This window comes from Eleutherodactylus coqui, chromosome 5 (assembly GCF_035609145.1).
Source record: "Eleutherodactylus coqui strain aEleCoq1 chromosome 5, aEleCoq1.hap1, whole genome shotgun sequence".
Lineage (NCBI taxonomy): Eukaryota > Metazoa > Chordata > Amphibia > Anura > Eleutherodactylidae > Eleutherodactylus > Eleutherodactylus coqui.
The window spans coordinates 100254509-100398687 of NC_089841.1; the positions used below are offsets into that span (position 1 = coordinate 100254509).

Sequence of the window (144179 nt, forward strand, 5' to 3'; positions counted from 1 at the left end):
TGCCGACAGGCTAACACTCATCAAGATGAACAAAGCCTGGATTTCTCCAGACTTCTCTTCTCCACCAGCGGACAGCAGCGAAACCTAAACAATACGTAAGCTGCACCCGCGGATGGAAGCATCGTTCTCTATCACCATCCAAAACGGGGACCTTTTTGCTTCATCTATCTGTGTATAATATTCCTCCTCCTCCGCCTGCTCCTCCTCCTGAAACCTCACATAATCACGCCGAACGGGCAATTTTTCTTAGGCCCACAAGGCTCAGTCATATAATTTTTCTAAACAATTTTTATACGTTTCAATGCTCATTAAAGCGTTGAAACTTTCACCTCAACCAATTTTTATTTTTACTGGGCTGCCTCCAGGCCTAGTTACCAATTAAGCCACATTAACCAAAGCGATTAATGGGTTTCACCTGCCCTCTTGGTGGGGCATGGGCAATTTTTCTCAGGTACATTAGTACTGTTGGTACACCAATTTTTGGGGCCCCTCGCCTACAGTGTAATCCAATTAATTTTTTGCCCACCTGCATTACAGCTGACGTAACATCAGCTGTGTTGGGCACTGCAATGGGATATATTTATGTACCGCCGGTGGGTTCCAGGGAGCCACCCATGCTGTGGGTGCACAGGGAGTTGTAACTGCATGTGTCCACTTCTAAAGAACCCCGGTCTGACTGGGGCATGCAGTGTGGGCCGAAGCCCACCTGCATTAAACATGACATTATTACCTCAGCTGTGATGGGCAATGCAATGGGATATATTTATGTACAGCCGGTGGGTTCCAGGGAGCCACCCATGCTGTGGGTGCACACGGAATTCCCATTGCGGAGTTGTACCTGCCTGTGACTATTTATAAAAACCGCGGTCTGACTGGGGCATGCAGACACCTTGACAGAATGAATAGTGTGTGGCACATAGGTTCCCCATTGCTATGCCCACGTGTGCAGCTCCAGATGGAGGTGGCACAGGATTGCATTTCTCATTGCTTCTGTACAGCATTGTGGACTATCGCCCCGCCCCTTTTAAAGAGGGTCGCTGCCTAGCCGTGCCAACCCTCTGCAGTGTGTGCCTGCCGTTTCTCCTCATGGCAGACGCACATATAAATAGACATGAGGGTGGCGTGGCATGAGGGCAGCTGAAGGCTGCGCAGGGACACTTTGGTGTGTGCTGTGGACACTGGGTCGTGCGGGGGGGGGGGGGGTTGGGCAGCATGTAACCCAGGAGAAGTGGCAGCGGAGTGTCATGCAGGCAGTGATTGTGCTTTGTTGGAGGTAGTGTGGTGCTTAGCTAAGGTATGCATTGCTAATGAGGGCTTTTCAGAAGTAAAAGTTGTTGGGGGGGGGGCCACTCTTGCCGCTATTGTGGCTTAATAGTGGGACCTGGGAACTTGAGATGCAGCCCAACATGTAGACCCTCGCCTGCCCTATCCGTTGCTGTGTCGTTTCCATCACTTTCTTGGGTTTTGCAGATTTTCACAAATGAAAACCTTAGCGAGCATCGGCGATATACAAAAATGCTCGGGTCGCCCATTGACTTCAATGGGGTTCGTTACTCGAAACGAACCCTCGAGCATCGCGAAAAGTTCGTCTCGAGTAACGAGCACCCGAGCATTTTGGTGCTCGCTCATCTCTACTAGAGACCAAAATGCCTTAGAAAGGGCTGTGAAGAATGAATGGAATGTGGAGGTGCTGCCAACCAGGACAACCCACCAAAGGTGTGTGAAGAGCTATAGAAAGAGAAGACTGGTGGATAGGCGCAACTCTCCAGAAAATATGATGGGACGGTAGGTTTCCTATGCAGTTTTTTCAATATACTTAATAAAAGAGAAGTTGGATAATACATCTTACCATCCCATCATCTTTTCTGGAGAGTTGCACCTATCCACCAGTCTTTTCTTTCTATAGCTCTTCACACTTTGGAGAGGATTGGCTGGTTTGTTTATGATGGAAATTTTTGTAAGAAATTGTCTGCTTACATTGGAATGTAAAAGATGTAGGTCTTTGGTTAAATCTAATGGTTTCTTCCAAGGCTCCTTCCAATCCTCCTAAAGTAACCTTCACCCTAGGTATTTTTCGCAAGGGAATGCAATGCAAGTGGTCTTCCACTTGTAAATACAAGCATGAATGTTCTTTTTATGGAGGCAGCCACCCCATGTTGTGCTGTTTTAAGAAAGCCAGTCTGCTTGGGCAGCCATTTACAAATTAACGGTTGGTCAAAAGCGTCAATCCCAGTAAGGTTGTCGAGAATGCTTCCATGGGTAAAGCATTATCCAAATCAATAAATGCACAATTTTTAGTTTATAATTCTTTCTGGCTTATCCACTCTTTGTCATTTCCTTTTGGAGGGTCTTTAAATGATGACATAAATAAATCATTCATTTCAGATAAATATGCTACATCCGAGCAGGCATTGTCTATTGTCAGGTCTTTTGGATGGACAGAGCTGATGGCGAAGGCTGATATACAATCAGCTTTAGCTTGTTGCCAATTGACTCCCAGATGTTTCATTTTTTGGGATTTTAGTTTGAAGGTCAGTTTTATTTTGATGAATGTTTACCAATGAGTTGCTCCCTGTCTTGTTTCTGCTACGTTTTTTCCTCCCGTTTGGAGTGAGTTGTAACAGTGGAAACAATGCAAGGAGGATTGTCTCATTATTTGGATGATTTTCTGTTTGCAGGTTCGGCAGATTCAGAGGTGTGTTCTCAGTTGTTAAAAGTTTTTTCCCAGATGTGTTTGCTTTTTGGTTTCCCTCTAGCTGCTGAAAAAACAATGTTGCTGTTGACTTGTATTGAGTATTTGGGGATAGTGATTGATTCTGTAGCGTGGAGTTTTATCTGCCCACCGTGAAGATTGAGCTGGCTGGGCTATTAATTGTTCAGTTGCTGAGTGAAGTAAAACTTTCTGTTAGAGAAGTTCAGTCATTATTAGGCTTTTGGCTTTTTGTTCTCGGGTGATGCCAATGGGGTGGATTTTTTGTAGGAGATTAGCTGGGGTTATCGCTGGGATTAGAAATCCGCAGTTTAGTGTTTGCATTGATAACGAGGTGTGAGGAGATTTCTCCGTTTTGCTGGAATTTTTGCAGAACTTCAATGGGAATTTGCCGAGGCAAGATGAAATTGTTCAATGCAAGAAAGTTGCAGCTGTTTACAGATGCGACAGATAGCACAAGCTTTGATGTCTTTTGGAATGGACTTTAGTGTGCAGAGCAGTCACATTTTTGTGGGTAGAGAATAAGTTTTAAATAATTTAGTTGTCTTGGAACTTTTTCCTATTTTAGTTTCCTAAAGCACATTGTATTTTTATAATGACAATAAAGGGGTCATGCTCGCTATAACTTGTTTGCCTGCTAAATCTGCATTGGTTGTTAAGTTTCTGCGGCATTTAATTTTGGTGTGTTTGCAGCTAAATATTTGGATAAAAGCTGTGCATATTGCTGCTTACTCAAATGTTGCTGCTTTCATGGTTCCAGTTCCAGAAATCCTGGGAGTTAGTTCCCTGGGCCGACATAGAAGAGGAGAGGTGCCTAGAATATCTCTGGGGCTTGATATGGTCTAAACCATGGAGTTATATGCAAATAAGGAAGATGGAACAATACCTCTGCAGCGCCACTTATTGGATGGCAGCATCCTGCAAATCAATGTCCGACCCTTTATTCAGGTCTTTAGAACAAATATTGGGAATTGAAAACCAAGCCAGAATCCATACACAGACAGCTGTTTCTGGGTTTTTGCCTCTCATCAGTGTGCAATAGGTTTCTGGTTTGGCTAGTGAGAGGCCTGTGACGTGGGTCGGGAGGGATAACATCACTCCTTAAGGACAGCACCTACCGTAGAAGGTGAGTGAGGAGACTTATAAGGCCATATATGCTCCTCTACTCAATTCCCAATCATTAGAATACAGCAAGACCTATTTATTTGTGAAAACAATGGGCGCAAAAAAAAAAGAAGTGATAATGAAATCAATAGGTTCTATTCTCTGCATTATGCAAAATCACGGCATATCATGCCCATCTGTTTAAGTCCTTATTTAGTTCACTTCGTATTGCTAATTCATGGGGTTATGAGGCTGTCGCTGTTTTTGCATGGCAAACTCCTTAAGGCTACATTCACACCAGCGAGCGCAATATCGGGCCGAGAAACCCGGCCCAATATCATGCTTCTCAATGCGCATTTTACCGGCAGATGCGAAGCGTTTTTCATGCAAAAATGCCTCGCATCACTTCTGTGAAATTATGATTCTCCGGCACTTGTTTCGGATCAGCAAGTGTTTCCCTTTGATTTCAAAGGGAAACATCACATCAACTAACTGTCCCATTGAAAACAATGGGCGATGTGCTCTGAAGGACGCCAAAAAATAGGACGTGTAGCAATTTCCTTTTTACTATGCAGCTTTGCTGTGACGAATAAAAATCACTCATGTGAATGACTCCATTGAAAAGAATGGCGTTCACATTGGAGTGAGTTCTGGTTCATGTTCTGATGCTCCAAATGAGACAAAATTCGGACACCTGCCACTTCAGACGATGCGCTCGCCATTTATTAAATAAAAAGATTTTGCATAAAAGTTGTCGATAGGTGGCGCTGTGGCTATACGAATCACACTATAAATGTTCAATAAGTCCCCCTTGGTTTTCAATAGCACTCTCTATTCACAAATTCACTATTTTTTCCACCGCTGAACGCAGTGAGTCAGCTTTAATCACTACAACATGCTGACAAATGCGGTCCTTCAGATCGGACACTCATGCACCTCTGCCAAAGGTAGACCTGACCCACTACAGCCTCACCTATCGGTGACTTTTTTACTAATTTTTTTTTTCACAAATGGCGAGCGCATCGTCTATAGTGCACGTTGTCCAAATTTCATCTCATTAGGAGCAGCAGAATACCCTCCAGATGCCTCTATGTTGAGGAAGCTTAATTTTACTAGCCCTGTACACTTGCTGTTCTGGGATAGGTTTTCTACTAGTATGCTATAAATGCCCATAACCCTTAAAACACTCCCCTCCACTAACCTCCTCACATACAGGTGTGTAGAGAGGTGACCATGCTTGTACATAACCCCCTTCACTGAAGTCTATGGGAGTTAGCAATTGCGCCAAATGCTGTTAGTCAGCTCTTTTGGCAACTTGTATAGACTTCAGTGCAGAGGATCACACACCTATCAAGCCCCTATCGAGCATTTATGGTACATACAGTGAAAGTGCCATATATATTCCTATGATGGGAATATAATTAAAGTAGTAGGATTGCCCTTTTTAGCTTATCTGTGTCCAATTAGCCATGCTATTAATAAGCACATATAGAAATTCCACAGCTAAGGGTCAATGTGCCTCCCAGTTATTGTTCACAACATGCAGTGCTTACACATCTCGGCTACTTGATTGTGATGATCCCTAAAATATTTAACAATTTCTGCTAAATGTTCGTACTGAGCGCATTCACACAGGTAAATCCCGCATGATTTCTGTGTGTTGCGAGATGCACAGAAATTGCACAGAAAACGACCTCATTGTCATTAATGGAGGCATTTCCATGTGCGATTTTTGTCTAGCAATGCTGCCAGAAGGGATGTGAAAGAAAAATTGTATTATGCCTTATTTTGGGGATATATCACCCATTCTTGTCTATGGGAGCAAAAAAAAGTACATTTGAGTTGGGTGAATTTTGCACGTCGTTTTCACGTTCAAGAAAGTCGCAAGTGCTGCAATGCAAATGCGATGTGGTTTGCTTTCAAAATGCATCAAACTCGCATAAAAATCGCATTTTGCAAATAGTGAGTTTTTTGGACAGATATCGTACTGATATAAAACTCACCCGCGTAAATCTGAAGCTTTCGATTCATTAAGTTAAATCATTTTGATGCCATAGAAGTAAAAATTAAATAACCTCGGACTAACAATAAAACGTGTTCTTGTCTTACGCAGCACACGCGGATCCTGCAGAATAGGGACCCTCATACCTGGCTGAAGGGCTCCAATGCACTTTCCTAAATTTGCAATAATTTTTTATGTTAGCATGCAAGCAAGTTTTCCCAAATCACGGCTTATAAGACCCTAACCTTTCTTTTCTGCCCGTGTCATTGTACTTAGCAGCGGCAGTTAATAGGAAGTAATTAGTGCTCAGGAGATACAATAGTGTTTGATTGATGTGACTGGATGACTTGATGCAAAAGGGAAGACAAAACCCTGAGCTAGGATTTGTGAAGAAGGGAGATTAACAGACAACAAAGGATATGAAGGCAAAGAGAGGGAAATGTTGAGAAGTTCGCATTTCTATGCCTTAACCCTTTAAGGGGTCCACTGCCTGCCTGCATCATCAGTAACCTTGTCATTAATTAGCTTCTATAAGGAGGTCTGTGGAAGTCTGCAGAGAGGCGCTATCTGTGTTCTGCCTCCTCATCTCGCTTCTGTTATACATTAAATTGGTCTTTCTTCTCTTCGGCTTGTTTTAATTCATGTGGTTCCCTCAGCAGCAGGGAAGTGTACAGTTAATTGCTATGTACAGTGAGAGCCAAGTGGTCTCTCTGGTGTTCTACAATGGAGACGGAGGCTTCTGTTTTAAGATCTCTACTGCTTCCTTGTGTTCAGATGCGGGCCTAACTCATACTGCTAATAAAGTAATCCATGGCTGGCTCTATATAGAGGACGAACTAGAGCGAGAAGACTCATTAAAGGGTCAAAACCACTATGCTGGGTAGTGTCCACACTTGGGGAGCAAATTAATGAGGGAAGACGCTCGTGTTGTAAAGTTTTTAATTGAAAGTAATAGCATTCTACTGGTTGTAGTGTAGATTCTGGCTTAATAGGTCAATGGTTGGAAGTTGTAAAAAGGGGTTTTCCAGGCTTTTTTCCCCTTAATTGATGACCTATCCTATTTCCATGGAAGAGAACCTGCAATACAATTCCGGGGTATTATAGTGTACAGAGCTGTGTTACTTTGGCTCAGAAACACACTTGATTGGCATGGCTGAGAATACATCATCAATAAAAAGCCTGGAAACCCCCTTAAAGGAATCTGGCATGTTCCCACAGCACTATAAGCTAAGTTACGGTGCTGTTACGGGATCTGACAGGGAGCCGGGTGATGTATTTTTTATATTCACCAGCTCCCTGGGTCAGGCAATGTTCCCCTCTGAAGTTGGCGCACGACATGAAATTCTGACTCTTTTCAGAGTCCTGTGTGCGTGCTTTCCTACACAAGCCTATGAGAGAGTGCGGGCGTGGGACTCTCAAAAGAGTTAGATTTTCCTGCCGGCTCCCGTCACCTCCCCTAAAATCACCATAACTTAGTTTATAGTGCTGTGGGGACATGACAGGTTCCCTTAAAGGTTAATTTAATTGGTATACCCATTGTCAGTGTGTCTTAAATCTCAAGATACACATTTTTTTCTTTAGTCATATTTGGAGGCTGCCATGTCACAGATTTATTAAGTGAGGGGGTTATCCAGTTGAAAGCTATTTATGACTTATATTTAGGATAGACCATTAATAGTAAATCTTTAGAGTTCACTAGCTAGGACCCCTGCGAATCAGCTGCTTACCGTGCTTGTGCTCATGCCCTGAGCAAATTTCTGTAGGAAGCAGACAGCTCCGTTTCTACTGCGGTGGCCTAGCTTGTTATTACACGTGAAGCTCCTATTTATTTCAATGGGAATTTTGCCTATAATACTAAATCTCACCACAGACAGACTTTTGCCCTTGCTGTTACTAAGGCACATTGGTAATTCAGCAGAAATAGGAGCTTAGCTGGATCTCTTAAGATTTCCCTCAATGCTATTGTCTCCTATCAGCACACCATCTATTGATTTAGCTCTTGTATTGCATAGATCAATGGCTATTAAAGCTGCAGTACGATAACCAACAGCATCCCCTTATCTAAAATTGAAAGATAGTGTCTATTGACTACCTGTATATATCATGTGAAGGGTCAAGGATAGAATGTTATCATAGGATTTAAAAAAATTGCTACAAGAGCAGTATATCCCCACCATATTCCATAGCGATGTACTCCATTAGTAGCAGACGGCTCATGACATCATCACACTTATTTTTAGCTATCACTTCCAATTACAAGACGCTGTTGACTATTTTGGGAACCAGAGCTGGCATTTTCCATTGTTAGAATGGAGTGTGTGAAATTCAGTGAAGTTGGAGGTCTGCGATGTGTTCCAAGAAGGGACTGTGGGAAACTAGTTGGTGACAGAAATTCCACATGGGAGGTATCTGACATCTGTCAGTTTCATCAGTACCTTACATTTTACTGCATGCTATGTGACCAGAAATAAAGTTTTATTGTCTGTGGCCTCAATATCTATGAAAAAACTTAATACGGTACTTAGATGAAATTATGTATCATTATAGTCCGGATTGTACAGAAGAACTGATTTATCAGTCTTACTATTCAAACGTCAAAATGTTTTAAGCAGTATGACCACTAATGATAGTCACATGGGGTTAGTATTGGATACGATCAATTGCAATCCTTCATTCTTGAAAAAAATTGTGATTGATAGATTGTAAATGTGTTACTATGACATGCATTGATATGAATATATTGGTCAAGGAGTTCCAAGACCAGGTTCCCACATGTCCAGCAGTCAATGCTTTTATCCCTCCAGTGTATAAGTAGAATGGTAATGCCCCATAGTCTCCTGTAAGACCATTCAAGGTATCTGGCCCATCAATTTTGATACCGTATGTCCCTTTGTGCCGAACAGAAAAATGCTGCATGCAGCAACAGACAATGAATTGTAGCACGAAGTGCGCAAATATGTCATTAGTTGTGTCCAGCAAAGGCATAAAACAGCTGACTAGACACAACCAATATATTATGCACCCCACCTAAGTAGACAATCAAGTCTTTTGCATTATGAAGATTAATTCTTAAAAGGGTTTTCTGAGTAAATTGGGGGCAGTAATACTTACCTCCCGCTGCCTGCGATCTACCAGTCTTCTGTTTATAAGTACTGAGTTGTTCACCCACATGACCGCTGCAGCAATAGAAAGCCTGACAGTGACATCACTGGTGACATCCCGTAAACTTGCCTGGGGAGTCTACATTAGAAGCCCATGTGACAGGTTTACAGGATGCCACCAGGCCTTCTGGCTGGGTGATGTCAACTGTCAGATGCCACAGCGTTAGACCATGAAGATGGTGGTCTGGCACTGCAGGGAGTAAATTCATTTTATATACTTTTGGGCACGGGGACGAAAACTATATAAGATAAATAACTCAGAAAACCCTTTTAAATCTGCATTTAATAGATGTGGCACAGAAACATTTATAGCAGAAAATTTCAACGTCAATGACTGGTGAAGTTGGCCATAGATGCCTGATAGCCGAAGAACTAACACAACAATGTGGTCAAATCTGTCAACAGTCTTAGAGGCTATCAGATCTTCACTCAAGGTCTGGTGTCGGTGGCCGTGTGTGTGTAGGGGGGGAATCGGTCATTGGACATTGGGTTTTAATCTATCTAATTATATAGTTGGATGATCTTTTGTAGAAGAGTTACTGAATGTCTGTTAGTGCTGTTGTCCAACATCTGTAGATCCTGATCCACCTAATGTGTGATGATCTTGTAGCTTCTTCCTCATTGTGTCACAGTGAATTGGAGAATGACCACAAGACATTCCAAGTCTATTTACTTTCAACTATTTGTGATCAGCCCTGCTTGCTTAACCTTTGTGTTGACTCATCATTGTATAGGGCTACTACTGGATGAGCCTCAGTTGGAGGAAGGAGGCTATAAACCAAGACCACTAAATTGATTTATTTGTCTGTCTACACTGCTTTTACTCCAACAGGTGTGAACACAGTTCTAGGACTGCAGGTATTTCAAGTGAATGGGTAATCTCTAGAGCTTGAGTCAATGCAGATAACACACACAATGCAGAGATTTCCATCTAATCATGTTTATTGCAACCACAGCGGTCAGATGACATCTTTAGGCAGAGATGTCTCTCATGAATGAATCCAAAGTGATTACACGACCGTCCTGGCTTCGTTCCCAGTCTTCTCTCTGCGGTTACACAAACTTCTCTTTCTTCTTTACTAGAAGATCATTGGTTTATCTAGGTGACAGCTGAAAAGCTTCATGTTTCATTAAAAACACATTAGGTGTATAGGCAAAATCATTCCATTCATCTATGTTTCTAGCAGAAGGTGCTACCTTAAAGAATGCCAGTGCTATGTTGCCAGTAACCAAAGCCAACGAAGACAATACTTACATCATGGGAATCAATTCCTTCGTTCCCATTAGAAGCCCTGCTTGTGCTGGGAGTCTATGCAGCCACTATGTAAGTGCTGAGAAGGGATAGTTGCCAGAAGTTTTAATCACCAGATGTACGAAATGTGTATTACAATCTGAATATTGGAGAGGCCAAAAGGATGTGGGGGACATGGTTTTGGCTCTGGGCTGAGCGTCTAGGCGTTTTCTTGGACTGTCACACAGGAGATGATAGAGAGGTTCTCCCAAATAGAGGTAAAGGGATGCAGACAAAATGTAGATGAAACAATTTTTGTTAAAAATGATAAGCGGTTCAAAAATATTTTCATCAGCGTAATTTCAAATAAAATTTGCATAAATGAGTTGTCCTAACGACTCTTATTGAAAATACGTAACCATCAGCTAATCTAATAATTAGATACATGCCATAATTACAATGAGTTAAAAAGGTACTTGTGATTAATTGTGCTTCATGAATCAGCAATTGTTTCATAGAGCAACTAGTTTTGCAATATCCTATGGACAAGTTTCACGTGATAGTTCTGTCCGGTAGCGATATGCATGGAACATGTGAACATTGTGCATTATTTCTGAGTGGAGGCAAAAAAAAATGGCATCACACTCTCATGTAAATGTGATTTTGAGATGCGTGTGATTTTTCTATTTTGAACAGCTTACGGTTTTCGCCTGTATGCAAATCGCATGTGCAGAGATGTGATGTGTTCTTCTAGCAAAATGTACATTGGAGAAATCACAGGTGTAATAGTGCGATATCAGTCCGATGATCTCACACTAAGGGCTTAAATAGATTAGTATATATTTGCCAGCAAGAAAATCTGCAAAACATGGAGAAAAGAACCCGTTGATTTCAAAGGGTTCACTCTCAACTTTTTTTTTTGTACACGCTATTATGTAAATATGGCCTCATTATGGTTTTAGTGTGTGAAAAATGGTCAGCTTCAGGGTTCGTTCACACAAGCGCCATGGGCACGCAGTATAGCCGCGTGCAAAGATAGCGGCTATACTGCTCTAAAGATCGCGTGAATGGGTCAATTCCAGCTACTTATAGTAGCCTGTTCACACGATCTGAGGTGTGGCGTGCGCGTTTTCCAGTTCCCATAGGAGTCTATGGAAAGTATGCGTTAATGATAGGTCAGGTCTAGAGATGAGCGAACCTACTCGGCCACGCCCCTTTTTCACCCGAGCGCCGCGATTTTCGAGTACTTCCGTACTCGGGTGAAAAGATTCGGGGGGCGCCGTGGGTGAGTGGGGGGGGAGAGGGAGAGAGAGAGGGCTCCCTCCTGTTCCCCGCTGCTACCCCCCGCTCCGCCACGCCTCCCCCCGCCCCCCCCCCCCGAATCTTTTCACCCGACTACGGAAGTACTCGAAAATCGCGGTGCTCGATCGAGTAATTACTCGAAACGAGTATATTCGCTCATCACTAGTCAGGTCCTATCCTGTCATGCACCACGGAGCTTAGATGCAACCTTGCAGTCACATGTCCTATCTTTGTTAGGTGCGCAAATTTAGTGCGTCTAACATTCTTTCATGTGAAAGCTTCTATAGGAAACCATTGGTTCCTATAGAAGCACTTTCTGTGCGCGACTATAATGCGCGCCTACAGCACTCGTGTGGATGAGCCCTTAGGCTGTATTTACACAGGCAAGCATGATATCAGTTTGAGAAACTGGAACTGTTATCAGGCTCATAAGCATGCAATTTTACCGGAGATGGTGATGCATTTTGCAACAAAAAAAAGCATCACATTGTTACACATGCGGTTTTTACACACTATTTTCCTGCCCTAAAAAAATGAAACCTGACAAATTGGAAGCAAGCTGAAGCCTTTTCTTTTTTTTTTCTCCAAAAACGGAGCAGAGGGACGGAAACCCTGAACTGAGCCTAACGCAGGCGTTAAAGCAGTCCATGTTGGTTGTAAAAGGTGCAAAAACAGATGTTTATGATTAAAAAAAAAAGAAACATTGCTAGTTGTAATATTATAATGTATACTATGTTGTTGGATTAGGATACAAATCTCTATGTGAGTGGATGTAGAGGTTTCCAGGGAATACAGTATGAAGGGCTGGTATTAAAGTCTGAAGTGCTGGGAGGGCTGGGGCTGTAGTTGGGATCTCCTTGGACTCTGGGAGGGTGAGTGAGCCCTCCTCTTACATTGAGTGCCCCTCCTTCCCACTGTGCTGACGGTGTAATGATATAATCATGAGGGGTGTCAGATCCCGCATTTGAACTTGCAGCCAAACAGACTCTGCTTCTTCTTTCACTAGGACTCTGTACAGACACAGGGTGGGAGAGAGCTCTGTCATCAGCTGCAACCAGGAAAGCTATAGGGTGACTGATAACAGCAGCACAGAAAGACAATAGCCCACAGAGCATCCTCTGACCCAGGGACATACATAGGCAGCATCCAGCAGCAACTCTGGACTACTGTACATCCCTGTATAACACTGGACTTGATGAAGCTAAGACAATATTAAGTCACCTTTAAAGGTAAACTACTTTTATTCATTGTGTGCTTAGTGATAACAGGTCAGTACCAGTTATATGTAATAGGAACATTAAGATTTTTTGGGGGAAAAAGGCACTGGAAAGGGTTAAATGTAGCATATGGATAAAATTGATAGTTGCTTTCAACTTTTTTTCTGCATTGTTCCGTCATACAAAGAACAATATGTCAAGGTGCCGTAGAGATGCAGGTCTGTTGAGGATGTATGGAGAGGTGCTTGTCTATATCAGAGATGACATCTGGCAGGTCATGGGCATATCTGTAATAGAAAGAACTGGGGTACTATTCCTGGAAAGCTCATTCTCCGCTTGTATAAGTCATTGAGATCCCAAAAAGTCTAAAGGATCTATAGGAGTAATCAACAGGGAACACCCAGACAAGAAAAATGAGGTGCTTAGTATAAGGGGGTCAATGGACCTTGAAGTAACTGCACTACACAAAGCAGAGTCTTAGACAAAGACTTACAAATATAGCAGGGGGAAGGGAAAATGCTATGCACTGAATGATTAGATGGATGGATGGATGGATGGATAGATAGATAGATAGATAGATAGATAGATAGATAGATAGATAGAAAATATAGTGATTTTTGCACCCACACATAGGAAATCACTAAAAAGTTGATACTATTTCTTGCACACATCACTGCAGCAGTGGACACTACAATGCTCTATAGTTTTAAAAGGAGTTTCTTTAGTTTTGTACTCACCAGATTAAATATTGCTACTCCAAATCCTCTTTGGCAGGGGTCAGCTCCTGTTACAAGTTAATGAGTACATTTCTCATAGATCCCCCACAAGTCTGTGTACATTGACCGTGCTGTGTGAACAATGTACATCCTAAGAAGCAATATTTACTCCACAGATGTTACACTGTGTTGCTGCATTTCAATAGAGCCTTGTAAAGTAATGGGAGTCAATTCAAGGGTAGCAGGGGTTAAAGATTTACTCCAGGCAAATAGCAAAAAAAAAGTGTTCTAACAAAGAAAGTCAAAAGCTCTATGGATTTAGGGCTGCACTGGTAGCTGGGCTCATTTCTATGAGAGTCACAGCACTAAAGGTATTGTTCTGGATCAGACCCTGCACTAGGATGTCTAGGAATGCACGATCCTGTTTCTTCTAATGGGAAGCACGACCCCTGCTGGAAAAGAGGAGAACTGCTTTCCGCAGCATCTTGCAGCAAATCTATTCCAACACGAGGATTTTACACACCCCCTTTGTGTCAGCTTTTGCTTTGCATCCTTTATTTAATTTCTCTCGGGTGATCTGCATGATAGAAGTCCATGCATGTGAACTGTATTATCCCATCCTTAAAACAGTGTTAAATGTGAAAGTATTTTTAAATCAATTTTATTCTAATTGACTGTATTTGCATATAGATACTTAGTCAAAAAGAGGGATCCAGTGCTATATCTCCATACTGGTACCCTATATTAAAATAACAATAGCGTACTGGAATAGGAATGCATGGAGGTGTTACATGATGGTATGACACACTGCAAAGTTGAAGAGTAGCATGTGCAAAGCAGAAATCAGCTTTCCGCACCTCTTTAAGTCCCATGGGACCGCTGCTATGACTGAAGTAAGGAAAGCGTACTTGAAGTGGTGTCCTTCTGCTATGATCTATGCATGGAGCTATTGGACAGTGCAGTCTATGACTGATTCTATCATTGTGGGACTGTGTTACTGAATGGCAAAGCGGTAACTTAGCACAGATGCAATGCAAACGGCTAGTAAGAGGACGATCCAATCAGAAGACACTGCAAATTTCACGTGAACGTGTGGGTTGGAATTTGGCGCGGTTGCCTCATTGGACCTGTGTTCATCCCAGGATCGGTACCCAAATCTCCTGCAGACAGCAGTGAATGACTTCCTGGATGATCTACTACTATGTTAGCAGAATGAGGCCACTTTGAGGATCCTTTTCTTACTTCAGTCATGGCAGCGGTCCCATGGGGCTTAGAGAGACACAGAAAGTGGATTTCTGCTTTTCACATGCTTCTTTTCAACTTTGCAATTGGGTTTTACTTTCTATTTGTTATAGGGGCCACAACACAAAATTGAAATTCATGTCCCAGGGCCCCCAGGGGCCAGTGCGCCATTCCATTGTGTAGTGTATTCATGCCTTCCTATTGAAGTACATTATTGTTATTTCTATATAGGACACTAGTATTAAGATATAGTGTTGGGTCAGTATTTATGACTGCACCCTGTATATTAATCTATAGAAGAAGTGGGTTAAAGGTAGACTCCTGGATGTAGAATTATAGTCTGATACATAGTGGGACTTGTAGTTCCACATCTGCTGGGAAATCCATTTTATGCTGTAATTGAATGTGCTTATGTTTCACCCACCTTCCTCTCTGCATATGAAAACCATTTGCTTCGGGGCAGTAGATGGCATTTTAGCAATATTCATGCAGAATGTACCCAGAGGAGTGCATACATCCTTAATCCCATTGAGACTTGATATAATGAATGCTAAAGTAAGGAAATGACAGAGGAAGGCGACAGAACAGAGGTGTCCTGTGAGTGCAGGGACTGGGGATCCCGGCTGGTGTGGATATGATTTCACCTCTGAGAAGATGCAGTCCCAGATCAGTCTCATATAACAAAAGCCAGCTGTCTCTATGAGCCACAGATAGGGCGGTGACTGCAAACAGAGGTGGGAGGGAGGCAGCTCTGCAAAGCTAGGCAAGATCCGAGGAAGATCCAAATTATCAGCCGCCACGTGGATTTATGACACATAGTGGAGCTTATAGCCATTAGTTACTTTTTCTGCAGGAAGCATTTAAGAAAAGCTGTTGATCGCTACTATGTATCTTATCCAGTCGCAGTGATTTTTTTTTTACCAAATACTGTACGATTACATATATTACATTGACTCAAAAAGAGATTTTATTACACATGGCAATATTATACTAAACAAGAAACGCAATACCAAAACATGCTTTACTAACAATAAACATAATAAGGATAGAGATGATACATCTTGTGTTCAAACTGTGTTAAGGCTCCTTTCACGCTGGCGTTTTGCTTCCTTTGAGCCTTTTTCTCTATTCTGTTTTTGGGGCAGAGAAAAACGGAATTAAGGGCTTCTTTATATGAGCGTATTTATGCGTGTGTTTGCGTGTGGAAAATATAACAGAGAATAGAACCGATTGATTTCAATGGGTTTGTTCTCATCAACGTGTTTTGCGCACAGACTTCATGCAGGCAGTAAAAAGTAGGACCTGCTCTAGTTTCCTGCATTCTGCGCAGCAAAAGTCCCATAGAAGTCTATGGGAGGTGTACAAATACGCAAGGGAAAGAGTGTGGCACTGCGCAAAAGGCAGGTAAAAGAACACATCTGGAGCTCATTAGGCTTCAACAGCCATTAGATCCACTGAAAGGGTGTGTCATGTGCACGTGTGAACTGGCACTGCGAATGCAAAAAGTACAGTCATATGCGCTGATACAAGTGTAATTCTACCTCAGCAGCCTCGTTTGTGCACAAAACATTGCGCATGGTCACGCCTTTTTGCGCATAGGCTTGTGTGAAGCCTTCTTAAAACTGAAATAAATGTTTCAGTTATTTTACTCAATGTTACATGTGAGCGCAATGCAATTTTTTTTGCTTGCCAAAGGAAAGAATGGGCAATTGCCCAAAAATAGGACATACAGTGATTTTTCTCTCTTGGGCCATCAGTCCAAGAGAAAAATCACTCATGTGAATAAAAAGTTTGAGATACATGTGTTCTTTTCAAGTGCGAATTCCATCCGCAATCAGATGCAACTCGTGCAGGAAACTCACCTGTGTGAATGTACCCAATGCAATCTGATTTATGACTGGTTCCGGTAAAAAACGGAATTAAAATGGAGCTAAAGCAGACTGAAATCATTCTGTTTTTTTTGACAACCCATTGAAATCATTGAGGGGAAAAAATTAAACATTTATTGCAATTTTAGGGCAAAAGCACATGGACGCATGCGCTAATACGCTGGCCGCTACAGAGCGTATTAGCACCATTTTTTTGACTATTCAAACCCTGCGCTATTGCGCATGAGTTTGTAAAAAAAAAAGGGAGAAGATAGGTCCTGCCGTTTCTTTCTCGCATGTAGTATTAACGCGCGGGAATCTTATTATTGGAAACACACCATTGAAATAGGGATTTCATATGTGCAGCAAATATGCATGATACATGTGTGTTTGCTGTGTGTATTGCGTATTATGTACGTGAGAAATACACACCTAATACGTATTAACAATACACCCGTGTATGTGAGACCTGAAAGGAGCCTTATATTGTTGTTCTAGATGCCCAGGGGAAAGATTGTTGTTCTAGTTGCCCAGGGAAAATTTTAGCTAGACCACCAAAGACACTATGTATGGGGGTCATTTGCTTTAGAAAGGACAGCTCTACCCCTTCCCCCATCTATAGGTGTTTATTTAGTATTAGAAACGTTTTCCTTTTAAATGTTGATGGAGCCAATTACACATAGTGAGTTATTGTATAACCAGAGTGTTAGGCACATGTATTGGGGTCACTACCTTTAGAGAAACACATACATAAAAATCCATAGAAGTCCACATTATCACCACCCACTTAGAGGAAACGACAGAGCTTGACAACTGCTTATTGTTAAAGACCACCAGTAACAGGGGGGGGGGGGGGGGGGTGTGTGTGTGAACGTGCAAACTTCAGGAGGAGGTATCTAAAGGGGGAAAATAAGGATCAGAGCACTCTTCATCCTCTACAAGGAGAGGTAAGGATTAGACTGGGTCATTGGAGCAGCACCATTGACATTGTTTCCATAGTCTACATTGAATTGCCTATCACTGAAGGATCCTCAAACAGCCCATGTGTAGAACACTCAATGAATGACCCTGACATCAAAGACTTGAGTTGCATTTTACAGCTGGATTGAAAAGACCCTTGTGCTATAGAGAGCAGAGGTAGGCAATCTTTCTGTATGTCTTGAAGTCTCTGTATGCATTGCCAACCACAAGTAGGAAACCTGTTGAATCTACAGATGTAGTAGAGCTGAATTTGTTATCTTTTGGGCAGGATTGTTTCAGCATAGCTTTGATATAGTAACTACTGTATGTTTATCAGCAGTTCTGTGTAAAACCACAAATATACTCCAGTGTGCCAGATGATTAACTCTGCTCTGCTACATCCTTAGCTGTTGCACAACCAGGAGTTTCTGGATGCCTCTGCTGAGCTCTAGGATGCTGCAGGTTTTGGCTTCACAGCAGATGAGACAATAGTGTTTCCGCAGCATTTAGTTTCCGTAATACGTATTGCATACAAAATGATACAAAATGAATGCATGACTGTAAAGACTCAGAAGAGGTAGTTTATACCCTAATTCTTTCCCATGGTCTTTAAAGTGGTTGTCCAGGGTTAGAAAAACATGGCTGCTTTCTTCCAAACACAGTGCCACACTTGTCTGTAGGTTGTGTCTGGTATTGCAATACCAATGGAGCTGAGCTGCAATACCACACACAACCCTATGGACAAGGGTAGCACTGTTTTTGGAAGAAAGAAGACATGTTTTTCTAACCCCGGAAAACCCCTTTAACTTTGCCAGGTAGTTATGGCATTGTACAGTGCATGTAGAAATGAAATGGATATGCAGTGTATTATAAGCCACAATTAGAAAGTGATTTGAGGCATTCTGCCAGCTCCTCACCACAAGCTGGATGGTTACTGCAATTTTCCATGTACTCTGCATATGTATAGTGGCCAATTAATGGAAGCCCCTTAAATGATACATGCCTTTTCAATTAGTTTACAACTAAGCTAGAAAAACCATAGATTAATATATGATATATAGAGGGTGTAGTCAAAAAGACTGTTCCAGAGCCATATTTAAATACTGGTGTCCTATATTGAAATAACAATACTTGAATGGGAAGGCATGGATGCGTTACATGATGAAATGGCACATGGCCCACTTGGGGCCCCAGAACATGGATTTAGAAATTTGTGTTGTGGTTCCTGTAATAGATAGAGAGTAAAATCCATCTGTAAAGTTGAAGAGAAGCATGTGAGAAACATAAATCCACTTTCCGCATCTCTCTTAAGTCCTGTGGGACTGTTGCTATGACTGAAGCAAGGAAAGTGAACTTCAAAAGGTTTCCTACTGCATGGAGCCATTGTTGGACTTGTGTTAATTCTCTCAATGGTACCCGAATCTCCTGCAGATGACGGTGGATGACTTCCTGGATGATCTGCCTCTATTGTAGCAGAAGGAGGCCACTTTAAGTACACTCTCGTTATTCCAGTCATAGCAGTGGTCCCACAGGACGTAGAGAGGCATGGAAAGTAGATTTCTGCTTCTCACATACTATTCTTCAACTTCTCTATTGAGGTTTATTCTATATTCCTTACAGTGCCCCAACACAAATTGCGCGTGTGCCATAGTATCATGTAGCACCTCCATGGCTTCCTATTAGAGTATGCAGTTGAGGTTTTGAAATAGGACACCAGTATTGATAAATAATAATAATCTTTATTTATATAGCGCCAACATATTCCACATTGCTTACAATACAGGGGAAATAACACAAGACAAGAGTTACATGAAGTAATCAATTGATGGAAATAGTAGGGGTGAAGGTCCTGCTCCAATGAGCTTATATACTACAAATAATGGGGTGATACAGAAGGTAAAGAGGTTGGAGATGTGCACAGTATAGTGAGGTGGAGAGTGAGGAATGCTATACACACAGACAATGGTCAGGCCGTATAATGGCGGAATCGGGATGACTGCACTGTTGATTACGGCTAGCAGGGATTGCAGTCTGTGGGACAGGAAACATGTTATCAGGAGGAGTACAGAGGGGGTTGGTTTAGGGGATATGGTATGCCTCCCTGAAGAGGTGCGTTTTTAGAGCACGCCTGAAGTTTAGTGTGTCAGTGCTTGCCCGGATATTCTTTGGTAGTGCGTTCCAGAGGACAGATGCTGCTCTGGAGAAGTCTTGGATGCGGGAATGAGAGGTTCGAATTAAAGGGGCACTCAGTCTGATTTCATTAGCAGAGCAGAGGGCGCGGGCTGGGTGGTGAATTGAGATGAGGGAAGCAATGTAGGGCGGGGCAGTGCTGTGGAGAGCTTTGTGGATGAGGGTAGTGAGTTTAAATTCTATTCTGTATTTAACGGGCAGCCAGTGCAGAGATTGGCACAGGGCAGAGGCCTCCTAATAGCGGCTGGACAGAAGGATGAGCCTGGCGGCCGCATTCAGGATTGATTGGAGAGGGTAGAGTCTGGAGCAGGGGAGGCCGGTCAGCAACGGGTTGCAATAATCGAGCCGAGAGTGGATGAGGGCATCAGTGAGCGTTTTTAGCGTGTCCACGGTGAGAAAAGGGTGTATCCTAGAGATGTTCTTGAGGTGCAGCTGACAGGTTTGGATGTAGGGGGTGAAGGAGAGATCAGAGTCGAATATGACCCCAAGGCAGTGGGTGTGCTGTCTGGGAGTTATGGTGGTGCCACACACTGAGATGGAGATGTCAGGATGAGGTCAGTAAGTAGAGGGCGGGAACAACAGTAGGTCAGTTTTTGAGAGGTTTTAAATACTGCTGGATCAGACTTTTTGACTATATCCTGTATAGATTTGTACTGTATAGTTCGTGTATCCATAGCCTAGTATAATGTATAATCACAAACAGCTGTCTTAACAGAAGAAAATTAAAGGAAATGTGCAGATATTGATATGGGATATTTTGTATCAAGCAATGGATACAAGGGGCTATCACTTTTAATATGTTCACATGATAAGAAAGATTCGAAGCAGCTTGAACCAGGCAGTGAAAGTGGCAGTGGCACCATTTAATAAGTCATCCCCATGAGAAAATTCATGAGAGCCATAAATCAGCTTATATCAAAAGATTACACATTGTCTAATTAGAGAACAATGCATAATTTGACATGTATTAAAAACACTATATTTGAATGTGCAGTAGACACAACACTCCAGATGTTTCCATTCATTTGGTTGGATAATTAATGACCTATTCTACTTTCTTTTGTATCAATTCTTTAGTTGTACAAAATAATGGTTAATAAGACTGAGAAAGGAGTGGTTTGCGCCCTGCCAAGTTTCCTGGTTCTTTCTCTGACATCACTTCAACGCACTTCTGCTTTGAGCTGAGTAATCTGGGACAGGCTGGTTGCTAGAGAAGTGCAGCCTAATAAGCCCTTTAGATCATGGTTGTTTGGCAGTCACCCCCTAGCAACCAGTCTGTCTTGCATGACTCAGGTGTTTAGCTGTGAACTGGGTTGGCACTGTGTCAGCAACAGAGAAAGGAGAAAGCAAATTGGCAGCAGCGAAACCATGTCATTACCTTCCCAGTCTGTGCTATTAATCATTTTCTCAAGAAAAAATGACTTGCACTCACTCGGCACTAAAGGATTCCTAATTTGGATACTTTTTTACCATCCATATTGTACCTGCAATTACACACTTACAACAGCTAGCAATTCATATAACAGTTTATTTAAGGCATGTTCCAATCTTAATCATTTTTGGCTCTTTCCATATCTTCCATTAACTTTAATGGAGAGGGCTATGCACAATTACGGCTATCTTTCCATTGGAGTATATGGAGGAAGGTGCAGCTGGCGAACAAGAGTCACCAGTCCCCCTGTTCTCCTAATAGATTAGGTTTGCAGAGGGGGAACTTGCACCTAATAGGCATTCATGGCAAATATAAATGTGGATGACAATACCTTGCGGCACAATAGTCAAGAAGCTAGTGGCAGAAGAACTGGTCTACACTACATCAGATCTTCTTTTGTGGGGGGTTTCTCCAGGAATTTGTAAAATGTAGAACATGATGGAGAAAGGAAAGCAAGCAAAAAAGGCTGACTTGTAAAATTTTCCTCCCAACAGTTGGAATTAATCCTTTGTGTGAAGAGAGTTCTTGCCGTAGCATAACTCTCTAGTAGATGTAGAGAGTCAGCAGAGAAGCAGAATGTGATGTCAGAATATGTGAACCATGCCAATGTGCCTATAAACAGTTAATATGGCCTATATTGGAATTTAAATGGCTCGTTTCTTTCAAAAAGAACCCTATTGAGTGATGGGATCACTCTTACATAGACCACTGAACTTTTTGCTTTGCTCTAAATTCATCCATTATTGAATTAAATTAATTAATTGCTACATATTATCCAATGTAGCTATTTCTTCTGGTTTCTCTATGCATAGTTGGGCAAGTTGCAGCTAGATACTCACATACTGTATATGCCATTACTGGTTAGGATTTGGAAACTGCATTTTTGACAGATTATGCTTAAAGTGATCCTCTGGGTCTGAAGAAACAAAGATGGCTAAAACTCTTCTCTGACTACCTGATGCACACTGTCTATAGTATGCATTGGTAATCTACATGCTGATCTGACTGGAAAGCAGTGGTTAATCAAAGCAGGTGTAGTGTCATAGACTAATACACAGTGCGCATCAGAGAAGCTGGTGTAGCCATCTTTGTTTATCCAGGCCCATAGGGTCACTTTAAGCATTGGTGGGCAATCTGTCTACTGTTTTGTTCTGGCAATATACAGATGGGTGCAATGCCATAATGGGACTTTAGGTCTCTAGTTTTGGTATTGCTTTTAATGTTCCGGGATAGTCTGGAATGACATCGTGACTTCAGCCTTGGGTCACATGATGCATATGCTGGCACATGCACATTTCATTTGGCCTTGGTAGTCCAGGGTTAATTATCCCTTCTGCTGTTTAGCTGCTGTGCTGGCTGGGATGATTGTCAGCTCAGACATTCAATCAGGGTCTTTCTTGTGCTATTTAGTCCAGCTCCTCTGAACAGAGGTGGCTGGTTATACTGCTATTGTACCAGTCACACGCTGTGTCAGAAGTGTCTCTAGTAAAGTTTATTAGTTGTCTAACATTCTGTTGCAGAGATTAGACAGCTTTGTATTTTTAGCATTTTCAGATTAAGTGATTAATTTAAGTTGTTGCCAGATAGGCTTGGATTGGTTCCAGTCTCTCTTCCATAGTGGGGTTGCCTTGTTTGGGACAGGTGCCCCACTTGAGAGACTGTTCCAGTTTGGGCAATTCTGGCCCTTGTAGTTCTCTGTACCATGTTATATTTGGCTTAATTATTATTAGTTTCTTTGTAAACATTGATAGTATCTGCTTCCAACTGTGTTCCATTCTCGTGTCAGAAACTAGTCAACTCTTTTTGTGTAAACTGGTTGTACTAGCCATGAGAGATACTCTTCCTCTGTGTCTCAGTGGAACATGCAGTACAGCATGTATTAGAGCAAGCTCATAGTAATCTTTTTGGGCAACCAGTAAGCTTCCTTTGTATTTCTTTTCCTTATGTATTTCACGTAATATAGCACAAATGCATAGAATTTCATCCATGGTACTCATATCGCAAGATAAGCTCATAAGGACATCACCTAAGCATTAATATATTGCTATCCTTATTGTTCTTCTATTTAACAAGCTGTGATGCAAGTACCTTTCTGGGTCCAGTCTCAATAATGAAATCAAGATCAATGGCCAGAATTTTACTTGAAACATGGATTTTTTTCAAGGTGTTTCCTTTCCTCACATCTGTTTATTGTCACTGAGCAGAACACGAGGTTCTCAGCCGTCCTCTCCCTTAGCTCACGTCTCTGACATCATCATGGGGAGCAGGCCAAAGCAGCTGATTGTCAAGAAGTCTAGTGCTCCCACAGACCAGTTATTGTGAGCAAGAAAATACATGCAAGCTTGTTTGAGACAAAATAGCTTATTAGGTTTGTTTGTGGCCAAAATGTCAAGTCTAAAACTGAGAGTCATTACTCAATATAAGCTTTCTTTTTTGTCTTCTAGGTCAATATGTTGTTAGATCTGAAATATATATTTTGGATATGCTCAGCATTCCATATTTCTAATGCATTCCGTGCAGGTAAGCAACTCATTTACTAAATTTATATCTTAATTTAACATCTTTTTTTTAATAAACTGATTCTCCAATGGGATTATGGATCTTTTCTTCCTGCAATATGATTATTATTATACAGTAGACCGATGGTTATGCCTCAGAGTGTTAAGGCAGCAGAAATGCAGTCCTAAGCTCTCGCTCACGACCTGAAGGTTGCAAGTCCAATCTCTGCGTGGTTAAGGTAGCCAGCTCAAGGTTGACTCAGCCTTCCATCCTTCTGAGGTCGGTAAAATGAGTACCCAGCTTGGTGGGGGAGTAATAAATAAATTACCTGAAAGCACTGAGGAATCAATTGGCGCTATACGAATAACAAGATTTATTTTTTTAACAAGATTTTTTTGTCTGTATATACCCTATAGTCACAAGTTCTACAATTATTCTACTAATTGCTTTTTGACTTGTGTAGGTAATAGATGGGTTGTGTTGCTCTGGACTCCTTATCTTTAGATAAAACACAGAGTGATGCCCAATCTGAACAGTATGGCACATGGACATCATAATCTCATTTGGATTGATACCTACAATAATGTTTCGCTAATAGTTTAAAATAGGCATTTAATGGTCACTAGCTTTTCAAATGACTTGTGCTTATGTGACATTCAATGTAATAACCAGCAAAAGTGCAATTTACTTTATTTACCTAAAATGTCATCTTGATGATGAAAAATCACTCTAAAATGCTGCCAATTAGAATGTCCTAACTTGCTGTCCACTGCCTGTTGTCAAGTGATGTTACCTCTGTTACTGGAGACAGCACAATAGTAGAACAGGAAGATAAGGAGGGGAAATAGTCATCCTGCTTATTGAAGTCTATAAAAGCAGAGGAGAGGATGAGGATTAAAAGCTGAGACTCACACAGGTGTAATGTTAGAGCTAATTGTCATTGATCTACTGCTATTTATTTTCTACTGCTCAATACTTATATATACTGTTTTATATGATGATGTTATTTGTCTGTGTGTTACAGACAGCTAGGGAGCAGAATCTGCAATTTTCTCTGTGTACAGTCTTTGTAGCACAACATAACAACAGGCTCCTCCCAACAGTTCTAAGAGAACAGAGAATCAGATACATGCCCAAAGGAGGGGAGAAATTGTACTAAATGCAGGAAACAAGTCATATAATGCCCAGAAATAGTGTTATTCCTTATGTATATACATGGCAGCATAGTCAAAAAAGTCATCTGAAAAGTTAAGTATACTTAAACATTGATGTTCTCCTGTAATGGGAGAATTTCTATTGGTACCCTAGGATGGTATCAAGATGAGAATGTGCTCCACCATCACTGGTTTTAATGGACAATCATTCATTTAATTTTCCTGCTTCTGCCCATCTTCTTCACCAATTCCTTTCCTTATTTATAACACATTAGCCCACATTTATTAAAACTTGTGTATGTCAGTCTAAAACAAGAAGAATACTGAAGTCATTTGAACAATATTTATTAAAAGGTGCATGCTTCAATGCATTTGGTACCTTTGAGACTGTCTGAAAGCCAGAAAATCAAATCTACACCTGCTATGTGCCAAAATTTGCACTACTTGTTGGTTTTCGGCTTAATGCGTTTGACTTAAACTTGTAGACCATCCCAGTCTTTGCTAACCACACCATGTTTTTGTCACTTTTCCAACTTGTGTAGTTCTCTCTCCATACATCACATATATTTTAGGTTTCGATATTCTTAGAAATTGTGTGTCCTTGATGAATATTGAGGTCAGATTGGAAGATGACCAACATTGTGCATATGTACAACTTTATATTCCCGGCATTTATTGTCCCTTCAGTGTGGCTTATATAGTAATAATGATCTGGTGTGACACTTGGAGAAGGATTAAGATGTTATAATTCTGTGAGAATTTACAATTAGTAAAGTATTCCATGGCTTCAGCTCTGGCAATTACAGACAGTTAAATTCATGCCAGAGAGAAAAAAAAATCTTTCCTTGGTATCTGGAAAACTAAACTGATTGTTTGAGCAAGAGGTAGCAGACGCATTATTTCCAATTTTAAGAGTTTCATATTTTTCCATCCTTCATTAAATACACAGCAGTTCATAAGGATTAAATGTGGACCTGGTGGAACAGTAAAAAATGTGGCTAGCCTTGTGCTTTCTTGTATATTCTTTCCTTAGCACGTTCTAGGAATAAAAATACAGCGCAAACATTTGCTGTATATAGTCCTTGCTTTAAAAGCTCTGTCTAATTTGGAAATCCGATTTTTCAAAAAGCCTATTAGGAAATTCAATAAAGGGGGGTACCCATTAAGGACTAGAGCAAAATGTACCTAGAAAGAGTGTCTCTATACATTACATCAAGTCTACTGATTTTAACGAGAACTCTGTAATACATCATTTCCCCTGTGGTGGCGCTGCAGAAAAATTGAGCACTTGTGGCCAGATTCTTCTGCAGATTACAGTTGGCCACTTGGAATCGAAGCAGCAGGATGGACTGTTATCAGCTTATCCTCAGGGGACCTTTCTAAAAAGGCAATGCCTTTAAATTCTGTTGTATTTGCAGAATAGTCTTGTGTATTAAGGGTCTTTTTACATTTAGTAATTATTGTTCAGATTATTGAAAGCATATCTGAACAATAAGCTTTCAATATAAATGCCTGTACTATCTGAACGACGAACAATAATTCATTCGTTGTTCGGATCATGCAAGCATAAAAAATCAAAGGGAAATCGGCCGGTGTAAACAGGTAAACATTCATGTATTAACAACTGCCTGTTTACTGTGAATGAAGGTGGGTGGGCCACAACAATCCCTGGCCCGCTCTGTTTCCATTTAGTGAGCGATGATCACTCCATATTCGACCAGAATGTTCGATTCATTTTGATGTTATGGTGGGTGAAAAACCAAACCCACAGTGACAGGCAGAGGGGGACATGGGACCCTGTTCTTGAGATCAGCAAGAGTCTCAGCAATATGGATTTGGAATAAGTTGTGATTCTAGTACAACACCTTTAAGACTTCCAAACACAGTAGCCTACAGTCATCGAAATCTGCTAATTTCGGTGGGACTGGACAACTCTCAATCTTCCTCAACACATGATCTTGATGAAAAAAACTGTTTGGAATTGTTGAGTCTCACTGCCAAATCCTTTTGTTCCTTCTGGAGATAAGCCACTGCAAGAGCTTCTGGATGCATATTATCTCCCTCTCTCCATCTAAAACACATGAACACTCCAGTAGACTGAGTCTTCATGTGTTTCGGGGAGAGGGAGATAATATGCATCCAGACAGCTCTTGTAGTGGTTGATCTCCAGCGGAAATAGCAGTCGTTGGCCCAACATCTATTGAAGTTCTATGGACAGTTTTCTAAGTCAAAATGTTTAGTAGTGGTCCATAAAAGCCAATCTGATCACTGAAAAATGAAACCTGAACTGAGAATCTACATGAAGACTAAATGTCTCAATGATATAATGGCTATGCTGAAATATTTGAAAAGTATCACATTTTCCTATGTTCCATAAAGTGACAAGAGGCACTTAGCAGTATAATGCCATCACACTAGAGCTGTGTTTAAATGAATTTAATTAACAAAGAAATATTATTATGGGTAAAATTGAGCGAATAATAACAGTCATGTTCATATTTGTAGATCTGATTGAATTATGCATGAGAGAACTAAGTCTATAATTTAATAATAGGCAGAGATCTAGTTAAAAGGACTAAACATACTGATTTAACCACATCTATTGAATGAGCTATAATAATTCCTCAAGTGCTGGATTGTGAGCACAATTACATTTGCCAGGAATTAAAGAAAAGATCTGCTTAATAATTAAGCAATTGAGGATTTGGTCAAAAACGCGGAGATTACAGTGGAGCTTAATGGGCCAAAAAATGTCTTTAGTGCTGTTTAACAAAAAATAAAATACTTTTCTTAAAAAGGCAGTTGTGAAATTGGGAAAATGAGAATGTGGCCAGGAAAAGGGTACATTAATTTACTGGCAGGTAGATTCCTATATTGGATTCCTATGGAAAAATAAACAGTTTATTTGTTAATGTGGGTTCTACTTCTCACCTTGAACCTTTACTAAAGGTTCCTTTAAATGCATCAACTTTTAAACCAGTGATTAAGGATCAATGCTTTAAATAGCCCTTGCCAAGGATCTGAAAAACTTTTTCATTTGTGCGATGCTCATAGCTGACTGGGAGGAATCACTTCCCTGTTGGGCAACAAATGTTGCTAAGGGGTGATCTAAGACTTAGTTAAAGAGGCTCTGTCATTAAAAAAAAAAAATCCTATACTCACCTATTCCTCCCCAGGCAGTCTACTTACCACATCTTCTCCTCCCTGATCTTTTCCTGTCTCCTGCAGTCCCTCCGGGCACCTCACCTCCAGCCGGATGGATCCTCTTCTTCCTGTTGTGTAGTGTACATTCTCAGGATTCTGCTTCCTGCAGGTCAGTGTATGCTATGTCACTAGTTCAGAGCCTAGCAGTGAGTGCTGAGCTATTACAGAGACTGTGCATTTGCGCGGTCTCTACAATATATCAGCATTCCTTCCTAGCCAGTGAATGCTATGTCACAGGGACATAGCATTCATTGCCAGGCAGGAAGAATGCGAGCAATGCACGCTTTATAACAAGAAGAAGAGGATCTGGCCGGCTTGTGGTAAGCTGACATGGGGGACTGGAGAAGAACAGCAAGGAGAAGATGCGGTAAAGAGTCTGCCTGGGGAGGAATAGGTGAGTAAAGATTTTTTTTTTATGACAAAACCCCTTTAACCTTTTTGTATTGATGACCAACATGAACTTGAATTCAACAAAATCTGCATGGAAAACTTCACATCGCATTCTACTGTATAAACATACCCTTAACATGTTAGGATACCTTTCTGTGTCACAGTTTAGCTTTTCAATAACTTTACAATGGGTTCTGTTGTGTTAAGATAACAATAGATTTTCAAGATAATAATACGAGCATCCAGTTAATTGCCAAACAGTATCATAATTCAACAAGATCCAGAACTAAGCTTGGATGAAATAAGAAGAACCTAAGGGCCTTTTTACATGGCATGACCTGTCGGTCACAGATGCCCGACAGGCCATCCCAACGATGATCGTTCCAGTGATTTTACACAGGAACGATCATCGATGATTAAATAGAGGCGAAGTAGGCCGGGGACTCCATTCACAGTCAAGAAGCAATCGTTCATAGATGAACCACTGCCTGCTTACATGGGCCAATCATCGTTCAGTTTTTATGCATGCATAAACTGAATGAAGAATGTAAAATAATTAATTATTGTTTGTCATTCAGTCAGCGCATGCATTAAAACTGAATGACAATCATTCAGATTCTCACTGAACAGGGGAATTTGAATGATTTATCTGCCAGCGTAAAAAGGCCCTTATTCCATATATTGACAAGCAGAATATTTACCATGCATTATAGGAAGATCATTTCAAAGGTATAAGAATAGTATGCTTTCATTCTGCTCTACTGTTATATATAAAAGATCCATCTTTACTAATACGGCATAAGTGCTTTTTCAAGACTTACAAAAAAGTTCCTAAGGGCAGATATGGCACAAAAAAACAAACTATGCACTGCTCACCCGTTACAAGTCTTCCCAATTGAGAGCAGCCACTCTGGTCCCAGAAGCTCCTTCTGTGGTCACATGCCGTTCATCAATCAGGTAACTGCTGAACCCAGTCATTAGTCTCAGCAGTTATGATGAATGGCATGAAGTGGATAAATGGCACATGACTGCTGCAAAAGTTTCCAGGACCAGAGTGGCGGGTATCGGAGTAACTACGCTGGAATGGAAGTATATCTAACCCACGAGCAGTGCTTATTGTGCACTATCGCCTGTCCTTAAGAACGCTGTATTATTGATGCATTACCTCTACACACATCCACTCATACTCAAGTATATATATTGGAACCTAGAAGCGCAGTGCTTGGCAGCCTGTACCAACATGCCACCTTCTCTCACACTGAGATTATCATAATATTAATAGAGGTCAGGCCACATAAATGTTATAACCACATTAATTGCTCCCCATATTGATCCACTTTAGTACTTATTGCTTTGCACTTCAGTAGCCAACCATTTCATGTCAGTTGGAAAGATGTCCTATTTCCATAAGTTCATTTGAAAGGATATTGTGACACAGATAAAGTGAGTGGTAAGCTTTAATAACAAAGAAGACAAATCCAATCTTATCAGTGGAATTGAAGCTACCCATAAATGGCAGGTGTTTGGATGGCTAAATTGACCATTTTTATCCCAAGTGCCATGTAATTTACACTTGTGATTCCCGAACATCCAGCAATTGTCAAAACATACTAGTCAACTCAATGTGACCATGTAATCTTTCTGATAGCCAACAATCAATTCAATCAACTTGGCAATCCACATTTGTCAAGAAATTCAGTCTACAAGAAGGCTTGGACATCTGAAGAGATAGTGTCCATTGTGCAATTTTTCACTGAGGCCAAAGGTTAGGACAGACAAAGACCTAATGTGATGTGAATTCACTGTAGTTGAAAGACATCAGAACAAAGCAGTATCCAAGGTAAAATTGTTGGATCTGAGGCATATTCTGTTTAGTTAGTTCTTATTTTGCATTTACCTTAGACAATTATAACATATACAGAAGGTATCTCCTATAGAAATGAATGGCAGGAATTGTGGATGCGTAGACCTTTAACCATGCATTATTTACCTGCATGTTGTGCCCCCCCCTGCCAGGCAGACTCAGGAGAGGGACCCCTTTCTGAAAACAAGAGCAGGTCCAAGAGGTGGGACCAGCATCTAAAACACATTTATGGTATATCCTGTGAATATTCCATAAGAATCCAAGGTTGGAATACGCTTTAAAGAAAGAATGGTAAAATAGTGTTGGGAGACTTTCGGTGGTAGTGAAAATATTGAATTTTGTAAAGTTCATCTCAGTATATAAGTAGAATACTTTAGTAACAGTTCCATAAAGATTTCCCAGACCTTTTTAATGATATTTCCTTTTTTTGTGCATAACAACTAAGATTGCAATGCAATTAAAAGTAGATGCGCACATGTTCTGTTTACCTCTTGGGGCCGAAAGAACCCTAGTCCAATGCTGTCTAGAACAATGTGTCCCCACAAGAAAAAGCTCTCTCAATATTACTTTTATGTAGCTCGTAATAGATTTTGTCTGTTTACTCTTAAGACCCTACAGGTGAATGATGGAATATTGTAATGAGTGTTCATTCCCAATGATTGCCCCTGTAATTATGCCCACTGTTAGCTGACAAAGATCAAAAACATGGAGATATAAAAATCCTTGTCTCTCGGAAGCACAGGGAATGTGCCATCCATTTAGATGATAGTTGTTCTGCATGCAGGCCTTTCAAACGTGTTATATTTTCAACTGGCAATCATATGGGTCATTGGTCTGGCTGTCTGAGACAAACATTCCCGATGATTGGGCAGCAATGTTCATAGGGCAATCTTTTGCCTAATTGTTGGGGCATATGAAGCTGCACACAATCAGCCAATGAATAAGCTGATTATGATACTGTATCTGCCTAGGTAGAATCCACTTCAGTGAACGCTGATCGCGTTGATCAGTGCTTGTCAAACTGTTGTTATCTTATATAAAATGGCCCTGAGTGTTCAGTTTGAGTGTTTAGTTAATGTTTAGTTGACACAGTTAACATTCAGAGATGTGAAAAGGACAAATGCTAATGATTGATAATAGGCAGTGCTCCCATTACCAAAAACTCTGTGTGTTTGTTATATGATGTCTGTACACAGTCAAGAGTCTTATCTCTCTTTTACTTCAATTGCTATCTCTTATTGTTAAACTATATCCTGGTCTTATAGCCATGGATTTCCTTCTCCACTTAATTTATGGCAGGTGTCATTATCCCAAAAGACAGTGCTTAAAAGAAACCTACTTTCATTCTCTCTTTTTGGATAAGAAAACATTACTTTGCTCACTGAGCGTTCAAGAGGAAAATATGTCCATTTTGAAAAAGCATATAGAGAAGGCCTCCAAAAATCTGAAGAGTTATATATCTAGCTTCCTGCCCTCCTTGTTAAAAAACAGGAACAGAAAATCTGTAAATTGCTAGGTTTTTGATTTCTAGTAAAATCATGTAGCTAGGGTCCAGTCATTTCCTGCAACATGATTTCCTACAGAGTGTAATCCAGTGACAACATGATAAAGGCATGGTATAAGAAACTGAGTATTGTATCTTAATCTCAAAAAGATAGGGAATATTCAACAGGGCGCATAAGACTTGAATGGAATCTTATATGTATATGAGTCATCTATTATGATAGGCAGTATCTACATGAGATGAGCCCTAATAGCAGGGATAACTGGATCCATGAGAGACATATTGACAAAAATATTACTGGAATAATAATTATCTTTACAATAAACTATGTTCTAAATCACTGTGAGCTTCACTATACTTGACGTGTCTGGTACACTGATGTGCCAAAAAGTCATGGGACAGGAATTAATATCATGTTGGATCCCCTCTAGCCTGGAAAAGTGCTGCATCTCTACGTGGCATCAGTTCCACAAGTCGACGGTAGAAGCCTGTAGGGACATTGAGCCATGCCATCTGGATAGCCACCCACAGCTCTGTGATATTTGTAAGTGTAGGATCTTGAGTGCAAATGAACCCCTTCACCATATGCCATAAATGCTTGACTGGGCTCATGTCGGGTGAATGTGCAGGCCACACCATTTGTAGGAACTCTCCAAAATGCTCCTCAAACCAATTCTAGACAACTTGAGCCCTATGGTAAAGTGCATTATCCTTCTGGAATATACCATCGTTGTGGGGTACATGGAGTCCATGAAGGGCTGCAAATGGTCACCAAGCAGTGAAGCATAGTAGGCACTGGTCAATGATGTGTTAGGCAGAACAGTGGAACCAACCAATGCCATGAGATTACAGTTAGAAGTAATCCTGTAGCAGTATACCACTGTGCCAAGAAGTACTATAACAAATGTTTATTCCTTTATAAGACAGCAATGTTTTGATCACACAATGTGATCTTTCTTAAGCCAGGCTCGCGCCACATGTTGCCAGACCTCTAGGGCACAGTTAGCAACCTCATGAACCCAGGTTAAACTTGTGTCCAGTGTCATTGTGTTAACAGATGCAATCTGGTGGGTCTTCTGTTCCCATATCCCTTGACTGCTAAAGACTGCTGCATTGACTTGAGGGATATGTGTGGGGCCTACTGCATTGAATTTGGATGGGATCTGCTTGTCTGTTCATGCGCACAATTCTAGTCAGATGCTTCTAGTCGTAATCATTAATCTCCCATGGGAGGCCATTGCACTATCCACTGTGGGTGGTAATGTCTTCTGTGACATTTTACCAGTATACACGTGACACTGTGGATCAAAGAATGTTAAATGCCTGCACAACTTTGAAAATGAATTCTCCCATGCGTCTGGCACCCAGGGCCATGCCTTGTTCCAACTGTGACAACTCACGTTCCCTTGCCATAAGCATGCTGGCCAGTGTTCAGCATCACTCACGAGATAACAACTCACAATTTACATAGGTTTAGCCATTTCCAAGTCAGCACCTGAGGTAACACTATAAATGACCATATTAATTTACAATAGATTTAAGATAACTTGCCAAATATTACAATGTGTAAGTGTGCCAGTCCCAATATAGTTCAGGATTTATGGATTTGCATGGTAAACATCTGTCAATCTCCTCTAACGAATATCTATTTACTCTTAGAATGTCCTGCTGTTGACCCCAACTGTGATTTTGTAATGGACCAAAAAACCTTCTGAGCTTTATAATTCAATACAGCTCTCCTAAAATGTTTTTCTATACAGATTTAGTGCATGATTAGCCAGTGCCAACTTTCCTTTTCCATACATTGGAAGTAGAGTTCAAAGTTTAAAGCTCTGTCTGAGTTTCAGTCTTAGAGGTTTAAGGTGGGATACATAGAAGTCTATAGAAGTACATTGCTCTGTAGTTAATCCCCACAGTAGCAGTTCAGGCTGTGTCTTTCTAGTACTAGTTAATGGTCATAAAGTTAAGATGAAGTGCGCAGATGGAATTTCAATTAGCTTGGTTTTCAATGATTTATAGAGAGTCTACATCAAGTAATTGATCCCTCAGCACCTAATGCCTGTTTAACATCCTCCTTCTTACAGTATAGTAGCCTTTGCCACAATCCATCTGGTGAAAACACTGAGGCTTTTGTTCACTTACTATTTATTACCTACAGCGCCAAACCCCGGTTACGTTCCTGTTGGATGTACTCTCTCTCCCAAACTGCAAATGACAAATTGTTACATTCTGAAGTGTGAAAATTCAATTCCCAATTATTTGAAAATAGTGAACTGTTGTGTGTTTAGCTGGGAAAATTGAAACATTTCCAGCAAGAACACGTTACTGGCATCACTTCTGATTTTCACGGAGCAATAAATATATGCGTGAAAAGGATTTTTGATTAAACGGGGTAGAGATTAGTTAAACATTTTAAAGGAGATGTCCCGCGCCGAAACGGGTTTTTTTTTTTTTAAACCCCCCCCCCGTTCGGCGCGAGACAACCCCGATGCAGGGGTTAAAAAAACCACCCGCACAGCGCTTACCTGAATCCCGGCGCTCCGGTGACTTCTCTACTCACCGCTGAAGATGGCCTCTTCCTCCGTGGACCGCAGCTCTTCTGTGCGGTCCACTGCCGATTCCAGCCTCCTGATTGGCTGGAATCGGCACGTGACGGGGCGGAGCTACACGGAGCTACACGGAGCCCCATAGAGAACAGCAGAAGACCCGGACTGCGCAAGCGCGGCTAATTTGGCCATCGGAGGCCAAAAATTAGTCGGCACCATGGAGACCAGGACGCTAGCAACGGAGCAGGTAAGTAAAAAACTTTTTATAACTTCTGTATGGCTCATAATTAATGCACAATGTACATTACAAAGTGCATTATTATGGCCATACAGAAGTGTATAACCCCACTTGCTGCCTCGGGACATCTCCTTTAATGTAGACAACTGGAACCCGCAAGAGGATAATGTACATTTTTATAAGGCAAACTTAGAAATTGTGGGGTCTAGCTTTCGGTATTTTAATCTAACATTAAAACTATGTTATTGATCACAGAATTTGGGAAAATCAGGAGTTCAGAGGTTTTATTTTTAATGTTCGCAAGTATAGACGGCCATTGTGGAAACCTAAGGTTGATCATAGTATAATAGTTAAAAGCTTATTTCTTTCTGCTATATGTGAGACCACCATGAAATTTGCTAATGACGAGATTATAATGGATAAATAGTATTGGTTAAGATAAGGGATCTTTCACATGGGAAGGAATTTGTATGCACAGACAGTTCTGTAGCCCCAAGTTATCCTTTACTGCTGCGGAATTAGCAATGTGTTGTGGAATTGTTGTTGTGTTTCTTTTCACATACAGGAGATGTAATTCTGCAATTAGATAATGCTGAAAAAAAGCAAGAATTTCTGCAAAATGTTACACAGGACACATTCTGCAGTAAAAAAAAAAGTTACAAAATCTGCATTATTTCATGAGATCTGCAGCTGAGCAGAACAATTGTGCTCCTGTTAAAATGTCCCTTATTGGGTTCTGGTCTTTAAAGGGTTCTGTACAACTAGAAAAAGTTTTTTTTACCCCCCCCCCCCTCCTCCCCAGAAACAGTGTCACTCTTGTCCATAGCTGTGTCTGGTATTGCAGCTTATTCACTTTTGATAGAAGTGTGATTACAGTTCAGGCTACATCTTTCTGGTTCTAACTAATAATCATAAATGTAAAGGGCTTTTCCTATTTCCCATAGGATAAAGGATAAATGTCTGTTTGATGGAGGTCTGACTGTTGGGATCCCTAGCGATCCAGAGACCAAGGAAATCTAAATGCCTTGTGTAAATTAAGTGATTGTGCACATGCTCAACCACTGCTCCATTCACTTCTATAGGACAGGTGGCGATTGTTACACTCGGCAGACTCCATCTGTCCCACTGAAATCAATATTGGTTGAGCATACCCACTGTACCTTGATTCACATGGAGCATTTAAGTGCTCCGGTCTTGGCATTGCTGGGTGTGCGAGTGATTGGACCCCAGCGATCACACATTTATCCTTGTTGTGTTGATAAAGGATAATTGTCTTTACCTGTAAAACCCCTTTAAGGTGACCATACACTTTAGATAGAAGTAAGTTGATGATTGAACAACTGTTGAACGAACAGTTGTCCATTTTAATTGACTGTAGTCGAATAAGTATGGGCACCTCAAAATGAAATGTGCAAAAGCGATTTCAGATGGCCTGATTATTAATGAATCAATGAGCCTACATCTAGTACTTACTCCCTCAGCATCCCAAACCATTCTTGTCAATGGCTGTGTCAACTGTTACAGCTTAGCCTTATTTCCTTGAATGGAGATGTGCTGCAATAAAAGATCCAACCCATGGACATGAGTGGACCTGCTTATGGAAAGTAAACAGACCCCTTTCTAATTCAGGATAGGCGAGGGTACCTCTTGGATTTTCTTGAGAAAAACAGAACATGTCATTTGATAAAAACTTAGATTTTTTTCCCGGTAATAAACAAGTTATAGTTTGCTTGGATCCAGACAGTTGTGTTGTGTCCATGTAGATTAATACTGTTTTCTCAATGTAATCTCAAGATCTCACATGGTAGCACAGTTTTATTGCGGTCCATTGATGCTTTTGGTTCTGATCTGGTTGGTGTAGCATTGTAACACTAGTGGTAAGATGTACTATGTGAGAGCGAAAGGACATACGTGTGACAGCAAAAGTTTCGTAGGGTGTAGTAGAATATTTGGACTTTCAATGGACCATCAGTCTGAATGCAGATTTTTGATTTATACACAAGGCAAAAAATATTTTGAAATATAATGACAGGATAAGTACCATATATACTTGAGTATAAGCCGAGTTACTCAGCACATTTTTTGTGCTGAAAAAGCCCCACTTGGCATATACTCAAGTGAAGTAAAAAAAAACCACAATACTCACTTACCAGCCGGCATCTGTGTCCCTGGCGCACTGCTCTCCCCGCTGGTGCAGCAAGCTGCTTCAGACTTCTCCCCGCCGTCGGCTCCCTGGCTCGGTTTTGAATTCCCTCGCTGTCAGCACTGTGTGAGGAAGCGCTGTTATTGAATCGAGCACCAGCCAATCACAGCCGGCGCTCGATCATTCACAGCTACAGATGAGCGAGCGTACTCGGAAAAGCACTACTCGCTCGAGTAATTTGCTTTATCCGAGTATCGCTGTGCGCGTCCCTGAAGATTCGGGTGCCGCTGCGGCTGACAGGTGAGTCGCAGCGGGGAGCAGGGGAGAGCGGGCGGGAGAGAGGGAGAGAAAGATCTTACCTCCGTTCCTCCCCGCTCTCCCCTGCAGCTCCCCGCTCCGTGCCGGCACCCGAATCTTCAGGGACGAGCACAGCGATACTCGGATAAAGCAAATTACTCGAGCGAGTAGTGCTTTTCCGAGTACGCTCGCTCATCTCTATTCACAGCCATTCAGTGAATGACATCACTAAATGGTTGTGATTGGTTTATCGAGCGCCGGCTGTAATTGGCTGGTGCTTGATCCAATAACAGCGCTTCCTCACACAGTGCTGACAGCGGGGGAATTCAAAACCGAGCCAGGGAGATGACAGCTGGGAGAAGTTTGAAGCAGCTTGCTGCAACGCCGGGGAGAGCATTGTGCCAGGGACATAGACGCCGTTTGGGAGGTGAGTATTGAGTTTTGTTTTTTTTACCTAGTATATAGTCAAGTATAGCTAGGCTTATGCTCAAGTCAATAAGTTTTACCAGTTTTTTGTGGTAAAACGTATTGACTCTGCTTATACTCAGATCGGCTAACACTCGAGTATATACGGTATATTGCAGTGTCAGTTGTTGAGTACGAATTAGTTAAATATTGACCAAATTGCTTTGTACCATAGAGCTACATTGTATATATTTATTCTGATGTTAGCTGAAAGTCAGTGAAGAAAGCAGAAAAGCCTAATCTACAAATAAAAAACAGGTGGAATAATTTATGCTCAGTAACAAAAATTGTATAAAGTTTGAGAAAATGTACCATCTTTGATGGTCTTCCAAGAAATATTAGCGATGTGTACTTTTCATAAAAACCTAAGTGGTTTCTTGAGTCATTTCATAAATAAGTTGTTTATATGAAGTAAACCTCCTATACAGGTTGAATGAATGCACTTTGGCCAAGTCAGCCTCAGTAATGTTATTTGAGTGGGTGGGACTCTCTCTGTCTCGCTCTGGTGACTTCTATAACATAAAGTAAGTGTGAAGGATGAGTAAGTATGAGCTAATTAAGGAAAACAATTGTGTCATAACTAGTCACTTGTCAAATAGTAATTGAACGTAAAATGTTTTCCCTTCTTTTCAGTAATTTTACCCATTTGTTGACAACAGTAGAATGTAACCATTGCAACAAACTCAATGAACAACTGTAACCATGTTCTTCGCATGGTTCAGTTAATAAAGAGCTCTCTCACCAAGATATTTCTGTTCTGAAATGTTTCTTGGTAGGTAAGGTAACACAGTATCTATTTCTTGTAGATTATCACTGGCTCACATAATACAATTGTATAACAATTGTACTTTAGTTTAAGTCATAGTAAATATTGCCTAACAAGGTACACACTGATGTCTACTGGAAAACTGCTCAAGAAAAAAAAGTGGTTTTCCAAGTTGTTGTTTTTTTTATTGCAGTCAATTGGGAAAACTTATAAAAGAACCTATCCTCACTGCTTCGAGCACAGCGGCTCCATTGCTGCATCTCCTATAGTACTGAGTGAACCAAAATAGTAGAGCCCTGTTTCCAGTCAGATTTTGCTAAAAGTTCGGTTTGGCGCAAACCTGAACCTCGGGCAGTCTGTCTGAGTGGTACTCACAAAAATGGCTTCTTCGTCTTCCTTTTCCTTCTTTCTCCTCTTCCTATTCATTTTCCTTCTTCATCCTATTCATTTTCCTTTTTATTCTTCCTATTCTTTTTCCTTCTTCTTTTTCATTAACCTTACCTTGAAAACAGCTTAAAAGTGCTTAGGTGCTCGCCTATGTGACCTAAGAGTGTTATACAAGGCTTTCATTGGTCTTGGACACCATTTTAGCGGTATTGGCGAAGTTCTGGTTTGGTTCAGACTGAACCAAACGTTTTGCTGAAATTTGGTGAACTTTTGAAAGGTTCGCTCATCACTAATCTCATGTTCTCCCTGTTGGGTTCCGTTTACAAGCTGCATTCGATGATGTTCCATATACACATTGGCCTCTGCAACCAATCACAGTACATTTGTGAGGCCTATGATTTTGTCAGTGTGTATATTAAAAATCACAGACTACTGCTTGTAAACAGAGCAGGGAGAATGGGGATACAGATTTGGAGCTACGGGGTTCAGAGTGGTAAGCATAGGTCATGTTAATATTTTTATTGATTGGCTGAAGTTTAAATAAAAACAAGGTGGTAAACTCTTCTAAGTACATAGTTCTTCATTCATAACCTCCATCAAATGGCCTGAGCAGAGTGTGGTTCTACAAAGAGCATCTATCTCAGGGAACCTAACCTGTCTAGTCACTACATGAACATCCCATCAATTTCATGGGCAATACATAATGCCTCATTTCTCCTGTTTGGAACATTTGCATTCAGGTTACATGGAAGATAATGTTGAGATCAACTTTTCATGGGACCCTTCAAATCAAAAAGGAACTGTCCAAAGCTGACAAGGTCTTTAAAATGGTTTTCTCAAGACTTAAAATTGCTTCATAATCAGCCAATCACTGTTTATAGAAAGTCACTGCTGTGGCCAGTGACTGGCTGCAGTAGTCACATGACCTGGTCAGCAGCAACCAGGAAGGACACAGTGCTTGAGAAGCAATTTTAAGCTGTGAGAAAACCCTTTAAGGTCATAAATAGAGATGAGCGAGCGTACTCGGAAAAGCACTACCCGCTCGAGTAATTTGCTTTATCCGAGTATCGCTGTGCTCGGGTCTGAAGATTCGGGTGCCGCTGCGGCTGACAGGTGAGTCGCAGCGGGGAGCAGGGGAGAGCGGGCGGGAGAGAGGGAGAGAAAGATCTTACCTCTATTCCTCCCCGCTCTCCCCTGCAGCTCCCCGCTCCGTGCCGGCACCCGAATCTTCAGGGACGAGCACAGCGATACTCGGATAAAGCAAATTACTCGAGCGAGTAGTGCTTTTCCGAGTACGCTCGCTCATCTCTAGTCATAAACTCTTAAAAACCTTATGACTACAACCAATGGCCACAACCAATGCATTCTTCTGTGGGTCTGGTGCTGATTATTACATGATTTGATGATTTTCCAGGTGCAGATTCTAAGACGTGTTTTCTGACGTTTTTCCTGAAATAGTTGTTAGCATGATGGGTGTCTTTTCCATATAGAGAAGACTCTGGTTTGGCTTATAGACCTGGCTCTGTAGCAAAACTTCTTGAAAGCTCTTACATAACTTATAGGGTTGCTATCTAATAAGTGGCACTAGAGAAATAGCTTTCTTCCTCCTGGATGAAAGCTCATTTGCATACCCCTTTTCCCAGGAAGCATTGTCTGGCCTATAAGATTCTCTATGCCAACTTGGTGCTTTTCACAAATAAAAACTTTATTTTTCTAGACATTCTGCCCTTCTAGTGATGCTGAGGCTCGTTTAATCTATAGGAAAATGGTTTGCAATATTTTTTTTTCTAGTTAGGCCACCTGCACACGACTGGGTTGGATTCTGCATGTGGGATCCTGCAATGCAAATCCGCCCATGTACAGGCAGCCTCTTATGACTGGTACTCATAATTGTATATAGAAGTGCTAAACAATGAAAATATGTTTGCTATATGCATTTAACAGAAGTGTAATATCACATATAATATTCATTGGCTTTGGCACTACAGCTGCTTTCTCAATATTGGAAAAGAAATAGTTTTATTGGCAAAATGCTTACACAGCAATTATTTGACAGCTATTTCCCTGTTGTCAAAGCAGGATATTGTGGTTATAGATTGACACCATTAGGCTAATAATGATGTCTTAATGAAGTCTTTTATGTTGTTCTCCTCAACGTTACATATATATTATATATAATCCTGGCCTATATGTTACTTTTTATGGAAGTAACTTTAGCTATTGCAACAAGCCCTACCAATGTTTATTAAGAGTCTCAAAGGAAGTCCTATTAAGGCTTCTACTTTGTCATTAATGCTTGGGAATTTCTAGCAGGCTGTCCAAAAGACTGAAAAGTGATTTATAAGCTGGTTTTGTTCTTCAAAAATCCAACCCTCTCATTTAAAAAGAATTTAGAATTTCATCAGCTTTATCTAACAATAGCTTTTTCATGCCAAAGTGCATTAAACATTAAAATGAGACTTGTTCCTTTTGTTTCATGTAAATGTAAAGTTTGGACAATTCAATGGGTCTTGCTTAGCAGATTTCTAATGACAGTAATAGGAAACAAATGTCTTGCGGGTTTTTTCAGAGCTAAAGCTCATTTTTCCAAAAAGTTGTTTTACTTCCAAGTTTGGTTACAAATTGCTCAGTAAAATGCAGAAAATGTTGCAAGTTCCATTCTGCAGTTTTCCTCCAGTCAAAAAGGTGAACTGAGGGCAAAAGGTATCTTCTACTCTTGAGACTTCCAAAGTGTCACGATGACAGACACCATTATCGCAGTGATGGGCTGAAAGTAATCATGTCATTGTATCTGCCTTCTGGCTGTTAGGTGCATACATTTCATTTTGTCCTTGCTCTGCTTAAGTCGTGTGAAATGGAAAAGTTTGAACAAACTAACTCCCTTTGTGAATGTCTAGCCACCTCATAATCTTACATAGTAATGTGGAAATAAATTATATTAAACAATTTGCAAGTGCTATATACACAGAATTTGTTCTTCCTCCAGTTTTTTCATTTACCATTACCTTCCCAACTGGAAATAATTCACATGCTGAATGTAAGTAGATACCCATTACAGATCACAAAATCCTAAAGAGCCTTATCACTGTCATATGGCAATGATTAGATCCACTGGGGATAGTTTCTTTGTTTCCGTAGACATCATAGGGCAAATAAAAGATTAGGATAGTCATATTGTACATATGCTGAGTCTAAGGGCTCCTTCACACAGGTGTCGGCATTTTTACATTCGCCCGCCGGCGAAATAGAAGCGTGTGAACGGGCACACAAATCTAAAGTTTATGCGCCTGTTCAGATGGCACGGGCCTGGCGCATGTACGCGAGCCGGCAATACTTTCAGGTGGGGGGAGACAGTTTAGCTCTGCTTAGCTGTCTCTCCCTTCCCTCCCCCTCGTTGGCTCTCGGTAAGGGAAGGAGGCTGGGTGGGGCGGGAGCTAGTTTGCTAAGCTCCTGCCCTCGTTCCGTCCCTTGTCGGCAGCCAGCAATGGGAGGGGCAGGATGGAGCTTAGCAACTAAGTCTGACCCTGTCCCACCCCTCCCATTACAGACAGCCAGCAAGGGGCAGAGAGAAGGAAAGAAGAGGGAGGGAGTTTAGGAGTCATGCTACTAAACTCCATCCCACCTCCCTTCTCCAGCAGCTATCATTGGCTCCTATAGGAGTCTATGGCAGCAACCGTATTCCAGATGGGAAGGATAGTTCCAGGACTATCTTTCCTGCCCGGTGTAAAAGCGCCCGGTGCTATATTGGCTGCCCAGTCACTTTTACACCGCAGGAATACATCTGTGTGATCTGATGCATTGGAATCCAATGCATCAGATGGTAGCGTATGTTGGCCGGCCGTGAAAACGGGGGCCGATATACACTTATGTGAATAAGCCCTAAGGCCTAAACATTTTACATTATCTTTTTTTGTTCTTTTACCCATGTTTTACGATTTTTGATTATATAAATGAAAAATGTCCATATTGTGAAGAACTGTACTTAGACTAAAATAAGACTTGAAACTCAAGTTGATCAATAGTTTATGTTCTGATTAAAGCGTTCCTCTGGTTTTGGACAAACAAAGATGGCTGAACTGCTTCCCAGTAGTTTTAAGACACTGCATGCTGACCCTTCCTGCCAGTGCTGCTCACATGCTTAGCGGAGGTCAATCCATGCAGGTTAGTGTATTAGACTAATGACGCACACTAATACAGTGTGCATCAGGTAGTCAGAGAAGCGATTGGCTTGGCCATATTTGTTTCTACAGGGCTAGAGGATCGCTTTAAGTTATGAATAGCTCACATAATAAAGGGCTGTGCAATTAATTTAACTCTGTGTGCAGAATTTGTGCAGTGTTTCCAGAAGAACATAAGGTGGTGGCTCAGTGGTTAGTGCTGCTGGGCTCTTGGGTGCATATCTAACCAATGACACCATCTGCATGTAGTATATATGTTCCTGTCATGGCTGCATGAGTTTCCTCCAGGTACACTGGTTTTCTCCCATACTTGTAGGTTAAAAATGGTTGTTCCCTCATCATCTCAAGTCTAGATTATTGCAACATCCTTCTATGTAACCTTCCATTCAGTGCTCTTGTACTCCTTTAATCCATCTGCAACTCTGCTGCTTGACTAATCCACCCCTGACCGTGTTACGCTCATGCCACCCAACTCTGCCAGGCCCTTCACTGGCTACCCATGAGCCAGAGAATCCAATTCAAGATATAATAATAATCATTATTTGTATAGCGCCAACCTATTTCGCAACGCTTAGATATTATCAATATCATATAAATTAGTCCACAACCTGTCCCCTCCATATATCTCTGACCTAATATCCCAATACCTCCTCACACGGAATCTTTAGTCTTCACACAACCTCCTCCTCTAGTCCCCTTTGGCCTGTTTCTAAAGCAGTTGTCTCCAAAATTTCTACCATGTGTCACTTATAGTCTGGAACTCACTACTCCAACATGTCAGACTCTCCCCCACCTTGGAAAACTTCAAAAGAACCTAAAACCTGACTGTGCTACTTCTACCTTCACCTACAGTCTCCTTCCTCCTCTCTTGCAGTCTGTAGCCCCTCACAGTTGGGTCCTTTCACTCACGGTATCAACTTGTTAGTAATGTTGTTGATATATATTGTTCCTATCATTTTATATATCTATGTTGATCCAGCAATTGTAGGAATTGTGAGAGATATCGGTTCAGAATACTGCATAATTGTGAATGTAGCTGTAGATAAATAAATCCAACTGCTCAATCCTCATTTCCCCCAACATCTGACATCGTGGGAGAATCGAGGGACCGCCATACACATTAGATGATTGGCCGGTCATGCAAAGATCGGTGGGTTTGGCCAAACTAAAACTGATGTATATTTACACCCTTAAGATCAGGCTTCTACTAAGTTTTGCTGCTGCCCTTAAAGGGGCCGTCTGCTTGTTTTTATCTTCCCAGAAACAATGATACTCTTGCCCATAGGCTATATCTGATATTTCAGCTTATTCTTTCAAGTGTATGAAGCTGAACTGCAATACCAGACACAGCTCATCGAGAAGAATGGTGCTGATTCTGGAAATAAAGCAGACTCTTTTCCCCGATGTTGGACAACGCCTTTCCATAATATTTTTATATAATGAAAATCCATATGAATTATATACAGAGTTCGCCTAAGGACAATACACTCACTGACTGCTTAAAAGGCGTTGTAGCCACAAATCTTCAGCTGGAAGATGATACAAATTGCTCTTGAAATATTTGTAGTATCATTGTTCTTCTTGAGCACTTTTCTGCGTCCCGAGGCTACGGGACAAAATTATTCACAAAGGTTTTAGTAGACAACAATAGCGATTATTGTTTTATGCACGTACACTAAGCAGAGTAGTTAAACCATTATCCAAATCATCTGGCAGCCCATACTTACTTCCTATACATTCCAGACAAATATGATGTAATTTGTTGAAGCAAAGTAGGAAAATAATGAAACCACATTCCTTTGATTTGTGAAATATAAAAGGCTTTATATGTAGACAATCTGCGAGTCCTTTCAGATGGTTAATGCATGTGGGCCACAATTATGTTGTTGAGAGATTTCTGCCCATTTTTGAGTGTTATGACTGGTTTATTTGACAAGTGTGTGATTGGGGGCAATCACTTCTGATACACTTACATTGCATCATTGCATTCTGTATGAGCAGAAGAACGTTCTTAACACTTGTCTTAAGTTCTTAATACAAGTAAAATTGAGGAAAATTCCCTCCCCTCCCGCCTTTTTTCCTCTCCTACTCTCCTTTTCCCCACAGTCTGAGAAAAATTGTAAATTTTCTATTGTAAGTTACATTCAAGCTTTTTGTACAAGCTGTATCAGCAATGTGTCTTATAACGAAATGCCTGTACGCTAGTTATCTCAATGAAAAAAGAACATACAAAAAAATTTCAGAAAAATTAAGAATTAGGGAAACTTCTATACTAAAATGTTGAGCACATCACACCACACAATGTAGCATGCAATAATGATGTTACATCCGCTGGGCGCATTATAGCGCTGCGCCTCAGTGTGGGTGCAAGATTGTGTCCATTTAAAACTGCAAACACACATGTAGTAAAACCAAGGACCAATTGCACCTCTCTAGGCAAAGATGGAAGGACCCCTGTCCCCTACTTATCAGGGAAAGTGGGGAACCCTGCCTAAGAGCGGGGTAATCGTCCTGATAAGGTCGGCCCCACTGTCTTCATCTAGGACCTAGCTATCCCTGATCAGGAACCTAGAGAGATGCACTAAACACAGGACCCAACACCATTCACACACATTGAACACAGAACATGACAGTTCACACCCCATGTCTAGCCACCTGCACAGACATACAGAACAAATCACTGTTCACACTAACACATATAGGTTATGTAAACCACATAGAACAAGAAAGCACATAAAGCACATGTCTGCTCACCTGCACAGACATACAAAATACGTCACTGTTAACACCAACATAAAGAGTAACACAAACCATACAGACATACCACACACGTCACTGTTCACACCAATATACCACATATAACAGTAACCCCACGCAGAGCTCACATGCATACAGATGGTAAACCAGAGCTAGTCCAAGTGTCCTCACACCAAGGCAATAGAGAGTCAGCCACCGTGCTGACATAGGGAACAGTGTCAGGCATCACCCATCTGACACACACACAAAACATAAAACACCTGTCAAAGGAAAGGGAAGAGGGGGGTCTGCATATGATACAGGCAAGGACTACAGGTGTCCAGACTGTCTTCAGGGGGGGAGAGAAGGACACTACAGACTAGCATGCAAACACCAGCTCTGAGTGGGATTAGCACAGAGATACAATGAAGCACTAAAATAACCAGCAATCTCTCACAAGAATTTGCTGGTATTTATCTGCAGCAGACGAGGGGGATTGGCTGGTGGTGAATACCACACCCAGCCAGCTCAATGAACCGCTCGCTACCTGTGAAGGTGTGCACAAGGAAACCAGTAGAACCACAGGTCCCACACATACAACCTTAACAAATGGGTAAGCTAAACAGCTTGCACTAGTGTGGAAAGTACACTAGTACACTGTTTGCTTACTTGAAAATATTTTTTTTTAATCTAAGTCAAGAAGAAGTAACTTGACTTATCTGTACCTAAGTTAAATTATACTGTATGTGATGACTCCAGAGTTCGTTAAATGTAAAAGCCCTTTTACACGCAACGATTATCACTTAAAATTCGTCCACATGGTCGAAAAAGAGCGATAATCATTGCATTTAAACACAGGCATCATGCACTTTTAGTTTGAACGATGGATTATAGTTCCGCATAAAATTTATTGTTCATCAGCTGAAAAACTGAGCAAATACATTCCATTTGAATGCATGTTGCTCATCATTCAAAAAACTGCAGGATACACAGTGTGCTGGTTGTGTTTTGCATACATAATAAGTAGACTGTGTACTCTGCAGGGAGAAGAATAATGGAATCTGCAGACAAATGTTTACACAGCTGGGCGAGTGTTTAAACACACACCCAGCTTAAGAGCCAACTCCTGGAGGGAAAAGAAAATGATTAAAGTGCCTTTTACATGCAAATGAAGATGATTAAAGTGTTAATGGTCATTAAAGCCATTAACACTTTGTGGAAATACATCACTTAAGGCCCCTTTACATGGGTCGATTAACGTCTGGTGGCTCAGGCCCCTGCCCTCCTGCAGGGTTTTGAGCGATTATCCCCTGTAAAAGCATGCAGAAACTGAATGACTGAGTGAGAATCGTCCAGTTGCTTGGTTTTAAGCATGCTTAAAATCCTAAACGACCATCGTTCAGTGTAAAGAGCAACCGTTCAGTACTGAACGGCCACTGTTTACAGTGAATGGAGAGGGGAGGGGGAGAGTGAGGAGAGAACTCTCCCTCAGCCGCCCTGCCTCCTTGCTGGCTGCGCTGTGAGTGATCCAGCGATACTCGCTCCTGTGTAACAGTACGGGAGGGAGTATACACATCATTTGCCCGTCACTTTTTATGTGTAAAAGGGCCTTAAATCTTTCAATCTTTTGACCGTTTGAAAGATTATCTTTGCATATAAAAGGACATTAAGTGACAACATCACTAATCACAAAATATAAGTATTTATTATACTGGATTCTTATATAACTTATCTTTTTCTTATCTTTTTTTAGTTCAAGTGGAAAAAAGCGCTCCTGTCAAAGGAACATTGTCCGGGAGAGTGACATTACCATGCTTCTTTTCAACAATACCTACGCTACCACCGAGTTATAATATTACTAATGAATTTTTGAGGATAAAATGGACTAAAATTGAGAAAAGTCGAGATGGAAAAGATCCAAAGGAAACTACAGTTTTAGTTGCCCAAAGCGGTGGAATTAAAATTGGCCAAAATTATAGGGGTAGAGTTTCTGTACCTAGTCATCCAGAAGACATTGGCGATGCATCGTTAACAATGGTCAAACTTCGTGCTAGTGATGGTGGTACTTACCGCTGTGAGGTGCTCTTTGGAATCGAAGATACTCAAGACACCATCTCTTTAGATGTTTCAGGTGAGACTTGCACTTATAATAAAATAAACACCCTACAATGATCAATAAATTTATAGTCCACATATACTCATAGCCACTTATATCCATCATGCATTGCTCATCTTGGATTTTGCTAACAAGTTATTGAAATATTTTATCCTACACAAGAGTATTATATATTAACTTAAACTCATAAAGCACCGTGGATTAGTAAAACTTGCACATTTTGCATTTGGAGCCATATAATTTACATTTTAAACTTCATTGTAGCATATATAATATTCTGAAGCCATAAACATATCAAATTCTAGTTGATGTTAAAGTGTATTGATCATCTTATCTTTTCATTTTGTAGGAGTTGTTTTTCACTATAGGGCATCGGTAGACAAATACATCTTAAATTTTCAAGGTGCCCAAAAGGCTTGCATTGATAATGGTGCCCAAATCGCAACACCTGGACAAATGAGAGCGGCCTACGAGGATGGATTTGAGCAGTGTGATGCTGGCTGGCTGTCTGATCAATCTGTTAGGTAAACCTCTTAGTCAATGTTACTACTTTTTATTTTCAATGATATATTACAGATTTTTTGTCTGGTGAACTCAATATTTAGCTTGTAAGGAGGAAAATAAAACTAAAGGGGCATTTATTAAGACTGATGTTTCATGCACTGGTCTTAATCTGAATCCTTGAATAGGAGTAGATTTATACCATAATTTCTGGCATAAATTGTAGTATATCTGTCAAGCCCTGAATGGCTTTATACTACTGCTAAGCTTTGTCCACTTTTTGTGAAAGTGATGAGTGGGGCATAGAAGTGCAAAAAGTAGTAATTTTCAAGCAAAAAAGTGCTCCAAAAATTGCGACCTCTTTTTGCACAGGAAAACCGGAGCAAGCGCTTTAGTAAATTCCTTCAAAGCATTTTGAGGAAATTTAGAGGCCTAGAACATGTTGTTTGGTAATAATGTAGATACGACCTGTTACACGTGCTGCTGGGATCTGTAGTTCTAAGCTTCCTGGCAGCAAAGTTCTCACAGGGTTAATTGATTGAGCTGGCTTTGTGTAGTACTTCCTGCCAGCTCAATCAATTAACCCTGTGAGGGCTGTGCTGCTAGGAAGCTTAGAACTACAGATCCCAGCAGCCCACATAACACGACCCTTGTGTTTGAGATCTAGAATCCTGTATGTCAACCAATACGTAGTATTTAAATGGGTTATTCTATCTCTATCTCCCTCTGTTAAAAGAGTTCCCTGAAAATATACTGATCACTGCTTGTCCTACTAATGGGACCCACAACGAGCAACTGTAATCTATGTAGGAGCCTGGCATCAAGGGTTTATTTTCCCAGCAGTATCACAGAGTAAATGAAGCATTACTTAAACCCCAATGAAATAAATTCATTTTCTGTTTAATGTACCGACAGTCCCGGGTCTTTGCTTTCTGTAGGCACTCTGCTCTGGCCAAGTGATTGGATTCCTGATATAGCAGCTACCATCTATTACCATACCTCAAAATGCCCCAGTAGGGTATTAGAGAGTAGGGTTTCCTAAAGAAAGTGAACCCCTTAAGCAATCCATTTATTTATCAGAGGCTTACATACAATGTATCACAAAGAAAATGTCACAACATGAAAAGAAAATATGACTCCCATGAAGATTTTGTCACAGCCGTATGCAATTTCCAAGTATGTTCAGTCAAACAAGTTATGCAAATTAATAGTTTGGTACTAAAACTGTAATCTGATAGCATGATACAATGGGAAAACCAGGGTGTGAAGGTAGCATTGGAGACGCCAAGCCCACGGAAACTGCTTTGTATCGTTATTTTGGTGTCTGGGTAAGGGTGCATTCCCACGAACGTATATCGGCTCGGTTTTCACGCCGAGCCGATATACGTCGTCCTCATGTGCACGGGGGGGGGGGGGGGGGGGAGGATGGATGAGCCAGGAGCAGGAACTGAGCTCCCACCCCCTCTCTGCCTCCTCCCTGCCCCTCTGCACTATTTGCAATGGGGATAGCCGGAATGGGGGTGGGGCTAATTCTCGGAACTTAGCCCGCCCCGTCCCACCTCCTTTCATTGCAAATAGTTTAGAGGGGCGGAGAGAAGGCAGAGAGGGGGCAGGAGCTCAGTTCCTGCTCCTGGCTCTTCCATCCTCCGCCCCCCCGCACATGAGGACGACGTATATCGGCTCGGCGTGAAAACCGAGCCGATATACGTTCGTGTGAATGCACCCTAAAGCTTAAAGGGGTATCCAATTTAAGGTAACATGCTTCATAAGGCAATGACATAATTTTACAATATAAAGTTATAACTTGTTTTACAAAGCTGCAGAGATATTGCTTTATCCGCGGCACCCCCTTCCCCCATCCCAGTCAGGCATGCTCAGTGCATTCAAATACTGTAATGATGACACAAATTGTACGGTTGTGAATGCGCACTTAACAGTAATTGGCAATGGGGCATTGTGGGGGATGTAGTTATGGCGGTCATTTTAAATAACAATGTAGAAATCTGAGGCTGGCTGGAAAGCAGTGGAGCAACTCAGCAAAAAAAGTATTGGAGTTTAGTTTGACGATTTAGATGGGCGTTTGGAATAATGGCAATAAGTAGAAACATTAGGAATATTATCAAAGTTTCACCCAGTCTCCTGAAATACCCCTTTAAGGAATGAAGATGCCCATAAGACGTTGTTGAGAGCCATTTCATCAAACAGATGAGTTTACTAAAGGTTTCAGAAGACTGGATGATGAAAGCTTGCAGTCAAGCCAGCCATTGTGAAGAATTCCCCTTCCACTGCACCATCGTTCTTAAAACTTACAGTGGCACTTGGTGTGATGAATAGCACAATGTGGTTTTCAGCGATGTATGCAGATTCTTTCACAGCAAAGATGATCGCTAAGCAAGGGTCTGGAGGCGATGTAGCAATGGGGCTGATAATTCCCCCATTTCAGCACATCGCCAATCATTAACATGGAATTGTGATTTGGGATGTCATCAGCATCAACGGCTGATCACCTCTTCTCTGCATCAAAGGCACATTGATGGCACACTGTTACGTTGATGACATGTTGTAGCCTGTCACACTACCATATCTTTGGGTCATAATCAATGTCATTTCTAGCCATCCCACATGGTGCATGCTTTACAATATGTCCAGGTAATTCCTCGGCCATTACAATCCAATCAAGAATTTGTGGGACACGATTGTATGTCAAGTGAATGCGCTCCTACAGTCTCGTCATGCAAATAAACTGTGGACAATAGCCAATACCATATGGTTGCCAGTACCCCACGGCACTCATTAAATTGATGCCATGTCACATTAAGGTCTCCTTTCTAGTGGCGAGAAAATTGGTCGATTTTCTTGCGTTACGAGAGGGAATGAAAGCGCATGATTATGAAACCAATGAATTCGAATGGTTTCATTCTCATTTGCGATGTTTTCACACCTGCAATGCTGCATGAAAACAAAATTGCTGCATCTCCTATCTTTCTGCGATATCGCCCATTGTTACCAATAGGACCGGTGGCAGCAGTGCCAGCCCCATTGACAGCAATGGGAGAAGATCGCAATCTCCTGTTATACCTGTGACAGCTGCAGCAGGGGATACCTTCATCCAGAGGTTTCCCTCTGCTTTTAATGGGGCCAGCAGAACATCACAATCTTCTGCTGTGTCAGCAGCGGTAGAGGATTCCTTCATCCCCGCAGGGAGTCACCTTGTCACTGAAGACTGTGACATCAGCGGCAGGGTGTTTAGTGAAAAGGGGACTCCCCATGGGAATGAAGGAATTCCCTGCTGCTGCTGTCACAACAGAGACGGGAGATCGTGATGCTCTCCCATTGCCTTCAATGGGGCTGGAACTGCCGGGAACCTCCACGGTGATTCAAGGCTGTTTTCACATGAAAACATCTCACATCCAGGGGTTCCACATGCATTGTGAGGGCGACATCGGGTGTGAATCACGGCCTGATATCTCTCTCGCCAGTGTGCAGGAGCCCTTAATGACTTTATTGTCCAACACGGTGACTCTTACTTACTGATCATCCTCCAACATTACTTACTGATCATCTTGTTTATTGGCCACAGGAGATGTGTAATTGTTGGAAATTACATTTAATTCTTTATCTGTGTATTGAGCTTGGTCTCATTTTGAGCATTTCTTCATGATGTGGCATTTTCTCTGTGAGGCAGTGCATAAGGGTGCTACAGATGACATTGCGTTATCCTCTTTGGAAATAGTCAATATACTTTGCATATGTTCATTTTATTCTAACACGGTAGCTGACAGTCTAGCTCTTTGTCAAGCGCTTGCAGACTTTGGCTGCGGATATACGTTTGGTCACTTTGAGGTTGTTGTTACTGTTTGATCTGCTTACAGTTGTGTATTATAGGGTAAGAGAATACAAACGAATGTAATGCTGATGACAGCCAGTAACTAAGAAGTAAAAATAATATTATCCTGTTGCTGTTTTCTTTAAGGTATCCAATCCGTAATCCAAGAGCTGGCTGTTATGGTGACAAAAAAGGGAAAGAGGGAATACGAACCTATGGAAGGCGTCCAGCTGAGGAGAAGTATGATGTATACTGTTTTGTGGATGAACCAACTGGTGAGATTCTAAAATCTTTGCTTTATTTTAAAGACTACAGTGATATGAAGGTCAGGAAGCCTCGCGTTTCAGTGCATTACATTTATGTTGAGTAAAAAACAACATTTGACCCAACCCTATAGTTATGTGGTCAGTTAGGTTTCAATTTAAGCAGACTGTGGAGGTAGTGGATTTAGAAAACACTATTAAAGTTTGATGCTTTATATAGTTCATTGTCTATGGGGGCTGTTGATATTTTTAATGTTTTTTTTTTTAAATAATTGATATCTAATAGGAGCTTCTTAGTGGGTATGCCAAAATCAGCTCTGTGGACCCTTGCCACTTGCATGATGAAGAAGAGTATTTCTACCGAAAATTCTTGTGGTCTTCTAATTATGTATGGCATGATTTGACATGTAGTTAAAAGGGCTTATGGAGTATAAAAAACATGGCTGCTTTCCTCTAGAAACAGCTCCTCTCTTGTCCATAGGCTGTGTCTGGTACTGCACCTCAGTTTCATTGAATTGAAAAAACTGAGCTGTAGCAACAGCAGCAAACACAACCCCTTTAACATAGAAACGTAGAAAGCGGAAGCAGAAAAAGACCACGTGGTCCATGTAGTCTGCCTTTTTATTTTTATTTGTCTCTTAGGATAGATAGATGGTTATCCCATGCATGCTTGAATTCAATAAATGTTGATTTTCTAAAAGGGGGCTAAATATTCTTGACATAATCAGCTATATTAATAGCCTCCACTCATTTCTACCTTCATCATTGATGCTTTCAGGTGCCCACACACCTTCAATAGCTGTTGGCGGAATGCTTTTTCAGCTGAGAACTTATTTTTCCCCTTTCCCCATGCAAATGAATACTCAGTTTAGTGGAACTTTTATGCGATTTCAATGGACAGAGAGAGTAAGCCACTGACTGACACCTCTAGTGGGGATTTATCTTTAGGGAGAACAAAAGGATCATGCATTGAAATTCAACTTGCCTGGTCCTCCTATCCCCTGGGTTTGGATAACGTTTCCCTAATATGGGGTCTTTAGAATTGGAATCTAGGGCGACTAATCAAATAATGCTATGGTAGTGCTAGGTGTTTTTAACTACATCATGGGGACTAATTTTTAAAAAGGTTTACGATGGCCGTATATGACCAAACTGTTTGAGAATCTGGTTGAGAATATTGTGCTATGTTGGAGCATAAAGTGCTTCGAATGATGGAGAATACCCACTATTACTCAAGGAGACTTTATTTAACATGCTAGCAAGTCTCCTTGTGATTGCTTCAAGGATGGACAGATATTTCACTGTCTATGAAGAGTCAATACTTTTATGACAACCTTTATATTTAAGGGTTCTGTTTGGGTGGATTTTTACAGACAAATCTTCTGTTCATTAATAATGATGAGCGAGCATACTTGCTAAGAGCAATTGCTCGAGCGAGCATTGCCCTTAGCGAGTACCTGCCTGCTCGATAGACAAGGTCGGGGGGGGGGGGGGGGCAGGGGCGGACAGGGAGCTGCGGGGAGGAACGGAGGGGAGATCTCTCTCTCCCCCCCGCTCCCCTCTGCTGACAGCTGCTACTCACAGCTCCCCCACGCCGGCACCCGAACCTTGCCTCTCGAGCGGGCAGGTACTCGCTAAGGGCAATGCTCGCTCGAGCAATTGCCCTTAGCGAGTATGCTCGCTCATCTCTATTCATTAACAAGCACCGACTGACAATGTAGCATGTTCATCGGTGCTGTTAAGTTGCCTTTACATAGGCAAAAGATTGATAATATGGGATCAAACAATTAGTATGATTGATTGTCCCCACACAGATTATGACACATTGTCTCTTTACATGGGGATATGTGCCGCCAATGAGTGAACATTTTTATGCCTTCCTAAAGGATCTGATCAGTCAACCTAAAACATTATTTGCGTTATCATCAGCTGATCATGGACATATTCACTGGACCAGTGATCAGGCCAACGAATGTTTGTGCCCAATCGTTGGCTCATGAAGAAGAGCCTTTACATGGGAATAAACTGCCTGTAATTAGTGGCGATTGATGATATAGGAAATCAGTCACAGCTAGTTTACCGTAGTTTCATGTTCATATAACAATGACTGTTAGGGTTTTATATGAATGAATTTGTGTAATTCTTTGCCCTCCCTCTTCTTATCCCCTTTACATTATGGTCAGTAGCATTTCCCTGTGTACACAATGGGATGTGCTGCTGATGAATGATACTTTTTAAGCCTACATAAAGGATTTTATCAACCACAAATGAGCATTTTAGCCTTTTTCGTTAAACTGCTCTACATGTTTATACTGAACAATAGTCAGGAAAAGGCGTTTGTATTAGCGAACAATCATTTGGGCCTTCATTCTCCATGTAAATGGCCCTTAAATTAGGAATTTTTCTCCTTAGGATGCACAGCTACAAATTAGCACATTATTTTAGATAACGCTTGCTGGCATCATAGGATTCATCTTGACAATTAATACTGGCCGTTAACGCAGATCGTCTAAAAATAAATGCTTCTTTGCTAATGTATAAGGTCAAGTAAGGTTGTACAGCTAAAATCCCCAATAAAAATAAAAAAGACCTTGGGAAGCTGGCAGAACGCTGCAGGGTTCATATTACATTTCACAGACAAAAGCTAAAAGCTAGTCTTAAAAAAATACATATATGAATCTGTTGCTGTAGATGTAACACAGCATATCTTTTGTAATATTTAAGGGCATTATAATAATATGGTCTATAGTCATGTGCTAACAGAACCAGCATTCAGGACAAATAGTCTTAAACTCTGTTTTAAAGGGGTATTCTGGGCCTTTAATCAGTAGTTGATCAACAGGGATTCACTGCTTGGGATCTGCGTCGATTAGCTGATACTCCAGCTTGCAGCTGGGTCAAATGTCGTCATCGGTAGTCAGAGCCGAAAATGCAATAGATTGTTTCACTCCCATTCAGAGTAATGGCAGAGGTGCCTCCTATTACACTTTCGGCTGCTGATTGTGGTCAGTGTCAGAAGTGTGATAGAAGGCATAGCTCCCATTGATTTCAGTTGGAATGAAGCCACCTATCACACTTCTGGCCGTGATCACAGATGATGATATCCAACCCCGCTGTACTGACAGTGGGCAGGAGGAACAGCTGCTTCGCAGGAATCCAGAATAGTGGACCCCCATCGGTCAACTATTGATGACCTGTTCTGAAGATAGGTTATCTTATCAGTAGTAAAAACTCCTTTAATCTTCCATCAGCCAACAGAAAGTTATGGTTAAGTGATTTTGTGCCTAAAGTGATTATCCAGACCCAAAAAACATGCTTAGGGTGATGGCAAAAGGTAATGTCATACTCACCTCTTCCGATCCCCAGGCCTTACTATTCCACTGCTGTCTGGTTCCTCACTGCTTTCACCTTCCTTCTGCAATGGGAATGATAGGGACGTGTGACTATTGCAGTTGAATAGCATCCGAAGTGAGACGATGATTGACTGCAGCAATCACATGTCCCTGGTATGGCTGACATCATGACTGTGGCATTGTTTTCAATGGGAAACCTTTTGCCGGCCCCATGGAAAACAATCGGCGATGCTTTTTGAGGGAACACCCAAAGATAGGGTATGTCGCTCATGTGTATGCCCCCTTCAAAAGAATGGTGTTCATATTCGTGCTAACTTGTGTGTCTTGCAATGCACAAATCTTGCACGATTTTCTCGGCCGTGTGGAAGCGGCCTAACTATTCATCTCCATAGATTACATAGAGCAAACAAACACAAACCCTGTGCAGTCTTCTTCTGCAGCCATATTGCTTTACAGCTGACCCCTGCTACACCCTAAGCAACCAAACACATATAGAATAGAATAAGATAGAAGGGACCGCCAAAAAGAATCTGGGACATAAAATTGGGGCATAACCACCAGAGTATCATCAACTAAAGACGTGTCCTTCCTTATTTTTCCTTTTGGCTTATTATGTCCGGATATGTTGCCATAAGATGTCTATCCTATTGAATTGGTGCCATTAGAAATTACAGTCCTTAAAATAATTTGAGCTAAGCTCAGGGTGGGCACATCTTTACTTGCACTCATTCCTTTATGACTCGAGCCTAGTGAAGTTGCAAAGGTCTTATATTACAAATGCTGGTCACAAGTTTAACTAAAGGAAAATAAAAGTTGCTTGGAAACTTGCAGTAAGCCTATAAACTGCAAGGCATGTTGAGATTTTGCAAGCCGTCTATTTAATATTCTCCTGGCATCATAAAACGCATGCATATATGCTTGGGGATAAATAAAGTGGCAAACTAAACAGGTGGGATAATATTAATAAGGAAACATGAAAGCAAAATCTAACTGGGAGAACTTATGGACTCTTGAAGAACAGGCTAATAAGACAGTGTCTAGCGCTTTCCAGTGAGATGATTCTGAATCAGCCTTTGTCTGGGCCAGAAAGCCGGCCTCATAAGTCTAGTCTGTGGTATTTAACAGCCATAAAATAGGAACCGTACATAGTCAGGTGTTTTTCTTTCAACCCTAAAGTGCCTATACACAGAACAGGAAAATCCCGTCAATTCTTCTAGCGCTGACTTCAACCTGGATGGAAACGGCTGCCAAGGTTAACACACACTGCATTATTGTCTACAACATAAACGCTGTCATGGTTTCCATTTTCTGTTCTGCAGTGACAGAGTTACAAAATGAGCTTCTATGCGGCCTTCAAGCATTCTTGTATTATCCTCATTTTTTGGAGTTACTCATAGATCCAGCTATAAAAACAACTTTCTATATTTTCCTTTCACTGGCAGGGAGGAAACCATAATTCACCAATATCAAAGGCTTCTGTAACGGCGACTTTTTAACCTTTTTTTATTATTATCAAATGTGTTTAAAGTAAATGTGATACTAAGGGCCGATTTACACGCAAAATCTATGCGTGCAGTACTCAGAGAATAGAACCCATTGATTTCAATTGGCTCGTTCACATTTCCGCATTTTGCGTATACATTTTGGTCGCAGAAATAAAAAAATTCAGCATACTCTAATTTTAGCCATTTTATTCGGTGCATCGTTGTCTGCTACGTGCAAAAGAACATGTCTTGCGTGCGCAAAAAGTACAGTATAGTACACTAATGCGTGTGCAAAGAAACTCTACACTCGCACATGCGCAAATGCATAAACGCTCATGTGAATCTGGCTTAGAGCTCATGCCCACGATCATGTTTTCACAGCGTATCAAGTGTGCATTGCACGGACGTGGAATATGCGGTGGGTGGAGTCAATGGACTTTCATTGATCTATGCACACTGGCGTGTAAAGACTGCGTATTCATAGGCCCATTTAGACACAACAATTATCGCTCAAAAGATGGTGCTCAAGCGACTTTTGAGCGATAATCGTTGTGTCATTTACAGCGAAAGATGATCGCCCAAGATGAGCGATCACCTTGCGCTGCCAGCGGAGGATGCAGAAGACAAGCGGGGTGTCTCCGCTTATCTTCTGCATCCAGTTGTTTCCCGCTCCGAGTGTCCGGCTGTTAAGTGAAGAGTGCCGTGGAGTGAAGTGCACCAAATTTATTAAGATGCACACACCTTTGAATATATTTGGAGCATATCTGTCCAGTCCATGAACCAGACTATGAGCAATTGTAGAGTTCCACTATAAATTGGGCTGCCTTCACATCTGCACTAAAGCTCGGTTCGGAGACTCTTTCGCAAATTTGGCACAAAATACTGGAAGAAATAGTTCTGACAGTGAAATGGCGGGTGGCTGAGCGGAGACCAAACTGACCTGTTGTAGTCACTGGGTTCTGCTCGGCGATGTTAAGTTCCATCATCAGACACAACTGTTCGACCGCGGGGGTTCCCCTTGCCTGCTTCTCGATTAGAGCAGGAAAATGGAATCCTCGCTGCAAATGTGAAGGCAACATTACTCTACTTTTTGGTGTAAATTACAAGAAATATGATAGACATGGGTGGATACACCCCTTTTTATAAGCACCATCCACTATTAGAGATATGTCGAGCAGGGATGCAAAGAGGACATGGAAAAATCACAAATTTGTGCAAACATTATAACTTTTTAACTCAAGAATTCTGGCTCAACTAGTTAAAAAAATACATCTCAAAAAGTGACAGACGGGTATAGAGTGAGAGAGGGCCTGGGTGCAACCGCATCCCCTGCATCCCCTATAGTTACGCCAATGCTTTTGAGTAAATCTATTACATATTGAACTTAGAAGAGGCAATTCTTGTTTTATCGTGATACATAGCGCCTTAACACAATAAGATTGGTAAGACACCAAAGCTGGTTCTTTAATGATCACTGTTTTCCTACTACTTCTTTTTGTCGAAATCTTCATTTCACTGGAGGAAGGTGTAGCCTGGTATTTACACATGAGCGCACCACTCACAGCTACCAAAAGGTCCTGGAGAAAATCCTTCACAAGTAAAATACCTCATTGTTTTTGTGTTTGTGTGGCGGGGATGTGGTTGCTTTTAGCAGTGGTTTCTTCAAAGATTAAAGCTCTGACTTGGAATTGAAAGAGAAAGAATCAACTGACTTTTGGTTCCTGTTCTAACTTTCTAAGATTATTTAGATTACCTTGGGAACCAGCCTTACTTATGTGCCAAATCTGTCATAGTCTAGAACTATTGTATATATGAGTTAGAGCTGGTATAAGGAAACAGACCTTCTTAATTATTCTTATATTTTACGATTCCATCTTATTGGCTCTGTTATTTGAATGTAAATTCTGGTTATCAGGTGACCCAATAATGTGATAATTAATTCTGTATTTTTTTCAGGTGATTTCTTTCACTTGCCCAAAAAGATGACATTCGAAGACGCTAAAAAAGCTTGCGAGCAGAAGAATGCAGTCATAGCCAAAGTTGGTGACATGTTTGCTGCATGGCGGAAAGGCTTTGATCAATGTGATTATGGCTGGCTTGCAGATGGTAGTGTCCGTTACCCAGTATCTTTCGCAAGGCCACAGTGTGGAGGTGGACTCCTTGGGGTGAGGACTAAATTTCGCTTTGAAAACCAAACATACTTCCCTCGGCCACAAGAAAAATATACTGCATATTGTGTTCAAAGTAAGTACAGATATATAACAAGTACTAATAATGCTTCGCTGTAATATTGTTCTGACCATAGTAATTCAGGATACATAAATCATAGTGAAAATTGTCCAGTGCAGTGCATGGTGATAGAGCTTTATTATATCATTAGTGTCCATGCAAGAAGGCCAGGAACTTCTTCCATGTTTCCTTATTGTTACAAAAACAGAAAAGTGAACAAAAGTCAAATATTACAGTACTTGTACCTGGCTGATGTAGTTATTATGAAGTCAACACATCAGGGCACAGCCATTCTCATATTACTGTAGCACATTTACAGCCATAGGTGTGGAAGCTACATACAAGGAAGCCATGGAGACCAGATGATGTTCAATGACTGTATGTTATTGCACTCATTAATGCACAGGGGCGTATTTGCATTGTGGAATCCAGAGTGGGCATCCGCCTTCGGATTCCGCAGCAAGTATTGCCTATAGACATATAGAAAATCGCTTTTCCATGTCCACGAGCGGAAATCAATAGCGATTTTTTTACTCACGGAGGGAAAGTCGCAGCATGTTCTATGTCCATGTATTCCGCGTGGACAGCTTCCATTGAAGTCAATGGAAGCCATCCGATCGCAGCTGTTACTATGGAATCTGCACCATCACCTAGCAATAGCGGTGCGTCATCTGTACTGCGCATGTGCATCAGCGCAATGACGGCACATTGGTAGCACAGATGAGAAAAAATCTAGACAGGTACACAGGGTTTCGCAGGGGTCACCGGCCGGGCACCATATCAGATTCCACTGTGGGACCCCACATGCGGATTCGATGCGGCTATGTGCATTCTGTCTAAAAGAAACAAATAATCTTGTAGATGTGATACCTTTTAATGGCTAACAAAAGGAAATTATATTACAGCAGGCTTTTGAAGCTAATTAGGCCTCTGTATCAGGCTAGCCTAATGAAGAAAGTTAACTTAAAAGTTTGCAAAAGCCTGATGAACTGGCCTAAGTAGACTCGAAATCTTGTTGTAACATCTTGTACTTTTATTAGCCATTAAACGGTATCATATCTACAAGATTATTTGTTTCTCTTACTGAGAACAATCCCATTTTGCTCCGCTAACATGATACCAAACTTTCTAATTTTTACATCAAGACTGACATGTTTCAGACCTCATAGCGGCATTACATCATTGGAAATATACTCAAAGCCAAAGCTAATCATTCCCCAAATCAAATAAATGTCTAGAAATCTAGTGCCTCCTCTTCTGATGCGATGTTCTCCTTCCATGTAAGTTTTTCCATGAAGAATATAAAACCTATAAGTTGGCAGTACGTGTATATATGTGAGGAATAAGCCTGCAAACCACATGGACAATCAGCAATTGTTTGTGTCAGACATGCATTTTGGTCTATAGGTCACCTCGATGCTCCTCACATGTTACCAGTTACTCTTTGACTTTAAAGCATCTTGTACTTACTGAAATGTTTACTTGGAGCATGAAAGTTCTTACACGGTGTAAAGAATGAGTGTTATAAAAAAAGGCTTATTTTTGCTTCTTACACATTTTTTAATAATAGGTTACTGCAAAATTGGAACGATGTTCGAACACACTTTTGTCACAAAATATACATTAGCAATACATAAGCCCTGCGATCCAGATGTTACAAGAAAGATGACGTCACCTTTTGCAGCTGTTAACAGTAAAAACCTTCTACTCTTCCCATGGCAATAAATGAATCCCTCTGACCTTTAATATTAGTGTTCCAAATTTTCTTCAGCTGAAATGTTAGTAACAGAAACCAATACAAAAAGCATTGTCAAGGAATTCTCATATTTGGGTCAAGTGCAAGGATATTTTAAGCTATCTATCAAATCACTTGGATAATTGTTCTACATCTTTCTATCCTTTTTCTTGTATCCACATATAAGTAACACACATTTAACTAATTAGAGTGAAGTACTTTAACCATTTATCTCCTACATGCCAATCTGTCCATATATATAAAGTATCTAGGATGGGCCAACCTATAAAATGGTTGGAATAATAACAGCTTTGAGCTGCTCCTTTAAGAATAAGAAATAGTAAAATAATATATCTGAGAAACATTAGGTATTATGTTGGCAATACATATTGCATAAACAGAAAATAATGTGGATTTTCCATAAATGCCTGTTTGTCCTTGCCTATTGGTCAGGACTGTGCAAAGAGCAGAGGAAATGATTTCTGTTTTTCATGTGATCACAGGATACTATATATACAACTCATAAGCTTTTTGATCCTGATGTAAAATATGTAACATGGCCCCTCAACCATCTCATGCCACTTATTGTACTGGTGTTCAGTAATATACATGGAAGAGAATGGATCTCATAACAAAGATCTAAATGGGCGTCCATAATTGTATTGGGTTCTGCCACCCTGGAGACAAGAGTCTAGTATATGCTTCTCCCTCTACACTCATATTCATGATACCTACTGCCAATATATTATCTCCTGCATAGGCACCAGATTGGTTATCTGCCAATATATTGAATGATGGCAAATTAAAATGACTAAATATAACAAAAAATACCAAAATATATGGTCCATGAGGCACACAAATCCCTAGCATTAGTCAAGGGAGTCAATATACCACCACTTGCTATGGCTTTTCCTCCACTTGTATATGATAGCATAACTTAAGCAAAGATCTCATGTATCATATTTTATATTATCTTATAAAAGACATCATGATTGTGCCAAGTCAGCGGGTGGGCATTGTAATATCATTTGGCATAGTATTGACTAAGGGGACTTTTGCACAGGCAGAAAGTCTCCTGAGTAATCACTTGAAAGAGACATTTTTGGACGACTGTCATCCCACGTACACACATGACCCAACAAGGCAAGTGAGAATCACTCACTTGTTGGAGTTGCTTGGCTTTTAGCTCACCTAAACCAAGCAACTCTCAGCCCATATAAATAGGCAGTCATTCATCTATGAACGACTGCCTGCTTACTCTGAATGGAGGCAAATGGCAGGAAGCGCCTTCTGGGGAGCTTTACCTCCATTTAGTGAGTGATGATCGCTCCTGTTTGAAAACACAGGAGTTATAATTATTGGGATGACTGTCTATAATTACATAAGTATGTGCAGATGTAGCAGTTGTTAATATGACTGGTGCACCATGGTAACTCAGTTGATAGCGCTGTAATACATTATAGTTAAAGGGGTTTTCCCATAACTTAAAATTGCTGCATAACCCCTCTGTCCTTCCTGGTTACAGCTGGTCATATGACTGCTGCAGCCAATCACTGGCTATAGAAGGTCACTGCTGTGGCCAGCGATTGCCTGCAGCAGTCTCAAGTCCTGGTCAGCAGCAACCAGGAAGGACAGAGTGATTACAAAGAAATTTTAAGTCATGGGAAAACCCCTTTAAGTTATCATAGTACGCTAAATGTCAAGTTAACATTTGCTACATCGGTATGGGAAAAATGATGGTTCATTAAAACTTTCCTCATATGCACAGAGTTTGGCTCCTTGATACAAAGAAACTAATCAGTTTTTGTGCTTGAGTGTTACTTGAATGAATTACTTCCTGTCTGATAGATAAATGTGAGATCTGCCGAGAAGCCTTCACTGCAGATAATATATGTTACCCTTATCTGGGAACCAGCATCTGCAAATAATTTAAACATATCTCCTTTTTGATGTCTTGCACCATAAGGAATATACTCTGACTAAGCTCCGAGAAAAAGGGATTTTGTACTGTCCGGCCTCTAAATAAACATTTAGTACTTATTAGTGTGATTGAGTCAGGACTTGTGTTATTGTTGAAGATCTCAAATCAGATAAAAAATTGCCAGCAGACCATTTCTCCACAGACGATGTCTATAAAGGAGGATTTTTTTACAACTCTTTCTTGAGTCACTGTAACACACCCACATATTTTATAGTCTCGTAATCACCCAATGACATCACTCACATCTGGATTTCTGCAGGGAAACACTGACTAAAAAGGTGCATGGTGATAAGCAGTGTAGATTTATACAAGCATCGCCTAGAATTGATCAGATTTATAGATCTAAAAAGCTGTCAGATAAACTATGTTCCCAATGGAAGAAGTCATTTTATTTCACATCTGAGACCTTCCCTTGTTTCTAGTTTTGGCCCACACTGCACCTGCATGGCTGAATGAGGTGGTCGAGACTCATGGAAACTGCTATGTAGTTTCTGTAACTTTCATAGAAGTTAATGGGAGTTATGCTGTTTCAGAAACTCGTAGCTGTGTAAATAGTGTACCTTGCTATCCTGTTTGCATATCTCCCATTGACTTCTCTGAGAGTAAAAGAAGCAGACTAGTAAAGGCCGCCTGGCTGTTTCTGTAAGTTCCAGCCACTACATTCAGTCGGGGGCCAAAACAAGAAATAGGTGTGGGTCCCAGACATGGGACAATCATCTTTCAGACTTTTATGGCATATCCTGGGGATATGCCATGAAATTCACAGATGAGAATATGCCTTCAAGTTGGAACCAAGATCTTAAATACGTTGAACGAATATTTCAGGTGCTTAAAATTCGTTAAAAGTTAAGTCCAGGAAAAACTAAAAATTACAACCTTTATGGGGCTCTCTTTGGCCAAAAAGTTTGGTTTACCAGAATAGGATCAATCTGTTCATGATCCTCAGAAATGCTCCATAGAACAACAGTATATACTGTAGCATAATTGGAGGCTAATTTTCTAGACATCTGTAGAAGGAGCCAGCACTAAAGAAATCTAGTACTCAGTATAGCAGTTCATCCAATTGAGACGGTTGGCATACAAATTGAGATATAAAAAGAGAACAGAGAGAGGCAGAGAGAATGAGAGCGCACATTTGTGCACTGTGTAGTTTTAAGAGACTGCTTTCTAAGACATAATTGCATATTTGCTCAGTGACTATCAAACTGGTATTTTCTTACCAAGCATACTGCGTTGGAATTGTACGTTTTGCTGAAACCTGAAATAACATCCACAACATTTATGGTACAACTAATTTATAGTACCTTGCAAAAATAACCCAACAGAGATAGAGGTTGAAACAAAATAAGTCTATCTTTAAGCGGCACAGGTATTTGCCACATGATTTGAGACAATTTACAAGAACAGGAAATTGCAGTTTAAAACTATGAAATGCAGTATAAAAGTATAATTGTTTGGCAATAACTGCTGAGAATAAGGAAGCCATTGAATATTGTATATATTTTGAGTAATATTTTGGCAAGGGGCCTCAACAGGCTACTGAAACAACATAATAAAATCTGACTTTATTTCACATTTATTGTAAGACTTTCCACATTTTTTTATAGGAAATCCATAGCTGGAAAGTCATATATGATAAACAATATGATTCTGATTTGTGTTTAATGAAGTTTTTGTTTTGGATTTGCAGATAAAAATATCACAGAATCTGTTTCTGTCGAACTAATATTACCTACAGAAGCTACAACACAAAGTGCCATGAAGAAAACGGAAGTGCAGCCACTTCAATTTACACCAAAGCCCAGTATACCTATAACACAAGCAGATTTAAAAGAAACTGCTGTACAATATACTATACAAGTAAGCTCTGCGCCAGATGCTAGCAGTCAACCAACTAAATCATCAACAGACTCAAAAATAAGTCCACTACAAGAGCAAACAACAGTGCGTCATGAGGCTGTCAAGTCAGAACAAGCTGCAGTTCAACAGATGGATGATACAATTGCAAGGATAACCTCTCTTCCCCCATTAATTGTACATACGTCCATTCCAGAAGACACAGTAGAACCATCACAGAGTGCTATTGTAGAAAAAACTGAAAGTATCCAATCAACTGATACCACAAAAGATGTTTACCCACCATCTGAGCCAGGACGTGAGTCTGCTCCAGAAATCCATGTTGCAACATTGAAACCAGAAGATACTGCAGAAACGTTAAGCCCCATTACATTAACTAGAGAAGTCGTACACTTAAGTTCTGACTCTCCCAAAGAAACCATGGAAGCTAAAAGTGCGGAAATTATTCCAACTGTTATTTTTGCACATGAGACTACTGAGGAGAAAGATGAAATACCTGCTTCATCGACGATTACTTATTCTAGTAGTTCTGAATCCTTCAGTGTATCAGGGGTAATTTCAGAGCAGGTTATCTTGACCACAAGAGAACCATTGGCATCACAAGAACCTGAGGCTTCCAGTGTACAGCCTGAGGCAGATGTATTCACAGTGTTCAAACTTTCTCCGGACACAAGCAGACCATCCTCAGAAGTTATCACACAATCTTATGAAAAAGAACTGTCTCAAAGTCAAGTTACAAAAATACCAGATACAGCTACATCCTCAAAACAATACGTAGACTCAACAGATAAAACAGTAGAAGAGCCTGTATTGACTTCTAAATCAGAAAGTTCAACTGATCGAGGTTTAGCTTCAAAAGAGCAAGATTACATGACCAGCATGCCCAAAGAGGTTCTTACAGAAACTGAAAAACCATTACCAGTTGAGACAGTTGCTACTTCTTCATCAGATGTACCTGAAGCTACTGATAAAGCAAGAACTACGGATGAAGCAACATCCTCATTCCAATCACAAGATACTGTAACAGAAAGAGCTGCAACATCTTTTTCTCCATTTGATAAAACGCAAGGCTCTACAATAACTGAAGAGTCGAAAGTATCTATTTTGGAGAAAACAGAAGAACCAATTTCAGCAGCTCCAAAATACTTTACTACACGAGCAAGCTTAGAAAAAGATTTGGAAGATATAACTGTGACTCCTGAAGAAAAAGCAGAAGATACTACAACTGTTTTAACTGAAACAGTAACTGCACAAGAAATCCAGACTTCCAAAGTATCGAGTCAATATGAGCCACTACCGGAAAGTACAGAAACACTTCCTACTAAGCCTACAGCTGAAGTTTTACCAGAGTCATCAGTTACAAAAGAAAGTTTGGCTTCAACTCAACCACTAGACTTGTCTTCTGAAGGAAGTGGCCAAGTTCAAGAAAGAGAAACAGTAGCAACTATAACAGACCGAATCCAAGACGTTACAGAAGGGAAAGAAATTGCCACCGCTATCCCTACAGAGACACCATCTGAAGAGAAAACGTCACAAAGTCCAATGTCAGAAGAAGGAACAGAGTTGCCATCTGTAGATGTGACAGAGGACCAAAGGCAAGAGACAACTATTGTTCCTCCTATTCCATCAGATGTAGTCCAGCCTATTACAGATAAAGGTGAAACCACAGAGCCTTCCATCTCCATCAGTTCTGCTCTGGGATACAGTGTCACAACTAAAAAGGCTGTTATAGATTTGCAACCAGAAACTGAAGGGTCATCAGAGGTAGAAGACAAAAGTGTTGACAGTACACTAACAGCAACAGCTCTTCCATCCAGTCAATATATTACTGAATCTGTACTATTTTCATCAAAAACTCCCCTAGTCACAGAAGATTCTGATTCAAGTCACGCAGTAGTTTTAACAGATGCACCTTTATCTTCGGTGACTGATAAAATACCAAGTGCAGAAGAGGCAACTCATGTCTCTAAAGAGGCTGTAAGTCTGCATACAACATTATTACCTCCATCCATTAGTACTCAAAAACCAGTCTTGATTGATATGGAACCAGATGAAGACACTAGTAAAGGAACAATAGTGATCGATGAATCAGTTTCTCCCATGAAAACCACAACTGAATATGATATGACAAGTAAAAAGGCAGAGGGAGAAATTGATCCAGAGTTTCTCACAAGCACTCAAGACTCTTGTGAGGACTCCACAAGTGTGTCAACGACGGGATCTACTGAAGACGGCATTGAGAAACCTCAATCTATCAAAGTCATAATTGTTGATGTCCCTGAAAACTACACAGGTAGAATTTACCTTTTTATTTTTGGCTCAAAACTCAGGTTGCTTTATCTCAGTTATGGTTGAACAGTGCATTAACAGTTGTCTAAAAATGCTTTTTTTTGCTGCACAGTCTGTAAAGTACCATATTTTGGTTGGCCATATTAAAATGTAGAAAGCTATGGTTATTTATTAAACTGGTATTGAGGTCAACATCGATAGAACATGTGAATATTTGCTGATTCTTGATTTGTTTAACTTGAAGTATATATTTATAGCTTCATATTTCGGATGGTGTATGCAGGTGCATGTATTTCTTGGCAAGATAAATGATCCAAATTCTCAGCATGGTAGATATAGGTTTAATGCAGGTGTAAAAATTAGAGAAAAATAGGAGTCTTGGATGGCATACTTTTGCTTTGTATTGACATGGAGGTAATCTATGTATCTTGCATTGTACTGTGTACACTTGTGGTACTATGAGAATTTTATAGGGTGAGAAGTAGGATTTCTTGGAAGTGCTGATGTCCATGTAGTATGGAGTTATGCAAAGGACTTTTTGCTTTTGGAGAGAATAGCTCAGACATATACCATCCAACACACTATTCTTTGGAGTTTCTGAGGCTTTACTGTGTAGATGAGGCCTTAAAGGGGTATCGTATGGCCACCTGAGAGACTGGCAAAATAAATTGAGTGGCAGCACGCATGATCGGCCACCGCTCCATTCATTTCAACAGGAATGCTGAAAATACGCAAGGTTCAAGTGCTCAGCTATATATTTTTGGGATAGGACATAACTTAATCTTACCAGAATACTCCTTTAAGGACATTTTACATAGTCTGATAATCAAGCAAGAACATTCGCAACATTGTAGGTCACAACATTTGTATGCTTGATCATGAGGCTGTGTGAAGCTGCCCCTTATCAGCTGTGAACAGGCAAACGCTTGTTCACTAGCTGATCACATTTTTTGTGCGGCCAAAAAAAAATATTTGAATTGGGAATGTGCTTCTGCTTATGAAACTGTACAGGGCATAAACAATCATACATAAGATCTATATGTGATCGTTTGTACCTTATAATACTGAATCGGCCTGTGTGAAGGCCAATTAAACAACATCTCATTGATCAGTGCTTCTCATCAAGATGACCTCTCACAATGTACCGGGACCCATTGTGTGATTGTGGGCTGCAAGTAGAGTATTAGTTTAGAAAATTGTGCTGAACTGGTGCTTTTATTAGTGTTTAAGAATACATGTGCAGAGATTGCACTAGTGCTAAACATGTGATAGATAAGTGTATATTATCAGTCCATACAAGGCCTACCAAGTAATATCAGTTAGAAAGTCTATTTAAAGAGATTCTGTCACCAGGTTCATGAAGTTTTAGTTAGAGCTGAGCTCCAAGTCATGGAGGCAGGCTGTGCTGGCTTCTCCATGCCTGCATCAGGCAGGATGAGACCTCTCTTTCCCCCTTTTTGTGTATGAGGAGATAGTTATCTTTCTGCATGCTGCGGAGATGGGAAGTAGAAGCTGGTATGACCCACCTCCATGACTTCGAGTTTGGCTCTGAGTCAACGTTCAGGAATCTGAGACAGAATATCTTTTGCAGGTTTTCCCATAAATAACATGTATAGTGTATTTATTTGATATGAAATACATTTTTGATTGGCACTGTCTATTGGACCCCCAGTGATCCAACATTAAAGGGGTTATCCAACCTTTTTAAAATTGTTGGCCTATCCTCAGGATAGACTATCAATATCTGATTGGTGAAGACCCAGCATCCATTTACTTTAGTGGGAGAAGCCTGTAGTACTCGGTATTACCGCTATTAATAATATGGCATTCTACAGTACAAGCACAGTTGTCCTCAGATGTAAACATTGAAGAAGCTGTAGCGCCTTTAATCAGCTGATTGGTAGGGATCCCAAGCAGCGGACCCCGACCGATCACATTTTGATGGCCTATACTGAGGATAGGCCATCAAATTCAAAAGGTTGGTTAATCTCTTTAACGACATCAATGAAATATCAATGCCATTTGTGGGAAAACCCCTTTAAATCCTTCAATTGAGACTATAACAGGTGATGAACACAATAAGTAGCTGTTAAGGTGTAGAAAAGTTTTACAATGCTCCGAGTTATGTTATTGGCATGCTTCTACAGTCCTGGCATCTGAGGGGTATTTAGAAACTTGTCACTACTGGATTTTACTGACTCTCCCACAACAGAATAGATTTCAGTGGGATACTGGATTGGATTTACAGCTTAGACAAAAACGTTCATAAAACGGTGTGAATAGACCAATTCTTTTCTTTTCATCACAGTACTGAAAATGCTTAACAAGCCGAAATGTCTTTTATGAGATCACCCGTCTTCTTTCACAAGTTAGAGGGGTTGCATTTCGATAGTTTCACCATGTTTTAGCATCTTTTGTAGGCTTCCTTAGAGACTGGGATGCATTGCCATTATACAAAATAGAGTTCTTAGAATACATACACAATCTTTCTAATCTTTTGTTTGTTACCAAGGAAACACTTGATGTATTAATCAGTGATTACACACTTGAAGTATTCTTTAATGCCTTTTACGCCTTCTATAGAACCCATTATTGCTATAGTGCAATTGTCTTACCTAACTGGTGGCTAAGTGTCATTTATCAGCGCGGCTTTCTAGCCCACGATAAAGTGTACCCTATAGCTCAAGTACATAGAGATTTGTAAAATACTATTAATATTATTACATACATCTAGATTATTTATCTCGGACTAAAAGATGATCTCATTTTCTACTGTTTTCTTATTAATATTGCTGCGTTTTGCATTGGCAAATGTTTAAGTTTCTTAAGGGAAATCACAGTTAAGCTGCGCATAGACATAACTCACTTAGGGTCTATGTGGGCGTCAACGTGCCACCTTTCATCTCACTTTCCCACAGTAGTGCTGGTAGTTTTCATGCTTGAGATGCTTTGTTTAATATTCATGTCCAGGTGAGAACTCCGAGGTGAGTTTCTCAAAAGCAATTACAGCAAATCCTAACCATTAGCCTGGAGGATGGGAAATACAGATGTGAGCTTCCCTTTGAAATCAGAGATCAGTTGTTAGACAGCTTTGACTGCTGTTTACATTGAGTAACAGTTTACAGAAAGACATTATAATTTACGAGCTGTCATAGTTCAATGACTCTACTTCACTCTTTATATTTCACACTTTTTAAGTCAAAGTGCACAAAGAAAAGAAGTACTTGACTAAAAATACCAATAATTATGTATAGACAAGTTCTATATACAATTATTTTCCTACTGTTAAAGATCTTATAGAGCATTTTACAACAGAATTTTAACAGTAACATTTTATAGTATTTTTTATATTATATGCAACATGGATGTCATTTATCAGAACTACATAATAGTAAGATGGTCTTTTCAACTGGTGGAAGGGAAGTCTTCTTCTAGAAAGGTGTTGAGCATCAATGTTGCTAACAATGGTTGAGAACCATGTACTGAGTCACTATACCTTTTGTAAGTCTAAATGTCCCAACATGCAACATTTACACTTGCAGATGATGTCATCACTTAATTTATGATGTCATGATTGACCAATTTTTCTGCACTCACACTGGCCAATTATTATCATGATCACTTGGAAATTAACCAGCCCTTAAAATGATTCCCCATCTTGTTTCCTCACATCGCTTAAACCTGATTCAGACCAAGAGTCGTAAATATACAGCACTTGGTCCTGGGCTTTAAACCCATGCCATTGTAAATATACAGCTTGGGTTTAAAGCTCCTTAATTCTACATTCTAGCGCGGGCCTGTTGGGTGCTCAGATGTCCCCCAGAGGTCTTTTATGACATCATTGGAGATATGTAGGTTAAACAAATATATATAAAAATAAGTAAAAAAATATAGAAGAAAATACAAATGCTGTATATTAAAAAAGGAAAGAAAAAACCTGATCCAAGACAATCATAATCCCCCCCAAAAATAGGGATCCATTCCTATGCTTTGATTTACTAGTTTTAAAAATAAAACAAAAAATATATATTTTTAACTTTTTGTACAGATTGGCCCTAAGTGCCACTAAATAAAAAAAAGGAGGTGCCACTAAATAAAAAAAAGGAGAGGGGAAAATTGTTCAGTGAAAAAACGTATTGAAAAACAGTCCTGTATGTCACAAAATATGCATTAAAAATAATTTTGGTAGCTCAAGGAAATAAAATAAGGATATGAAATCACGAAAAAGTAGCTGGTCCTTTGGGACTGAAACACTCTGGTCATTAAAGGGTTAAAAGGAGCATGTCACTTTGAAAGTCTCGAGCCGGTGAGCATGTGCAGTGCAGCGGATGACGTGCTGGCACTGGGCTGTCACGCGATTTCCTACGATACTTCCGCAGGGCTCACAGTGGAAGTATTGTGGCACGGACGGCTTCCATTGACTGCAATGGAAGCCGTCCGTTCGATTTTACGCACAGATTAGAACATGCTGTGATTCTCCCCTGTGCGTGGAAAATCGCACTTGATTTCTGCCCGTGGGCAGGGGAGAATAATTTACCATTGCATGTCTATGGACAGACATTGCTGTGGAATTTGTGGCGGGCATCTGGCTGCAAATTCCGCAGCGATAATCCATCTGTGGTCATTCGGCCTAAAGATTAATTAAGAAGTTAAAGACGTTTTCCATAAAAAATACTATTGATAACCTATACTCAGTATAAGTCATCAATAGTTGATTGGCTGAGGCCTAACTCTCAGTATCCCATCCAATCAGCTGATCGGGCACCTGCTAGCAGTGCCAATATACACTGGGGTCAGCGCAGAAGCCGCTGTTCTGTCCCCTGTGTAGTTGTTGATGTGTGTAATTGCAGGCGCAGCTCCCCTTGATTTCAGTGAGCGCTGAAAATAGGTTATCAACAATATTTTCGTGAAAAATCCCTTTAACAAACACAGAACTTTTAAAACAATTAGCTTAAAATAATGCATAATGATAGTCAATGCAGGACAGTTACTTTAAGACAATAAACCCCCACTTTTTAACAAGCGGGACCACCTGTGAAAGTGTTCTCTCTCCTTAGGAACCCCTGAGACTACCCTACCACTTATATAAAAGTGATAACTTCCTGTTGATGGTTGATGTCTTGCAGGAAATCCTAAGCAGACTACAGAGATTTGCTCTAAGGTATCTCTGTGTTATAAATGTTTACTTGCCACAGTGCTTTGGAACAATTCCTGACCTAAAGTACTTTTTTTCCCTCAAGTTTTGGCTATTGCTTACTTGATAATTAGACCTTCTGAAGGGGCACATGAGAATGCACCAAACAATTTGTAATATGATCCTTTGAATGCAAAATCCCACTTCATAAGATGGTTCTAGTCTGTCCTGGTTATATACACATCTATTAAATAAAGTGCCTCCTCGGTTATAAAGCCCCTATGGAAAACAGATGTCAGAATGTGTTATATCTACTGACACAGGTGTCTGTTTTCCCTTCCAAGCCAATAATCTATTTAAACCAGTTCTTGTGGGAAGGACGTAATTTAGAAACACTCTGCAAGAAGAGACTGAGGGTTACTGTGTTTTATGGAGACACTCTAATGTACTCTAGTGTATTAGCCAAGCAGTTGGGAAATAATAAGGTGATTACCCACCCACTTTGTGTCTTATTTTATGGAAAAGTTTTCAGGCATACTTATTATATGATCATTATATTCAGAGAATAGACTGAAAATCATGCAAAGGGTTGTAGCAAACATCTTCTTGTTTGTAAACAGTTTAGACTATTTCTCTAAGGGTACAGACACACATAGTGGCTGCGGTCCAGTAAGCATGCGGCCAATAAGTTAATGTGGTTTTACCACAAATAAGTGTGCTTTTCAAGTTATTGTCAACATCCTCAATTTTCTTAAAAATTAAAACTAATATTTTAGCGTTGCCACACTGAATCCAAACAGTGGCTGCTACGTGTGTCCATACTCTATTATGTGTCTGCCTTTGTTATAATTGCTCTTTAGAGTAGTTTCATGAGTTTTATGAAATCATCTATACAACAGATTTATGCATTTCGAATTAAACATATAGGAGCTTATTTACTATTGAAAATTTAAGTTTTCAAGCGCCTAAATTTTATTACAATTTTTGGTGTAAACTAAGCCAACTAAAAGCTACTAGATTGTTGTGATATTGTTTTTAGGGAGAATACCTCTGAAATATGACTTGTGATGGAATATATGATTATTGTTTTTTTCCCCTGGATTCTGAAATAATTCATTAGAAAAAAAAATTCGGAATGTCTTCATGTGAAATCAGAGGCACGCAGAGGTACAGTATGGGTCCCTAGATTTCTATGGGTCCAATAATACAGATCCGTACAACACAGATCCAGAATACGGCCATGTACATGAGCCTGAAGATGCATAATGATTTGCGTTTGATTTAATTTCTTCTAATGGTTACTTAACACCATTGTTGATATGATGACGATTTGCCAAATCACAAACTCAAGGCTGCTACATTGGGAAGCTCTGCTACATGTTTATCATAAGCGCATAAGTTAATATTTTTACTGAAAGACTGCAAGAAAATATATCAAGGAAAGTGAGACACCCAGATATTAGAAAGTTATGGTATACCTTATTTCTTTCTTATTTACTAGAGGAAGAAAGTCCAAAATGCTACATTATCCATGTAAATTACAAACAAATGATGATGTTGCAAACGTCTCACCTCATTGTTTGGCAGTGTTGTCTGCTTTGCCTCGTTGTCCTTGTCTATCATGTTCATTCATAGTAAAGATCATGTTTATTAACTTCATTAACTATATTTACAGTTCATTGGCTAATACAGCCATATATGCGTGTACATTAACACCGTCACAAGCTAAAATCATTATTTGTTTTTCAACAGGATCATTGGACGTTCTCCTTAAGGAATTTGATAGAACACATAACACTACTGATGATTCCTATGAATATCCTTTCATAGAAATATTACCACCTATTTTAAGTTCTTCTGAGGAGGAGACTGACTGCGACAACTCAACCACTGCTGCTACATCCCCATCCTTAAAATTTATCAATGGAAAGCAAGAAATTACACCAGAACCAAAACACTCAAAAACAGAGGAGGCTAAAGGAGAGCAAATTGAAAGCGTTACACCGTCCTTAAATGCATCGGTTACTCAGCACAGTGAAGTGACTGAGCAAAGTGTACTTCCGACAGACACACCGGAATATACTTCTGTTGAATCTCAAGAGCATGAAGCAAGTGGTGACATAGAAATTAAAATTAAAGAGCAACCCACTACTCAACCAATTTTAGAAGTTCAGAATTTGACATCAAAAAAGACCGAAAAAGTAAGTCAACCTAGTTCTACACAAGACTTCCCTATATTCACAATCGAATCATCTGGTGATGCAGAATCTGATGTTCCTCTTGAAGCCTCAGCTAAACCAACCAGCATAATTCCTGAGAGTCTGAAACCAGAAACAGCAGAGGTGACGTTTAAGCCATCTTCAACCCATGGACTGGCAGAAATTATAACACAAGATTCAAGTTCAGTATCAATCTTACCAACAACAAAAATGATCTTAAAAGAGGATGCTACAACAATCACTGATTCACAAGTAGAGCTAGGAGTGGCTACAACTGGTCCGTTGAAACTCATACAAGCTTCAACTGCATTTTTTTTACAAGACGTTTCTGGTGATACGGATGAGACGCGGCCTATCATTAATGTAACAGCATCGGTGCAGGTATTTAAAGAAGAATACACAACACAGGCCATAGAAGAAGCAAAGACTATTGTGTCTACAGAATCTCCCAAGTTGCAAGAATCTTCTTCTCAGACTATTACCTCAATCTCTGAACAGGTTACAGAAATCAGCACTGCTGTTACTGAAATTAGTAAAGAAGACAGCACTTTAACTAAAGCACCAGAAAAAACCCAAGTGTTTGACGAAACAGAAGGGTCAGCCACAGATGATACAATCAAAGACCTATCTACTTCAGAAGTCCATGCCACTGAAGCAAGTCTAACAGTAACAAAATCTACTTCTACAGAGACCAGTCTTGTTGACCACACCCCAACTGTGAAGAGCTCAGTTGACCATAGTCCTGCAAGTGAGTATGTTTTAAGTACAACTCAGGTTGAAGCGGAAAAGATTGGTACTGATTCCACTGAAACATCTGCAACAGAAACAAAGTATTCTACAAAAATAGAACAATCTACTGATATACTTGATATCTCAACCAAAGAGAAATATATCACAGAGCAAACAAGTGCACCGTTGTTATCTACAGAGAGCATTTCTACAGCACAGCCAGAAATACCCGAGGATAGGGAAATAACACATGCTATTATAGAGTCTTCTACCACTATAACAGATCAAGCTGCAGAGTTCGAACCTCAAAAACTTACAAGTGCTCAGCCACTTTTTGCTACTGAAGCCTCAGGAGATACAAAAGAAACAGTTAAGGATATATTTGCTACAACCTCACAAACAGACGTTAGATATGAATTACATGATAAAGAAACTGCAACAAAACCTGAATTGCTTCATAAAGAGACGGCAAGAGTACAAGAATATGAAACAGTTTCTAGCCCACTTTCAATTTCTTCCAAGTATGTTTCACCAATGCAAACTGTAAAGGATGACATATTGGGTTCAGGTGATATTGAATTACCTTTAACCCATGTAGATGACACTATAATATTTACTACACCAAGAGCAAACCTTACTACAGGTGATCATAGAACGTCATCTGTACAGGAGACTTTCACTCCTAAGGTAACAAAAGATTTTGTCTCAGAAAAAATCAGCATATCCTCTTTTACAATTGAGGGATCTGGGGAGGAGGTCATTTTTACTACTAAGCCTTTTGAAGATGGAGATAAGATAATAGACACTTCCCAACTGTATACAACAACATCATCCTTTACTGTTGAGGAGACCAAAAGATTATTAACACCAGAAACAAAAGAGTTTTTTGGCTCAGGTCATTTTGAATCAACTATTGATACTAGTTCAACAAGCACTCTGATTGGTCTGTTGCTTGAAACAGAGAAAGAAAAGTATGAAACCGTATCAAGTTTACCATTATCACTTTCCACTGTAGCATCTGAACCTTCTGAAAGTGACAAAATAGAAGTCACATCATCTCCTGATACTACTGGCACTAGAGCCAAAATTGTTAGCACCACATCTTTGTTCATTGAGGAAGGCTCAGGTGTTGGAGATAAACAATCTACAGTTTCATTTATAACCAGATCTGAATCCAAAGCAAAACCAGAGCTAGGGGACAATACTACAGTTTTGCCAACAATAGACATATCAAAGAGTACAGAAGAATCAAAAACTAAGTCTGAACTAGAATTATCATCAACTGAGACACCGCACTCTATTATTCACTTCAGCACAGAAGAATCTAAAGTATCGGAACATGAAAGCTTACAGTCAAAGCTTACACCTGTGTCCTCCATCAATCCTTTGGAGGTGATCACAGACATCACTTCTAAACTGATAGCCACTAGTGGCAAAACCACCTCTGAATATGGCTCAGGAGGAGATGAGGATATCCTGTTTACAACTTCTTCAATTATAACAAGTAGTATTATATCAGAAAAACACACTGAAGGTGCCAGTGTTGTACCAACTGGGGAATCCACACTAAGCTCAAAAACTCAAACCAGGCATGTCACTCTGAAAGACATAGTAACTGCTGGTTTACCATTTACTGAGCTGGGTTCAGGAGACTCAAAGGACATTTTTACAACTACTTCAAGTAAACATGAAATAGTTTTCTCAACAACAGAAGATGAAGATTTGCAAACTTATAGCAAATCACTCCACTTAAAAGAACAGATCAGCACTTTACCTTCATCTTCTCCTAGTGGTGAAATAACACAGACTCAACAACCACAACTTTTTGAACCGATTACTACAAAACATGAAGAAGCATTAGAAACAGAGTCATCTCAAAAAACAAGTAGCATTGTCACAGGTCAACCTGAAGTCAGCATAGAGCATAGCACAGTCTCAACACTTCAGAGACTCACCAGCCCTGAAATTAAAGATTTAGGCTCTACTGAGTTGGAGGAAATTTCAAGTCTTGTACCAACATCAGCTAGAGTGTCTGAAGAAGTATCTACAGCAAGCTATGTTGCTAGTCTTAAAACCATTGAATTAACTCAAGTAACTTCTGAAAAATCTGAAACATTAAAACCTGATCATACTTTAAAACCTCATTTAACAGCAACATCTGAAGTGGATGTTACTCAAGCTACCAAGCTTTACACTGATAAAAGCATGGGAACTTCAGATTATACATCAAAGAAACTGGAAAAAACAGACTCAATGTTAATTCTTGAAGGGTCAGGTGAAGAAACAGAAACACATACAGATTCTTCTATTGCAACTTCAGGTTCAGAAGAGCATTTAAGCACAGTAACTCTACCTACAACAAAGACTGATTTTGTTAGCGGTTTGCAAGATTTAACTCAAAAAGCAGAAGTTCCAGTGTCACTAATCAGTCTTAGCCCAAGCACATCCCAATTATTAACAGATGAAAGAAAGTTATTTACAGAAGAGGTTTTGCAAAGCAAGTTGATAACAATATCCCCAATAAGTGTCGAAGATGAAAAAGAGTTCATGATTGGTACTGGAAAAACACCTGGCTTAGAAGTAATAGAAGAAAGTACTATTAGCAGCATATGGGGTCTCGCACAAACTAATGATACCATAAATGAAGTAATTAGTTCTACACACATTCCATCTGAATTTATATTAGATGAGAAATCTAGTACACAATTTAGAGAAGAACTTCAGTCAACTTCGGAGCCTGGTGATGACTTGCATTTAAAGTCAACTGTTACTAAACCTAAAGAGAAGGTTCTTTCCACTGAAAAATCTGACATTGAAGGCTCTGGAGAACTAGTTTCTGATATCCATGTTACACCTGCCTCAAAATTGTATACTTTGACACAAGTAGATCTCACTGATCTAAAATCAACTTCACCGAGTAAAGAAGATGAACAAGAACGTATCACACCTAGTTCTCAGTACTCAACTGATGACCAGCTTCTAGTAAGTGATCAAAAAACTTTGTCAACTACACGGTACATAGATATTACATCACTACCACTTGAAGAATTTACTGATAAGATGGATTTAAAGAGTCCTAAAGAACCTGTTGGTCAAACTATTTCCACAACAGAAGCTATAGATAAAGCTACAGATATTGTGATGCAATCCACACCTGAGCCAGAGAAGACAGCACCTATAGAGCTAATAACAGAGGAAAGTTTGGGGGATAATGCATCTACTGAGGAACCTACTGTTACTAAAGTTACCACTCCAAGTTCAATTAAAACAGATGTCGATTCTACTTCTGTATCAACAGTGACACTGCAACCATATCATATAACTGAACTTTCAACCCTAGAACAAAGTGAAGGTCATACACAAGCAGAGCAAAGTTCTGGGGATGATGCGATTACTGAGGAACCCATTGTTGCTAAAGTTGCTACTCTAAGTTCAATTGAAACTGGTGCTTATTCTACTACAATATCTCAGGAGACAGTACAATCATATCATGTAAGTGAGGTTACAACTCCACAACAAACTGAGGTTCATACACAAGCAGAACAAAGTTCTGGAGATGATGCAATTACTGAGGAACCTATTGTTAAGGTTACCACTCTAAGTTCATTTAAAACAGATGCTGATTCTGTTACAATATCTCGGGGGACAGTACAACCATATCATCTACAGGAGCTTTCAACTCCACAACAAATTGAGGTTCATAGACAAGAAGAGGAAAGTTCTGGAGATGATGCAGATACCGAGAAACCTATTGTTAAGGTTACCACTCTAAGTTCATTTAAAACAGATGCTGATTCTGTTACAATATCTCGGGGGACAGTACAACCATATCATCTACATGAACTTTCAACGTCACAGCAAACCGAGGTTCACAGACAAGAAGAGGAAAGTTCTAAAGATGATGCAATTACTGAGGAGCCTATTCTTAAGGTTACCACTCTAAGTTCAATTAAAACAGATGCTGATTCTGCTACAATATTTCAGGAAACAGTTCAACCATATAATCTACGTGAGCTTTCAACGCCACAACAAACCGAGGTTCCTAAACAAGAAGAGGAAAGTTCTGGAGATGATGCAGATACCGAAAAACCTATTGTTAGGGTTACCACTCTAAGTTCATTTAAAACAGATGCTGATTCTGTTACAATATCTCGGGGGACAGTACAACCATATCATCTACATGAGCTTTCAACGCCACAACAAACCAAGGTTCATGGACAAGAAGAGGAAAGTTCTGGAGATGATGCAATTACTGAGGAACCTATTGTTAATGTTACCACTCTAAGTTCATTTAAAACAGATGCTGATTCTGTTACAATATCTCGGGGGACAGTACAACCATATCATCTACATGAACTTTCAACGTCACAGCAAACCAAAGTTCATAGACAAGAAGAGGAAAGTTCTAGAGATGATGCAATTACTAAGGAACCTATTGTTAAGGTTACCACTCTAAGTTCATTTAAAACAGATGCTGATTCTGTTACAATATCTCGGGGGACAGTACAACCATATCATCTACATGAACTTTCAACGTCACAGCAAATCGAGGTTCATAGACAAGAAGAGGAAAGTTCTGGAGATGATGCAATTACTGAGGAACCTATTGTTAAGGTTACCACTCTAAGTTCAATTAAAACAGATGCTGATTCTGCTACAATATCTCAGGAGACAGTACAGCCATATCATCTACATGAGCTTTCAACGCCACAACAAACCAAGGTTCATAGACAAGAAGAGGAAAGTTCTAGAGATTATGCAATTACTGAGGAACCTATTGTTAAGGTTACTACTCTAAGTTCAATTAAAACAGATGCTGATTCTGCTACAATATCTCAGGAGACAGTACCACCATATCATCTACATGAGTTTTCAACGCCACAACACACCAAGGTTCATAGACAAGAAGAGGAAAGTTCTGGAGATGATGCAGATACCGAGAAACCTATTGTTAAAGTTACTACTCTAAGTTCATTTAAAACAGATGTTGATTCTGTTACAATATCTCGGGGGACAGTACAACCATATGATCTACATGAACTTTCAACGTCACAGCAAATCGAGGTTCATAGACAAGAAGAGGAAAGTTCTGGAGATGATGCAATTACTGAGGAACCTATTGTTAAGGTTACCACTCTAAGTTCAATTAAAACAGATGCTGATTCTGCTACAATATCTCAGAAGACAGTACAACCATATCATCTACATGAGCTTTCAACGCCACAACCAACCAAGGTTCATAGACAAGAAGAGGAAAGTTCTGGAGATGATGCAATTACTGAGGAACCTATTGTTAAGGTTACAACATTAAGTTCCATTAAAGCAGATGCTGACTTTGCTACAATATCTCAGAGGACAGTACAACCATATGATCTACATGAGCTTTCAACACCACAACAAACCAAGGTTCATAGACAAGAAGAGGAAAGTTCTGGAGATGACGCAATTACTGAGAAGCCTAGTGTTGTTAAAGTTACTACTCTAAGTCCAATTAAATCAGATACTGATTCTACCATGATATCTGCAGAGACAGTACAACCATATCATCCACATGAGCTTTCAACGCCGCAACAAACCGAGGTTCAAAGACAAGAAGAGGAAAGTTCTGGAGATGATGCAATTACCGAGGAACCTATTGTGAAGGTTACCACTCTAAGTTCATTTAAAACAGATGTTGATTCTGCTGCAATATCTCAAGGGACAGGTCAACCATATCATCCCCATGAGCTTTCAACGCCACAACAAACCGAAGCTCAAACACAGGAAGAGCAAAGTTCTGGAGATGATGCAGTTACTAAGGAACCTATTGTTAAGGTTAGCACTCTAAGTTCATTTAAAACAGATGCTGATTCTGCTACAATATCTCAGGGGACAGTACAACCATATCATCTACATGAGCTTTCAACACCGCAACAAACCAAGGTTCATAGAAAAGAAGAGGAAAGTTCTGGAGATGATGCAATTACTGAGAAGCCTAGTGTTGTTAAAGTTACTACTCTAAGTCCAATTAAAACAGATACTGATTCTACCATGATATCTCCAGAGACAGTACAATCATATCATTTAAGTGAACTTCGAACTACACAACACACTAAGGTTCATACACAAGAAGAGGAAAGTTCTGGAGATGATGCAATTGCTGAGGAACCTACTGTTTTTATAGTTAGTACTTTAAGTTTGCTTAAAACAGATGTTGATTCTATTACGATATCTCCAGAGACAGTAAAACCGTATCATTTAAGTGAGCTTTCAACCTCACAGCACACTGAGGTTCACCCAAAAACAGAACCAAGTTCTGGAGATGATGACCTAACAGAGGAACCTACTGTTAAAGCTACTACTCTGACTTCAATTAAAACAGATGATGGCTCTTCTACAATATCTCCAGAGACTATAGAACCATATCATCTAATTGAGCATTCAACCTCGGAGCACACTGAAGTTCATACACAAACAGCTTCTGAAGGTCCTGAAGATGTCACATTAAGGAAGGTGACAGAAGGGGATATCTCTGTCCTAGAATCTAGAACAATCACAAGTGAAGATGACCTCCAGCAACAGATGACACAATTAACAGTTAAGGAAAGTAGTGCCGTACAGCTCACAACAACTGGAACAGTTAGTTCTCTTGTTGAGAAAAAAATTACTGTGCCATTTGATCATATATTTGAGGGTTCAACAGAGGGATCTGGCTTAGAACTACCTTCTCAAGCTGTAGATGCAACTCATCAGCCAGTTCAATCAAGTACATTTGCCTCTACATTCACTGTTCTCACTCAGAAAGATGTTAAATCAACCAGTTTACCAGGTAAAGAAATCACTGAAACAGTTTTAGATGAAACCTCAACTACATCCACTATACTAATATTTGTTAGCAAGCATTTGGATAATGATACCACGACTGACCTAACAATAACTAAATTGCCAAAGACTGAGATAACATCTGAGTCAGATATAGATGAGCCTCAAGTAGGTCAAGAAACACAAAAAGTAGAGCAGTATGTCACATCAACAACTAGTGAGGACAGGGTTCAACGTACCCCAAGTACTCTTTCTGTTGAGTACTCAAGTAAAAGATTTGAAGGCTCAAGAAATGAGCTATATTCTACAGCTGCAATTAGTATACATACTAAAGAAGATGATGTTCAGCCTACACCTGTGAGTACATCTTTTGAAGACTCTAACAAAGTCTTTGAGTTGACGAGTTCTATTGATGTTCAGTCTTCAACACTGAAGGAGAAAGTTGTAACAGATCAACCACATTTGCAATTTGCATCTTCACCAAGGGCTAAAGCCACCATTGAAGTATCTGAAGGTGAATTATTTACCCTTGAATATTCCACCAAAGATACAGATATTGTGACTGAAACCTCTATGCAACCACAAGTGTATGTAACAGAAAGCACAAAGGAAATTGTCCACTCAGTTGCACATGTGAGCAGTCCAGACTATGAAGATAAGACATCGAGTCTTGATCTAAAAGAGCGGGAAGGAATTGCAGCGGTCACTGAAGAGCCTAAAGATCCTGTCACTGTCATTCTTGTGAATGGAGCATCAGATTACACAGGAAAAATTATTCCAAGTACTTTACCTTCTTCTGGTTCTGGAACTGACCATGTTGTCTTAGGACAAGAAGCAAGTGCAGATATTACTGCTACTTACAAACCAACAGGGGTTGAACCAGTTGACGCAACAGAAAATCCTCAAGAAGTTCTTGATGTTACAGACCAAATCCATACAGAATCCTCTAGCTCATTGTATGTTGTGGGAGGGGAAATAGTTTCAGTTGAGTCTGATATCTCTGAATCTACTAGTGAACCAGACATTGATATAGATACCGACGACCAAGATACTCCTCGTCCTGCTGACCAAGATCCTGCTCTTCAGCCTGAGGATCAAACACCACTACCCCCCCAGCTTGGTCAAACGGAAGAGACTGAAATAGTGGATTCAGAAAGGGAAGATACTCTTTATGAAGGAGTAACACCACAGCCAGATCTTGATTTCCAGATTTCCACTAGTAATAATGTTGATGGAACTGAACTTCACATAACAAGTAAGACACAAGCATGCTATTTTATTCTTTTTTTTATCCTTTTGAGTCTAGATCTAAAGCATAGAAATGTTTTTAACATCCAAAATTGTCCCAATGTGGGTGACTTCTCCTTAATGTTACTTGTATATATATATATATGTATATATGTGTGTGTGTGTACAGTATTCATCATTAATCATTACCTCATGTATGAGGACGGTCTAATAATGTCAGTGCTGTAGTCATTGTCGTTGCTTGCACAGCTTTACTGGCAATGTTTCTCACTGGTCTTCATCCATATGTGCTCTATCATGCATATATGTATCTCTGCAAATTATTAATCAAACTATTCTATTTTACAATTTAAAACATTTCTAAAGAACTATCTTTGGTCCAAATTGTAAAGTTGGGAGTGAGTGATGTATTCATATATAATGAAGGAAAGCATAAGTATCATTTATTATTACCATTGGTTCATGTGAAATGTTTATATATTGTATAATTTGTATTGCCAAGTTCGATCAACCTGTAAAAGGTTTACCCTATACAGTATTGTACTAACAGTCATGCTTTGCCTCATTGCAGCCCAAGATCCTTGCAAGGAAAATCCTTGTCAGCGGGGAGGAACATGCTATGCTCGTGGAAGTTCTTCATATGTCTGCACATGCATGCCTGGATTCAGTGGAGAGCTATGTGAAATTGGTATGTAAAAGAAATATACGAAGTATAGCTGCACAGTGACAAATTGATACCCTCTTAAAGGGGCTACACAGAGAAAACATCCCCTGTTCATATGCTCAGTTGGGGCATCTGGATGTCATTGAGCAGGGTCCCCCACTCAGGATTCCTTTCTATGAGCTGGAATGGAGAGCCACCCTATAAGGCAATGTCCACACAGGACAGAATTGCTGCAGAATATCTGCTGCAAAAACTGCACCATTTAATGTGGATTATGACACGGATGTTAACTTGGATTTGGGTGTGGAATTCACCTCCTCATTAGAAGAGGTGGAATCCGCAATGTGTCTGGTTCTATAATTGACTTGCTGTGGATTTAACTTTCACAATGCATGTCAAGTTCCACATGGGTTTTGTTGGGATTTTTTCTGTAGCAGGTGGATGAGACTTTGAAAATCTCATCCATTTTGCTGTTACAGGAAATGCTGCGGATTTTCCGTGTGGAGGGTTTGCAATGAAAATCTGCAACAAAACCGCCCTGTGTGGACATGGCCTAAGAACGGCTCTCATTCTGGAAGACTTCAGCTATCCTTAAACTACATGGATGACCATTTGTCTAAATGGCCATCATGTATTCTGCTGTTTGCCAGAAATGTTAGAGACGTGACCAGCACGACCACTAATTGCCTAGAATGTCGCACTCTAAAGAAAAGTGATTGTGTCTGCACATATATACAAATCTTTAAGCCCACACACACACACACATATCTATATATATAAAATTGAATGTATGTCTGTCTGCGTGCGTGCGTGCGTGCGTGTGTGCGTGCGTGCGTGTTTGTCCTTTATGCGCTACTACACCATTCATCCGATCGCCATGAAACTTTGGGAAGTTGTTGAGTACACTCCTGGGAAGATTATAGGCATAGTACAAATATCCTACGATAAATGGCGCGCGAGCTTCGTCGAAAGTTACGCCCCCCCCCCCCCACGTAGATCGAATAAGTAAGCCACCTGCTATTGTGATGTCATCACTGATGTCATCAACATCGGACGCCCTTGAACATGCCCCAACATGTTCTATAAAGCTGCATTGTGATGTCATTAAGGCTCTATTATGACACGTACAGCTTGGAACCACTAGAGCACGCCAGCCAATTACCATTGGAGTTGGAAGTGGGTAAACAAGTACTAGGATATCTTCCTAAGAAGCCACAGCAGCTGGATAAATTGTATGTTCCACCCAACGGCTATTTTATTCAGCCCGCAAGGGGGAAGCAGCGGCCTACAAAATCTAATTCTCTCATTTCCTGATGTCATAGATAGATAGATAGATAGATAGACTGTATGCAATAACCCTGATAGATAGATAGATAGATAGATAGATAGATAGATAGATAGATAGATAGATAGATAGATAGACTGTATGCAATGACACGTACAGCTTGAAACCATAAATACTAGAGCACGCCAGCCATTTACAGTCAGTCTCCATTGAAGTTGGAAGTGGGCAAACATGTACTAGGCCAGTGATGGCGAACCTTTTAGGGACCGAGTGCCCAAACTACAACCCAAAACCCACTTATGTATCGCAAAGTGCCAACACGTCAGGGGGCGGGGCTTATCACAACGTATGATTTTACCCCCGTCGTTCTAAAAAGGACAAGGCTGTTTCAGAATAGACCGGGTGCAGATTCTGACTGCTTTTTGGACGCGGAAATACTGCAGAATGTCCTCAGCGGAGATTTCTGTGGAAAATTCTGCAGCATTTCCGCATCTAAAAAGCAGTCAAAATCTGCACCCGGTCTATTCTGAAAGAGCCCTGCCCATTTCTGCCACATGTACACATACCCCAGCGGTAATAGTGACACCTTCACCCCAGCGATAATAGTGACATCCCACAGCAGTAATAATAGTGACACTCCCCCCATTAGTAATAAGAGTGACATACCCCAGCGGTAAACCTCAGTGGTCGCTGCTGCCGTCATCTAGATATATAAAAACGTAGTATGTATGTATGTCTGTCTTCGCAGCAACGCGCGAACATGCCCCAACATGTTCTCATAAGCTGCATTGTGATGTCATTAAGGCTGTATTATGACACGTACAGCTTGGAACCACTAGAACACGCCAGCCAATTACCATTGGAGTTGGAAGTGGGTAAACAAGTACTAGGATATCTTCCTAAGAAGCCACAGCAGCCGGATAAATTGTATGTTCCACCCAACGGCTATTTTATTCAGCCCGCAAGGGGGAAGCAGCGGCCTACAAAATCTAATTCTCTCATTTCCTGATGTCATAGATAGATAGATAGATAGATAGATAGATAGATAGATAGATAGATAGATAGATAGATAGACTGTATGCAATAACCCAGATAGATAGATAGATAGACTGTATGCAATAACCCAGATAGATAGATAGATAGATAGATAGATAGATAGATAGATAGATAGATAGACTGTATGCAATAACTCTGATAGATAGATAGATAGATAGATAGATAGACTGTATGCAATAACCCTGATAGATAGATAGATAGATAGATAGATAGACTGTATGCAATAACCCTGATAGATAGATAGATAGATAGATAGATAGATAGATAGATAGATAGATAGACTGTATGCAATAACCCAGATAGATAGATAGATAGATAGACTGTATGCAATGACACGTACAGCTTGAAACCATAAATACTAGAGCACACCAGCCATTTACAGTCAGTCTCCATTGGAGTTGGAAGTGGGCAAACATGTACTAGGCTATCTTCCCAAGAAGCCACAGCAGCCGGATAAATTGGATGTTCCACCCAACGGCTATTTTATTCAGCCCGCAAGGGGGAAGCAGCGGCCTACAAAATCTCATTCAGGTAGGTAGGTTCAGTTCTTGGAGGTTGGGGAATGCTTATGGGCAAGGCCTTATGTCTCATCCCAACTTAATTCTCTCACTTCCCAATGTCATAGAAACTTAAAATTTGGCACGAGCATTGATTATGTCATAAATAGGAAAAGTTAATGGGTCCCAACTCGATTATTCAATTCAAAGCGCCAAAGAATTAGCGTTCAAATTTTACGTACGGAATCTAATTCTCTCATTTCCTGATGTCATAGATAGATAGATAGATAGACTGTATGCAATAACCCTGATAGATAGATAGATAGATAGATAGACTGTATGCAATGACACGTACAGCTTGAAACCATAAATACTAGAGCACGCCAGCCATTTACAGTCAGTCTCCATTGGAGTTGGAAGTGGGCAAACATGTACTAGGCTATCTTCCCAAGAAGCCACAGCAGCCGGATAAATTGGATGTTCCACACAACGGCTATTTTATTCAGCCTGCAAGGGGGAAGCAGCGGCCTACAAAACCTCAGTGGTCGCTGCTGCCGTCATCTAGATATATAAAAACGAATGTATGTATGTATGTCTGTCTTCGCAGCAACGCGCGACGGGTACGCTAGTATATATATATAACAGAACCATTTCCTGCCAGACACAAGGGGAAGTTATAGCTCAGTGAAGCTAGAAGGGCTGCTAGCCTGAGGTCCAGTTTGGACTATTGAGGTCCGCTGTGGACAAATTCTGGGACCGTCACGTGTCTGACGCCCCAGGCTGGGTGGTGATGGTGGCCCTGTGGGTTGTGAATCCTAAATTATGGATTGTGTTTATGCTGTGCATTTGCTGTGGTGCTGTGAAAAAATGCTGGCAAGTGCCAGTTTAAAAGAAAATCAATGTGTCTGGAGTAGAGATGAGCGAGCATACTAGCTAAGGACAATTACTCGATCGAGCATTGTCCTTAGCGCGTACCTGCCCGCTCAAAAGAAAAGGTTCGGCTGCCGGTGCGGGTGAGAGGTGAGTTGCGGCAGTGAGCAGGGGGGAGCCGGGGGGGGGGGAGCGGGATCTCCCCTCCGTTTCTCCCCGCTCTCCCCCGCCACTTCCCGCCGCCGGCAGCCAAACCTTTTCTTCCGAGCAGGCAGGTACTCGCTCGCTAAGGGCAATGATCGAGTAATTGCCCTTAGCGAGTATGCTCGCTCATCTCTAGTCTGGAGCCATCTTTGCACGAATGCTGCCCATTTCCTAACATTGAGGTTGGCGATCCCTTGCCACTATATATATATATATATATATATATATATATATATATATATATATATATATATATATATATATATATACTGTAATTATGGTCTTGGAAGGCAATTTTATTTGGAGATGATTTTGAAGTAAATGACTTCCTGCTATTTCTCATAGGCTGAATCATAAGTACACTAATTTAAGTTACAGATGATATGTCCTTTGTATGCAAGATGACAAAAAGTTTACTATTTAGTTAAAAGTTGATATGCACATGTTCTGTATAGATGGATGGATGGTGATGTAGAAAACTGTACTGACACCTGGGCTTTCTTGGCAATTTCTCTGTAGGCTGTAGGACAAACTTGCACTTCTAATGGATATAATTGTTAAAAGAGGTTAAAATTACCTCTAGTGGGCATAGGGATCTCTAGTCTAATACAGCTTACAAAAATGTTTACCCTCTACCAAAAAGTATATGGGTGACACAAAATAGTACTCTACATTTAGTGATAAACTAATGTGCTTATACCTTCTGGTACTGTAGCCCTCCAGGTTTTTTAGAGGGATCAGTTGTCAGTCACATCTTTCTTGTGAAGAAAGGAAAATTCTCATAAGTGTTCTTACTGGGGCTTCTCCAATATCTGTGGGTATCATAATACTCAAATCAACTCATTGGAAACTAATGATGCCAAATACCACAAAGGTCTTGGCCCACACAGTGGTATGGTGTGAAATGTTATTTAGATTCTTAGAAATGGTGTGCTCATGGGAAGTCAGTAAACCTGTTACTTCCATAATGAATATTGTACATCAGGCAGTGCCCAGATATAGAGCTGTTCTATTAGTTTTATATTGCATTTATAAACCAGCTTCTCTTTTGCAGATATTGATGAATGTCAATCAAGCCCCTGCCGGAATGGAGCTGCTTGTGTTGATGGTATTAATTCGTTCAAGTGCATCTGTCTCCCCAGCTACAGTGGAGCGCTTTGTGAACAAGGTAAAATAATAAATTGCTTGGCAATTATTTCATATAAGTAATATCTTGAAGCATTATCAAAGTGGCAATAACTGGGCTGGGAAGATACAAGAGCCACATCTACCTCACTGCAGGCTGCCGATTAAAGTATACACGGTGGACATCATTGTAGTCCTGGATACATTCAGTATATACACACACACTACTGATCAAAGGTTTTAAACGCAAATAATATGAAATAGTTCAAAGGTTCAGAAGGAAGTTAAAAAAAAAAAAATTTTAAGGAATTTTAAGCTAAAACACAACAATAGTCTGAATTTATGATTTTAACTAGAGATGAGCGAGCACACTCGGATAATGCAGTTACTTGAGCAAGCATCGCTCTTCTCGAGTAACTGCATTCTCGTCCGAGCAGGCTTGGGGGGCGGTGGGTTGTAGCAGGGGGGAGAGTGAGAGAGAGATCTCTCTCCCCCCGCTACCCGCTGCCCCCCCAGCTCACCCCACTACCCACTGGAACCCTACCGGGAAGAGAATGCAGTAACCAAAGGGCTATTTTCAGGGAACATACCAAGGACAGCTGCTGTGCAGAACAGAAAGCAAATTATGGTTTGAAATTGGATGCAAACTATTCCTACAGGTGTCTCAACTTTTGAAGATTACTTTCAAACCCTCTGACTCTACATAAGCAGTGTTAGAACACACAACACCCTCTAGGGGCAGGATTTGGACAGTTTTGCTCTTCAGGACAGAGCAAATTACTATCATAATGGCAATTGACTGTGAACAGGCAGATGTTCAAAGATGAACAACTGCCTGCTTACACTGAGTGAGAAGTCTCTCAGTAGTCATGCTTGAAGCAACGTTACTAGCAAGTAATGAGCATGAGACAACTATTGATTAAAATTGCTTGTTTGAGCAATTTTTTGGTTGGGTAAAAGTATCCTGAGTTTGGCTTAGCAGAACTATGGAGCGCAGCATCTTTTGGCCATAATCTGAACCGGCCTTATCTTTCATTTTGCATTGGACTGCCGGTTGGAGATTTTTCATGATGCACAAACAATACAGTGCAAAAGGTTTAATTGAGAAAATGAGCTCCACTACATGAACTGTGATTACCACTTTAAAGAATTGTTTGGCTGGCAAAGTAGGGTCATGTTCATTAAAACTGTATAATGTTTATCAACATATGAAATCTTTGGTTACAACATGCAAAGTTATATTAGAAACACTTGTTTTTGGTGGTTACTTTCCAAAGAACATCTGCTTCATTGGTGACATTTGGACAACTACTAATCTACCCAGGAAACTTAACCCTGTGTTTATTCCATAGACCATTTCCTAATACATTGTAAAATCATGACATAATACAATTTGTAACATGACAATTTCCCAACACCAAGTGTAATCCAATATTATAGTGTCACTATAAGGGCTGAGGGTGATGGCTCCAGCAAGCACATAACAAGTTTCCTTGCTGAAAAGAGAAAGAACATCTTTATTTCATTTGAGACGTTTCACTTACTGGATAATTGGACTTGATTAAGGAAGCAGACTTATCCTATGCTTTGAAGTTGCAGAGCGTTGCATCGGTCACATAAGAACAGCAGATGTTATAATGTGCTAATGGCAATGGCTAGGATAGAAAACACATCCTATTCTGTAATATTACCACCAGCAGATCCAGCAACGTCATTACTCAAACTGCCAAAAGGTACAAATCTGCCCAAAACCATGGAAACTGTTTAAATATTTCTGTCTTACTAAATGTTGCAGACTGGGTGCTAGATTCTTATCGTTGTAATGCAAAAAGGTGTTGTTCTCCCTTATGTCATTCCATTGGCATTGGTAGTTTGGGGCATAATGGTCACCTGGTTATGGATTTGCGTTTTGCTAAGCAGCTGCTTAAAAGTATTTTCCCTAAGAAATTAAAACATTAGATGATTTAAAGTATTCACTAGTAAATAATTTCAGTGAGAAACTTTTTCCACTGGAGTTTCCCTGGTCAGCCGGCATCCACTTCCCAAGTTGTGTTTCACTGTTAGATAAGTACTCAATGTGGCTACTCATACCAGATTTACATTTGATGGAATGAATGTTGCAACCAGTGCCAACCCTAGGTTAGATGGCACCTTGTGTGGAATTTTTTTTTGCGCTCCCCCATAAGGAAAAAAACAATATATATTGCACTGGCGATAAAATCATGCGGTGTCCTATCTTTCTGCATTTTGCCCTTTTTATATCTCCCATGTTTTCCTATGGGCCTCCTTTTTATTGCATTGCAAAGCACAAACTTGCGGTTTTTGTACAATACATTTTTAACATCAGAAAGTCTTAAGAAGTCCTTTAAAAATCGCTGCAAAATCCCGTGGAAAAAAAAAACACAAAATGGAATATCACAAGTGGCAGCTATATTTTTGCAAGAGAAAGCATTGTTGATGCTCAAACATCTCATGAACAAAATTGTGATTTTGCCACGATTTTCTCGCGGCAATATGGCGATCGCCAGTGTGAAGGAGCCTTTAGTCTGGCTGTGTTCTGCTTGTGCAGAAATCAGCAAGATAACAGCATACCCACATCAGAACACTTTAATGAATAGATACTGTACCAGAACCAAGCTCATAATATAAATACGACACCATAACCAAACTTGTAGCAGAAATACAGCACAAACCAACCCCAGTACATAGATACAATACCTGAACCAAGCTCATCACATAAGTATAGACCCAAAACCAAGCTTATTACATAAAAACATTTGCAGAAGTAAGCGATTGTGTCATAGGGGACGATGATGGACTAACAGTAGCACCTCAGAACATCAATAGGAGGGAGTAAGAGCCAAGAGGAATATGATTAATGCACCTTGCACATAGCTTAGGCCGACAATGGTTGCAACATTTCAACAGTTCTCTTCAAATCAAAGCAATCAGAAAGATGGAGGTTATTCCCAATTTTTAATGTTACCATTAATGATACATTTGCCACTATTGACCACTATGATTGTAGTGAAAGCCACAAATCCCCATTAAACAGCAGCAGGTCAATACATTTTCCTACTAATGGGATAGGTTTTCAACAATTGTTTTGATCATTTTGCCATCAATCAATTATATTATTGCTTCGTCTACAGCCAGAGTAAAGGGATTTTCCACTTTGAACAACTCCTTTTTCTTGAGCTCTCTTGGTGACTAGTCACTCAGGACACTAGTGGTCTACCAGATTGAGAATTGTGGACAAGCCCTTTAACAGAGATATCCCATTATATAGCGAGATAATACGATCAGCATAGCCACTTCCGTAGATGGTTAGTCGTTTCGGATTTTATCAGTCAGTAACAGAATTTTTGGTTCCTCTATTTTGGTTTCTTTAATTTTTCCCTTACTTGAGTGCTCTGCAGTGGTTTGGGAACTGAGCAAGGTATCTCCAGCCAAATTTCCATTCTGCCAGACAAAATAAAGCTGTATTAGTGATGTAGACACTCTTGTCTGGCAGGAGACTACATTTTGCCGCGTCAGTCCTGAATTCATTGGAATGAAAGAACTGCCAAGTAGATTGATCATGTACCACGTTGTACCACAGGATGGGTGTGGGTTAATACTTAGATTAACTTTTACTACTTGCAGTTTGCTCAAATTCTGTATTTCACATAAAACAATAAGTGCTTGACGTCTCTAAACTGCGTTCACACCTATAAGTGTCCTTGATGATCTCATGCTGAAAACTGAGCAGATCCTAGTACTAATAGCATTGATATAAATGATACATAGTTATTTAGCTGTCTATGATCGTATATGTATGCAGTATTTTTTACAGAACTGCTACAGTTCAGGACATAAATATCCAAAAATAAAATTATTTTGCCGATTTGCATTTTTCATTTACATAGATTGCATTCTGTAAAATTTGCCAGCTTGCAGAATTTATCATCTAGTATCAGCTCAGTGTCCTCCTGTAGCAGATGGGCGCTGCGCTGGCGAATTTAAGTGCTACAGTTGCACAATTGTACTTCTTAGGTCATCGCTTAACTTTACGAAGGGAAGGAACACAGGTGCTGGGAATAAAATACGGTAGATTTCATGTCTGTGGAGGTGACGCCAATAGATTAACACCCGATACTGTAGCTCTGTCGAACCTTTTGTCAAGCCAAATGTGACACAATATTTGTAACGGGTAGTAGACAAGCCGCAGTTATCAGGTTCCAAAATTAGAAGGCACTTGTAACAGAACGTTTTGTTAGGACCTATAGTAGGTCTGAAACGCGTTACTGTTTGTACTGTTCATAAGGATCCTTTAGAAAAGATCCAGTAAGACAGTGAATTTTATCTTATTATTTGGGTGGTGGAGCTTCTATTTGCTTCATAAGGCTTACTATGTTATACAGGATTGTATAGTATCTGCACTATAGCTATGCCTATCTTGTTAACTAAACATTATACATACAGAGGCATAAATTGAAGCACCTGGGACCATGTGCAAACCCTACAACAGGCTCCCATCTACCATGGATTATATATGGTATTAGACCCCTGGTATATGACAGAGGTATACGTTGGTTCCCCTCAGGGTTCAAGACACAGGTGCACCCCTTATGACTAACCATATGTGTGGTATATATATATATATATATATGGGTGCGCCAATATTTATCCGTAACGCAGTTGCATTCACACTTAAGTTGGCAGCACTATCGTTTTTTCACGCATTGCTAGGCGTGGTTTCCATCTTATCACTGCTGCGCAGGTTTGAAGTTGCTAGGTCAGTTCCATTGTCTCAGCTCTGACCTTAACCATGGCTGCTCTACTTTCCCATTGCACCAAAGTAGTGCAGAGTCCATTGATCTATTGTTTGTGGTCTCAAGGTGTATTAGAAGATTAAATCCATGGAGGATTTTCAGTGTAATAAGGGGGTGCTCATTACAGTGACATGCTTATTGACAGGCTAAAGCCTACGATTCAAAGCAACCACCAAGGACAACTGTCAAAAGGCATTGTGGTGCTGCATGACAATGTCCATCCGCTGCAGGTATTGTTGAGACCCTCTAGAAACTCAATTTGCAGGTTTTGGCTCATCCTCTCTATAGTCCTGATCTCATTTCTTCAGAAAATCACCTGTTTGGTCCACTCAAGGAGATATAGACTGGGTGGAGATTCACCTTGGACCAAGAACTGAAGTAAGCTGTGCATGCATGAGTCGCTGCCCAGCTGAGAAAGTTTTTCTGAGGGCACAAAAGACTTGTGTATTAGTGAAAGAATTGCATTGCAATGTAAAGGAAATATGTTGAAAAAGTTGTCCATATTGATTTAAATAAAGTTTATAGCTGTACTATGGATGATTATTGACTCACCCCTATATATATATATATATATATATATATATATATATATATATCTAAAGCACACGTCATCATAAAAAAAATTCAACCAAGACCGTGCAAACAGGCCTCCTATTACCCACACTGCAGTTTCCAAACTTCTTACCAAATCGGCCTCACCACTAAACATCATCTGATAGGAAAAATGAGGGTTTATCTGAAGTTGCTGTATCACCCATTCTGTAAATTCTATCTGATGGTCTGGTTTGTCCTCCATCAGGTGTTGCAGCATCTGCAATTTGTAAGGATGCTATTTATGCATAGACAAGTCCATGAATCTAATGAGGTGTACAGCCCCTTCCAGACACATCATAATGTGGCAAACCATATGAGGAGAAAAAAAAAGCAAGAACTGTCACTCAGGGAGGTATCCAGGGATGTATAGTAGCAGCAAGAATTAACTTTTACTCACATATCTAAGAGGGAGACCTGATCTTGGACCCTAGGGGTGCACTGGACTTTGTTCAGGTCCCCCCTGGATATGTGAATATGTTATTTCTTTCTGGCTTGCTACTACTATACAACCCTCTGTCCAATAGGCAGACCAGTACTATATATGACGCATGTATATATTATCTTTCACAGTTGAGGCATCTTGCCAACGCTTGTGGTATTTTACATTCTATGGAGAGGAGAAGGAGGGAGGGCTGACTACAGTATATGGCATTACAGAACAGTATCTCAGCCGTGTTCTGGGAAATGTCTCTTTACACTCATACTTTGACTTTGACCAGGATAAGACCTGGAGGTGCACGGACTTGTGTATAGGGATGCAAAACGGAGCTTGTCATTTAGCACAGTGTATCGGTGGTGTTACGTAGAACTGCAAAGAAAGACATTCAGCACTTTTGCACCTGTGTATAGGAGTATCATATATGATCCATCTGTAAGATAATATTTTCACATGATTCTTCTTGGTCCACTTTAGACTCAGAAGTTTGTGACTACGGCTGGCACAAATTCCAAGGCCATTGCTACAAATACTTTGCTCACCGACGCACTTGGGATGCCGCTGAAAGAGAATGTCGTGTACAGGGAGGTCACTTGACCAGCATCCTATCACAGGATGAACAAAACTTTGTGAACCGTAAGTACCATGTAGTAGTGGAGTTGTTCTTGGTTTCTGTCCTTTGCAACCAATTTTTACAATTGTTTCTCCTTTCTGACGTCCTCTTACCAAGGTTTGGGTCATGACTACCAGTGGATTGGTCTGAATGATAAAATGTTTGAGCATGATTTCCGCTGGACTGATGGCAGCACCCTGGTAAGTGCCTACATACATATGGCATCGTGCTTTATGGTACTCTTAACTGTATTCAGACTGCGCTATTATAAACAGAACCATAACGGAACAGAATCGAATGGAACTATTTTATTTTTGGAAAACCTATTGAAATCAGTGGGAAAAAAATGGAAATGATTATTTTGATTTGAGTTCAATTTTTCTAGTCCAAAAACAGATCAGCAAGATGGAATTTAAACGGAAATAGCAAACACAGTTGTGAACAAGACTAGGAATTAAACAAATCGTAAACCCCCATGCTTTGGTTTGGGTTTACAAAGGAAGCTGGTATAATTTATTGTTAGGTGCTTACTGCTAAAGTCATTAACCCTTTCCAATCCACTGTCTGACGTCTGAAGACATTATGATTTAAGGCTGTACAGCTCCGATATTGGAAGATGTCCGTCGGGGTTCTCTTACTCTATATTGCCAGCCTCTCTGCTGTCGGAGTCTATCCAATGTGTCACCTCATGCAGTACTGGCTGGAGCCAGTATATAGCGCTGTTGTATAACAACAGAAAAAGAGTAAGCCCCCCTAGGAAAACCAGGATACAAATTGCATTGGAAAGGGTTAAAGGCTCACCCTACTGAAAACATTAAAAGTAAGATTCACGTAAAGTTAAACCCAGTGTCCTACTCAACCTATATCACAGGAGTCCAGGAAGGTGAGATGTAAGGGACTGTTTGATGGCGTCTTCACACTGCATAGATGCTTTAAAGAAGTATTCCCAACCATGGCCATTGATGGCATAGCCACTTATGTTTTTCCCTAAATCCCATAGAAGTAAATGGAGAGAGCCATACAGAGATGCGTTGGAGGACCATCATTCTCTGCATAGGTTCTACTCCCAGAGGTGGGATCCGCATTTATTAGATTCCTACCTCGCCTTCAAACCAGACGTCCAAGCCCTTACCACTGCCTGCTACCTCTAATTCAAAAATATCTGTTGAATCTGCTCCTTCCACAACTTAAAGTTAACAAAAATGGTGATGCATGCACTCAACATTTCTCACCTAAACTACTGCAACATCCTTTTCTGTGGCCTCCAATTCAACTCTCGCACCCCTCTAAACCACCCTTAACTTTGCTGTCTAGTTAAAGGCTGGTTACCGTCTGTATTAGGGCTTTCTGTCTTGTCTCTGCTCTGTTTTTGGAGAAGAAAAACAGAATTAATTGTTTCCTTTTGGTTAAATGGTAAAAAAACAGAATTTTTTGTCCACAACCTGTCCCCTCCATACATCTCTGACCTAATCTCTTGATTCTCTGCTCCTCTCACAGTCATTTCCAAGATTTCTCCCGTGTATCCCCCATACTCTAGAAATCGTTCCCTCAAACCACAGACTCTCACCCAACTTCAAAAGAAACGTGAAAACCCAGCTCTTAAGAAAAGACACCAAAAAAGCCTACAGTGAATATTTCATAAATGTCCATAACCCTTTAACTAACCCAGTGCCTTCCTATGACATGGAGGGGACAAAGTAGTCACTGGTGAATTTCTTTCACTGGCTAACACTAAAATGGTCCAGTTGGGCTTACTGGTCAGCAGCGTCTTCTTCTACCTACAAAGTTACTATTTTGTTAATGATACTTATTGGATATCACTATGTTACAGAGAAGAATAGGGAGAGGCGGTGTGAGGTCTCCTCCAATGATATTGGGCTGCTTTTTCAGGTTTTGATGGAGTTGGCCTTCAATCGTATGTGAAGTTCAGACACAACTTATCTAAATTCTTAATGATAATAATAATAATCTTTATTTGTATAGCACCAACTTATTCCACAGCGCTTTCAGGCATGGATATATGCAAAACAATACAACAATTACAATGTGAGGTACATTGGGTTAGACACAAATGGGTTGGGGGTGGTACAGGAGGTGACAAAAAAAATTACAACCACATTTAAATTGCTAAACAGAACAAAGATTTGTATATACAGAGTTTGGGATTACTCTGCTTTGATTGTACAAGTGTGACTGGATTTACAGTATAACATTGGACCATCTTACAAGACTTAATGACTTTCTAAGTATTAATAATAGTAGGAAAATCAACAAAGGAAGCAGAAAATGTAGTTTTTGTTTCATGTCACTTACACAGTGTATTTCATGAACTCCATTTATTATACACTCCATGTACATTTATAAAGTACTCAAGTATCAGGTATCTCTGCTATTTACCGGGCACAATCATTTTGCCAGTAAATAATGGAGCTAGCCGCAAAAACAGACAATGTCCCAGCTGTAAAACCTCATAAGGCGTGCCATAAATCTGTGTTGTGAGATCACTTAATCTGCGCTGAGGATGGAGCCTCCGTAGAGCCAAGTGCCACTTTTCCATAAACATCATATCTTGGTATTTAATGATTCTAACATTATACAGATCGTAGGGTACGTTATGCCAGAGAACAGTACCTGGCAGTGGACGCACACTGCACAATTGTAGCTGGTCTTCACAGCTCAGCATTTTGTCCATGTTCTACATATCAGGCATGTTGCCACTCTGTCAGACTCACTTAGAAACCAAACTCTAGATATTTGGAAATTACACAAACTTGAGGTTTGGACATAGTTCAGCTTAATTACTTGCCTAGCTACAGCAAAAGTTACTCAACATCTCCACATAACAGATGCTTATGTCCAAACAGAGAGATACCTGAGAGGAGACAATTATTGGATTAGTTTTTATTGAAATTTTTTTATTATTATTTGAAAAGTTTTCATTATTTAAAGGGAACAGTCAGCAGGAAAGTCTTCCCTTATTTTAGAGCAGATGTATGACGCTCTATAAAAACACAACCAGTTGGCACAGTTTCATGTCTTTAAAGGACTATTCTTGGCATTTACTATTCATGACCTGTCCTCAGGATAGGTCATCAATAGTTGATCGGCTGGGGTCTGCCACTTGGGATCCCCACTGATCTCAGTCAGTCCAGTGGGACTAGACGTCCACATTGGTGGTCAGAGTCAGAAGTTTAATAGAAGGCTTTTCATCCATTGAAATCAAACTTCCAGCTCTGACTCCAGTGAGGAGCCAGAAGTGTAATAGAAGGCATTGGTCCCATTGATTTCAGTGGAAGAAAACCTTCTATTACACTTCCATTTCTTACCACCAATGTGGACATCCGTGACTATGGGGATCCTGAGCGGTGGACCCTCACCGATCAACTATTGATGACTTATCCTGAGGATAGGTCATCAGTAATAAACATCTGGAATACCCCTTTAAATGTGCTCAATATGCCAATCATTGGGTAGGAAGAAAAGAGCACCTACCCCATCCCCTAATTCCTGTTGCCTTGGCATTAGGACTGCAGGGCTGTGTGTTATGTTATCTTTGTCAGATCGGCTGAAGGATAGATTATACTCACAAAATAGAAGAGTACATATGGCAAATTGTATTCTTTCCCCTTAATTGGCACTTTTAGTGTTTTAATCTAGATCTATAATATCACGGAATCTGTCAAAGATTCCCAAATGTATCTTTCCCAATAACATGCTCCTTTAAAATAAACATTAAGAAGATAGCAATCATTATAACTTATTATTTATATTGTATCTGAATGGTTTCTAGAACTATAAAGCGACCGTTCTGTTTCAGGACAAAATTCTGTCCTGGGACAGGAGGGAGAGGGGGTATATTTCCTGTAGTCTTTCTTCTCTGCCGTCCCTCCAGTTTGTTGGTTACGGGTTCTATTTTTGGTACTTTAAGATAGCTCACTCAGTCTTCAGACTATTTAATCCCCATAGTGCATTGGTAGTGTTAGGATTACCCATGCACTATGCCTGCTCTCTGATTGGCTAGCACTGGTCATGTGATCAGCACTGACCAATCAGAGAAGAGTGCACAGTTTTCATTAGGTGGTTAGAAAATTTCTGCAACATCTTGGACAGGGCCCAGAACAGGCAAATCAGGGGAATGGCAGAGACGAACAATTGCAGATACCGTAATATCCTCTGCTGTCCTGAGACAAAATGTTGTCCCAAAATACTTACAGTTTATCCATAATATACAGTCTAATTTAACATATGCACTATCATGGGTTTTATATGTGCACCATTTTTTAAAAAGAAGGGTAGAGATGAGCGAGTGTACTCGCTAAGGCACATTACTCGAGCGAGTAGTGCCATAGCCGAGTATCGCCCTCCTCGTCTCTAAAGATTCGGGGGCCGGTGACAGGTGAGTTGCGGTGGGGAGCAGGGGGGAGAGAGGGAGAGAGGGAGACAGAGATCTCCCCTCCGTTCCTCCCCACTCTCCCCCACCGCTCCCCCCCCCCCCCCGCCGGCCCCCAAATCTTTAGAGATGAGCGGGGAGATACTCGGCTGAGGCACTACTCGCTCGAGTAATGCGCCTTAGCGAGTATACTCACTCATCTCTAAAGAAGGGTGCAAATATTCTACTTCTTGTATGTCACATTGCCAGAAATAGGCTAGACTGTTTCAAAAATAGGTAATATGGGTTTCTATAAGCATTTTTATTCTCCATAATGTACATAGGCTACTTTTAAAAGTAAAATGCAAGAGCCAAAATGTGTTTGGAGCAGTTGCTTCTTCCTCTTGGCAGTTTACATTAAATGCAGAACTTACCAGGGGGCGACAATCAGCACATCATAAAGCATAACCCCGGGGAAAAGGGGTTTGAGTTCCACCTTGCAGAATGAATATATTGATCTATCTAAGATATAATAGTCATTATGATCCAATTATTATACAGTACTAATCTGTACAGCAGCTTGATATGTTGTTAGCCTGAGTCCATATCGTCCACCAGCAGAGGTTATACAAAGAGCTATTTAGAATACATGGAAAAACACTGGTGATAATTAGCACTTTGTAGAGCGGTGAGGTCACTGCTATAATGGAAGATTAGCGTCCTATCAGGAGGCTGTTTCTTGTCCTGCATCACATTGTCTATAGCTCAGCTTATGGGAAGGAAGTGTGCTGGCTGAAGATTAGCTGAGGAGGGCAACTTCACCGGTGGCTGCACAAATGTATCCAGTAAGATCCGAGTGGAGGTTCTTATTATTCCATTACCCGTGGAGCTCCTCTCCTCTTCTACAATATTTCCTCTAAAAGTTGTCCTTCCACTAAACCTCTTCTTGATTTTAGAAAGTTATTTACAGTAAATCCGTGCAATTTCATGCAGGAATTAACTTGTTATAATGGAAAGCTACTAGTACTTAACACTAAAATACAGATTATTTTGGCTTATAAGAAATACAATTATTTCCCATCATACTGCATTCTGTACTGCCAGCTCTGTATTGTGTATAACTGTATTTTGCTGTTATGAACACCAACATAATTCTTTGCCTCAAAGGGGAATGTGAACTTTGGTGGGACCTTTCCCATAAATCCTGATGGGATATGGAAAGGCAATAGATGGAGGCCCATGCAAAGAGTAACTCTCATTGTGGAGGACCACTCCCTCATTTAATAGGTTTATGCAATGCTTTACAGGGGTTGGCCAAGAGCACAGGGATTAGTGATACGTGTATGATTGCTGGGACCTTCACTCAGTCAGTCCCATAGTCAATGAATAGAGCAGTAGTTCACATGTGTCACCACTGCTCCATTCAGACAGCAGGACTCAGGACCCCCCTGTAGAGATAGTTGATAAATGTTGTTCATGGGCCAAACCCTTCAACTATGTACTTATCTATTGATTCCCCCTGGTTCTACCTAGATATATATCATATCTATCTATCTATCTATCTATCTATCTATCTATCTATCTATCTATCTATCTAATATCTATCTATCTCTCTCTATCTATCTCCTATCTATCTATCTATCTATCTATCTATCTATCTATCTATCTATCTATCTATCTCATATCTATCTATCTATCTATCTCATATCTATCTATCTATCTATCTATCTCATATCTATCTATCTATCTATCTATCTCATATCTATCCATCTGTCTCATATCTATCTATCTATCTATCTATCTATCTCATATCTATCTATTTATCTCATATTTAGCTATCTATCATCTATCTATTTATCTATCTCATATCTATCTCATAACCATCTATCATCTATCTATCTGCTATCTATATACTGTCTATCTATCTATTTGCTATCTATATACTATCTATCTATCTATCTATCTATCTATCTATCTATCTATCTATCTAGTATATACACATATAAAATATGCACTAAAATAGTGTGAAAGAGATAAATTACTCTGTTACATCAAAAATCTTAATTATTTAAATAGAAAAAAACTATTCTCTTTTTAAATAAAGGGAAACATTGTTATATAGTATACAGCACAGTAATTTGTTTATCATAATCCACAATAAAAACACTTCAGAGCATTGGGCTGCACAAGTCTTCAAAATTAGACTATAAACTGAAATAAATGGCTCATGCAGTAATGTTTCACTTTTCTATTCTTCCAAAATTAAACAACATAAAAATAACCTAAAATTCTTAAATGCATGTCTAATAATAATAAGGGGTTAACTATGATGCCAAATTTCTGTATCTTCCAAGCTGAACAGTTATTGTGGAATAGCACCACCTAGTGGCAGCTTGCTGTTCTTGTGCTGCAGGTATAGAAGTTCTGTAGGCTATTGTTTCTGGTTAGATCAGCCTATTAGAGGAATGACATTACTATATACATAGTTGTCCACTTTAGTCCTTACACATTGAGATACAGACAACAATTCAGATGTAATGTGAGTTCTCCAACACTAGATATTAACAAAATACTGTACTGTAGAGTCACAGATATGGGGATCATTATCTGCAGGCCTCTCATGTTGCACGACATCAATTGTCCTGCGCACATAATGTTATAGAATTTGGAATATTGTTGATGTTGTGTAGGAAATGCCCTGAAAATGTAAAGGTCCATTTACATGGGACGACCGTCAGGCAAACGATGCCCAACACTTGTCCCTTTGTCTCCGTGCTCTTGCACGGGAGCTAGCAGAGCTGGCTGGGTCATGGAGCAGCCAGTTGGGGGACGGGGCAGTGCAGGAGATTTCTCTCCTCTCACTCCCCCACCCCTCTTCATGGACATAACACAGCAGCTGTTCACTACTGAACGGGCGCTGTTTAAACTGAGCTTCATTGCTCATCTTTTATGAAAACACAAGGACGAGTGTCGGGTATCGTTTGTGTAAATGGACCTTAAGTCATCAAGAAGAAATTTTTCTTAACAATAAAAATAAGTAAGGATGGTTTCACATCTGCGCTGGGGATTCCGCTTTCTTGCTTTGTTCAGGGAGCTGGAAAGGGGAATCCCCATGGCAAAACGGTTTTTGTCTCTGGACGGAACCAAAAAGCGCTGGACGGACCCCATTGACTATAATAGGTTCTGTTTGGTTTCTGCTTAGCTGCCTGGCTTTTGGATGGAAGAAAAAGAGCTTGTTCTTCTGGTATTCTTAGCTGGATCCTTGATGGAACCTCCAGCCAGAGTGCAGATGTGAAACCGGTCTAAGACAATGTTTTAGTTAGTGTAGAGCAATTATTGAAATATTTAGGAGTTCACTAAACCTGCTCTCTAGAACGCATGTGTGTGCATGCTTCAGAGGAGGAGGAGAGCAAGGAGAACAAGTGCTAAGGTTCTAGGATCACAGCTGACCATGGACAAAATCAGCATCCAGTTCGTTTATTCTCTTTGTGTTTCTTCTTCATCATCTTCCCCTCTGGAGAAGGAAAAAGTATGGTGGCTCAGTTGTTAGCACTGTTGCTTTGCAGTGCTGGAATTCTATCTTCAAATTTGACCAGGGACAACACCTGTATAGGGTTTTATGTTCTATTTGTGTGTATTCTTGTTGTTCTCTTCCTCCGCTGGAGCAGAGCAGACATGTGTGGCTCCATTGTTATCACTGCTGCCTCAGTACTGGAGTTGCAGGTTCAAATCTGACCAATGGCAACATCTGGATGGAATTTTTCAAAGTCCATGCAGATGTTGTTCTTGATTAGATTTGACCCTAGCACTAAACGGCAGCAGTTTTATCAACTGAGCCACAATCATAATAAAGAGATGTATGCACACATGCCTAATTTTATTACCCAGCCGATCACAACGAATGACACTAATAATAGGTTTACCTGAAGTGCTACTATGTATATCAGCATATTAGGGAAGATTTATTGAGTCTGGCATTCCATACCCCTATCTTAATCAGTAGCTACTGAGAGGTGCACGGATAACCCAAGAACAAACACTAATGGGAACCTTGCTTGCAATACCAAGTCAGGCCACTACAGAGATAACAGAGCTGTGCGTTTCCTGTAGCACATTGGCTCTATACACTGACTGACAGAGTGGCCTGGAAAACAGCTGATTGATCTACTGATACCCTATCCTAAAAATAAGTCATTAATAGTTCGGATGTGGAAAACCCCTTTAATGGAAGAGAAGGGGATTCCACTCTGCTCTCCTTCCTATTGCCGCTGGGTTGCCCAACAGATAATTCTTAGTAGCAGGAGACCTTGTTCATCTGGGATCCTTCTAGCACATAGGGATTGCCCAAAATGATCAACCCCTTTAAGCAGTTCTCTAATATATTCTTGCAAGCTTTAATCCCGTTTTGGTGCCAGTGTCTTTCTAGCATATTTCTTTGGAGTAGTAACACAGACGTTTATAGACTAATTTCTTCTGTTGAAACCAGCGGTTACCTTATATGGCATTTGAAATATAACCAAGTCCAACGTACTATTTATATAACCCCGTAAAAGTTCTCAATGCCCATGAGACATCTGTGTACACAAAAGAAAAGCCGTATAAACCGTGTCTATTCTTCTCTTATTTATGACTAGCGTACCCGTCGCGCGTTGCTGCGAAGACAGACATACATACATACATTCGTTTTTATATATCTAGATGACGGCAGCAGCGACCACTGAGGTTTTGTAGGCCGCTGCTTCCCCCTTGCAGGCTGAATAAAATAGCCGTTGTGTGGAACATCCAATTTATCCGGCTGCTGTGGCTTCTTGGGAAGATAGCCTAGTACATGTTTGCCCACTTCCAACTCCAATGGAGACTGACTGTAAATGGCTGGCGTGCTCTAGTATTTATGGTTTCAAGCTGTACGTGTCATTGCATACAGTCTATCTATCTATCTATCTATCTATCAGGGTTATTGCATACAGTCTATCTATCTATCTATCTATGACATCAGGAAATGAGAGAATTAGATTCCGTACGTAAAATTTGAACGCTAATTCTTTGGCGCTTTGAATTGAATAATCGAGTTGGGACCCATTAACTTTTCCTATTTATGACATAATCAATGCTCGTGCCAAATTTTAAGTTTCTATGACATTGGGAAGTGAGAGAATTAAGTTGGGATGAGACATAAGGCCTTGCCCATAAGCATTCCCCAACCTCCAAGAACTGAACCTACCTACCTGAATGAGATTTTGTAGGCCGCTGCTTCCCCCTTGCGGGCTGAATAAAATAGCCGTTGGGTGGAACATCCAATTTATCCGGCTGCTGTGGCTTCTTGGGAAGATAGCCTAGTACATGTTTGCCCACTTCCAACTCCAATGGAGACTGACTGTAAATGGCTGGTGTGCTCTAGTATTTATGGTTTCAAGCTGTACGTGTCATTGCATACAGTCTATCTATCTATCTATCTATCTGGGTTATTGCATACAGTCTATCTATCTATCTATCTATCTATCTATCTATCTATCTATCTATCTATCTATCAGGGTTATTGCATACAGTCTATCTATCTATCTATCTATCTATCTATCAGGGTTATTGCATACAGTCTATCTATCTATCTATCTATCTATCTATCAGAGTTATTGCATACAGTCTATCTATCTATCTATCTATCTATCTATCTATCTATCTATCTATCTATCTATCTGGGTTATTGCATACAGTCTATCTATCTATCTATCTGGGTTATTGCATACAGTCTATCTATCTATCTATCTATCTATCTATCTATCTATCTATCTATCTATCTATCTATCTATGACATCAGGAAATGAGAGAATTAGATTTTGTAGGCCGCTGCTTCCCCCTTGCGGGCTGAATAAAATAGCCGTTGGGTGGAACATACAATTTATCCGGCTGCTGTGGCTTCTTAGGAAGATATCCTAGTACTTGTTTACCCACTTCCAACTCCAATGGTAATTGGCTGGCGTGTTCTAGTGGTTCCAAGCTGTACGTGTCATAATACAGCCTTAATGACATCACAATGCAGCTTATGAGAACATGTTGGGGCATGTTCGCGCGTTGCTGCGAAGACAGACATACATACATACTACGTTTTTATATATCTAGATGACGGCAGCAGCGACCACTGAGGTTTACCGCTGGGGTATGTCACTCTTATTACTAATGGGGGGAGTGTCACTATTATTACTGCTGTGGGATGTCACTATTATCGCTGGGGTGAAGGTGTCACTATTACCGCTGGGGTATGTGTACATGTGGCAGAAATGGGCAGGGCTCTTTCAGAATAGACCGGGTGCAGATTTTGACTGCTTTTTAGATGCGGAAATGCTGCAGAATTTTCCACAGAAATCTCCGCTGAGGACATTCTGCAGTATTTCCGCGTCCAAAAAGCAGTCAGAATCTGCACCCGGTCTATTCTGAAACAGCCTTGTCCTTTTTAGAACGACGGGGGTAAAATCATACGTTGTGATAAGCCCCGCCCCCTGACGTGTTGGCACTTTGCGATACATAAGTGGGTTTTGGGTTGTAGTTTGGGCACTCGGTCCCTAAAAGGTTCGCCATCACTGGCCTAGTACATGTTTGCCCACTTCCAACTTCAATGGAGACTGACTGTAAATGGCTGGCGTGCTCTAGTATTTATGGTTTCAAGCTGTACGTGTCATTGCATACAGTCTATCTATCTATCTATCTATCTATCTATCTATCTATCTATCTATCTATCTATCTATCTATCAGGGTTATTGCATACAGTCTATCTATCTATCTATCTATCTATGACATCAGGAAATGAGAGAATTAGATTTTGTAGGCCGCTGCTTCCCCCTTGCGGGCTGAATAAAATAGCCGTTGGGTGGAACATACAATTTATCCAGCTGCTGTGGCTTCTTAGGAAGATATCCTAGTACTTGTTTACCCACTTCCAACTCCAATGGTAATTGGCTGGCGTGCTCTAGTGGTTCCAAGCTGTACGTGTCATAATAGAGCCTTAATGACATCACAATGCAGCTTTATAGAACATGTTGGGGCATGTTCAAGGGCGTCCGATGTTGATGACATCAGTGATGACATCACAATAGCAGGTGGCTTACTTATTCGATCTACGTGGGGGGGGGGGGCGTAACTTTCGACGAAGCTCGCGCGCCATTTATCGTAGGATATTTGTACTATGCCTATAATCTTCCCAGGAGTGTACTCAACAACTTCCCAAAGTTTCATGGCGATCGGATGAATGGTGTAGTAGCGCATAAAGGACAAACACGCACGCACGCACACACGCACGCACGCACGCACGCAGACAGACATACATTCAATTTTATATATATAGATGAGTAAAGAATCCGAGCCGTCATCTACCTGATAACTAGGAAGAACAGTCCAGATAACATATATGTTCCCCATCTACTTCCCTGTCAATAGGGGTTATGTGTTCAGGTATTAATAATGTAGGGACTCTTATATCTAGATGTGTTTGCCATCACATTTCTCATTACTTTGCTCTCCACTTTTTAATAGCAGAGGTAGCAATGGTCATAAAATAATGTTACATTTTCAGTGTTCCTGCCTCATTTTGTAGTTGCCAAAAAAGCTTAAGAAAGTGAAAGTTTTGTTCACCATTTTTGTATTCAGGCATTTAAAAATCCAGAACTTGGGTGTATTATTCCATCTTCTCCACAAGGTGGCAGTGTTCTTCACAGAGAAAAAGTGTGGCTGTTGCAGATAGAACTAAACTGACTGCATCAAGGATCTGCATTCTGGTTCTGGATATAAAATATATACCAAATGTTCTAATGCAAAATTCATGTACATATTAAACATAATAGAGAGTAGACATGACAGCAATCATTATGCAGAATACCAGCGTCTGTAGCATGCATTTATTTGACATTTAAGGGCTTCTTCAGACAAGCATGTTTGTGCATTTTCCCATGCATAAAATATTTGCATGCAAAACACAGCGAATACAACCCATTGATTTCAATGGGTTTATTCTCATGAACGTTTTTCTGCGAGCATTCCCTGCACGACCTGCTCTATTTTTCTGTGTATTTAAGCATCAAAGGCGCCGTTAAAGTATATGGTAGGTGCGCAAATTTGCAGTTAATACCCATGTAAATGCACAATATGCTGTGCAAAACTGCTGGAAAAGGAACACATCTAGACCTCATTAGGCTAAATAGCCTTTTAAATCTGGGTGGGGGTGTTTTACACGCGCACGTGAAAATGCCATGCGTGTGCAAAAAATACAGTACTATGCTCTGATACGCCGGGTGTATTTGTGCATACGGCCGCTCTAAGAGATAGAAGTCACAACTAGTATTGCTTTCTTTACTAGTGTGATCAGTGCAATAGTAATCTGTATGGGGAAACCAAAATGGCCTGTGCGTATTCTGCAAAGCTAAAGTACTTTTGCCATTTCCGACTTGAATTTTTGCAGCACAGCAACACTGTAGTACGACTACAGTACTTTTACGGATTCCACAGCTAAATGGTAAATTTGCCTTTGCTACATTGATACATTCAGTTCTACCTAATCTATTTTATAGTAACTGCACAATAATGTAATAGTGCTATAGAGATGGAATACCTTATATTTACATATGCTACATAAAGACGACATACTGTCATAAGAAAATCTAACTACCATTCTCTGACTTCTATGGTTTTACATATCATGACATTATAAAGAACATCTGGTTCTTAGAAGGTCTTAAAATTAGGTAAATACAACCTCAGGGCTTATTTACATGAGCGTATTTCAGCCATAGTTTTCACAGTCGGCCGATATACGCTTCCATCTAAGCAGTTCCCCCCTTCCCTCCCCCTCACCGACTCTCTGCCTCTCTCCTCCACTCTGGCGTTTGCAATGGGAGGGGGTGGGATGGGAGCCCTCAGATGAACAACAACACATAACAAATTATACTGTGCCTGTATTTAACAAAACCAGCAGTTTGGGAAAAATTAAATACACCTTTACTGCTTCCATAGGAATTAAGAAAGTAAGTATCAACCAGGTGCTGCTAATCGAATGCCCTTGATTAACTGATCATCATTAAGTGTGACACGCTCTATAAAAGCAGACGTTTTGACTGTTTGCTGGTCTGGAGCATTCAGGTATGTGTTAACACAGTGCCAAGGAAGAAAGTCATCAGCAATGCTCTTACAGAAATAATTGTTGCTGCCTATCAATATAAGAAGAGTCGTAAGGCCATTTTCAAACAATTTGGAGTCCATCATTCCACAGTGAGAAAGATTATTCACAAGTGGAAACACCCAAGACAGCTGACAGGGAAATATTGGGAAAAAACAAGAACTACATTGCAGGCTTCAGTTAGCATGTTAGATGTTCAAGTTCATGACAGTACAGTTAGTAAAAGATGGAACAAGTACGGCTTGTTTGGAAGGGTTGCCAGGAGAAAGCCTATTTCTTTCTAAAAAGAACATAGCAACATGATTAAAGTTTGCAAACTTGCATCTGAACAAACCACAAGGCTTCTGGAACAATGTCTTTTGGACAGACAAGACCAAAGTGGAGATGTTTAGCCATAATGTCCAGTGCCACGTTTGGTGAAAACCAAACACAGATAAGAGCATAAACACCTCATATCAACTGTCAAGCACGGTGGTGGAGGGGTGCTGATTTGGGCTAGCTCTGCAGCCACAGGATCTGGGCACCTTACAGGCATTGACCATGAACTCCTCTGTGTACCAAAATATTCTAGAGTCAAATGTGAGGCAATATATCCAAAAGCTAAAGCTTAGCCAAAACTGGCTCATTCAACAGAACAATGATCCAAAGGACACCCGCAAATCTGCATTAGAATGACTGAAAAATAAAAGAATCAAGATGTTGCATTGGCCAGTCAAGACCCAGACTTCAACCCAGTTGGAATGCTGTAGCATGACCGTAAGAGAACTGTACATAAGTAGATGCCCAAAACCTCCTATGAAGTGAAGCAGTGTTGTGAAGAAGCGTGGGCCATACAAAAAATAATTACTTCAAGTTATTGCTGCTAAAGTTTGATCTACAAGCTATTGATTCATGAGATGTACTTAATGTTTCACACACTGCTTCTGCATTTTAGCCTAGTTTTCGTTAAATAAATAATGATATTGTGTAATTTGTTATGTGTTGTTGTTCATCTGAGGTTGTATTTACCTAATTTTAAGACCTTCTAAGGACCAAATGTTTTTTTTTTATTATGCCCTGATATGTAAAACCACAGAATTCAAAGCATTGTACTTAGTTTTTTCTCATGACTGTACAGAATGAAGCTGCCACTTATAACGGCATGTTTAAGAGTGTTATCCCAGGAATATAAGTTATCCCCTGTCCACAGGAAAGGGGATGATTTTCTGGTACCCTCAACGATCATGAGAAAGTGGGTTTAGAGTGTCCAACAGTGAAGGCAGCGGCAGTCACATATATGCACCGCCACTCCATTCATTTCAGTGGGACCACTAGAGATAGTCAAGCGCTTGAAATGAATGGAGTGAGGGAGCACATGCTGGGTGGGATATTTGACTTTCATTATCAAGATTGGTGAAGTTCCTAGTAATTAAACCCAAAAATATTATCAAGATGATCCCTATCCTATGGATAGAGGATAACTTGTTTACATTGTCAACAACTCTAATGGTGAAGTACAGAAGACCTTAGTGATTGCACCAGACCCATGTTTACTGTACTTTTCTGTCAATTCATCAGACATATATGACATGAAGGTTATGTTGGAGCTTGGTCATCTCCTGCACTCATGCAAAATTTCCTCTGAATATTTATCTACAATTGGAGAGAATGAGACCATAAGGCCAATGACCTCCCAAAATGGGAAGAATGGACACCATGTGTGGATCTGTTGCACCCGTCCAGCATACTTTTTACCTGTAGAAGGAACTAACTCCCCCTACCCGATTTATACTGCTTTTATGATTAACTTTAATGTCCCTAAACTTCACCTAGGAACTTTCAAATACGTTTCTATCTTTAGAAAGTGAATGGCTGCCAACAGTAAAAATCCTTAGACCATTCATGGCCATGTAATATCCGGTTGACTGGACTACTGTATAAACTGGGCAAGTACAAAAACTGAATACAGTTTAGATATCAATAAGGTAGCCAAGTGACTTTTTGTCACATTTGCCTTCCTTTGAACTTTTCTTCCAAGTTTATACCTAGTAACAAACAATATTGTAAAGTAATTTCAAGGGCAAACATGATCAAATGAAGCAGTTTCTGGAGCTCACCCAGAATCCCGATCAATACTTTCAGCTGCCTGACATCTAATCTCTAACAATAAATGCAAAGAGTGCCATTTAATCTCCAACATGCTGGATATAAAAGAATAGTGCTGCATGCCTCAGTATTACATTTTGCTGTCATTATACTTAAAAAAAAAAAAAAACTAAGCGATTGCATTGACATTTAAGGAACTTAAACAACTTTATGCCTGAAACCAAAAATGCTGAGTCAAGGAGAATTTATTATGATAAAAAATGCTGTTTTGAGCAATATTTATAGCTGAATCCATAAAACTGTCATATTCAATAATTTCTGTAAATCTTAGGTTTAGGGAAAAAAAATGAACTACAAATAGCGATGGAAGTTGAAATGTCTGTGGTAAACTAACATTCCAAGAGCAGTACAAAATTGAAGTGTAGATGGTGGTTTCTTACTGGTTGTAAGACAGGGAACTCTAAAACCGTTACATAAACTATTAAACTTGTTATGTTTTTAGATTATTTTGTTCTTTTTAGTGTTTCTCAGGGTTGCAATTGACACTTCGTACCTACTGGGGCAGTTAATATGCTTACGGATCACTTTATTGTTGAGCTATTCGCTCTGGTCCCTCATTGTCTCATGTGACCAACATTGTACTGAGCCAATCCTACAGCAGACTGGAAGTCACTGTCTCCATTTATTCCTATGAGGCTCAAATTGCGGCTCTCATAGGAATGAATAAAGAAAAAGACTTCCAGTCCATGCAGTAGATACTATAGCATTTGACTAGTCCCATTGTGTGTCATCTGGAGAGCTGAGGGACCCGATTGTTCCAGATGTCTCATCAATATATTAATCAGTAAGTTTATTATTTGCCTGATTAGGCATTTAGTTAATTGCATCCCAGGCAAATTATAAAAAGTTTCCTCAGAGTGGTCTTGTAACAATTAGGGCAAATCTGTGAAGCCAAAACGGGTGTACAAAAAGTTTCACATTTAGCACTAGCCTCACTAGTGCAAAAAATGAAGCATGGCTTGTCATGAGGGGCGTGGCCACCCAAGCCCAATGCATTTATGTAAATGTGTCAGGCTTAGGAGGCCACACCCCGTTTTATAAAAATGCAAAGAGCTGGTTTTCCAACTTTTTTGCACAACTGAAGCTAGTACCAAAATTTGCAACATTTGTATGCCAGTTTTGACTTCATAAATTCTTCTCTAAGAGATTAAAGTGACCCTCCAGTTTAGGGACAAAATTCTGTCCTAGGACTAAAGGGTGGAGGGGTATTGCTTATCTGTACTTTTTTCTTCTTTTCCTGACCCATCAATTGCACTGGTTTGATTCTCCATTTTCTAGCAATCTAATAGATGCTGTGAAATGCTCTGTGATTGGCCAGTGCTGATCACCTGACCATGTGAGCAGCACTGGTCAATCACATAGCATCTGTAATGCATTAGTAGTCCTAACACTACCAATGTATTATAGATGCTCTGTAGTCTATAGTTGCCATCTTGGAGTCAGATCCGGCAGAACAAAGGGCTAGGTAGAGAAGATATACTACAGGTAAGATACCTCTCCGCTCTTAGGTCCCTTTGTCACCAAACCTAATGGTCACTTTTAAAGGCCACTCTGGGACAAGTTTTTGTTTCCTTGCAATTAACACATAGTGCCTATTATGGCAAATAAACTTACAAATTGTTTTATTAATAAGTTATCTACTCCACTCTGGTCCCCCATCGTCCCACGTGATCCATGATGTGATTTAAATAATTGGTGTACAAAAGTTGCTTATACATAGCGTGGTTCAAGAGAGGTATTGTTTCTCCCTGTGGAGAGTACCAATTAGTTGTAAGGAGGCTTATAGGTCATGCAATATTCCTCTGGGAAACTTGATTTGAAAATAGGAGATGGTATAATGCTACTGTAGCACCACGTATTGAAAGGCAGCTGGGTGGCGCTGCTGAGGCTTTAACTTCCTCCCATCGCATAATTAGTGTGTTAATAGAACCTTAAGCCCCATTTACACAGGACGAGTGTTGGGCAAACAATGCTCGACACTCGTCCCCGGATGTATTCACTCCCGTGTTGTTGCACAGGAGCGAGTATCATTAGCTCGCAGCGGGGAGGCTGGAGAAGATTTCTCTCCTCACTCTACCCCGCCCCTCTCCATTCACTTTAACAGTGGCCATTCAGTACTGAACGGCTGCTGTTTACACTGAACGATCATCGTTTAGCTCATCGTCCATCATTTGTGCAGCATACAATCCTGAATGATGAGTGTAAACAGCAGCTGTTCAGTACTGAACGGCCGCTGTGTTAAGTGAATGGAGAGGGGTGAGGGAGCGCGAGGAGAAAAATCTACTCCAGCCATCCCGGCCCACTGCTGGCTGCTCCGTCAGAGAGCCAGCGTTACTCGCTTCTGTGTAACAGCAGCGGAGTGAGTACATGCAGGGACGAGTGTCAGTTCAACCTTTTTTTCCTCCAAACACAAATAGACCAGAGGAAAGTGAAAACTGCCTTTGACTTTAACTAGTTTTGCAGAGTAGAAGAAACCGTCCATATCCCAGATTACTAGATTTAGAAATACTAAATTATTACTATCAATAATGCTAAACTAATGACTTCTCAAATTGAAGGGTTACCAGTTACATGTTAAAATAACAAAAAGAGCTTACTTACCGATCCTCTGCCATGGGAATCCAGTGCTGTAGCTCTGCTGTCCTACCAGTGTTTGTTGTGGAAGATGATGTCAGAGGAGGAAACCCGACCTCTGTCATCATGGCACACAGAATGTGATCACTGATGCCAGAAAATAGACGGTGATACTTCATCTTCCTGTGACATCACCTCCACAGCAAACACTCGGAGGACAGTGGGGCTACAGGCCCGGATCCCCATGGCAGAGGAAGGGTAAGTAAGCATTTTTTTTGAATCTTAACACAGTTAGTGGTATACGGGCAATATTGTCCAATAACCGAACAACCCTTTTCTATTACACATTTGAGATATATTACAATCCCGGTGTTTATTCTTTTTATATCTTTATTTGGATTGCATTTTCTAGATGTATTTATTATCCTACTACTATTTGTAGGTGTTGGTATTTTAACCTTGAATGCATACCGAATGAAATGTTTATTTTTGTTACTGTATAAATGTTCGCCTGTTTTTAATCCAACCCAACATATTTGTGGCAGACATGCAAATCGCTATGAAAAATAACCCTCCTGAGTTCCAGTATGAGTCACAAAGCCAACATTAATGTAATCGTTAAACCTAAAAGTTGAGAAAAAAATGACATACAGTATGCAGTACCTGTGTTATTATCTCATTGAAATCATGGCAGAGTATTGTGGTATGGGCAATGGGCCAAGGCACTAAGAGAAGATTAAATGGTAAAGAAAAAAATAGAAAGGGAATTTGTTCTTGTTAGGATTTTTGGCATTGACCTTGAGAAAAACTCAAGTAGTTAAGCCAAGATAAAGGTGTTTGATGATGTAATCAGCTGTGAGGTCATAAAATGTCAGTCATGGAGATGTTGAGAAAACACACTAACTTTGAAGCTCGCTAATTTTTAACCTTATAAGTAAAGCAGGGAAGAGAAAAAATAATCTGTTTTTTGTTTTGGAACCTTCACAGTGCCAGTTATTAGCTTGGCATAGTTCTAAATTCAAAATAGTCACCATGTAGACTGTTAACCTCAAGTATATTAAATATGATGTCAGTTATAATAGTAACAGCAAGAATTTCCACGCAAATTGAAAAATGAATTTAGGAAATATTTCAAGATATTACAAAAAATATATAAATGTTCAAAATTGATGTAACTTTTTACCTTTTAGCAATATGAAAACTGGAGGCCAAACCAACCAGATAGCTTTTTTTCGGCGGGTGAAGATTGTGTCGTAATCATTTGGCATGAAAATGGACAGTGGAATGACGTGCCCTGCAATTATCATCTCACATATACCTGCAAGAAGGGAACAGGTATTTTTATTATATTTTTACAATTAATGTGCTTAAATGTGTAAGATTATATGTTTTTTTTGTATTCAGTATTACTATTGTGTTGGCTATGGTCTACATTATGTCACTGGACCTCTTCACTACTCAGAGGTGAGTCCTTTGACATGCCAAAAATGCTACAAGGGGGATTTTAGGACTCAGATATTGATCACCTATCCTTATAATAGGCCATCAATATCTGATCGGTGGGGGTCCAACTATTGCCACCACGGTCTATAAGTTGTTTGAAGGGGCTCTGGTGCTCGTGTGAGTACTGTAGCCTCTTGATTGGGTTGTGTCATAACTTAAAGCAATCCCAAGGCCCAAGTGAATGGGATTGAGCTGCAATACCAGACACAGCCTCTATGAAATGTAGAGCACTGTGCCTGGTAAAAACTGAAGAGGCCGCAGCACTTGCTGGAGCTTCACTACCTCTATGATTGACAATCTTACGATGGCTAATTTTAAAAATGTTAGAACCTCATTTCTTCTTGGAGTTGCATCTTTTAAAAGACTAATATTGTGCTGGCGCTCTATTTAGATATTCCAGACTCATTTTAGAAGCTTGATGGATATTCATATTGGTAAGCCAAGTAGTAAGGGTGGAGTATTGTAAACCATAGTCAGAATAGTTAAAGGGTTATTGACCACTAAAGACTGTGTTGAAAGAGGTTTTCCGAGACTAGGAAAAAAATATGGGCAAAGGAATGGGTTAAAATAAAAAAACATGGTGATAGTGCCATGAACGGCAAATGACTTCTGAGGCCAGTGATTGGGTTCAGGGGTTACGTGAACAATGAATAGCACGTGACTGCTGCAAGAGTTTCTGGGACTGGGATGATGAGGATAGGGCAATTGCAGTCTCAGAAAAACCCTATAAAGCAAAGAAATGGGGACTTAGAGCCTTTTAGTTTAAGAAAAGTCCCCATGTCTTACCTTGACCCCTCTATTCCAACATTGTTAACAAAATTTTAAAAAAAGTTTACCAAAATTTCCACAATTCGGCTCTATGTTCCTCTTCCAGACTACAAGAATTAGGGGTGCTGGGAATACATGCTACCAGCATTTCATTTCAGCGTAATATTTAGTTGTCTTCAGCAGATTTCTTCCCTTGTTGTAAAGTAGTGGACCACAAAAAGTATGGCTGAAAAACTTTATTAGGTGAGCACAATGCGAGCAACCAACCCCCAACAAAAAGGAGATGTTGAAAGACAGGTTGTTGACACAGATGTATATGAGTTGCGCTCAACATTCCCGAAACCAGCTTGCATCACAGCACACGTTTCTATGTTGTGTGAGACCCGGGGGCAGTGAACATTGCATGTTTAATTCCAGTCTATGATACGGACCAGAATAGGACATGCTGTAATTTTTTTTTTATGTGGATCACATGAAAAAACACCTGTTTGTATAGCCTTATTTGACTATACTGGGTCCATGAGCCGAATTCACAAGCGGCACACGGACTGAATATACGTTTGTGTGTAGGAGCCTTAACTTGCAAAAATCTACTCTAACCGCACACTTTTGATTAATGCTTTATATATGTAATATAGATGTCTGCAAAAAAATAATTTAAGTGATATCTGTGAAATAATGAGGCGGTTTGCTAGCTACAGCATGTTACTCATTTCTCTTCTTCCTGCAGTTTAAAGCCAACATTTAAACTTATGAACTTCTCTGCAGCGCTGAGAGATAATTGGTTTGCTGAGACGTTTAACTTTATTTTAGCAAACAATTAAGTTGTTGCGGGTTGACAAGTGTAGCATTGAATTAGGAAGGAAGGTGGCAAGTTCACTCTATGATTTTTCTCAACTCTTGATGCATGTCAGATTTACCTAAAAGCAGCAAAACGATTTGCAAATGTCAGTGTAAAAAGTTCTCAGTAACTCATACGTAGTCATATATTTTTCAGTTGCTTGCGGACAGCCACCTATTGTTGAAAATGCTAAGACATTTGGAAAGGCTAAACCAAGATATGAAATAAACTCCATGATCCGGTATCACTGCAAAGATGGGTTTATTCAACGGCATATGCCAACTATACGTTGCAGAGGAGATGGAAGGTGGGATCTACCTAAAGTCACATGTATGATACGTAAGTATAGAAATTAATACATTTACTACTTTTAGTTATTTTTAGTGTATTGTAGCTGGAAGATCATCCATATTCCAATATAAATATAAATAATATTAATACTGTTAATTTTAAAGTCTTCAGATCAGTATTTCTCCTTCTTATACTCTTAAGTTGGCCATACACATTAGATGAATGTCAGCCGAACTCGCTGATTTCACCAAGACTGGCCCACCATCTAGTGTATATGATCCAACTCCTCCCCTAATAGCAGATGTTGGGAGAAAAAAGAGTTGGACATGTTGGATTTCATCCTGCATGATCCATTTATTCACAAGGGAGATAGATCTACGGTCAAGGTATCTGGCAGTGGCTGTTTCACTCTTCCTGTGGAGAACACATTTATGGGTGTGTTAGGGGAAATAGCTGTTGGCCAAACAGATATCCAAGGCCTCACATCTACAGGTAGATCGGATTCCACATTTGGGAGCCCGCAGCAGAATCCAACCCTGCCCGTGGCCGAAGACACTGTATGATTCTGCTTACCCGTCCGGGTCTTCTGTGGGTCTTCTCTTTTCTTCACTGCAGATATGTGCGAAAGCGGGGGCCGGCATATGCGTAGTGGAGGTTTTTTCCAAACTCCTGCTTTCCTGCGGAATCCGTTGCCCATCCACAATTCAATTGCAGATGGGCCGCGGATCAGACTGCTTCCGTTGACATCAAGAAGGAAGCAGACGGTCCGCAAATCAAATCCACATGCTTTATTCCATTTGCGTATGCCCATGTATCCCTATGGGTGGCTTGACTTGTGGATCTTCCATGCGGGTAACACGCAGGGATTCCACAAATCAGATCCACCTGGACATTGGGCCTAAAGTGTGTGACCAGCTTTAAAACTGGATCCATATCTTGGCCTAAGTTATCTTTAAATGGCTATATCAAGCTGCCGCTGCATTGCAGAGGAGTGTTTTTAAGTTGCATGTACCTTTGTAAGGCAGTTGTCAATAAATTGTAAATTGCACTACAAAAATTCTCCATCTAGCCCCACCCTAAAACTCAATCATGATAGTTCTATGTTCTCACTTAGGTACACCCATTTTATTTGCCATATATTAGAAAATGGTTAGCAATAAGTCCTTTGGGCCATGTGTAGCTGATCAACTAACCTCCAGTAATTAGCTACTCCTAAACTATGCAGCACAAACGATGAGTGGTGAGTTTAACTATGACAGTGCAGTGTAAATAGCAGTCGTTCAGTACTGAACAGCCACTATGTTAACTGAATGGAGAGGGGCAGGGGAACGAGAGGAGAAAAATCTGCTTCTGCTGTGACCTAGCAATACAAGCTCTCATGCAGGAGTACAGGAGCATATATGTGCGGGGACGGTGTTGGACATCATTTGCCCGACATTCGCCCTGTCTAAATGGGGCTTTACCTTTTCTGTACATCTCATGCATAGATATGGTGGGCTCACCAGATCACCCAGGACAGCTATCTTTTCTGTTACATAAAGCAGGTAACCCACTATTATTAAGTCCATATGCCTTATGCCAAGGCATAGAAACAGGGGTTCTTTCATGAGACCACTTTAATGTTGTGTTTATCTACTGCATATCTACGGTATACGATGTCCATTATAGGTTCTTTATAATTTCTTAGTTTAACATAAATAACACAAATCTCTCTTGTATTCTTAGCTTCCATATACCAAAGGACTTACTCCAAGAAATATTACTACAAATTTAACCCACCCGAGATGAGGACTCCACTAAACACTCCTAAACATCTCCACCGTTGGAGCAGGACTTGGCAAGATTCCCCACGTTGAATGCACCGGACTTCTATTGAATGGACATCATATCTGCCAAAGTCCTAAATTACAGTGCCTTTCTTTTGAATTTCAAGAAGCATTATCTATCTGATTCGATCATGGATGTTTTGGACAATGGCATCACTCAGACAACAGAAGACAACAAGAACATTTTTCTAATCAAGTGTTAAAACTTATAGGGAACTAAACCAGATGTAAGCGTAATATCCAGCCTACTAGAAATTGTACGTCTAGTATGAAATGTAGTTTATGTCACCAAGGCAAGCAAACATATTGTATTAATGCAAGCTTATGTTAATATTTAAGCAGCTTGACCCTAGCTCCGATGACCTTTGTAAATAAGATGATTTAAATATGTTTTCTAATCATGTATATAAATTGAAGTAGTCATACTAAAGTCAGGCGTATTTAATAACTGCAATACAACTTAACTGCTAAATCACTAATTAAAAGCCAATACTAGTTGATCAAGGCTGGAAAAAAAAAAAAAAACTAAAACCTTGGCATAAAAAACTTTGTGCCACATATGGAATGTTTTTTGTAGGTTAATTATTACAACACTTGTGCCATATAACGCTATTGTTTTTTGTGTTGTGGAAAAAAAAAGATAAAAATATATGTGGGGAACATCCTTTCCACATCACTGATTTTTAAAAAAAAAATTTCTAATCGACTACAGACTTTTTTAAATAATGTTTTTGTTCATCCATGACCACTCTACAAAACAGATTTTTTTGGATGAAGAATGTTTCGTTTTTAGCTTTTTTTCTAATGCTAATTCATAAAAGGGTCATAGATGCAAACTCAGACCTGACATATATGCACCCTACTTGCATCAGATTATATGTAACGATTGCATCATTTTATTTGATGCAAGTTTTTATAACGATGTCTAGACTGCTGCACAAATAGATGCAACACAGGTAAAACAAGCTATGTCAGCTTTGAATTTGTACCATATAACTCGCACCTAGTCGGAGACTCCTGTTGTTTTCACCAAAAAAAAAGAGGATATTCTCTCGGTGTCTTTCAAAAAAAACAAAAGAAAAAAAAAACACTAGCATAAATTCAAGGTGCGTTCTACAATTTTTGTTAAAAAAAAAGCAAAATAAAAAAGGAAATAATTTTGTACATATAATCATTTTCTAGGTCTTTTTTTAATGAAATGATGAATGTTTATTGATGAATGCGGCAGCTGTGAAGCGTACAGACATAAATGTAGGAAGCCATACTGATTTAGCTTATAGGGTGCTTCTGTGCCATGCATGTTGACTCTAAAATCGAAGCATCGTATGTCATCTCTTGTTTTTAACGAGCAATTTGAATATATTTAAAGTTACTGTAAGTTTACAAATTAAGAGGTCAGGATGCCTGCTCACTTGAAATATATATAGGCTATTCCTATATTGGGCAGTCCTGAATGGACATATCACCTTTAGGTATGATCACTCGCAACTGTGGTATAAGTACCTAAGATGTAAAAAAAAAAAAATTCCTTATATACATTTATATTGAACATACATTAATTATCTGCATTTAAAGATCCCTTACTAGTTATTTATTGTTGTATGAAAGTGTACATTTTGCCTATACAAACATTTAAGAAGCCATTTTGTGGGCGGAGCCAATATTTAATACAGCATATGAATTCTCTGGGTAGCAATGACATGACGTGATCATTCTGGACACTATACATTCCTATTAATGGCCTACAAAATGGCTACCTCTACTTTGTGTATGGGACAAGTGCACTTTAAATAAGGGAAACGAACAACATCAAGCAAAGAGTCTGTAATGTCATCATGAAGAAATGTATTAAATCGATGGAACAGTGAGCCTTGTAAAATATCAATGCATTGTGTGCATGCTTTATCATGGGCATGTTTCAGAGATAACATTGAAAATTATGTTATATAGACAATGATCAACCGTTACGGTTTTAAAGTGATATATTAGAAGAAAAAAAAAAAGTTAACTAAATTTCACTGCTATGGGGGGGCTAGAACTCACTGGAAGCTCCTCTAGCCACACAATTCTATTATTTATTGCAATAAGCCAACTCATTTGAAGATTTGGCAGTTGCTCTGATGCTGGAAGATAGCCGCTCCATAAAGTAAAATGTCCGTAGTATGGCTTCTCGGCATACAGTCCTTATTACTTGTAGTGTGATTGATGCATTCCTCTGACTGCTGCACCTTGTGTTATCATATTTTGTACTTGACAGCAATGCACCACAGTGTTGACCTGTATGTTTTTCTACTATTACAATGCACATAATACTTTTTTTTGTATTTATATTATAACTTGTATAGTATATAATGTGAACCTTTGGGTATTTGTGAATGAAAGTCTAAACCTTTGTAACTTTTTATATCTGCTTCTGTTTCACCAAAGAAATTTTGTTTGTTTGCTAGTCTATGGTTTATAGTGTTTTTATTTATTCGTTTTTAATGATTTTCTAACTAGAGCAATGTGTAATTAGAGATAACGAAGAACAATAAAAACTCAAATGTCCAAGTGTCTCATGCAGGTATCATGAGCCTGTACACTTATGTCATCTATGCCAGTCTGGAAGGGAAGAATGTTCAAAAGAATATGAACATTCTAAGTGCCAAGGGCACTGGTCCTTAAAGGGACACAGCATAGAAATTGCACATGCAAAATATTTCATCTATTCCTCTTTTTATCTACCTAATTCTATTAGTCCCATGTGCTCTGAAATTACAATCAAAACTGGGAAAGTCACAAAGAATTATTCTCTTTGTGTCACTGGAAAATCATCCTCTGTCTGGTTGCAAAAGGAGCTCTCTACATTAGACCAAGAATAAAACATAAAGGAGTTCTTTCACCAAATGACACTATCCTGTGGGTAAGGGATAACTATCCAATCAGTAGGGGTCCCACCACTGGAGCGCCACCAAACCCGAAAAAAGGAAGTCTTAAAGGTGCCCAAATGAGTACATTGATGGTCAAGTATATGTACCACTACTCCATTCACTTCAGCGGGACTGCCAGATGCAGTTAAGCACCAAGTCCCATTGAAATGAATAAAGTGATGGCAGGACGCATGCTTGACTGATGGTCCATTTACCTTGGGTTCTTAGGGGATAACTATCTAAACTGTGTTGTTCCAACCACTGGGGACCCCCAATAATCCCAAGAAAAAGGGTACAGGAGATCCCTAAATGAATAGAGTTGCTGTTAATCATGCGCACCACCACTCTATTTAATTCAGTTGGTCCCCCGGAGGTAGGTGAATGCCGGGTCCTATTGAAATTAATGGAGCAGTGGTGCATATGCTAGACGGCTGCTTCAATAATTTGGGGACCTTTGGGACCCCTGTTCTAAAGATCAATAGGGTGCCAGTGGTCAGACCCCATCCATCAATAGGTATTAACTTGACCTGGTGGGGGCAACCCCTTTAGTCTATGTAACAATGTTCAGGGGTGGTGGTGCAACACTGGTTCAGGATAATGGGGTTATGGCAAATGAGAGGCGGCACATTCTTTTTTAAATTGAAATTACTTTACTAAACAGTGGCATCATAAGCAGGTTACGCTCCATAGGAGGGATCATGTACTTTTAATGTTAGGTAATGAACCGATAGCATGAACTCTCTCACTTAAAAGTAACAGTACTTCTACTCGCTTGGTATCTTTTGCTGACATATACATCTTGTTCTATTCCTCTATTGTTCCTCCTGGCAGCAGCAAGGCACATGGCGTTCCTCTTAAATTATCAAAATAATTTTACATCTTATTACTTGCAGCTTAACTGCTGCATACGTCATCATTGTGGCCATAGACCTCGACCTCAAATGCCCCGTGGGAGCAGCTTCCCCACTAATGCAATGCATTACACGTCGTAGATCATACTAAAATCCAGAGGTCGTCACATCATCATCATCATCATCAACTAGTGGTTTCTCTCTCACATTCACTACTCAATTCAATATACACTCTATGCCATATGTCTAACTGCACAATTACACCTCATTATTATGACACTCTATTACATTACATTCGGTACATTACACTGTCGTCATTAACCCTTTATACGTAAAATTATAAACATCCTATATACCATTACACTTTCATAACACATAACATCACATGTTAGTAACCCTTACAAGGCCTTGACTATTAACTATAACACCATATTAACCTTTTACATTACACACAGCTCTGTGAGTCCATTTATCCCCGATCCTGGCTGGGGGGCGCTTCACCCCAGGAGTGTGGCTGGTGTCCCATCCGTTGGTCCTCCTGGACATCAGGGCTCCCTAGCGTGGGGATACGGTCACTCTGATGCCCCCAGTAATGAGCCTCTGCCTCTGATGCCCCACTGCTGTTTCTCCTGCTCCAGCTTTGCCTGAAGCAATCTCTATGCTGCTCCACTCACTACTGAAGCTGCATCTCAACTGTGACGCAGCTCCTTTCTTTCTCACATGCACTCTGTGGTGCACAAAACTCCCACACTCCTGCCCTGTGGGAATGGTGAGTTTAAGCCCTCACTAATCCCCTAATAGTGGGGCCAAGTCTCCTGAGTGGTGATGCACTATCTACATACACTGTAAACTGTTATGTAATCATTGGTCGGCTTCAGGTAATACAGCGCTGCTTTAAATTACAATGACTTCATGCTCCAATATTTTCTACATAGAATGGTCATTCATGGGCAAGTGTAAGTTAAAACAACATTCAACAAACAGCGCCACGGACACTGAGGATCTCATGTAATTGGCTGGACGACCCAGCCAATTAGTTTGGGCATTACACCTGCATTACCGAAGTACATGCACTGATAGGCTTTCTAAAACTATCATGTGGTACTGGATGTTCTGTACTACTCTTTTCTGGCACCACTATGAACTACTCCTGTGAGCACCAGCTGAGGGTAGCTCCATCTTATTTCTCTGGCACACTGCATGCACTATACTGGTCCCGGAAGAAACTGCTGTCCTCATCATAGAAAGTGATTTACAGCCTTCAACAGCGATTTCGGTTATATGTGAAGAATTGCTTTATCTGTATTAGTTATCTACTTATTTTTCTTTAATCCTTATTTCTTGTTAGTTTTGCATTCACATTTTTATGTCTTCAGAAAAAATTGCTAATTTTCCATAGTTTCGGGTCTCAAGTTACAATATTTTCAATTTGCAATCATCATCTCGGGACCAATTAATAATGTAACTCGAGGGACCACTGGAATAAATAAAACAGGCCTGATTAGGGGGATTGGATCCTCTTGATATGTTACTGTATTAAGTATTCATAGGCAACAATTTTTGTTCCTTTCTCCTTCAATTAGAAAGTCTCAATCCCTGCCCAAAACAACATTTTAACAGAGATCTCTGTCATGACCAGCAATAGCTTGCAAAATACTGTGGAATATGTTGGCAGTAGTGTTGAGTGAACTGTAACAGTCAAACCCTTTTCCTGGTCAAACCTTGCTAAAAGTTCGGCTCGAATGCCAATCCTCAGGTGATTTGTCTCGGCTGAACCCACTAAAATATCTTCTCCCCTCCTCAATAAGTATATGCGCCATGTAAATAAATCTAATTATGATTAAGAAACCCACACAAACACAAGGAGAACATACAAAGTCCATGCAATAGATTTGAACTAGGACCCTATTGCTGCAAGGCCAAAGTGCTAACCACTGAGCCAACATGCCTCTTCCTCTCTTTTTCCTTCTCCTATTCCTCTTTCCTCCTCCTCCTCTTCCTTCTAATGTGATTGTGGGAGCAGCTAGAATGAAAGTTGTCAGATGACGAAATGTGGCAGCCCTACCTAGAGATGTGGTTTTTGGGCACACTTAGAGCTGTGGATATTGGGATTTAAACTAATTGTCTGGAGTAGCGCATTCAAGAGTACTATTAGAGCACAAGAAAAGTCTTGGTGACCACAATAATACGTGCAGAAGGGTTGTATACAGAGATAAGGGAGGGAGTATATGGGATATTGTAGCACTGTAGTGAGCGTTATGGGTTAGAATATTTAGATTAAATAGTATTCTATAGTAGATGTGAAAAGTGTTAAATGCCCATGTGAATATCAATGAATATTACTATTGTACTTTGGTTGTGTTCCTGCAAGGACCTTCAGGGAGAGTTTACATGACTGCTGATTGGGTGGTAGGCTAGATATAAAGGGTAGTGTCACGTTCGCCCTGAGTGTAAGACGCACCGCGTCCAGGGCAAACGCAAATAGAAGGCCGGTCATTATGTTACATCCATGCAAGCGGTGGGAACAATGACTTACATAGATACAACACAAACAAGGGCTGAAAGGAAGGGGAGAAAGGAAGGGGAGAGGAATGGGACATGCATACAGGCAGGACATTAACAATGACCTAAACTTAACGTGCATGCAAACAACCAACAACAACAGAACTGTTATGCTACAACAGATAAACGAACATGCGAGCAGATATCCGACAATGACTGACAAATGCCAAAACACTTACTAAGAACACCAACACACGGAAAACATTATTCTATCAGCAGATGGAATAACTAATAAATATGAGGTATTAGCTAGTGCTTTGGCCAAAGTACAAAAGCTCAGAAGCCCACGTCAAGGGTCCTCGATGTCTTGTGAGTTCTTACTCTAACAAGACAACTAAAACCAAGAAGGAGTCCTACCTGCAAGTAGGGCAATCGTCCCAATAGGGACAGCCACAAGCTGGAACCTAGGGGCCTGGATTGCTCAAGATAGTAAAAAGCAGAAACAAAAGACAAGGGAAAAACAACCTACAAACTTAACAAGTCACTGTTCACACCAACAAACAGAAAAGGGAATCCTGCCCAGAACCCCATGCATGCAAGCAACGCCAAAGCAGAACATGCATGACTCCAAGCACCAGGGTTCTGAGAGGTAATAAGATAAATGGCAAATAGATAAATGACCAGCACCCTCCAGCAAGATGGGCTGGCATTTATATGCAGCAGACCGGTGGTGATTACCTGTCTGGAGAACTCCACACCATCAGCCAGCCAAATCACTCACACCTGCAGCAGTGTGCTCCTGGAAACCCACAGAACTACATGTCTCAGGAGCACAACGTGACAGGTAGGCTCACTTTTTGCAGAGAGCAGCTGCTGCAACATCAGTGCCAGAGGGAGGTCTGCCATTATCCAAGGCTGCAATTACCACACGAGCCAACCATCACCGGAAAAGAGACTACCAACGTAAAGAGATAGGCCAATAAAGTGTATGCAGATATTCAAGTTAGTGATTAATCCGATAACACTATCCTGCTGTTGAAGTGGTAAAATTGTGTTGCTTTTCGTGCATTTCTTTTCAAAACAGGGTCAGACCCAGTGGGATATGTTTAATTTGAAGCTTCCTACTTCTCTTCGTTAAGGGCGCCTACCCACGGGTGATTTTTTTTCCTTTGCGTTTTGCGTTTTTTTTTGAAGAGCAATTAGTATAGAATGTGTTCTTGTCCATTTGTGTTTTTTTTTTCGGTCCGTTGCAATTTTTCACATAGGAACTGTCAGTTGCATATGTGTCCTTATTTTTCTCTTAATGCACCCATGAATGTCAATGGAAATTAACAGAAAACGCGCAAAAAAGCCACGAAAAACGCGCAAAAAACGCCGTGGAAAACGCGGCAAAAACACTGCGTTTTTCACGCACGAAAATCGGCAACGCCAGTGGGTAGGCACCCTAACAGTTAAAAAAAAAATAGAAGCCGTAAGATAAAACTGCATGAAAATGCAGAGTCTGCACCCAGTTTAACCCCTTGAGTGGCAGGTTTCCTACCACCCTGTTGTGCCCACCAGGGCAGGTTTTTTAAAATGGTCTAATCATTGAATTTCAACTAGTTTTGCAGTTGCGTCTCAAGAGCCATAACTTTTTCCTTTTTCCATTGACACGGCCGTATGAGGGCTTGTTTTTTGCGGGACAAGTTGTGATTTTTTAAACAGGGGGGAGGAAAAAAAGAAATGGGGAAAAAAGAAAAAAAGGGGCCATGTCATTAAGGGGTTAAATAATGTATTAACTTCCTTTCTGGGTCATTACGACGCACACGGATACCACATGTGTGATTGTATTTTTGATTTTTTACAAAGTAAAGGGAGACAAGTGTTTTTTTTATTTTTTTAATAATTTTTTTACTTTTTTTTTTTTTATTTTTTTTAACTTTTTCTTTTTTTTGTCCCTTTAGGGGACTTCCACAGGGACCCATCAGGACCCCTGATCACATTCCGGGGGTCCGATGGTGACAGCCCTTTACATGCTGCACTGACAGTCCTTTACATGCTGCAGTCACATAGACTGCAACATGTAAAGGGTTAACACAGCAGAGATCGGAGGTTTTCTCTGATCTCTGCTGTAAGAGCTGGTACCTAGCTGTCCTCTGACAGCTAACAACCAGCTCTCCCTGCCACAGAGACCATCCGCTTGCTTCTGACAAGCCGATGGCCTCTATGGCAACCTGTAAAGAAAGCAGGAGGTTGCCGACATGTCGGCAATATCTTCTGCTGGTTTTTCAAAGCCCTTGCACTGCTCTGTGTGGGTCTGTGTAGGCAGAGCACACTGTCACAGCTTGTGGCATTGTGCTCTGCAGCTCCCATAGTGATACATAGCCCGGAAATCTTCCGGGCTATGTTGCTATGAGCAGTGGAGCTCGTCCCCGGAAATTTTCCGGGCGTGCCACTCAAGGGGTTAAGGATGTCCCCTACTACATAAGTCCTCATGTCCACAGGTGGGTCAGATTCCACATGTGGGAGCCGAGGACAGTGGTAACCTGTCCAGGTCTTTACTGCGTATGTGTGCAGAAGCGCCGGCTGGCGTGCTAGCACACATGCACAGTAGTGTTTTTTTTTAAATCTCCTGCTTTTCCGTGGGTGTGCTGCGGATTGGACGGCTTCCATTGACTTAAATGGGAGCCATTTATGTGGGAACCACAGCAAAATGGAGCATGCTGCGATTTGTTTTCTGGACCAAAAGGTCCGCAAAGCAAATCCGCATGTTTTAATTCAGCTGTGGACAGCTATGTCTTCCTATGGGTGGCTTGAACTGCAGATTTTCCATGCAGGTACCCGCATGGATTCCGCAATTCAAATTTGGCCCTGGACATTGGGCCCTAAGCTAGTCAACAACAGACAGAATATAAAAGCATAGCGAAAAGTTCACACTCTACTTCCACCCGGCAGATGAATCAGGTAGTAATATCCATTTGTAGACTTGCTTGCACAGTATGGACTTTATATGTTTGTGTGAATGGTGCTGGCAGCTGAAGAAGGCAATGCCCTCACTTAAAGATGGACACACATAGTTATTTGTTTCTATGTATTAAACATCTGTGACAATAGCTGGATATGGACAAATGCAAGGAAACTGCTGCAATGCATTGCATCTCTTATGTGCCTGCTGCTATGTGCTAGACTACACTAGGCAATGGTAGTGAAATTATGATCTGCTAGGGAATACTTGGCATTCATTTAGATGTTACTTTCACACATACCACATGTGTAGATATTGCTGCGGACCATGTACAAATCTTCACGGCAATGATATTTCCTAAAGTTGGAAAAACAAATCTGAGCCGTGAAAACTGCACCACACAAGTTACAGGACTTAAAGGATCTGCTGCTATATGCAGAAAAAGATGAATTAGACTCCAAGAATTCCACTTTTTACATAATACTGCCCATTGACTATGAAATGTTCCCATAGTAACCAATCTAATTATAGAGATGTAATAATAAACTGAACTTTACTTTCCATTTTTCCATGAAAAAATACATTTTCTTTAGCAAAAAATATTTTATTTGAAAAGTCAAGTTGACCCAGCATGAATACATTTGTTATATGGGTGATCTCAGCACTCAATACTACTATTGGATTTTCTTTACTGTCCGTTACATTGCATTTAATGCTCAAACAATATGAATATTGGTAGCAAAAAGTCAAGCTTTTTTGGAGGTAATCAGCAAGCATTGCTTTAGGAACTTATAAGGGGGGATATATCAGAGACTTTACCATATGTAAGGTAAATGTGGACAGGACTGGAAGAAACTACTGTATAGACTAGGGTGCATTTAGTTTATTTACTGGAAGTGCATTTATTTGCTGCATTTGCTTTTCTGGAGGAGCGGCTGCCTCTATTTTTGTTGTGCACTCCATCCACTCTTCTGTCCCAAACCTTTTAATTAGACTTAATAGCCTGGTATACTACTTTCCCTGAATCCATTTGGAGGTTTAAACCCAAGGAGTTAGGAACCCGACCAAAAGCAATAGTTGCCTGGATGAGGCAGATGGGCCCACATGTTTTGATGTCAGATACTGTATGTCAAAATATGCATTAAGAACCTTGCATTTTTATGTGGTTAGTGTGGATAAAGTTATGCAATTTTATTCAGATATGAGTGCTGAAGCATCTGTTTGATTACTGTAAAACAGTCAATCCTGAAAGCCATCTTACAGAGTCTAGAGGACTTGGATGGAGACTTTGTCACTGCAGCATATTTGTGCAAAGAGTCCTTTACTAGAGCTTAAGGGGGCCTTTACATGGGACAGAATATTTCACAGGATGCTGCAGAATATTCTGCTTTCAAAATCCACAGGTCTAAATGTAGATTTTGACATGGAATTATTGGCAGAATTCTGCCATTAACTATACCTATTCTGGAGCAGATTTTCCCAGACAGCAGAATATTCAATGGCATTCTGCAGAATATTCTGCCCCATGTGAAAGCACTCTAAAGGGAAAAGGGAAGTCTTTGCCAGGTTTAAACTGACTCAGAGTTTGTGGAAACGATTAGTAGTGAAAGTCCCAGAGAGGTGTGCTGCAATACCCCCAACAGACTGGCTATTTCGAGACCATTTTGTTGCCGGGCTCTGTAATCACTCCATAAAACGATAACTTATAGACTACGTGAGAATAGATCCTCCCGGTGGCACAGATTTGTATGCAAACCTGAATGAAACTGTTTTTTCTCTGGTAACACCATCATTTGGCCAAGTTGTACACTGCTCCCTCCAGAGGCGTAACTTGAAGCTCCTGGGTCCCAATGCAAAACCTGTAACAAGGCACTCAACTATAATGCTTTATTCATAATACTAGGCTCTCTATGTGTAGAAGAGAGGCCTTATGCGCCCCCTAAGGTTCCTGTGCCTGGGTACAACCGCATCCCCTGCTTTCCCTATAGTTACGCCAGTGGCTCCCTCTATTCAAGTATCTGAAATTGTGGAAAAATTGTCACATAAAACAATAGTTCAGGTCAACCTTTGTGTCCATATCATAATATCAGTAGCCCCTGGTTACAAACTCATAGGGTATATCCACACAGAACGTATTGTCCACACTGGATTTTCTGCTGCAGATCTATGGTAAAATCTGCATGTTATTACATATGCGTTTGCCATGAGTATGTAAACTGCTTAGTAAATGTGGGTCACTTTGCTGAACTTGGTTGATATGTGATAAATCCTTATTTTGCTTTATGTGGGTTGGGAGATAATGAAATAAAGAGCTACCCTTCTATTCTGATTCACATCACCACCTTTCTATACTGCTACAGAAGAACCAAGCAATTCTTAGACTTCTCAAACCTTGAAGAAAAGAGTGGAGTTATCACTGGTCAGTTAATTCCATATGAGGTGGTTACTGTTGAGGAATTTTAACAAAGAGGGACTCATCGGCAAGTTCATAACATCAAAGGACAAGTAGGATGGCGCCATCCTTGCCCCTCTTCTTTAGTCCCATGTAAGCCAAAGCAGCTACCTCAGTGCACCTATGCAGTGGGCATCCTCTCTGAACCACCCAATCTGTAATGCCCAAGTTGTAGGCATAGCAGTTGTACACAGGCCCTGGTGCACAAGAGGGCACCAGTATTACAATCAGCAATTACTATGTGGTTGCCTAAAATAAATGAAAGGTTCATGCGCAACTACGCTCCATAATGGCCATGTAACGTAGTCCTCACCTAAGGAAGCACAGAACTTTTATGTTATATGTAGAACTTGCAGTTTTGTAAAAGTTTGCAAGTATTTCAAGCATTTGTCCAAATTATTTAAATTAGTATAGAAGCATAAATGTCAGATCAGAGCCTCATTTATTTCAACCCGCCTGCAAAGGGAAGGAACCTGACATGGTTCCATGGAACAAATTCAGGTACGTATTTATCTCTAATATGCACAGAGATTATATAAATTATGTGCATGAGAGAAGAGTCTTGTCAGAAACCCTGTCACAAGTATTAACAATCAATTAACTCCTCTAAGACAAAAAGAATTCTCTTCCAGTTCCTTCATCCGGCATGAAAGGAGATCATTTTATTCGAAAAACAAAAAATGATTTTGTGTTCTCACTACATAAGGTGTAATGGTATGCAGTGCCTGTACCGCTGGCTTGATCAAAAGTATCAGACAAGCAGAATTCAGAGCTCTGACACATGCTGTGTAACAATTTTGTATCCCTGTACAAACTTATGGTTGGTGCCTGGTTGCATTTATATTTCATAGCCCACATTGTTTTGAAAAGCCCTGGCACAATGCGGCTGTGTGATGTAAGAAAGGACATTTCTCATGTCTCACACAATGATGGTTTGATGAGTTTAGCCAGTATTCGACTGGGGTACATAGAGCCCACCCAGTGGCGGATTTTGCCACAGTTTTACTGTAATAGCAGAAATAAGCCATGATTTCCCTGCACCTTCCGTTTTGGGGATATTAACCAATCCTGTAGATACTGTATTAATTTAACTTAATGTGATTTACTAATGTGCGGTCTTGGGGAAAAGAAGCTAAGAAAGGGGACTGGCAGAAACTGTAAGCTGATGGACGCAGGAATGAGAAGCTGGACTATGAGCAAGTAATGGAGGACTAAAGCATCTGCGGAGAGAGGCAGGACAACAGGAGTAAGGACACACTTTTCACTTGCACCCTTATTAGAAACCGATGAAAAGAAAAAAGTCACAGTCTTCCATAATAACCAATCCAATTACTAGGAGTACCTAGTCGAATTTTAATTTGTGTTGGATTAAATAAACTCAACCCATTGGGTGAACTAGAGATAATTATTGGGCCAGACAGAATGAGTGGTAAAATAGACTCCAGGGAGAGACAGAAATAACAAAGAGACAAGCCAATACCCAAAAGATATATGCTTGAAGGACAATTACAAATAATTATGGTTTACTGTTAAGAGGACAATGATTTAAGGTGCCATTTATTCAATAAACGACATTAAGTAGTGCAATGTAACATTCATTGTTGTACCCTACTATTATTGTACTAATTGTCGTACCCTGCTATTGTAACATGTCATGCAATGTGAAAGTATTGAACCCTTCTATGTAGTAATGAACTGTAATTAAAGGGGTTTTCTGAGTTGTTTTTCTATAAAGTCTATGACTTCCTCCGTGTCCAAAACTATGTAAGATCAATATACTCACTGTGGTGACGGACCTCTGCTTTGGTGCTCCAATGCCATGGCATCTGACAGGTGAAGTCAATGGGCCAGCAGATCTAGAACTCTAATCTAGAAGCCCCTGACCATGTTGGTATATAACCCATGTGACCACTACTGTTGAAGTAAACAGAAGACTAGAACAATGGCAAGCGGCAGTAGGGAAGCTGCTCCGCAGAGGCAGGTGGGTATGCATGTGTTTTTTACATAGTTTGTCCCTCCACCACCACCACTGATTTTAATCTGGAAAACCTGTTTAATATTTTATAGTTAGTAAAAATTTATTTTGCTGCAATGAACTGTCTCCACCTCCATCTGTCACCACTGCGCCATCACACAACATCCCACCTACATCTTACATTTTCATAGTATGTTATGTCAAAAATAGTGTATCAAGGCATAGAAACTGGATATGGTTGGTCTATGTTATAAATATAAACTCATTACAGTACTATTAATAATTTCAAGGTTGAAGACCAAATCACAAGCCTATAAAAAGCCTCCAATCGGTGCTAACAAATGGGATGGCAATGAAATCCTAAATTCCATAATTTGTGATGTGTCCTATTTATTATCCGGAGATCGTGCAGTCTTATAAATATGTGTAAATGCCAGTGGACTTTAGCTCAACAGCCTTGAAAGAGCTCAACTTTTATAACACTCCGCGAAAGAGATGCTACTGAAATGGAATAAAATATTGTTTTGTTCTCCATTACTAAACACTTGGATGCTCTGCGCCCGAGGACAAAATGTGTTTAATATGTCATCCAGTTATGGTATTTCATCAGCTAGTGTGAGGAGATATAGAGAAGACATTTTTATGATGTAGTAAAGTCAAGCCGTAAAATTTTATGAAAATCAAATATTTTGAATTTATTATCAGAGCAAATTAAGGTTTTGTATGACATAATAATAATTTGTATTGATTGAATCATCAGAGAGTAAAATATCCACAGTGTTAATGAACATTCAACAAGTGAGACCCAGTGAATCCAATCATTTATATGGACTTCTAGGGGCATTTTTTTATTAGCACTGTTTGATCCTTTTTCTTATTGCTTTTGCATGAAAATAGAAAATATATATATATAAAAAAATAGAAAATATATCAAAAGCTGGAACCAGTAGCTGTGGCTGTTGTCCAAGTGCTAATGCATACAGATATCAGCTCATACTTCTCACTGGCATCAGAAGCCACTTAGTTGCTTACTCGTACACACTTTTCTATTACTATGATTTTTCATGTAACATAATCAATAACGAAATCTCAGTAGGATAATCAATACAGACTTAAATGGCCAAATGAAATTCTTTGAAATGTTAGAAACAAAAAGCTCGGAGCATTTTACATTTAATATGATACATTTTACTGTGAACTATATTGAACAGAATAGTGGCGGGTTTTCTTTTTCAATGGGAAAAAAAAGTATTTTCTATTATTCTTCAGGCTTCCACTTGCTACTCATTAGGGGCCCATTTATAAAAATCTATGCTTGCTTTGATACTTTTTTGCATCTAAAAATGTCTTGTTCTGTCTTATCATTATCTGTATTATCTAGGGTATAACCTGTATATAGCAGAAATCAAGCCAGAGCTGCTCTCTTACGGCTCCTGCGGAAGAGCGATTTTGCATGCTCTTTGCGCACGCCAAATTGCTTGTGCAAACCGCAAAGAGTAGAAGCTATTGATTTCAATGGGTTCCCTCTAGAGATGAGCGAGCGTACTCGTTAAGGCAAAATACTCGAGCGAGTATTGCCATTTTCGAGTACACGCCCGCTTGTGAGAAAAGATTCGGGGACCGGCGAGGGAGAGCGGTGAGTTGCGGGAGTGAGCATGGGGGAGCCGGGGGGAGAGGGAGAGAGAGAGATCTCCCCACTCTTGCCCTCCACCCCCCGCCCCCCGCTGGCCCCCGAATCTTTTGGCACAAGCGGGCATGTACTCGAAATGGCAATACTCGCTCGAGTATTTTGCCTTAACGAGTACGCTCATCTCTAGTTCCCTCACATTCAGCATTTTTGTGCTATATTTTCGCAAGCAAGAACATATACGTAATGTGCTCTATTTTTGTGCGCATTTGCACACCCAAGGCACCCTAAGAGTCTATGGGAGTGCACAAATGCATACCCTGTCTGCAGAAAAGCGCGCACTGGACTGCGCTATTTCGCAGTCTTAATTGTTAGCGCCGAGGACTAATTAGGCTGCCCAGCCGGTTCAATCTTGGCATGGGCGTGTCCCGTGCTGATGTGAGCGGGCCCAGCAGCACAATAAAGTACAATAGAATGTGCGGATAAGCGCGATAGCCGGCAAGAGCACTCTCTTTATAGCGCAATTATGTCACGCTCTAGTGAGCGTATATACGCCTTTGCTCATCTGCAGGAGCCTTTAAGTTATTTTCACTAGAGCTTAGGGGCTCTTGCACACAAGCGTAAGTGTTTTCATGCTCACGAGAGGAGGACATGATTGTGCTCTGAATGGAGTGCTATCACGTCCTCCCGTGAGCGTAACCATGCTTCTTTACTGTACTCTTATGCACAGCCGGGCCTGTGTACTTCGGAGTGGACAACCACACCATGTTTGAACAGGCGGGCCAGCCTAATTAGTAGGTGGGCCAGCCTAATTAGTTCCCGGTGTAATCCTATTGAGCCTTGGGTGCACAGGAATAAGGTTGGATAAGGTATACTTGCATGTATGTCAGCACATAGTACTGTACTTTTTGTGCACACAGGGCCAGTTTACCCACATGCGCAAAACACCTTTTCCATGTATTAAAAGACTATTTAGCCTAATGAGGTTCAGATTTATTCTTTTCACCGTGGTTTTGCGCAGTGTTTCACACTTCCTCTTGCGTATTTGCGCAGCTCCCATAGACTTCCATGGGGGCTTTTGCTGCCCAAAATGCAGGAAAATAGAGCAGGTCCTATGTTTTTCGTTTTCTTTACTTTTTTGAGTCATCATTACACATCACATTGCCTACTAACTGCAATATACACAGCGTCACTCACTAACTAACATAGGTAACCAGTAACCATTAACACCATGTTGCAACTCATTACACTTACCACATTAGAGTCCCTGTGGGGAGATACTCCCCTAGGCTGATCTCATCCATTGTGTTCTTTAACAGTCGTTGGACCGGTCTTACATGTCCTGCAACTGTCATCATCTCGGTTTCATGGTGCGATCTACTTCTTCGAGGACCAAGTTCCCTGTGGAAAGATAGACTCCCTCTCATTCCATGCAGTGCTATGTCATATTTAGCCCTGGTTCTTTGGGACATTTCAGTGTCCCCTTCACCCTCAGGTCATCAGGGCAGCTTCGGTGGCCTCCTTCCTTGCAGTTCCCCCAGCGTCCCAGTCACCTGACTAAATGGCCATTTCTGTAATGGTCTAGGGCCTCTCCTGTGTCTGCTGGGTCTTTCTAGGTCCTCCTGAGCCGCATATACTGTGTTTACTGCTGCTGCCACTATCTTCCTAAGTGGTGCAGAACTAATTTTCTTAATAGCCAAGATGACTGCTGCCGGCCACATCACTAGCCAGGGACAAAACTTAAAGGGGGCCTGGCCTCATACGCTGGAGCCATACATCTGGTGATAATGCACTATTCGCTTCACCATTGTGTCAGGGAAGGGGCAGACCACTATCTCACAGTCTCATGCAAGGCTATAACAAAATGGCACCATTTGATGCTTCTTTTCCACTTTCCGTGCTGCTGCTGCCTGGTTGGGGAGCGGGGACCTTTACTAGCACTTCCCTGTGCCTAACAGTAGCGCTCATTAGTGCTCTCTTTCTGTGCCCCTACCGTCTGCATCTCAGACTAAAGGGGACTAGAGATGCTATTATGTGTTAGGGAGAGCATGGCATTGGTACCTGCCTTACACTTGCATGGACCTATAGCATAACCTATATAGGGGGTAGTCTTCCCAGAAAAGGAGAGTAGCATGGTAGTTGTTATACAGCAAGTTAGGAGGATTAGCTGGTGCCAGGACACTTTGTCTGGTGGACCTTCCCCATTGTAAAGTAGGCATAGTTATCCTGTAGTAATGCCCAGCATAGCAGAAGTACGGTGCTGCAGACAGGTCAGAAAGAACTATGACTAGGTGGTGTACATACTGTATTGTGCCTGATTTTACAGTATGAAAGTCACAATTTTGGTGCAACTATTGGAAAGGTCATGCTGGGTTATGGCACAGCTTGAAAAAACTAGAGAAGGAGAGAGCTTAGTTTTGGTGGATGTGGCTACAAACAGCTCATCAGATTGACTACAATTTACAGTATATTATAAATTGGTGTAAATTGTAGCTGAAACTTACCCCAGCCTGTGGCTGACATAGATTTCAGCTTTGGTGCACAGACGACCTGAAAGATGCACCTAATGTTACTAAGAAGCTTGTGCCCTTTAACACATTTTGGACATTCCACTGCAGTGCCACCTTTACTTAGACTGGTGTCTACAACGCTGGTCTAAGTAAATATACTCCATTGTGTATAAGGTCCCAATTTATAAGGACTGTGACAAAAGATACAGGCACCATGTCTGCAACAGCAGCTATAAAGAGAGGCCAGGGACACGGCACCATTTTTTAGGTCTTATGAAGGCTTTGCAAAGATCCACTGCACCAGGGAAGTGAGTTAAACTGCTGCACTGAGAACCACTGTTCTTATGAACTGTACTTTAAGCATAAAGAGTGTATCTGTTGTGTTGTTAAACTTTGCTATCTAACTAATGCTCCTAATATAGGATGTGCACAGAGACGGCTTCTAATACTGTCCCTGCTTAGAGACGGCTCCCTAAGTGGTCGTAGTAAGTGAGTAACTGTTCCCCATACCCAGTGATGGCTGATTTCCTCTCACTAATGTGTTGAAGCAATGTCTCTGAGTTTCCATGCATATTGTGACTATTTCTGAAGTTCTTGCATCCCTCAACCATGACTTTACAATGCCTGGAGGTAAGGTCTTAATGGGATTTCTCAATCATTCAACCAGCAGGGTCATTTTGAGGTCTCCTTAGTGGGAAGACCTATTACCTGTACATTATTGTGCTATAGTGTTATACGTGAGGTCAATTTTGGGTTCTGTGGCTGATTAGTAGAACCAATTATGAAAACTGATAAAGCTGATTAAGTACAGGGGGTGGGCAAAAATATGGAAACACCATATGAAATGTATGCCTTAAGTTACATGGGGTTATAAATCATATTTCAATAAGACATGTAGAGACCGATTTCAAGTGGAGGTAATATGATACAGATGCTGCCAAGCAACAAGGTTCCATTGGTCAGGGGTTTGAGCCACTTAGCTGCTGTAACCAGCTGACTCCTAAAACTACCCAGAGCAGGGCAAGAGGTGAAGTAAACACAAATTTGTTGGGAAAGCTCTCAGCCGAGCAGGGGTGAAAAAGGCAGCTCAGTGCTAATGATTAAAATCCCATGCATTTCATATGGTGTTTCCATATTTTTATCCACCCCCTGTGCAGCGTCCCGTAGGGTAACCCCAGACACATGGCATATGCTGAGGAGCTGGGAGGGCAAGATGCTGGCTTGTCACGGCAGCACTTACCATGCTCCCTCATAGAGGGACGCATATATCCAAGGCCAGGGTAGCGCTGGGCATCTTCCAGACACCCCCAGCATAGGAATGCCCAATAAACAGGATAACAGGTGTAGAGGGATTTGTCACGAGTTGTGCCACCGTTTCGGTACTCCCCTGCACGAACATCGGCGGAGAAAATAAATGAGCCACAGACAGTTTAAGTACCTTAGGTCCCCAGGAGTGGTCTGGGCTTGGAAATAACTTTACTGGAAAAACTTCAGCAATACAATGCCCACTTTGAAGAAGAGACAGTGCAGGCAATTCAATAAACTTGACAGTAGTACCTCCACATGGTGACTCAGATCAACCCGTGCGTGATTAATCAAAGATGCGTACCTCCACTCAGCAGGATTCAAACTTCCGTACTCTTGAGTGTGAACAATAGCTATAGAGTACCTCCACCAGATGGTCCCAGACTTCAGGACGCATGGGTGTCTAAAACAGACAATTGAGTACTTTTGCACTGGGCCTTGAGGCGCACTTACTCACAACTGCTCTTGCTCTCACTCCTCTCAGATGGAACTTCCTTAGAAGTCATGCTGAAGACAAGCATTCCGGGAAAACCTCTCTTCCTCCTCCATCTTCAACACACAAGGGCTGAAGGTGCCTTCATGTGTCTCTGTGTTTTCTCTAGCAGCTCTAGAAGATGGAACTCAAGATGGAAGACCTTTTCCCGCTTAAAGGGGTTGTCTTGCGAAATCAAGTGGGGTTATACACTTCTGTATGGCCATATTAATGCACTTTGTAATGTACATCGTGCATTAATTATGAGCCATAGAGAAGTTATTCACTTACCTGCTCCGTTGCTGGCGTCCTCGTCTCCATGGTTCTGTCTAAATTCGCTGGCGGCTTGCTTTTTTAGACGCGCTTGCGCAGTCCGGTCTTCTGCTCTGAGCACGAGCCGCTTCAGTGTGCTCGCCGCTACAGCTCTTCTGCGCATGCGCAGACAAGCTGTATCTTCTCGGGAGCGCGCCGGAGCGGCCATTCTGCTACCATCCTCTCTTAGAGGAAGGTGCAGAGCCGCCCAGCCGTGCCGAGAAGCCGCCCAGCAGAGCCGCCCAGCCCAGCCGCCCAGGTAAGTGATGGGTGACGGACTGACGGGGGTGATGCGTGACTGACTGCCGCTGTGGCCCCGGAGCCTACCGCTGTGGCCCCGGAGACTACCGCTGGGCCCCGGGGCCTACCACTGGGGAGCCGGGGCTAGCGCGGGGAAGCCGGGGCTAGCGCGTGGGAGCCGGGGCCTAGCGCCGGTTACCTGCTGCCTGGCGGTGGGTGACTGGTCGGCCGCGTTCAATCCCGGGGTCCGGTTGACGACTGCGGGGCGTCTGGTTGTCAGGGAGACACAGCTGGTAGCGTCTCGGGAGCATGCACTTCGGGCTACAGCAAGCGACGGGAAAAGAGGCGGCGTCCATCTTGGGAAAATTTTTATAAGTTGCTGAAACGCTGGAACTGTAAGTACAAACCAGCTAGAAAAGTCATTTACAGGGGGGCTTAGTAATGTATGCTTAATTAGGGGGACGGGGCAAAAAAAAAAATTCACTGCTTCCTCGAGACAACCCCTTTAAGCACTCACATTTATACCTTCTTTCATACCACATGACAGGGAAGAATTGTTACATTTACAGGCAGACAGCTCATACTTTTCACACATTAACCCATCACACGCTGCAGCTGTGCAATACACATGACAAGATGAAAAGACATTTTGCGAAGTGCATCAAGACAAGGCTTTACATGTATGACATTATGGAGGGGGCCAGGAAAGTATGTACTATGCCATTACACCTGTATATATGGGTTTTTGGCAAAATGCGCACATTTGCGGCAGTGTATCCCTTTAAAACCTCAGTCTTTTTCCAAATGCATTGGAAGGTATTATGTAGGAAAGAGCAACAGCTGGAGAGTCCCAGAGGTCCCGGCAATAGTTGCCTCTTCACAGTAAAATCAAACATCTCTGCTACTCTTGCAGAAAGACAAGCTCCTAGACGGAGAAAAGGCCAGCACACGATGATCTGTGATTGATGACGCAGCCTTTATCACACGAGGGCAGCTTGTTTCTATAGAACGCGGCATAAAGTCACAACTGTGGATAACACATGATATACGAAAATAACAGCTAGTATCAGATGAAACCTAAACTACAGATAATGCAGTATTTAAGATTGATCTGCAATGCGCCATAATGTAATGAAGCGAACTACGTCCCAGGAAGCAGAGGTCGGTTTATTTAGTCTTTTGCTGGGGATGTCATGGTGGTAATCATTGCTTTACATTCATGTGTCATTAATGCTGTAACATTACCGGGAACAGAAATTATAGATTATCCAAAACAGAGAAAAAGTAGAGGCCATAAAACATAGATTTTAGTCAGCAGAAACAATCCAATAACTGCTACATCCTTGACAGTCATCCGAAGGCCTGGCAATAATAACTGGACAGATTAGAAAGCAGACATGGCTAATTTGTACAATGAAATGCACTAGTGACCCAAATCAGCCAATGTAATTGTCAACCGGAAGGTCTTTTAGTGAACAATTATTGAATGTCTATTTGTAATATTGGGAGCGGCAGGCAAGTCTTGGGTCAGCACTTCTCAACACTTCTGGAGATCGCTCCGGCCGCCCACCTCCATTCACAGGACACGGGCCGTCATTTAAGGTTGAATGGCCCGACAGTCGCTTCTGCTAAAAACCAGGCAACTCCAACAAGTGAGAGATTTCTCACTCAGTGTCGTGTTGGCGGGTGCGTGTACACGGGATGATTATTGCCTGAATTTGCTATTTCCAATGATAATTTGGGCTATAATCATCCCGTGTAAAGGTACCTTAAGGGTTTAAACCGGTGAATGTGTTACACTGCGATTTTGTGAGCTGGATCTTCCAGTGCACATAACTCGGAGAATAGATCCTACTCTATCTTGTGCATGTCCCCATAGAGCTCTATGTGAGGTGCGCAGACACTCACATCTGCCTGCAAGAGTATGCACTAAATGCAGCGTATACTCCAGACGCGTAACTTGAAGCTCTTGGGCACCAATGCAAAATCTGTAACAGTCCCCTTTGCCTACCATGTGCTGTTTATAATACTGGTTTCTTGTTATGTGATGGAGGGGCCTTTGGGCCCCCTAGGAATCCAGGGCCTGAGAGTAACTGCTACCCCTGCACCCCCTACAGCTACGCCCCTGCCTGTGAACACCGAGTTAGGCTAATTAGCCTTTTAAATCAGGGCAGGGTGATTCCGCTGCCCGTATGAATGAGCGATGCTTGTACAAATACGCTCATTCTCTACGCAAAAAAATTACATCACACGATCATGTGTCGAAGCTCTAAGTTAAAGGCTATACCACCTGGAGGTAGCAGGAAGAGCAAGCTATCATAGCTGCCACCAGATTCCTGGTGACTGCAAAACACCTGCAGCAAGATTTGGTGGCAGCAAGCACGGAGGTTTCAGCTTGCACAGTCAGCGCTCCGGCATACGGGCTATTTTGTCTGCGTTTTTGCACAAACAGCAGACAATAGAACCTATTGAGCATTTTTGTGCCTGTATTTCCATTGGGCGAAAAAGTACGCGGCATGCTCTAATTTTGTGCTCATTTGCGGACCCAAGGCTCAATAAGAGTCAATGGGAGTGGGCAGATGCAAAATTGTGTGTGTAAGTGTACAATTTAACGATGTTAATTGCTAACACCGGGGAATAATTAGGCTTCTAAGCCAGTTCAAAACTGGCATGGTTGTCTCCTGCGCCAATGTGAACTGTCCTGGCAGCACAAAAATGTGCAGTAAAATGCATGAAAATGTGCAAAAGAACCTGATCACACTCCATTCAGAGCGTAATCACGTCATCCTCTCGTGAGTCTATCTACCCATAGGCTCATATGCAGGAGCACTAAGGTTCATACTAAATGCTGAAGGTCTTCATGTTGAAGACATTTACTTCTACTGACCAAAAAGCACAAGAAAATTTGGTTCCAATATGCTCAAAACCATAAAAATAAACTACAGAAGTTTTAGGATTCTCTACTAGAGATGAGCGAACGTGTTCGTCCGAACTTGATATCCGTGCGGATATTAGGGTGTTCGGGATGTTCGTTATTCGTAACGAACACCATGCGGTATTCGGGTTACTTTCACTTCCTTCCCTGAGACGTTAGCGCGCTTTTCTGGCCAATTGAAAGACAGGGAAGGCATTACAACTTCCTCCTGTGTTGTTCCAGCCCTATGCCACCCCCTGCTGTGAGTGGCTGGCGAGATCAGGTGTCCGCCTAATATAAAAGTCGGCCCCTCCCGCGGCTCGCCTCAGATGCGGTGTGAGTTAGATGAGGGACAGTGCTGTTTGTACCGGAGCTGCTGTAGGGAAAGAATTGGTAGTTAGTGTAGGCTTCAAGACCCCCAAAGGTCCTTATTAGGGCCACTGATAGCTGTGTGTTGGCTGCTGTTAGCAGTGGCAATTTTTTTTTTCTCAAAATCGCCTCTGCAGAGCGTTGCACCCGGCATTAGGGACAGAAGTGTTGCATAGGCAGGGAGAGTGTTAGGAGTGAGTGTAGCCTTCAAGAACCTCAACGGTCCTTTCTAGGGCCATATTTAACCGTGTGCAGTACTGTGCTGGCTGCTGTTAGCTGTGCTGCATATTTTTTTTCTTCTCAAAATCGCCTCTGCAGAGCATTGCACCCTCCATTGATACTGCAGGGAAAGAATTGTGTAGGCAGGGCCACAACACAGTTATTATTCACTGAATATACGCAGTGCGGCCTTTTGCTTGTAAAACAAGTGAAAAAAATTCTATTTGACCTGCCTCTGTCCGTCCTAAGGGCTGTGCACACGTGTCGGCTGCGTGTGCAACGTTTAAAAATCAGACGCACCCAGCTACGTTTTACTCCAGTAGAAGTGGCAGTGGAGTGTCATGCAGGCGGTGATTGTGCTTTGTTGTAGCTAGTGTGGTGCTTAGCAAAGGTATGCCATGCTAATGATGGCTTTTCAGAAGTAAAAGTTGTTGGGAGGGGGGGGGGCCCACTCTTGCCGGTATTCTGGCTTAATAGTGGGACCTGGGAACTTGAGATGCAGCCCAACCTGTAGCCCCTCGCCTGCCCTATCCGTTGCTGTGTCGTTCCCATCACTTTCTTGAATTGCCCAGATTTTCACACATGAAAACCTTAGCGAGCATCGGCGAAATACAAAAATGTTCTGGTCGCCCATTGACTTCAATGGGGTTCGTTATTCGAAACGAACGCTCGAACATCGCGGGAAGTTCGTTTCGAATAACGAACACCCGAACATTTTGGTGTTCGCTCATCTCTATTCTCTACTGCAGAGGGATAGAACAAAACTGGAACTTTTTGGGCCTATGGATCAGCAGTATGTCTGGAGGAGGGAGAATGAAGGAAGAACAGCTTGCCTACATGATGAAGCTGGTATCTGGCCATGTATCACATTGCAGGAGGTCATAACAGCAAAAGGTGCTCTACTAAGTACTAAAGATACATGTCATGAAGGGGTTGAATAATTCTGAGACTGCAAAAGTCATTAAAAGTGTTGAATTTGCAGAAACTACTTGTTACACTAGTTGTGTTGAGCTCTTTAAATTGTTCTTGTTTGATTGCTTTTTGCAAACAGCTGAAAGTTTATGAATTTGGCAAATAATTTGAATTTGTAATGGGAACTGAATAATTTTGATTGCAGTCTCACATTCAGTGTTATTTACATATTTCATCAGACGCCTATAGCAAGCTCAGAGCTGATTGATATGTAATTGCTGTAGCTGTCTGTCTCTATGATGCATTCCAACAGTAGAGCAGCTGAATACATAAAGCAGTCTATGGAGCAGGGACTTCTGATAGATTACAGTGTCTGTCTGACATGCAGGACTGCTGTATGATAATGATAACAGAGTGCCTACTGTATACCCGGACACGTGTCTCTCTCATCTCTTCATTGTTCATTTATCTTCATTTTACAAGTTAAGAAATGACGACCGCGCCAAAATGAAAAGGTAGAAAACAATAAATATATAATTATGGAGAAAATATGCAACATTTATTAAAATCCATTATTTCGAATCTCCATATAAACAATGATATATAACCAGTGCTGTAGAATCAATTAGTTAAAATTCAATAACACTGTCATATTAAACAATGTTATCTAATCAAGCAAACATCTGTATTAGAGTTTAATATCTTCTTAAGAGAAGAATCTGAGATCTTTTTAGATTTGACATGCTATACTCAGGGCTGG

General features: G+C 40.7%; 1 protein-coding gene across 1 annotated transcript; it reads left to right on the forward strand.

Annotated features, from left to right (window-relative positions):
• The first annotated feature begins 12494 nt into the window (after positions 1-12494).
• Positions 12495-121352, forward strand: VCAN (versican). The gene is made up of 15 exons (XM_066602961.1): positions 12495-12739; positions 23580-23655; positions 47260-47637; positions 47972-48146; positions 52097-52224; positions 59006-59293; positions 64685-67144; positions 74027-83278; positions 83843-83959; positions 88902-89015; positions 95294-95452; positions 95547-95629; positions 114868-115012; positions 116946-117128; positions 118806-121352. Exons 2-15 carry the CDS (start codon positions 23586-23588, stop codon positions 118934-118936), a joined length of 13683 nt encoding a protein of 4560 aa, XP_066459058.1. The 5' UTR covers positions 12495-12739; positions 23580-23585; the 3' UTR covers positions 118937-121352.
• Positions 121353-144179: the final 22827 nt, after the last annotated feature.

What these genes read in the sequence shown, in the direction of transcription:
- VCAN (XM_066602961.1), top strand. Translation starts at nt 23,586, where the DNA reads ATGTTGTTAGATCTGAAATATATATTTTGGATATGCTCAGCATTCCAT. An exon ending in TACTGCATATTGTGTTCAAA is followed by an intron (nt 59,294 to 64,684) that starts GTAAGTACAGAT and finishes TTGGATTTGCAG; the next exon opens with ATAAAAATATCACAGAATCT. An exon ending in TGGAGCGCTTTGTGAACAAG is followed by an intron (nt 89,016 to 95,293) that starts GTAAAATAATAA and finishes GGTCCACTTTAG; the next exon opens with ACTCAGAAGTTTGTGACTAC.